The sequence below is a fragment of the Pan troglodytes genome, chromosome 4 (genome assembly GCF_028858775.2).
Source record: "Pan troglodytes isolate AG18354 chromosome 4, NHGRI_mPanTro3-v2.0_pri, whole genome shotgun sequence".
Classification (NCBI taxonomy): domain Eukaryota; kingdom Metazoa; phylum Chordata; class Mammalia; order Primates; family Hominidae; genus Pan; species Pan troglodytes.
In genome coordinates, this window is record NC_072402.2 from 34613197 (window position 1) to 34757375 (window position 144179).

The 144179-nt window shown below is 39.4% G+C and overlaps 3 protein-coding genes across 27 annotated transcripts in view; 2 read left to right on the top strand and 1 right to left on the bottom strand.

The window, feature by feature from the left end:
• The window catches only part of SSBP2 (single stranded DNA binding protein 2), a 324235-nt gene extending 304462 nt beyond the window's left edge, over positions 1-19773 (top strand). For 18 of the 21 annotated variants that reach the window (XM_063810341.1, XM_063810336.1, XM_054684231.2 and 15 more), the window contains 3 exons: positions 3090-3118; positions 11003-11101; positions 19172-19773. In XM_063810341.1, coding sequence (XP_063666411.1) covers positions 3090-3118; positions 11003-11101; positions 19172-19201 — 158 coding nt within the window. In that variant the 3' untranslated portion in view covers positions 19202-19773. The remainder of the gene's footprint in view (positions 1-3089; positions 3119-11002; positions 11102-19171) is intronic. The other 3 variants (XM_016953047.4, XM_054684228.2, XM_016953051.4) reach the window with 1 other exon arrangement.
• Positions 19774-45238: 25465 nt separating this feature from the next.
• ACOT12 (acyl-CoA thioesterase 12) lies at positions 45239-109457 on the top strand. 3 transcript variants are annotated; one of them, XM_517670.7, is made up of 15 exons: positions 45239-45414; positions 53572-53641; positions 67630-67690; positions 75578-75679; positions 79443-79578; positions 91542-91698; positions 93467-93586; positions 94413-94563; positions 95227-95282; positions 95561-95624; positions 96673-96756; positions 103553-103686; positions 106847-106975; positions 108512-108638; positions 108909-109457. In XM_517670.7, the coding sequence occupies exons 1-15, from the start codon at positions 45288-45290 to the stop codon at positions 109056-109058; spliced, it is 1668 nt and encodes a 555-aa protein (XP_517670.4). In that variant the 5' UTR covers positions 45239-45287; the 3' UTR covers positions 109059-109457. The 3 variants fall into 3 exon arrangements, with proteins under 3 accessions (XP_517670.4, XP_009447194.3, XP_016808541.3); XM_016953052.4 differs by lacking the exon at positions 45239-45414 and adding an exon at positions 46453-46617; XM_009448919.5 differs by lacking the exon at positions 96673-96756.
• A 17109-nt stretch (positions 109458-126566) lies between these two features.
• On the bottom strand, positions 126567-138143 carry ZCCHC9 (zinc finger CCHC-type containing 9). Of its 3 annotated transcripts, none has more exons than XM_001149795.7 (6): positions 138020-138143; positions 134540-134940; positions 130987-131137; positions 130659-130751; positions 128424-128492; positions 126567-127158 (listed from the first exon to the last, which is right to left on the bottom strand). In XM_001149795.7, the coding sequence occupies exons 2-6, from the start codon at positions 134921-134923 to the stop codon at positions 127040-127042; spliced, it is 816 nt and encodes a 271-aa protein (XP_001149795.1). In that variant the 5' UTR covers positions 134924-134940; positions 138020-138143; the 3' UTR covers positions 126567-127039. The 3 variants fall into 3 exon arrangements, with proteins under 3 accessions (XP_001149795.1, XP_001149663.1, XP_526871.2); XM_001149663.7 differs by having other exon boundaries at positions 138048-138137; XM_526871.8 differs by having other exon boundaries at positions 137663-138131.
• Positions 138144-144179: the final 6036 nt, after the last annotated feature.

Genomic DNA, 144179 nt, shown 5'->3' on the forward strand with positions numbered 1-144179 from the left:
TTTCAATTTGATGTTTAGAATAAATTCATAACAAAACCTTAATTCTACCTAGTGCATATTACAGTTTCCAAAGTTCTTCCATAGCCAGCTACTCATTTTTAAATACTTCAACTTTTACCTCATACAGATAGTTTAATTGACATTTTATTGGTTATAACTGTAGATGACTTGAAGATCAGAAGTGTGAGAATTGTTCTAGTTCATATTCACAGTTATTTATTTTAACCTATAGAAATCTCATGTCTTACCATAAAAGGAGACATTGCTTCTGTGGGCACGTGTCATGCTTGCCCAACCCAGAAGGCTGCAGTATTCTTGCAGCTGTTTGTTGTTGTTGTTATTGTTGTTGTTGTTTTGTCTCTAGAGTTCTGTGGACACAGTTTCAGAAGAATCTCAGTTCTCTCCAAGAATTTCTTAATTTTGTTTTTGCATTTTTATGTTTGCCTCCTTTTTAACATAAAATTGTTAATCATATTCTGGATAATTTGAATGATTCTCTTTTAAGAGAACACTGCCTACATTGTCTTCGTGATAAAGACCATTTCAAGTGACTGATGGTTGAAAACATACTTTATAGGCCAGGCGCCATGGCTCACATTTGTAATCCCAGCACTTTGGGAGGCTGAGGCAGGCAGATCACGAGGTCAGGAGATCGAGACCATCCTGGCTAACATGGTGAAACCCCGTCTCTACTAAAAATACAAAAAATTAGCCAGGCGCGGTGGTGGGTGCCTGTAGTCCCAGCTACTCGGGAGGCTGAGGCAGGAGAATCGCTTGAACCCGGGAGGCGGAGCTTGCAGTGAGCCAAGATCGCGCCACTGCACTCTGGCCTGGGTGACAGAGCAAGACTCCATCTCAAAAAAAAAAAAAAAAAAAAATTAGCTGGGCAGGGTGCCGGGCGCCTGTAATCCCAGTTACTCAAAAGGCTAAGGCAGAGAATCGTTTGAACCCAGGAGTCAGAGGTTGCAGTGAGCCGAGATTGCTACATTGCACTCCAGCCTGGGTGACAAGAGAAAAACTCCATCTCAAAAAAAAAAAAAAGAAAAAGAAAACATACTTTATAAGTGATGCCTTCTTACCATATGAAGCTAAATAGCTGCAAGGTGAATGAAAATTTTAACAATAGTGAGAAATACAGACAAGTGTTGCAAAATGGACTAGGTCATACCACATACTATAGTTATATTTGTTTTGCATTCACATAGGTTAAATGCAAAACAAAAAAACACTTTTTATGTTCGTATATGTTCAAGTAACATGACCATAAACTAATTTAAAAGTTGACAATGGGGATGGGAGTTATGATTTTTTTTTTCTTTTGGAAAGGGTTCGTCTTTTACTTAAGTTGGAAAAAATATGTTAATGAGTAATTTAGGTTATATATAAGATTTCGCTTCCCGACCTAAGGTCAGGAAATGCCTCCCTCTGATGCTTGGAAAATCTTTCAATAACGAAATTATTTGCAGTACACTAAGAGACTTTTGAGCTTTTAAGAATTCATACTTATTTTGCCTAGATTGCAAAGTCTTGATTTGCACTGTCCAATTGCATTAGCCACTAGCCATGTGTGACTATTTAATTTTAAATTAAGTAAATTTTAAAATTCAGTTCTTCAGTTGCACTGCCACATGTCAGGTACACAGCAGCCACTTGTAGCTAATGACTACCTTAATGAACATCACAGAGAAACATTTCCATCATTGCACAAAATTCTATTGGACAGCACCATTCTTGAATTTTATTTTCCAATTTATTGCAAAATAATTCACTTTGCAGTATTGTTATTTGTAGAACCATTCACAAAAAGATGATATTTGGTAAATAGTTAAAAGGCTCTCATTATCTTAGTCACCAGAATAGAATTTTCAGAAGATTTTTACCTATGCTTGGCAACTGGCTCATTGCTTTCTATAATGAACATTACTGTACATATTATATATACACATATATATGATTGCATATATGCATTCGGTATTTAATAATTTATTATGCCTACTTATTTACAACTTATATTAATAAGCCCTAGCTTTATTTGTAATGTTGACTGAATGCTATGCTACTAAAATGTTATATTATTTTTATGCTAGGAAAATTAATTGTAAGAAGTTAAATTGTTTAAAATAAAGTTAATATTGTGGCAAAGATCTGATTATTGTTCTGTTACCTAATGTATGATTCTATTTCTTTTTTTTTTTTTTGAGACAATCTCACTCTGTCACCTACACTGGAGTGCAGTGATGTGATCTCGGCTCACTGCAACCTCTGCCTCCCAGGTTCAAGTGAATTTCCCGCCTCAGCCTCCTGAGTAGCTGGGACTACAGGGGCCTGCCACCACGCCTGGCTAATTTTTGTATTTTTAGTAGAGGTGGGATTTCACCGTGTTTGGCCAGGCTGGTCTTGAACTCCGGACCTCAAATGATCCACCCACCTTGGCCTCCCAAAGTGCTAGGATTACAGGCGTGAGCCACTGCACCCGGTCTCTATTTCTTACATAAGAAAAGAAATTCATATTGATTGTTTATTTCTTCCAAGGATCAAAATAAAAATATAATATTTAAAGACATTTTTAGTTTTGAAGAATTGTCAGGAATATTCATTGCTGTCAACTTTTTAATATTAATACTTAGCTTTTGGTTATTATAGTAAATTATGGTTTAAAATATTGTCAAACATTGTCGCAAGTGTTCATTTTATATTTTATCAGATTTACAGCATCATTTTCAAAAAATATATGTAGATATCTCTATATATGTTATATATACATTTTTAAATTTTTAATTGGGTAGGGTATATAAAATGGTCTTTCTAAAATTTCACATTTAGGAATCTATGATAACAACAGTTTTCTTCATGCTTCCATAAAAAAAAAAACGATTGGGAACTAAGGCTAGAACTCCTTGCATTTTCCATCAGATGGTACTGATTCACTATACTGTATAAAAGAAGAGGAATTTTTTCAGATTTAAAAACTCAGGAGCTATATGCTGGAAAATACATATAGTATACTTCACTTATTTAAATTAAAGGAGTGTTTCATTTATAAATGAAATCTTACCTAATAAAGGCTTTCTTCTTATATTTTGTTTCAGGCTCAGGAGATATGGACAGTATTTCCAAGGTGAGTGCTGTGTATTCTGTGTTGTTTTTAATCAGAATTTTATTTAACATGGAACTCATTAAAATTATTAGAGTAAATTTATGAATTTTGTTTTTGAACAAGAGTTTGAAAGTAGAAGACCAGGTATAATTAATTGGAAGTTAAGAATATTAATGCATATTATCTGTGGGAAAGGGTAAAATAGGTCTTTTAAGAATGTTCCTAAATATGCTAAGATTCATTAATAGGACATACTGTACATTATTAGTTGACACCCAAGTAATAACAAATTTAATCACATTAAGATGTTACTTATTTGTAAAGCAAACTTACAGAATTTAGATAATCTTTTGAAAATGTAAAGATGTCTAAAGAAATGTGAGGAGAGATGAATTTGAAAAAGTGGTTATTATATATCATAAAGGCATTGCATTTACATATCCAATTCATCTTGCAAATCTTCATTAGGAAATGCTGATTTCCACAATAATTATTCTAGTCCCCAAAATAGAGTAAGAAAGTGATTAGAGGAAAATTATATTAGTACAAGCAGGAAAGTGAGCCTTCCATTAGTATGTGTTTGCATTTTCCCTCTTTCAATAGTTTGAGTATCTAAAATGAATCCTTTACTAAAATGCCTTATATTTTTGAAGAATAGTACCTAAATACTATTTAGGTCATGAAGAATTTAAAATAGTTCTCAGTGAATCAAATATATTTAGAATTACTGATGAGAACTAATTATTTGCTACCACCAGAATGATTCTCTTAGAAGTCTGCTCTATATCAATAAATAGAGAAATTCATTAAGGGATGACTTTTTGAAATTCTATTTCTAATTTATATTTATGTATAATAATGTAAAATTCCTGCTGCCAAGAAAAATAAAATAAGATTGATTGAGCTAAAAATCATTTTAAATTAAGACTTCAAGTTCTAAAAAATATTTAATTGGAATTCTGGCATTATAACTCTACTGCCTGGCTGCTTTGCCTCACAAGCTCCACATGTATTTTGGATGTTTATGTTTAGAAACAATCATGTTTACAAAAAATCAGAAAGGTCTTTTTTTTTCTAAAAATAGATAAATATTTATAATGAGTACTAGCTTACCTCTGTGAGAAATGGTATTTATGAGGCCTGTTTTCAAAACAAAATTCCCTATGTAACTTTATTAGAGCCTTCTCTCTGGGCCTTTGCAAGTCAGATTACCATGATTGTGTTGGCTCTCAGATACCTCTTTTTTTTTTTTTTTGATGGAGTCTTGCTCTGTTGCCCATGCTAGAGTGCAGTGGTGCAATCTCGGCTCACTGCAACCTCCCCTTCCCGGGTTCAAGCAATTCTCCTATCTCAGCCTCCTGAGTAGCTGGGACTAAAGGCTCATACCACGAAGCCTTGCTAATTTTCGTATTTTTAGTAGAGATGGGGTTTCACCATATTGGTCAGGCTGGTCTCAAACTCCTGACCCCATGTGATCTACCCGTCTCGGCCTCCCAAAGTGCTGGGATTACAGGCGTGACCCACTGCACCCAGCATCTCAGGTATTTCTAACAATTTAATTAGCCAAATTGTGCTTTGTGGTCACCAGTGAAATTTCTGATGTCATATTTGAGAAGCATATTCTTGTATCTACAGATGGATTCTTAATTACAGAAAAGTATGATCATCAAGATAGTTTTAGGCCATCTTCCTAAAATTTTTACTAACTACCTAAAACCTTTTACATAAGATAGATATAAACAAAATTCTGTATGGGAAAGTACTTTATAATTTATAAAAGTTTAAAATTTTTAAAAAGTCATAATGATTAATTAAATGCCATCTTCTAATCTGCCCTCAGATCGGTTGCTATTCCTTCTGTGCTTACTTTCCCATGCCTGTTTTCGGATACAAGTTTTTCCACCATACCATGCCCACTACTCATAACATTCTCTTGCCTAATGATGCATTGCTTGTGCTCTAAGCAGTAACTGACCATCCAGTGTGTACTTGTGTGTGCTGGGTATTGCCTTCTGCACTATGGGGACATAGAAAAGACTTCTTAACAACAAACACGATCTCTGTCCTCAAGTGGTTTATTCTTAGGCAGGAGTTCCTTCATTCAGTAAATGTTGACGCCTACTGAGGCATTATGCTGGGCTCTAAAAATCCAAAGATAAACAAGATATGTTCTCTGCCCTCAAGAAGTTCAGTTTAACGAGGAGATCAAACGAATTGGATAAATAAAAATTTTTACAAAGCAAAGTTAATATGCATTTAAATTACATAAGATTTATCCCCCTAGTCATAAACATGCCACTTAACAATGTACTAGAATTGACTAGTTAAATCTGCCTTCAAATGAGTTCCTACGCGTCTCATTTCTACACCACCTCTGCTCCGGGTTCATTGGCTCTGGGCTCTAAGCTGGCCGACCCTTGGGTGATAGTACCATTAGTGCCTGTTGCACCATAGTCACTTTTTCTCTTAAGAGCATCGGTAGCATCGTGCACATTGTATACCCCCTGCCCCAGATTCTTTCTCTCCCTGCCTCTTTCCACTCCCAGACTAATTTTTTCAGTCTTTGACTACGAGGTGTACACAGTCACAGTCACTAACTCGCTTTTCCCACATTTCTTCCTTTTCCAACACATGTTCAGCTATCTCATGAAGCTTTCTTCTTCCTTTTGTTTTCCTGGAATCATTTCATTATCATTCATTTCCATCCTGTTTTTTTCTAGTAATTTTGTTTGTGAATCAAAAGACAGCCTTGACCATTATCACTTACTTTTTTGTGTCTTTTTTTTTTTTTTTTTTTTTGAGTCAAGAGTTTCGCTCTTGTTACCCAGGCTGGAGTGCAATGGTGCCATCTCCTCGGCTCACCGCAACCTCCGCCTCCCAGGTTCAAACGATTCTCCTGCCTCAGCCTGCCAAGTAGCTGGGATTACAGGCATGTGCCTGTAGAGACGGAGTTTCTCCATGTTGGTCAGGCTGGTCTGGAACTCCTGACCTCAGGTGATCCATCCACTTTGGCCTCTCAAAGTGCTGGGATTACAGGTGTGAGCCACTGCGCCCTGCCATCGCCTGGTAATTTTCAAAGTCCCTCTTAGGTCTCTAGCCACAGCTCTATAGTTCTCCAGTTAAATCTGTATTTCATCAAGCACCAGTATCACATATTTAAAAAAAAAAAAAATTTACTCCATTTTAAATGTTGTGTATAAGTACTACTTCAATTGTTTTTCTACTTTTTATTGCATAGATACTCTATTTTATCCATTTTATATGTAAGATAAATAAAGAGTACTGAATTGAGAATCAGAACGCCTGATGCTACTATAGTACTTACAAGTTGCAGGGACACGTTACTTAATCTCTCATAGGCATAGTTTGCTTAGCTGTAACATAAAGATTTTAGTTCATTCCCTGCCTACTTCATAAAATTGTTGAGAATCGAGTGTGAACATATGTTAAGGGCTATGAAGTGCTATACAGACACTAAATATCTTTCTTCTCATTAGCTACACAATCTTTTGTGGACAAGGCTAGGAACTCACACTATCAATTGCACTTTGATGGCACTGTTTCAGTAAGCAAAATGAATTCAAAGCTTCCAATGAAGTTTCAAAATTATTTCTTGCTCAGTTGAGCATTACCGAGTAAAACTCATGTGCCTCTTTCTCAGAATGCAGAATTTATATTTGATTTAGAAAGCTTTTAAAGATGATATATGAAATTCCTTTCAGCCCTTTAATAACTGAGGGGTCACCCATTTAATCAATGAAACAAAAATCCTTTTCCTTGGAGTTGGGGTTGAGGGTAGAGAGAAGTATATGGTTTGTTTTCTTTCCTTCTTTCTTTTTTTTTTTTTATTTGACTCAGAGTCTCGCTCTGTCACCCAGGCTGGAGTGCAGTAGCACAATCTTGGCTCGCTGCAACCTCTACCTCCCAGGTTCAAGAAATTCTCCTGCCTCAGCCTCCCGAGTAGCTGGGATTACAGGCGCACACCACCATACCCGGCTAATTTTTGTATTTTTAGTAGAGACAGGGGTTTCACCAGGCTGGCCAGGCTAGTCTCAAACTCCTGACATCGTGATCCGCCTGGCTGTGCCTTCCAAAGTGCTGGGATTACAGGCATGAGCCACCGCGCCCGGCCGGTTTGTTTTCTTAGAAGAAAAGCAGCTAAGGAAATTCTGCAGTTCGTATTAACATATCTCACATTTATATTTCTGAGTTTGAAAAAACACATGTATGTGAGAAGACAAGCTCTGATCATATCATGTTTAACAAATTACCAAGAAAGTATTTTCAACCTGAAGCATTCTGACCCCAAGAATTTTGGCTCCAGTTAGAGATCCTACACCATTCACAAGGGAGCTGGTAGATGACTAGAGATCTACACCATCATCTCATGTGTGCTGACCTGAGTTCTAGCTCATTTGTATCCACTGGGAGAATGATTGACAGTTTGTTCTTTGAGGGAGCTAGCAGAGTCAAAACAACACTCTAGAAAACTCACTATTGGCAGCCTGTGAGAAAGCAATTCAAAATCCACTACTTAGAATAATGTCATTATTATTTTATTCTAATTATAGGCAGAGCCACAGTTTCTATAAATGTTCACTTTTTTAATTTGAAAATGGAAAAATTTAAAATTTAAAAAAGTTTTAAAAGGTTTGAAACAATTTTTGAGGATGGGAGAAGGGATAATAACTTACTAATTAAGAGAAGATATGAGCTGGGCACAGTGGTCCACACGTGTAATCCCAGCACTTTGGGAGGCCAAGTGAGGAGGATTGCTTGAGTCCAGGAATTCATGACCAGCCTGAGCAACATAGTGAGATCTCGTCTCTGCAGAACATTTTAAAAATTAGCCAGATGTGGTAGCACACATCTGTAGTCCTAGCTACCCAGGAGGCTTTGGCAGAAGCATCACTTGAGCCCGAGAGTCCAAGGCTGCAGTGAGCTGTGATCTCACCACTGTATTCCAGCCTAGGTGACAGATACCATGTCTCAAAAAAAAAAAAAGAGAAGAAGATATGAAATACCTGCTAGAAGAAATCAGACCAGGAAGTCCAACAGGGTTAAACATGGCAGCCAGAGGAAATTGTGTTTGTGGTGTATTATGTGTGTGTGCATATATGTGTGTGTGTGTATATATGTATATAAATATTCATGTATGACATCATAGCTTAAGAGAATTTCCAACTTGAAGAAATAAGTGAGAATGTAATAAAATTTCTTGAAGTTGGTATCAGTATAATCCTAACCATATTTTTTCAAGCAAAACTCTTAAAGTAGGGAATAAAGTACACATTCATTGAAATAACTGTAACCGATGGGCCTAATGTATCTAAAAGTAATCTTGTACTCTTTTGTGCTGAAGCAAGTAGAGTGCCTTTTTGACCAACCTAAGTCCTTTTTATACATCATATTCTTGCCTTATTGATGAAACCTACTGGACATAATACACAAATACAGCTACAGTTAAATGAAGCATACACACAATTCATTCCCACCTACCCTCCTTACCTGTTCTGGGATGGTTTTTGGTACCGCTATCTTAGCTGTCCCTCAGATGCCAATATTGAATATGCCCTTTAGCCCATATCATCATGTCACTCAGCGATTACGGACAGCACAATTTTCTTAAGATTTCCCATTGAGGAGCTTCTGTTGTTTTCTAATTTTGCAGAGATTACTCTAGTTAAAAACAAACCAAAAAAACCCAATTGTCCTATCACTTCAGGCTTTTCAAATATGGTCCAGTAGGCTGAATAGGAATAGGTTTCAGAGATCTGATTTTATCTCAGTTTTGTATGTTGAATGTATCCTTTCAATCTTCCTGTTACTGTCCTTAAATACCCGTCCCCACCACACATACACACACACAGAAGAGTATAATGCTGAGCCACCATGCTATGAAGAGGTTGCGTGTAAAACAGAAATAATAACATTGGAAGTATTTTGTGTGTATTTAAACATTAGCAATGCAATGTTACTTTCAAATTGTAAGTATTTAAAAATCAATACTTTGAGTTAGGAATCAGGTTTGAAGTTAGCCAGACTTTCAGAATTATAAATCAAGAAATGATATATGGCAAATGTGCAGCAAAGATTTAAAGCACCCTAACTGAGTCTGAGATACGCTGCTTCTCTCATGGTACCTTATATACCACAGGGGGTATGAATGTTACACAAGAATAAGAGGGTTCATTTTACTCTTTTGTTTGACTATGTAAAATATGCAGCTTCCAACTGCATCCTTGAATTTTCTTATATATGTGTGTATATATTAGATTGTATTTTATTCTAGTATTACCAATTTCTCCATTATATATAAAGTGACAGAAATCCAAAAGAATTTATAAATTATGAGTAAATCTTACAATATTTTTTATAAATTCAGTTTCCTTTTTGAGCTAAGTCAGCATTATCATTCCTGTTTTCAAGGTACAGTTTATTTAACCTAATAACTTTAATAATTAATGAATTCTAAAATAATGCAGTTAGTTAAATTTTACTTAATTTTTTCCCCAGGAAATCAAGATATTCAGATTCATTTCAAAGTATAGTTGCTTTTCTATATACTTGGATAACTAACATTTTTCAGAGAAAAATTTATCAAAAAAAATAGAATCCTCTTTATGCTATTAAAGTATATTTCCCAAGTCCTTGGGGTTTCTTGACACAGAGAGCTCCAATGGACTTCAGAGGATCCTTGTTCTCAGATCCTCCCTGCGGGGTGCACAGCAAGACAAGACACAGTGTATTTCTACCAGCTCATCTGTCTGTCTCTGCTTTACATTTTAACCATTTTCTTCTGGGAATAACTCATTCATGAAATGTTAATTTTTATGATACAAGTTGTTGTAGTTAAGACAAAATTCTCTGAGCAATTTTCTTTAAAAAAAAATCTAAAAACTAATTCCAAAACAATGTAAATAGGAATGGCTTAGGAAAAAGTAAGCCAGTAAGTAAGTAAGTTATTTCTTCCATTTGAAATAACAACTAAAAATGTTTAACTCTGAAGTTTTTTTTACAAGTTAATGAATTGGACCTTCAAAGAATTACAGTTATACTACTGTATAAACATGGTTTATAGTCCAATGTCATTCTACATTTCCTATTGATGTGGAGTATCAGGTATCCTGCCATGGCTAAAATTGTGCGGTAATAATGAGACTAGCAAATTTAAATAGAATATGAAGCAATGCACTGCTAACTTGGTGTTCGATTAGATTGCTAATAACAGTCATTTTATCTTCCAAGGAAAGTTCCAAAGTAAATCTACTCTTAAACTAATGATAGGAAAATATTCTAAAGCAGTTTTCTTTTGAGCCTCCTTTTCCTCTAAGAGTACATAATAAATTCTCAAGTCCTAAGGTGTCTCTTGTTCTTAAGTACAGTTGTTAGCTATCTTTCTTTTTTCCTTAAAGTTCATGTAAAAATGGTTGAAATAGTGTTATCTGTATACTGCATGTAGAATTAAAAGGAAATGTTTATTAAAACAGTGACCTTTCAAAGTTTGGTTAGTGAAATGACTAAGGGAGTTATTGTTCCATCTTGCCTTATCAGTGGGTAGGATCTCTTCATCATGCCCCTGCTGGGAATGTTTTAAACTCTCCAGAGTTTTAGGAACTCTATAAGCTGAGGGTGGGAAATTGAATAAATATTGATTCTGAAGCTAAGAAAATAGTTGTGGTAGGTTATTGGGGGTTTTTTGATTGTTTTTTAAATTTTCATTTGGGAAGGCATTAGTACTTGTCAAAGTGCAAAGAATGAAATAGAATACATGGTAGAAGTCTAAGATTAAAATTAGAAGTATGCTTTGTCCTTAGGGATGCTGTTTCAATATTCGAAACAGTACAGTGCAAGAGGGAAATTAAAATTTTCAACAATGCCTTGTTTTCTAAATCTTGTTTACAGAATTCTCCCAATAATATGAGCCTGAGTAATCAACCGGGCACTCCAAGGGATGATGGCGAAATGGGGGGAAATTTCTTAAATCCTTTTCAGAGTGAGAGTGTAAGTATTCCCTTGACTATATTATACTCAGATTTTATTTCTGAAGCTCTTCTGCTAGAATAAATGCATAAAGCCACTTTTACTGCTGTTTATCTAGAGTTCAACAGGTTTATCTTTTAGATAAGAGAAACTTTAAGTGGAATATCTTTGAAAATAATTTTTAAAACAAACTTTTTCTTTTTTATTCTGTGTACATAGTTAGAAAAACCGTAATAATAGTTTTCTCATTGAGAACCTCCACTGTAAAGGAACAAACTGGAAACAGGTTGCCTATTTGATACTTTTTATAAGTTTTCATGCTACTAAAATGTCTCAGGTTGCTGCAAAACTAGGTCTGTTTCAGTGCTGTCCTCAAAATCTAAAAAGTCTGTTCTTACTTTATATAGTAGACCTCACTGGACTGAAGGCCAAATTGGCGGTCTGTTAACCTGAGCTGAATACCCAAGTCACTGCTTGCGTGTGATTGTACTGTTACACAAAAGTTCATTCCATATCTCCATAGAAGTAGACAGAACCAAAAACAGAAGCAATAAAATTCATTCATTTAACAAGCAATTACTGAGCACTTACCACATGCCAAGGCAATATGCTAGGTATTGGAGAGACCAAAAAGACAAAATGGTGCCTTTTCTCAAGGAGTTCTATGTAATATAATGATTTTTTACATTAATATTTCACATTAGAAACCCCAATGGAATTTTTTAAAATACAGTTTCCCAGAACTCTCCCTAGACTTAGTGAATCAGAATTTCCAGGAGTGGGGCTGGGCATACTTGAATGTGGAAAAGCTTTGTTACTGATGCTGGTGTACATTCTCTGCTAAGAACCACTGAACTGGAATGTAGCATAAAAGATTTCAAAACCCAAATGAATTTCATCTTCACAGGATTCATAGCATCCTTAAAATTTCTTACGGAGGACTCAGAATCATAAGAGAGACTACCCTCATTTTGCCCAACTCAGCATTTACCAGAGGTGATACCATAAGAATTTGAAGCACTGGCTAATAGCACGTCTACCTTTATACAGAGTGGCTGCTTTATACAGAGTGGCTGTTCCATTCCCAAAACAGAATACAAGATTGAGTGCTCTGTGGATTCTTGTAGTTCTGATATCCACATAGGACCTTTGCAGGGCACAAGACATCCCCTGTTTTTAGAGTTCGTTTCTGTTAAAATTATGCTGATCTGTAGTTTACTTGCAGGCAATATATGATTAGTGAGGACAAATAATTTTTTATGTGTAACAGTTTACAGTTGAAAAAAAAAATTTAGCCTGTCAGTGTTAAGGAAAAACATGAGAAGCTACATAATTTAAGTCATAATGCTTAAGATTATGGGAATTATTTTTTAGATCCTGGTTCTTTGAGTGGTTTGCTTCAAAACTATGGACAAATTAATTTTTCTATGTTCACTTTTATCTAATTAAAGACATTTATTTCCTTTTCGAGTAATTTTACCAGCAATAAAATGGTATAATTCAGTGAGGTATTTGATAATTCAATTCAGTTTAACATTTATTGAGCCTATTATATGCAAAGCATCAGGTTAAGACCAAGGTATTCTGAAATAAATATAACACCTACTTTCAAAGAGTGCAACCCAATAGGAAAAACAGATGTTGATATAACTAAAACGTGTCAGATTAATGAGTGCTATAATGTATATATAAGCCATGTATTTTAAAAGTCAGAGGAAATGATTAATTTGGAGTTGGAAAAAAACTTTTTTAAAAAGCTTCCACATGACTTTCACTTATGGGCAGTGACAAGAGGAACTCTTCCCTCTACTTCCTTCCCAGATTTGTCATTAGTGACTGCTGTCTTAACAGTTGGAAGAGGGGTACCAATTCAGAACTGGCATCAGAAAGCTCTTCACTGGGGCAAAGATTCAGATATGCCAGGATGTGGAGAACTTCCTTGCACAGAATAAGCCCCAGCTTCTCCCTTCAATCCCTAATGGACTATGCACATGGCAAACAACAGATTCTTCTGTGAATATGTGCATTTAGAAATGAGAGCAGCTGGAACAAGGCTTCTTCCACCCCTAACTTCTGGCTCACCCTCCCTGCCCCTGAGCTTAAGCGGGTTCAATGCTAGACTGCCAGCAGAGTTAACAGCAAACAGAAGTTCCCTGCTTTCTCTTCCCTCCTTGTCTCCTGTCCCCACCAGAAATGTTGTAAAAGGAAACATAATTTGATGGTGGACTGAGAAACTGCACCACCACCCTGGAGGGTAGTACAGCCTTGGAAGCAGGTACACACTGGCTTCTCCATTCTTCTGTCTCCTGAGAAGAAGGGACTTTTTATGAATGATATCATTGTTATGTGTGGCTTTCTTTGTCATATTACTATACATTTTTGTTTAGATCTTTCTATAAAATCAAGCAATAAGAGGAGAGAGGAAGAAAGACAAAAGAGATTTGGTGCTGACAAATGTAAGGCTTTGAAGAAGTAAATAAGCTAGTTATCCCCAATAAGTTAGCTTTGCTATAATCAAGGAAAAGCAGAACTCTTAATGAATTCAAAAAGAAAACATTGTTCAATAAATGAACATGCAAGTTCTAGTGTTTAATACACATAACTCTGAAAGCACATATTTTTGAGCAGTCTGCCTTTTAAGGATCTGTCAGGTTTTATCTTGAAGTTAAATCACAGAAGGAGGCCTGGGAAGGGAGCAAGTATCTATTGAGTACTCTTTATGTACTAGATACTATCCTAGTCTCTTCACACTCACACATGCTGCTTCATTCAATTAATATAGAAACAAAAATGCCCAGCCCAAAGTCATAAACCTTGCGGTGCCAACATGCTTGACAAAACAAAATGCGAATCAAAAAATGTTTCACTGCTGAGGTTGTTTTTTTTTTAAGATCACAACCAAGACCCTTTATTTCAAGAAACAAAGATGCCCCCTAGTGTTCAAACTGTAAAATGTTTGTTTTGGAAAGTATAGACTACAAAAAGCCTTAGTTCAAAAAAATAGTTTTTCATGCTTCTCAAGAGAAGAAAGTAGCTGGTCTGGTCTTATTTCCTGAATTAATTTAGCAAAATATTTTCCCATGGCACTGAAATATAATCAATTGAGTAAACATGACATTAAAATAATGGCATCAAATAGGAATTACAAACAAGATGGTAGATTATCTCTCATTCCCTTACCCCCTTTGTCATTTTCTGCTATTGTAAAGAAATCACATCAGCCCCAATTTTTTAATGTAATCATATAAATACTAAATTTATTTCAATTTATTTCACTTTTGTTTAGCTCAGGGTAGAGGAACTGTTCTTTATTTCTCTCTCTTTAAGAAAATAAAGTATCATACAGACACTTAAACAGAAATATAGTGAGAATTAAAGTGTTCTTGACATGTATAAACAGAAATTTATACACATTGTTCAAAGACTTCATGGAAATCTCTAGATTTTATGGTACATGAACTGGGCATAATAAGGAAAAAATCACAAGTTCATAGCAAGGCGTGCTATCTCATTTCACATTAAAAGATAAAATAAGTTGGTATACATTTAAAATAATATCTTTAAGGGTTACATTTTTAACTGAACCAAACTGTAATGCTGTTGACTGCTTTGTAAGAGCTATTTTATCATCTGGTTAGGGAGAGCCAGACTCAGAATAGTTTTGAAACAGGGCAACCTGATATCACAGCATTTTGGCATAAACATTACAATATGTCATCACATATTGATGCAGCAGTACAATAGAAACATTGAAGTGTGGTCTCAGTACAGTACACCATGAATATTTTATGTCTCTAAATATGATACTCCATTTAACACCTACTCTTCCTTTACTTCTGGAAAATTGTAAGCCACTTCTCTACTACTTTGAAGAATAGTAATCTATAGCAAAATTCCTTTTTGCTTGCCCATTCTGTGAGTTTTCCTAGAAATTTTGTTATTTCCCCTTATTTCATTTTTTGAAGTAGTTTCAGTAATGGTGGCCAAACATGAGCATTTTACAGCCTCAGGAGTGTAAATAGCACATTGCGTATGTAGACACCCAGGCATAAATACAAACTATTTTACTGTACTAAATATATTTAGCATAGCATCTTACAGTTATTTGTACTACTCAAAAATTAAACTTTATTAGATGGTTGCTCCTTTTTCTTTTCTTTCTTTTTATTTATTTATTTATTTATGTATTTTTGAGACTAGAGTCTCATTCTGTTTCCCAGGCTGGAATGCAATGGTGCGATCTTGGCTCACTGCAACCTCCGCCTCCTGGGTTCAAGCAGTTCTCCCAACTCAGCCTCCTGAGTAGCTGGGATTACAGGCGTGTGCCACCATGCCTGGCTAATTTTTGTATTTTTAGTAGAAACGGGGTTTCACCATGTTGGTCAGGCTGGTCTCGAACTCCTGACCTCATGATCCACCCACCTCGGCCTCCCAAAGTGCTGAGATTACAGGTGTGACCCACCATGCCCGGCCAGTTGCTCTTTTTTCTGAGTTGTTTTGTATTGCGTGGAGCTGATGCTTCCATTTTGACTGAATTGGGCCCTCATTTTCTCTATTTTTTCACTCAGTTTCCTCCCTGGGCCAACCTCACTCTTTTAACTTCCCAACAAATCAGTAACAAAGTATCATTTTTCTGTAAGATTGACTTAAAACATTTGAAATATCACAGATAAAAAATGTTAACAGTTGCCAGTGTTGAGATGATAGCAATAAATAAAAATGGTTGATAATAGAGTATATGCGTATGTATAGCTTGACATATATACATACTCTTAACAACGTATAGTATAATGAAGGCTATTCTATATTTTCAACACTATTTCCTAACATAACCTGACATATGAATGAACTGGAATAATATTTTTTTTTTTTTTGAGACGGAGTCTTGCTCTGTCGCCCAGGCTAGAGTGCAGTGGCACAATCTTGGCTCACTGCAACCTCCGCCTCCTGGGTTCAAGCGATTCTCCTGCCTCAGCCTCCTGAGTAGCTAGGATTATAGGCACCTGCCACCTCGCCTGGCTAACTTTTTGTATTTTTTAGTAGAGACAGAGTTTCACCATCTTGGCCAGGCTGGTCTCAAACTCCTGACCTCGTGATCCACCCGCCTCAGCCTCCCAAAGTGCTGGAATTACAGGCATGAGCCACCACACCCAGCCCCAGAAACATTTTTAAAAAGCATTTCCTTTGAGGTCCTTTCTGAAATGCTTAGTATCTTTTACTGGTTTATATTATTGACACAGTATACTCAATAAGATCTTTGTTTTAAAAGAATGATTGATTATCTAGCTGCCCTATTAATTAAAATTACATACAACTAAAATTTCAGTTCCTAAATTGTACTAGCTACATTTCATGAACTCAGTAGCAACCTCTGGCTAGTGGCTGTTGCAGTAAACAGCACAGAATTATAACATCATCATCACAGAAAGTTATATTGGACTGATGGAATCACCAATATTTATTGTAAATAACAGTAGCTGCGGAAAGCATAGATTAAATTTATCTGTGCCCATTTTGCCATATTCTCTGATTTTTTCTACTCTAGTAAAATCTTGCTAACCACTTATTTTCTTTTTATTTATTCTTGCCTCTAAACTTTTAAATACCAAAGTATAGTTCTGTTTAGCCACAGGCTCTGGATAGTTGAAGCATGCTGTCATTGTTTATAATGTGAGACGTGGAATCACATTATGTGCATGGAATCAATTGAGTAAACATATTAAATGGTATCATGTTTGTGACGATGAAATGGTGGGTTGAAATGTGATGTGATGAAATGGTACTCTGTTCCCCTCTGACACAGGGTCAGGGATCAGTTCCATGTCATCAGCATTTGTCTATGACTGGAGGTTTTGCTTTGCTTTGCTTTTCTGCTGCTATGATCAAGGGGAGAGGTTGTCTAAACTGAATCTCCTTTCTTGTTTCTGGCAGTTTCCCTCTTTTATTTTTTCTCCTATGATCTGTCTAAAAGTCTCCCCTTCTTATCACCATATACTCACTATAATCCTACATACAGGATCAGTTCAAGTATGTAATTTCACTTTCCTGTACTGAAACTCTGTAGGCTGTGAAGTGATTAACAAGTATTAATAGATTTTCCTTGACGTAATGCATGTTTATAGGATTAAACAATCCTCTTCCTATGGTCCAGTGACCCTTTTCCAGGCCTAATCACCCACCTTTCCTCAGGAACAGTGCATGTTTTTGGTTTGAGCCCTAATGACATCTGGCCCAGACATGTGCCAGCTGAGCCATTGCCCCTCTGTGCTCTTCCCTGGGGAGTCCTGCTTTCACACTATAATCCATCCGTACATCAGTACACACCTATATGTCTTTCTGATTTCTGCAGCCGGTCTCAGCTTGTCTATAATTCACTTCATTTTATTCTCTTTCTGCCAACTTTCTGAAAAGTTCGTGCTCGCCTACCCAGGATTATCACAGCTTCTGGTTAGGTTCCTGGAGCCTGGGACCAATCCCTTTGACTTTATCTGCCTTTTTCTAGGAGGCACAATTGTTATTAGTATGTTGAAAGGAATTGCCTTTTACCCTGGTCCTCATGGGTTTCCAATAAAACGTTTAAAAAATTTCAGGGTCCACATTTACATTTTAATTTAGAAACTGTCTTCATCCAAAGAGTAAATTACCATGTGGGATTAGATGCTTCTCCCCACAGCTCAGATAGTCTAGAGCTGTGCTACAGCTCTAGCTGTAACCACTAGCTACATGTGGATACATAAATAAATTAAAATTAAATAACATTAAACATTTAGTGTCTTGATTGCACTAATCACATGTCATATGCTCAGTAGGCACATATGGCTAGTGACCTCCAAGTTGGACAGCACAGACCACAGAACAAGTATGTCTTTGAAGAAAGTTCTCTTGCATGGTGCTGCTGTAGAACTTTTCTGTCACAGTCTATTCTCCAAGAATATGAGGGTACAATGGCACAATTAGCAAAATAGTTGCTCTTTATTTCTCTCTAAATCATTTTTGAAACCACTTTTTCCATATCTCTGAAACCCTCACCTTTTATCATTTGTCAGCCTCATCAAACTGACAAGTCCGCATGTAACAATGATGTTCCTACTCATGTGCAAAAATGACTGTGGATTACAGTTAGAGTCACAGGCCGAGCACAGGGTCTCACGCCTGTAATCTCAGCACTTCGGGAGGCCAAGGTGAGCAGATTGCTTGAGCCCAGGAGTTTGAGACCAGCCTGGGTAACATGGTGAAACCCCATCTCTACAAAAAATAGAAAAATTAGCCATGCATGGTGGCATGTGCCTCTAGTCCCAGCTACTGGGGAGGCTGAGGTGGTGGGATCACCTGAGCCCAGGAAGGTCAGGGTTGCAGTGAGCTGAGATCACACCACTGCACTCCAGCCTGAGTGACAGAGTGAGACCCTGTTTCAAACAAACAAAAAAGATTAGAGTCACAGATTATGGGCAAGATGCTTAAATGCTGAATTATAAATTAGACTCTTAAGTATTTTAAATGCTTTAATGAGAGCTTCCCGGGGCCAGCTTGGAGTTGTTTTTGTTTTGTTTCCCTACAGTATTAACCTAACACTTGCTGAGCACTTTCTGTGTATTCAATAAATACATGGTTTAAGGATTTTGTATCTCATCTTCCCCAAGCCCCTTTACAGATAGGGAAACTGAAGTCAAGACAGGTTAGGTAGCCTCCTCAGTTTACAAGCTAGTAGACAGCAAAGACTAGACCTCATACTTACTTAGTTATGATCCAGCCTTGGACTAAATTTACCAAAGGTTTTTACAAGTGCCTGCAAAACATAAATCTGTCTGGATGGAGGGAGGCAGAGGGACTGGGTAATGATGAGCCTCTGGGTGCAGGGAGAGGATAGGACTTGATGCTTTCCAGGGGAAATATTTAAAATTTCAGTACTAAGTTAAAGTCTGTATCAGTTTACTTTTTTTTATAGTTTCTTATTTTATGTTGTATGAGATGAAAAGCTTGCACATAAAAGATGATAAGAAATTAGAATTCATTGTTTCTATTGTACCAAGAAGAACCTTAGTGATCTCTAAAAGAATTGTTGTTAAAATATGGATTCTTCTTTCCTTCTAGTACTCCCCTAGCATGACAATGAGCGTGTGATCCATTACCAAGTCTCCTCATGAAAACCACAGTGAGTCAGCCCTTCACAGAACTACTACGGAAGAAAATTATTCATCACAGTGTACAGTTAAACAAAGGAATCTCAGTCACACCAAACCAACCTTTTTATTTCCTGCTCTCTCCCCTCTTTTGTGAAGAAAGCGGGTCCAAACGTGATTCAAACAACTGTACGGAGTGGCATATTAGAATTGCCCTAAACTGAACTGCAAATAATTATGTGTGTATGTATATGTGTGGGAAAGAGAATGTACTGTATATGTGTATGTTATACAGACATATGCACATACATACATTGACCCACAGGACATTGTAAAATATTATCACATGACATCTTAAGTAGAAATAAGTAGGGACTTTTATTCCATCCTTTTTTTCACGTTTACATTTTAATTATTACAAGTTGCTCCTGCCCCCTCCCTGAACTATTTTGTGCTGTGTATATCACTGCTTTATATAAGTTATTTTTTAAGGTGAACTCAGATGTTATGGTTTTGTAAATGTCTGCAATCATGGATAGGAATAAAATCGCTTATTTGAGAGCTTTCATTAAATTGCGTCTGATGCAAGTTATCCTGTGAATCACAAAGTGTACTGTCTCAAAAAATAGAAGAAAATGTGTCTTCGTCTTTATGTTGAATCAAACAATTTCTCAGTTACCTTCAGTGAAAAGTATTTTTTTAATTTTTATTTGAGAAAAACACTTCAAATCAGTAAAAGCTTAACTGGGGCCTCACACAGTATATTTCTGCAATAACTGCTTTAAACGGAGTTCTTGATTTGTTTGTCTTAGATGATACAGAAATCATTAAATAGCCCAAATCATTTAGACCATAGCAATAAAGTGACCGGGGTTGTCATATTTTTAGCAACATCTTTTCTCTTTAACATGATGAAGCCCAAAAGTGATAGCAAAAGCATTTGCTTGAATTTGTCACTTCTCACCAGGAGTACTAGAGGTAAATTTTTAATAACATACTAATGTTAAATGGTATCTGGTTTTTATTCAGACTTTTTGTGAGCATATTCTTATAGACACTAGAAATAAATACATAGAAGGAGACTTTGAGCACAAGGGAGAAGAGAGTTATTAGCACTCCTGAGGCCTCTGGAATGCTGCTTTTCTATCCAGGTATCTTGCTTGCTACCAGCAGAATTGACTGGTATTGGTTCTCACTGGCCAGGGAGCCCCTGCTCTGTTCCTGGAATATAAGGCTTTTATTCAGGAGCAAATCATTGATAGTAACTTTGCTTTATCTAGCCATTGACTTCAGCAGGCTAAAACTACATTGTGTAACTGACTGTTCAAAAAAGAATAAGTAAATTTTTTTTAATCTAATTCCCTTATGGAAAGCACCTTGCTCTATGGCACTTTCCAGATCTTTTGGGATTTTGTGCTTAATTATACATACATACACCAAAATCACAATAGAAAGATATGAAGACTTTAATTTTAGACTCTGAAAGATAACTGGGTGATCCTTTGTGTTAAAATTGTGATACAAACAACCATTGATAAATACCAACTATGAATCCAAACTCTAGAGACTTTGAAAAGCATTGTTTAATCGCAGGTAAGAGGAATCTTCTCTTTCCTTTAGGCTTATAGTCTCTAAAGTGAAAATTTGGCAGGATATAGTCATGCAGCTCATAATGACATTCCAATCAACCACAGACTGCATATACAGCAGTGGTCCTATAAGATTATGATACCATATTTTTACCGTATCTTTTCTATGCTTAGATACACAAATACCATTGTATTACAGTTGCCTTTGGTATTCAGTACAATAACATGCTGTACAGGTTTGTAGCCTAGGAGCAATAGTTTATATTATATAGCCTAGGTGTGTAGGAGCCTATACCATCTAGGTTTGTGTAAGTACACTCTATGATATTCAGACAAGGACAATATTGCCTGACAATGCATTTCTCAGAATGTATACTTATCATTAAGTAACACATGACTGTATGTACTAGTTCCTGATGACTTACTTCTCTCAAATTCATAATGATTTAGTCCTTGTAAAAATAAAGATTTTGCCTGTGCCTAAACAGGGATACTAGGCAGAACTGTTGAGAAAAAAAAGCTGAATTAAATTTATGTTGCAGATTTAAACTATCATAAAATGAGCCTCAGTTAATCACACACAGTATTCAGGTGCCTAGGAGTGCACACCGGAGAACAGTCTCATGCTGTCAAGCTGCAGAAACCTTTCATGCAAATTCAGATGAAAAGGTCTTTACCTCAAGCCAAGGTAACCTGAATGAAGGTGACAGTTTGTCCAGACACCTGACTTGACCAAGAAGAATTTTGACTTTCATATTTTATGACAATCATATAAAAATTGACAGTCCTTTGATTATTAAGCTTAATCTTATAATGCTAGAATTTTCAAACATTTTGTTGACTCTTCTCCATTGTTACTGATCTTGAAATTCTTTTCTTCGCCTTCTGAGAAGGTATTATTTCTTATCACAAAGAATGATGAATATGATTTTATCTACCCTTATTTTGGGGGTAATATGAGAATATGAATTGCATCATGATCCCCATTATTTCTAACCTAAAAGTAAAATTCGTTTTTTTTTTCAAGGCAGAGCAGTCAATTGATTATAAGTATTTATTTCTTTTTTCTTCTTGGAGCCCAGATTAAAAAGAGTTATTTTAGATTTTAAAATTTCCTGAAATAGTTGAAAAATTATTTTTGAGGAGAAAATTGTATCCAAGAAACCCAGAATGTAAGGATACTTGATTTTTATATCCAGATAATTCTTTCATGCACTGAATGGAAGACAGTATATCTGTATATTAATTTTTGTTTAGATTTTGAATCATTTAACCCTTATCCTTTTTTCTTGTAATAAGACTATTTAATGTTTTTCTCTTGTGTTTTCCATCTTTATCAATGCATTCGTGTTGGTCTTGATGTATACTACCTGTTCCTAGTGTTATTTTTACACGTCATCTCACAGTAATAATATCAGCAATTCTTGCTACATTGAACATATTAAATACACATGTAAAATGAAAAATTAAGCAGTAGGTAAAATCTTGTTACTCTGCTTTGCATTCTGCCTAACTCACTGCATTTGAAAATACATGTCAAATTCTTTCTGAGGGTATGTATGATTCTTAACTACGTGTCTTACAGCAAAGTTGCCCATGGGAACAAAGGCTGTAGGGTGTCATTGATCTTGTAATACACCACATATTTGATGGGTGAATCTTATTAGCACTCCTTTGAAAATGTTCCAGTATGGAGTCAGTTGCTGATAAAGAGGAAGTTCACAGCTAGGAATCCGAAGTTAAGATTTCTCAATTGCCGCCTGGGCACTCATGCCTGTAATCCCAGCACTTGGGAGGCCAAGGTGGGCAGATCACCTGAGGTCGGGAGTTCAAGACCAGCCTGGCCAACATGGTGAAACCCCCCATCTCTACTAAAAATACAAAAATTAGCCGGGCATGGTGGTGGCTGCCTGTAATCCCAGCTACTCAAGAGGCTGAGGCAGGAGAATCACTTGAACCCAGGAGGCGGAGGTTGCAGTGAGCCGAGATTGTGCCACTGCACTCCGGCCTGGGTGACAGAGCAAGACTCCATCTCAAAAATAGAAAAGATTTCTCAATTGCCAAAAAGATTAACAAGTAAATCAATTCTGCTCCCCCAGCCATGAAAAGTGCCCAAAACAGCCCTTTCCCTCCAGAATAAAATAAAGAAAACTTCCATTTCTATTTTTATGATTCTCTAAGATATCTGAACTCCATTGCATTTCATAGGGTTATTCAGTTAGCACTTCTGTGGTTTAAAAGACAACAAATGAAAATAAGTAAGTTCAGTTTGGGGCATGAAGAAGTCCCACATCTGTCTATATCTTTTCTTCATCATATTGTCCCTAGGAATGTATAGCAAAGCATTCAGAACTGCTCCTTTGGCTGGGGAAGTTTTCCACCGTCCTTAATACTATGAAGTCTTGATTACTTCTTCCGTGGCTTTATCCTTGCCTCCCTCCCAATCCCTGCATCTTCCAGGAGAAATAAAATACCAACTGAACACTGTTACCTTCTCAGCCCTTACCATTTTCATCTGCATATAGTGTATAGTACTAAGAGTAGTTTTCCCAGGAGAAATAATTGCAATTTTCATTTCTTGATTATCACTGCTAATTCGAAGGAGTGCCACAAATCATAGCCACTTGATTTTGATTTTGGAATGCATTTTAGTGTTTTGACACTGGTTTTCCTTTTTTTTAATTTTTTTTTCTTTTTTTTTTTTTGAGACAGTCTTGCTCTGTCACCCAGGTTGGAGTGCAGTGGCACAATCTTGGCTCACTGCCATCTCCGCCTCCCAGGTTCCAGAGATTCTCCTGCCTCAGCCTCCAGAGTAGCTGGATTACAGGCATGCGTCACAGGCTAATTTTTGTATTTTTAGTAGAGGCAGGGTTTCACCATGTTGGCCAGGCTGGTCTGGAACTCCTGACCTCAAGTGATCTGCCCGCCTCAGCCTCCCAAAGTGCTGGGATTACAGGCATGAGCCACTATGCCTGATCAGGTTTTCCTCTTTTTTTCTTTTCTTTTTTTTTTTTTTTTTTTTTTTTTTTTGAGTCAGAATCTTGCTCTGTCACCCAGGCTGGAGTGCAATGGTGTGATCTCGGCTCACTGCAACCTTCACCTCCCGGGTTCATGCAATTCTCCTGCCTCAGCCTCCCGAGTGGCTGGGACTACAGGTGCTCACCACCATGCCCAGCTAATTTTTTGTATTTTTAGTAGAGACCGGGTTTCACCGTGTTAGCCAGGATGGTCTCGATCTCCTGACCTCATGATCCGCCCGCCTTGGCCTCCCAAAGTGTTGGGATTACAGGCATGAGCCACCGTGCCTGGCCCAGATTTTCCTTTTTTTTTTATGTCTTCTGTACAATAGAGTTGGCCCTCCATATCCACAGGTTCCACATCCCTGATTCAATCAACTCCTGATAAAAAATATTGGAAAACAATTTTATAACAATAAAAACCAATAATACAACAATAATTACAAATAATACATTATAACAATGATTTCCATGGCATTTATAATACATTGTATTAGGTATTATAGGTAAACGAGATGATTTGAAGTATATTGGAGGATGTGCATAGGTTATACTATGCCATTTTATATAAAGGACTTAAGTGTCTGTGGATTTTGGTATCTGCAGAGGTCCTGGAACCGGTCTCCCTTGGATACGGAGGGACAACTGTAGTTCTCTGTCTTTGAAAACATTAATCGATACAAGTGGCCAGTGAATGTATAGTATGGGAGGGAGTAATCCAATATGGGGGACAAGGTTGCCATATATTTGCCAAAAGTAGTTGAATCTTCTTTCTGTTTTTCCCTCCTGGTGGAATAAGTTTATTGTTTGCTATGAGGAGCCAGAGGCTGTGTTTGTTTAAAGCAATGGTACCCAATCTTAAGCATGTGTAAGGGTCTCCCTGGGTCTGTGAACCATACCTTGAGAAATAACTAGAAAAGTAAAAGAATGGTGAACCACTATTAATAATACTTCCATTTTGCATACTAAATATGTTGCGTGTACCTGTGTGTGTGTGTTGGGAATAGTAATATGAAGTTTGCTCACAAAACACTCCCACTGTGATTCACATTATTTTATAGCACAACCAATAATGATTAAACATAATTATTTCCTTTGACTACTTTTCATTTCAGTGGTAAAACAGCTGATGAAAGTTATTTGGGATGGAAAGAGTAATACAAGACATAAGCAGATGGAGTCTCCTATGCGTAGGTTTAGCACACCCATGTCAGCTTGTCCACATTAGGCCTTCTTTTGAAGGTACTGTATCTAAAGATAAGGGCATAAGTGATCATTTAATTCTCAGCCACTTCACTGATACTACAAGGTGTTACACAGTAATTATAGTGGTTTGATATAGACATTTGTTTACAAGAAACTGAATTGGCATTATTAACTTATTTCACACAAAAAAAGTTAGCTTTACCCATGAACTGTAATTCAGATTGATAAGGTGACCTACCCATGAAAAAGACACCTGAGACCTGTTTACTTTTTAAACTATGAAGTGAAATCCTCAGTTCAGTAAGTGTCCCAAGGAGAATTTTCTCTGTTAAATTTTCCCTGTTAACTTAGTATAATTGGTTTTCTTGAATAGAAGAATAATGATTTCTGTAAGATATTTTAATGTGAATATTTTTGCTGTCTTCATCTTTAAAAATTAAATACAGTACTATATATAGATATTAAAATTTTAAAGTCGGACTAGGTGTTTTTATGTATACAATTACAGTTTGTCTCCTCTCTTTGCAAATTTACTGGCTATTATCAGAATAAAGGTTGGACTCATTTTGCTTATCCCAGTCATTAAAATGTTGTGATCTGTTTCTAACATATTTAGCATTTCATTTTTAAAATGAGATGTGCAATTATCATAACAAAGGTAACTATTAATGTTCCTAGAAAAAAATGATGTAAAAGACTTACTCCTAGTCAATATTAACACTTAATCCCACTTTCTTTTTTCCACCAAATGGCCTCAGTACATTGCCAAGAGAGTGAAATTTGGATTCCTCACAGTACTCAGAACACAATATGATATTTGTCAGCTAACTTTCCATCATGTCTTGGTAAAATTGCTCAGTTAAATATAATTGGCCATCTACTTATTAAAAAACAATTCAAATAATCTGTACAGTTACCATAATTTGACAACAAATTACTTTAAATTTAGCACCATCTTAGAAATTTTCTTAATATAAACTACTGATTGAAATGTGTTTATACTTTCTATCATATTTCAAACTGTTTTACTTTCCTTGCATTAAGACAATTAAAACACAAACTACATGTTAGAATGAATAATTTAAAGGACATGCTGCTGTTTCAGCATAAAAAATGGTAAAGTCTTTATAAATAGAATACTTATGATAGCCATCAACGTATTGAATTGTTTAATTAACCTAGTTGTGATTTTCCGAATTTAAGACGTTTTCTTACTACATGTGTTAAATTGTTACCTATAATATCTTCCTGGAAAAATAGAAGTATTTGTAAGGTTTTTATAAATGCACAATTTATGTATAAATATAATTTGAATCTGGGATGACTCTTAGTAATCTACTATTCTTAATTCAACGATGGCCACCAGCTACCTGACACATTTTGTAAATTTAGCATCTGTGTATGTGTGTTCGTGTATGTGTGTGTGCGTGCATGTGCACATTACTGCATTTATTCTCAAATGGATTTATAATTTAGTGTTTTTGTACAAGTACTTGAGCTATTCATGTAATGGGATAAGTTGCCATAAAGATGTACATAAATGACCCTTAATTTGGCACGTTTTCACATTTAATTTTTTAAAATACAGCTTTTCATATACAGTTTCTACCCTTTCATTTCTAGCCTGTACTTCATTACTTGTTGAAAACGTCAAGTTTGTATGAAGCCAGCATAAACATCAAAATATAACTAATGTGGACATCTGCGTATATAATTGAATTAGACATTATGCCTTATATAAAATTCAGGAGGTTCTAATATCAAAGGATCTATATGCATGGAAGAAGAGGCTACAGTGCATATATGAATGGCTGGCTCTATGTGGTCAGATAACTAAACATGGAACGCCAAAAAAAAACTAATGTTATTAGCAAATAGATACGTTAATGAATTAAACTTTGGTATTTTACTGCAAATATGACTATACATAATGTGAGTAGCTGAAGCAGTTATCCAGGTAATTCATGCAAAACTATGCTTCTCCTCAATTACATTCATCTTTCTCATGAACTATACAGATGACTGCCTCAGTTCACCGTGAACATTTGCCCAAATAAAGATTCTGAAGTAAGTGCTGCATGCTAGTATACAGGTAAATGAGAATGTAGGAGGAAGAGGGTCTACAATTGAGATTAGTGATTCATCCTTAGATATCAATAGAAATAAATCATCTTTTCAATCAGTTTTAAAATAATGGTTCCACATTATTTATTATGGCTTTGATCCAAGTGGAATCTTCTAGTCCAATAACACAGCACATTTGTACATAATGATTAGAAACAAAAATGTTATAAATTCCATTGGCCAGACAGTTTGAGCCAAAGATTACCTCAAATAACTCGCCAGGCAATTTTAGCAAGGTGTCTGGATTACTGGGGGATAGAGGGTAGATAGCAAGGCAACTGATAAGTCCCTGACTTTAAAACAGGTAGAAGTCGTAGAACTAAGAACTTTGCTGGAACTTATTATTTAAATTATTTGTAATTGTGCAAAAATGACTCTTAGTGGTGGTAGCATTATGTAGGTTCAGGGAAGGAGTAGCATGCATAAATAAAAGCCAACAGAATTGGTTTAATCCCTGTGAGCTCCTCTTGGTGAATGAGGTAACAAAGAGTGAAAGATTCCAAAACGAAGGGAGAAAGAGATGAAAGTGTCTGCAGACCCAGCCCCCAAGCAATCTGAGTAATCAAGGGTTTGTTCTCATGGCTCAGTGTATCCTTAAAAGTGAAGAAACCCTTGATGTCAAAGAGTCATAAAAATTAAAGAAATTCTAGATGTTTTATTCCCTACACAAATTGTCTGATGAGAATATGGTGTAGCCTTGTAGAAAATTCTGTGTTGAGTCAACACTGCTTTTTTTTTTTTTTTTTTTTTTTTTTTTTTGAGATGGAGTTTCGCTTTCATTGCCCAGGCTGGAATTGGAATACAATGGCGCGATCTCGGCTCGCTGCAACCTCCTCCTCCTGGGTTCAAGTGATTCTCCTGCCTCAGCCTCCTGAGTAGCTGGGATTACAGACATGTGCCACCATGCCTAGCTAATCTTGTATTTTTAGTAGAGACTGGGTTTCTGCATGTTGGTCAGGCTGGTCTTGAACTCCCGACCACAGGTGTTCTGCCCACCTCGGTCTCCTAAAGTGCTGGGATTACAGGCATGAGCCACTGCGCCCAGCCAAGTTGACACTATAAATGTTTAGTTGTCACATTTAGTTTGGGAAGCTTCCCTTGAAGTAAATATTGGGCACTGCTTGGCTGTAGCTGCATTTCTCAGTTAATAACAACCTCAAATTTTCTTCACAAAATTGCCTTTGCATCCTACAACTCACAGTTCTTGATGGGAATAGGGATGGAACTCTTGATATTTAGTCATGTCCCATGGAAAAAAAATTGCTTTTAAATGTGCTTTCAATAAAATATCAGTAATCATGTGTATTATGTAAATTAGTATTCGTTATATTAAGGAATTCAGCATTACTTATGTACACATTTGTTGCAGAGAAAGAAATGGTTTATGAATTGAAAAGTCAAATGTATTCTTTATATAGTCTTTTATATTACAGAGCTACTGTTTTGTTATCAGGTTAGCCATTATTCACTTCTGACTGAAGGGATATTATATAGACATAATGGTCTCAAAATTGCTTTAACAGAACACATATATCATTGAAAGTGATATTAATTTTGAGAACTCAGCATACTATTACAACAAGTAGTTACTAGTCACATTTTATATGCAGTATTTACTTCATGTTTATTTGAGAAGTACTTACCTAGGCACATTTTTTGATTCAATGAAAAACCCACAGAGAGCTGAACTTTAATCCATTGCAAAAAGATAAATCAATTAACACTTTTAAAAATATAAACCATAGCTAGGTGCAGTGGCTCACACCTGTAATCTCAGCACTTTGGGAGGCCAAGGCAGGAGGATTGCTTGAAGCCAGGAATTCAAGAGCAGCCTGGACAACATGGGGAGCCCCCACCCTGGCCGCATCCCGCCCCCACTCCTGTCAAAAAAGTTTTTTAAAAAGGTAGCCAGGCATAGTGGCCTGTGCCTGTAGTAGTAGCTACTAGGGAGGCTGAGGCAGGAAGATCACTTGAGCCCGGGAGTTCAAGGTTACAGTGAACTATGATTGTGCCACTGCATTCCAGCCTGGGCGACAGAGCAAGACCCTATGTCATAAAAAACATGAACATTTGATAAAAAACATAATACATTTCATAAAAAACACTTTTACATATACATACATACATAACACATATACATATGTATGTATGAATATGCCACATATAAAAGTATTAATGAAAATAGAAGCACTAGCTATTGCAAGAGATCCCTCTCATATAAAAGTTTTCAAACTAATGCCCAAATTCAAAATTAAAATGCTCAGTATGACAGGTACTTATAAGAAGAAATCTGAACCAAATAACCGACATCAAAACTAACATAAAAGCCATATCTAATTTACAACAAAGGTGGATTAGTAAATCCACTGTCAGTATCTCTAAGTTATCTCTGAAAAATCAGACTATAATGAAATTCTCAATATTGCATCATCAGAGTTTAAAATTCCATCCATTTAGCAAAAATACCATTTCAAATAGGCAGCACAGTAATCTCAGGCTCTTCTCAGAAATTGTCATCTTGCCGGAAGATATCTGGTTGCAGAATTACATGGTCATAGGAAGCTCTGTGTAGAATGTAAAGCATTCAAAGTCCAAATCTCTGTAGAACTTGAATGTCATGAATATCTCTAAAATGAGCCTCTTAAATCATTTCAGATGGGAAGTGGTCCAGGGTGAATAGAAATCTGACAAGCTATCTCTGGTTACTTCACTTCCCAGATTATTTAAAACCTTGTTTGGAAAGGTATTTACCTACTGTATTTTCAAGTTCTAAAAAGATTTGCCTGTTGTTTATGTGCAAGAGAGTTACTGAACTATGCATTTGCAAAAGTTAATAACTAATGTGAATTTTTTTTCCTTCAAGTAACCAGAAGTATTTTGCTGTTTTGCCCTGGAAACAGGCACTTTAGAAGACGTGAAATACAGATTGCAAAGGTATATGTTTCAAAAAACTTTCACATTCATTTGACTATCTTTCTGGTTTATTTGGCATTATTGATTCTCATCAAGTTCACTATGACTTGAGCAAGCGCTTACATCGGGCCTCAAAACATGAGGTTCTGTTCACCCCACTTGTAAATTAAAGCAGCACTGGAAATATGTGAACTTATCCAATTGAAGAGGAGCTTTGGAGCAGACAAGTGATTAAATCAGAAATCATTTCCATTTGAATTGCAAAAATAGATGTCCTTACTCCTAATGAGTAGAAATTGACATTTACCAAGATTAATAATTAATCACTGAACTGCCACATAAATTTCCAGTTCAGAAGTTAAATGCATGCAGTAAATTCCTAACCTACTTTGGGGGATTTCTTCCTGCCGAAGGTAAAAATGTATGCTGCAGGCTTAATAATATAGATCCCTTTGTGATCATCTTGATTCTGCTTGCCAAAAATAAGCTACATGATTCCAACCATTTTCAGATACAAATGACAACTAAAACACTTCAAATCTATTTCTGGCAGAAAAACCTGTACACAAAAGGTATAAGAGTTGAGAAAGTAGGGACTTCACCAAAAGAGTTGCAAAGAAAAAAAATCCTCAGTTATTTGGCCTTGGAGAGAGAGTATATATGTGCACTGATTTATTAATCTGTTTCAATTTTCAAACTCTTGAGTAAATATTTTCTTATTTTGCAAATTGAATTTATATTTTCTCATTTGTTTAAATGATAATTAAATATTCAGAATGTGCTTAGAGTTCAAGACATTCATTAGTTACTTGGCTACAGATTTTTATTTTCAGTGATTGTATTAAAAGCATATTTAAAATGTTCAGACTTAATTGTAAGACAGATGAGAGATGTAAAAGAACTGGTTTCTGAGGATGTTTGTATGTAGAGCTGTTTCAACTGGAGAGCAATCTGCACAATTCTGGAATGCAAGCCCAGAATTGTAAAATTGCATTCCTATTAGGATATCTTTATTCTCCTGAGACATTTAGCCAGGGCACTGAGATACGAAAGTGGCTGTGTGAAGCTTCCTCTGACCTTTAAATTCAGAAAGAATGAGGCCAGAAGAGGAATCTTGCTGCAAAGGACCATTTGTTTGCAGGGCTGGCTCCTCTGTCTTCCTTTGCAAGAATTCTATTTGCTTACCTGTGAGCACAACACTCCTTTTCCTGCAGCTTGACAACCTGCATCACAACAAGGACTCATTTCTCAAGCCATGTTTAAAGCAAAAGAGCTTCAATTAACATGGGAAGACAGGATGGAAACTTCAAAAAAGGGACAGAAAAAAAGGCCCACTTTCGTTTCACAATGAAAAGAGTACATGGAAAATACGCTTAAAAGTCAGTGAAGAAATTAGCCAATTATGCATTATCTTGATTAAGTGAAACCTAACTTGCTCATTAAGAAATTCCCATAATTTTTGTGAGTGCAAATTCATTCTCTCTCCCTTCCCCCCACTTCCTCCTCCTCCTCCTCCTCCCTCTCTCTCTTTTTTTCTATCTCTCTCTGATATGGTTCAGTTGTGTCTCCACCCAAATCCCATCTTGAATTGTAATCCCCATAATCCCCACGTGTCATGGGAGGGACCTGGTGGGAGGTGATTGGATCATGGGAGCAGTTTCCCCCATGCTGCTCTCGTGATAGTGAGTTCTCACGAGATCTGATGGTTTTATAAGCGTCTGTCATTTCCCCTGCTAATGCTCATTCTCCTGCCACCCTGTGAAGAGGTGCCTTCCACCATGATCGTAAGTTTCCTGAGGCCTCTCCAGCCATGAGGAACCGTGAGTCAATTAAGCTTCTTTTCTTTATCAATTACCCAATCTTGGGTATTTCCTTAGAGCAATGTTAGAACAGACTAATTCATTTTCTCTCTCTGTCATAGTTATGCTACTATATAGAATTATTGAAGAATTAATTCACCTTCGTAAGCAGCTATTAGCTTAAAAAGAATTAATGTGGCTCTCGAAACACCTACTTTATTCGTTAAGGAGTAACTTAGGCACTGGTTAAGAACAGAGTCCAATTGTCTTTGGAACCTTATTAAGACAAAAAGTCTCCAGGAAAACGTAGGTAACTAAAAGCCAAGTCAATACATGTCTTAAACTACTGTGGCAAATGGTAATGGCATCTCACAATTACTGTCATCTTTCTTGTAATGAATGATTACATTTGATAAGAAAATTCCATTTTTCCATTAAACAATCTTATGAGATGTTTTGCTTTAGGGTAACCACATACCTCATCTCTACCACAAGACCTGATGTTCGCATTCAAGCCAGTTGACAGCAATCTTTCTCAATTTATTCCTTCTCCTATCTCTACCCATTGATCCCTGGAGTCCTTTCACAGGAGCAATGTCAGTAAACACTTATCACTGAATAGGCAGCAGGTGGTTCCTCAAGTCAATATAGCACACAGTAGCAGTTCGTTAGAATGAAAGAATGAACCACCACCACGCCTCCCCTGCAGCAATCCCCTTGCCTCTGTTGGTTTCTATAGAGACCCATGAAACTTTTAGCTATTGCAAATTTTATTTTCAACTTGTAATTCTTTATCAACATATTATTAGGAATTGTATACTTTGTGTTCTCAGCTTTTCTTTAAAATTTTTTTACTTGTCAGCCGGGCGCCGTGGCTCACGCTTGTAATCCCAGCACTTTGGGGGGCCGAGGTGGGTGGGTCACGACGTCAGGCGTTCGAGACCAGCCTGGCCAACATAGTGAAACCCCGTCTCTACTAAAAATACAAAAAATTAGCTGGGCGTGGTGGCGGGCGCCTGTAATCCCAGCTACTGGGGAGGCTGAGGCAGGAGAATCGCTTGAACCTGGAAGGCAGAGGTTGCAGTGAGCCATGATCGTGCCACTGCACTCCAGCCCTGGCGACAGTGCGAGACTCCGTCTCAAAAAATAAATAAATAAATAAAAATTTTTACTTGTCTATCTGAGTTTTAGCAGTTTTTAAAGGAAGAAACAAGAAAGTGTTCAATGACTGATAGAAAATGATAGTTCAAAAACAAGCTGATTATTTTTATTAAACATGATAACTGACTTCTACTGATAAATGTTAGGCATGTCATATTAGGTAGACATTTGATCATGGTAGATCTTGAGTTTGCTCACCTTTTTTATGCTACAGCCTTTTTATGCTATAATACCATAACAAATGTCTATTAATATTTTTTATATCAGCTTTAATGGAATATTATAAATGTGTAGTGACATTTTTAGTCAAATGCTTTTGAATATTTAATGTTTGGTAACAATAGGGGAAAGCAGGGGAGGAAGAGAGCATGCCCCTTCATCCTTAATTACTGGTCCTTTGCATGCAAGAAATATGGCTTGATTGTTTTATTGTCCACCTCTTCAATCAACAATTCTTAAATATGGTGCATAGTAAATGTATCTAGGCTTCTAAGACTTGCACAAATCTGTAAACATAAGCAATATAAAGCTATGTTAGCTTGCATGCTCATCCCATCTATTTTACCATTTATGTGAACTTGATTCATCCAAACATGCCACCACAGTATTTTTTCATCCAAACACATTTATCCTGTTATTTCAACATCTGATGCAGGCGCTGGGGGTCATGGATTGGTGGAGAGGCACTCATACCCAATTATAACTGATTAATTGTATGGCTTTCAAAAATTGAAATAGCAGAAAATAATAATTGAGGAAAATAATTAAATCATAGTCCAACATATTTCAGAAACCTATGTATTTGATGGATTGCTTACAATAATTAACAGCTTAGAGCTCTGAAATAAGACTTGCTTCTTTGCAAGGAGGCAAGTAAAATTGACCAGTGAGTATGCTGATTAAATACTGTGATTTCACTCTGTGTCCCAAGTGATTTACGTGTACATCAACGCAAAAGCTAAGACTGAAGAGTGAGGCAGAAGGTGACCAGGTTAGCAGGCTGGGCTGTGCCGCGGGGCAGCAGAATGAATATATGCACATTGTTCTCTGGAGTGAGCCTTCCTTTCCCTGAAGCTGAGGGTCTGTGGGAGCCTAAGGGGCTCCATAAATCTCAGCACTAGTATATTCCAGGGGATGATCGCCGGCAGCATTAAGAGCTATGTTTAGCCTTTATGCCATACTGTATCTTTATTAACCCTTCAGATGCAAATTCTGAAACAAAACATTAAAATGTGACTCACTCCAAACAGAAAGATGGAAATGTATTCCTACTAAGAAATATGTGTAACTTCTAGAAAAAGAAAAAAAAAAACCCACAGAGATTTGTTTTCAACATATTATTTTTGCTTAAGATATATTTTTACTCTTAAAAATTAAGAAATAGAAGGCCTTTTATTAGAAGCAGTGTAGTGTCACAGAATGACAAAGCACAGTATCAGCAGACAGAAAACGTGGGTTCTAATCTTGCTTTCCCTACATAACTCTCAACTGGTTATTTAGGTTCTCAATAAAGTAGAATGATGAAATACGTCTTCTTAATGCTATTGTATTTTGTTAATATCTAACACTGTTGATATCAAGAGGAGATCTTATAAGTAGCTGGAAAACTATCAGTGTAGGGAAAGAATCTGAAAAAAAATTGTTAATCTATTTTTCTGCTGATACGAGCAAGTTAAGGGGTCTAATTTACTATTTTTGGTTCACTTTCCTTTGTTAATAGTCTATTCTCATTGAAATGCCAGAGAAATAGTCGAATAATGTCAATCTTTTCAGACAACTCCAGGATCCTAAAGAAAAAAGCAACTAAGGAATGATGACAGGAGTAATGTGAAAAAATGTATCATATGCCCAGTGGATTTATCCCGTTCACATAACTGGCTAACAAGAATGTTTTTTATGAGAGGCTGAGGCAGGAGAATTGCTTGAACCCAGGAGGTGGAAGTTGCAGTGAGCCAGGATCATGCCACTGCACTCCAGCCTGGGCAACAGAGCAAGACTCTGTCTTAAAGGTTAAAAAGGTTTTTTAATGCCTAGTCTACAGGACTTTTGTCCCCTTTATTGCATTCTGAGCTTCACTATGTCTAAGCTCTAAGACTCTGACCTAATGAGTTGCTAGTAGATATTTCAAGAACAGAGGTATCAAAATATCAAAACATATTCATATGAACTCATTCTTGTGGAGATTATTTGCCATTCTTTTTCATTGCTTTGAAGAGAACTTTAAATGTCCACTTAAAGGAAGAAAGCTACCATAATAATACGGTTGATGTAGTATTGAAGTTTTAGTTCCTGAAATGTTTAGAATATGAATTTAGAAAAAGAAGAAAAAAGATGCCACAGATAAGTGAATTTCACAAAAATATCTTAATTAAAATGCCCAAAGCCGAATTATGGTTTAGCATCAAACGTCACAGAACCTGATTTATTTTGGAGGTAGAGAAAAAAGAGGACAAGGAGGCAGTTGCCAGATCACATAGGGCATTTCGGGAAAAAATCCTTTGAAAGTCATTTTATAAAATCTTTGTTAGTCTATGGTTCATTATAGACATTTTCCCTTAATTGGTGGGCAAGGACTTGAAAAGGTGAGGCTTGTTGGTGGCTGACCAACCTGCCTGATTTGAGGACGCACTGATGAGTCTTCAGGTTTCTGCATCTTTAGCACAGTCATTTTTAGCTCATATACATATATATGTCTATATGTGTACATATACATATATGTACATATGTATGTATATATATACACACACATATATATTTTATATTTGAATTCGGTTTCAAATAGTTCTGTATTTTACATTAGGTATGTTTGGAGAATTATGCTGCAATTAATATACATAAATTATTTGGAAACAGAAATATCTTTAAATTGGGTTTTCTTAATGAAGGCTCCTTAAAAAGAATAAAATTATATTCTTTATGTTTCACCATTCTATATAATAAACCTTTACCTGTTTCAATGGTACTTGTGTCTTGCAATTTTGGATACATTTTAGAATAAAGTTCCATTTTACAAAAAATATTTTGATAAACCATGCTGAATTTCTACAGTTAAAATTACCTAAAAACAACTCTTAAGGATAAAACAAATTTCAGATTAATTATGAAAACAAGAATGTGGCGGGGCATGGTGGCCTACACAAGCAATCCTAACACTTTAGGAGGCCAAGGTAGAAGGATTGCCTCAGCCCAGGAGTTCAAGACCAGCCTGGGCAACACAGTGAGATCTTGTCTCTACAAAAACAATTTTAAAAATTAGCCTATACGGTACAAACATCATTTTGTTTGTATACTACCTATCTGAGATAAATGACTTGAAAATGTGATATTATCAGCTGGATCAGTCATCTGATATGAGCTATAAACGTGCAGCACAAATGTCACTCAGAGACTGAAAAATGAGTAAAAATCAATAATTTCTTAGGAAAAAAAAGACTGCCTAGAATCTTATTAAAAAACATTCTGGGGGTCTATCAGTTAGAAATATTTTGGTTACACTGACAGATAACCAAATTCAAATGGGCTTAGAGCAAAAAATGGGAGGGCATAGGGGACACTTACTTGTTCACATCACTGGAAAGCTCCAAGGTCAGTTGGTTTCAGGTAAGGCTTGATCCAGCAGTTCAGCAGTATTACTAAGGACTTGCCTTTACCCATATTCTTCCCCATGCCTGAATGTCCAGGTAAGAGTCATTGGTCATTGTAAAGATTTGTCCAGCTTCCATTCTTCATTCCTAATCTGAGTTTGTTTTCCTTTTAGAGAATAACTCCCTAGTGTGTTTAATCTTAGTAAGAAGGTAATTATTCCAGGCACCAGTTTCATCTCTACCGAAAGGGAAAGAAACAGATTTCACCTCTCCCTTTGCCCTTCCCTTCCCTTCCCCATCCCTAAGTTTATGAGCAGACATATGACTTAAGCTTGGTCAGGTAGATGCTGTCTTCTGGACTTTGGATCTTGACAGAGTTCCACGGGATGGAAGGAACAGGGGCAGCCCTGCAGCATAGCCTTTGCTCCTCCCCACTGTCAAACCTGCTGTCCATATCTAATCAATCCTGGAAGTCCTACAAGCATTTCCCTTTGCTTAGGTTGCCTATGTCCTGCTGTTTGATTGATAGAGCAACAGAGCCTTTGCAGGAAAGCCCGTGCAAAGGAGAACCTCCCACCTTGTGTCCCCAGGGCACTAAGTATCATATCTTTTGATGTGCCCATATCGATAAACATTGTACTACTGACTTAGCAATCTGTGTTCCCCACCCTACTGAGCTCTCTAAAAACAGAGTACTTAGCTTATGCTTAGCCCAGTGTCTGGTCAATATTAGATATTTAGAAAAATCTGTGTGAATGAATGAATGAATGAATCACTTCAGGGAGAAAGGACATGCTTGTATTAAACAGTTCTTAAATTTAAGTCATACATTATCAAGCACAAATAATAAGGGCTCTTTACAAAGTATCGAACTGCCATAAGGAACATTTTTAGGCTATTTTATGAGGACTTATTCTTTGAGGATCTATATACCTGTCAGGATGAATCTTGGTTCATCCCTGAAATTTAATCTGAAGGCTTCTTCAGTGCAGATTGCTCCCTATCTAATAGGGGATAAATATCCATTATGCCACCAGGAAATGCCTCTGACATTTAAGTGCATGCCTTATCCTAACTGAAATGAAGGATCTCAATTCTCCCCAGTTTGCCTGCAGCACCACTCCCAGGAGCCAAGCCCTGGCCTGGCCAATGACACCACATGTGTAGAAAGATACACTGGGTTTTGCAGGTGCGTTGGGACGCTCTGAGGAGGGGAGGGTAAGACGGTGACACGCACTCCTGCCACTCTTACATCGAAGCCTGACCCCTGCACTGTGTGATCACATACAGGCTCAGCCTCCTGCAGGGGCATCCGCATTCCAGCCTGGCACGGTGGGCACCTGGCACCTCCCAGGGGAGCAGGGCAGTGCCGCGAGAGTCGAGATGCTCCAGCAAGGGTGGGCATAAACCAGGGCTGGTCTTCCTCTACCCTTCTCCTTCCCTTCCCCTCCGAGTAATGTGTGTCTAGCCATTAGGTGAGACAGAGGATATGGGTGTGTGCCCAGAGCAGGACACTGCCCTGAGTCCAGTGGGGAGGTCGGGAGGGAGCCCCCTCAGGGCCAAGGGTGGCAGAGGAGCAGGGAGGTCGCTGTCATATGGGGGACTGACCAAAGAAGTCAATCTATTAAGCATCACAGAAGCCAGGTTTCTTGTCAGAAAACGGAGTTAAAAATATGGGGAGGGAGAAAACTAGAATTATCCCTTCAGGTGGAGTTGGAATCTGACCCACCCTTCTGAACTGGTGGTTTTCTAGGTGGCTGGTGTGTTCATTTCCTATGGCTGCTGTAACAAATTGCCACAAACTGCGGGGCTTAAGACAAATTGATTCTCCCACAGTTCCAGAGCCCAGATGTCAGAACTCAAGGTGTTGGCAGGGCCGTAATCCCCAAAAGCTCTAGGGGAGAATTCCTTCCCTGCCCCTTTCAGCTTCCAGTGGCTCCACAACACTGAGTCCTCACATGGTGACCTTGAGAGAAAGGAAAAAAAAAAAAAAGGCAAAGAGGGCCTACATAGATAGTACTCTCCAGCCCTGTTACAATGGCACTCACTAATACATTCATGTGGGCAGAGCCATCGGGACTTATCACTTCCCAAAAGGTCCCACATCTTAAAACTATCACATTGGGTCTTAGGTTCCAACAGATGAATTTTGGAGGGACACATACATTCAAACCATAGCAGGCTCTGAGGATTCATGTCAACTTCCTCATTTTGATGGTGTGTTATGGTTCAGTAGGAGAAAGTCCTGTTTACAGGAAATTCACACTAAAGTACTTGGGGCTAAGCATCAGGTTGGCAACTTACTTTCAAATGGATCAGAGAAAAATACGTTCTTTGTACAGGACTTCCAAATTTTCTGTACGTTGGTGATTGTTTTAAAAAACAGACCCAACTCAGCACTGATCTTAAGTCTAGTAGACAGTCAACAGCAGGTTATAATTTCAGGAGCTGCACACAGCCATCAGCCAGTTTCCCTACGTGCTTATCATTCCATTTCATCCTCATTAGAATAGTCAACATTATTTTGTAGCCATTTCCATGTTATCTTTAAACTATGAATTCTGTAAAGTTCCAAGGACCAATCTATTTTACTCACCAGCATTTATCCAATGACCAGAACAGTCCTTGCGACAAAGTAGGCACTCAATAAGTATGTGCTGATTGAATGAATGAAGGTGACTTGAAATAGAGGCACCAGCATGGCCTTTGGAGCTAGAACTGGGCACCACTCCCATCTCTCCCACTTCCCATGTGTCCTCTGCACCACATGCATCAACTTCCTAGCCCAGCTGAACAAGAGCCAGACTTTCTAGATTTGAATCCTCACTCTACTACTTCCTAGTTATGTGGCCTTGGGAAAGTTCCATCAGTTTCCTCATCTATAAAATGGGAATTGTAGTAGTTTGTATACTTCATAGGGATGTGTGGCATGTTGTAAGTGCTTATGAATTATCTGGGCTTGATTTCCCAGCTCTTTAAAGAAAATATTACTTGCAAGGTTGTTGTGAGACTTGACCTTCCATAAGTAGCAGTTATCATGATTCCATTTGATATTACTTTCTATGATCTAATCACAACTTTATGAAATAGGGAAAGCATCCCTATTTTGTTAAAAAAAAAAAAAACTAATGTGTAAATTGAGTGATACATTCGAGTTCAACACTAGCAAGGATAGGGTCTAACTCAGACACAAACACATCTCTCCAGACCCAAGACTGTGACCCTTTTCCCCGCATCACAAATTCCTTTACAGGTCTGAAAAGGCCCCCTGTTAAACTGAAGATGTTCTTGGGAAGGACTGCACTGTAAGCTTTACTCTTTTAAAGAAAGACACCATACGGCAGTAGTTTTTAACATACTGTGCAGCAGAAGCACACGGAAAAATTGTTAAAAACAGGTTATTGGCCAGGTGTGGTGGCTCACGCCTGTAATCCCAGCACTTTGGGAGGCCGAGGTGGGTGGATCACAATGTCAGGAGTTCGAGACCAGCCTGACCAACATGATGAAACCCCGTCTCTACTAAAAATACAAAAATTAGAATGGCATGGTGGCATGTGCCTGTAATCCCAGCTACTCAGGAGGCTGAGGCAGGAGAATCACTTGAACCCAGGTGGCAGAGGTTGCAGTGAGCCGAGATTATGCCATTGCACTTCAGCCTGGCCAGCAGAGCGAGACTCCATGTCAAAAAAAAAAAAAGTTACTGGCCCCACCCCTGGAATTTCGGATTCAGTAAGTATGGGTTGAGCTGGAAAATCTTGAGAACCACTCCCCTAAAGGGAAGTAGCTGAAAGCTGGCTTAGAAAGCAGGAAATGGTGTGGACAGGAGACAGAAGAGATCTGGGGAAAGCCAGGGAGGCAGGAAGGGGCAGCTTTAAGAACCAGCCAGAGAGGGGAGGGCTCTGCCAGATGGAAGAAAAAGCACCAGATCAGGCTCTAGCTCAATCTCAGTCTTTGGCAAATCACCTTTTCTGAGATAAAAAGGAGTAATTCTTTTAAAAACAAGCTACCACAGCTCACCCCATACGAAATAATTTGAGTACCCCTGTAACTGTTTCAAAAATGGCCGGGTGTGGTGGCTCACACCTGTAATCCCAGCACTTTGGGAGGCTGAGGCGGGAGGATCATGAGGTCAGGCATTCGAGACCCACCCGGCAACATAGTGAAACCCCGTCTACTAAAAATACAAAAAATTAGCTGGGTGTGGTGGCGGACGCCTGTAATCCCAACTACTCAGGAGGCTGAGGCAGGAGAATTGCTTGAACCTGGGAGGCGGAGGTTGCAGTGAACAGAGATCGCGCCACTGCACTCCAGCCTGTGCGCCACTGTGAGACTCCGTCTCAAAAAAAAAATTTTTTTTAAACTTCCAAAAAAATCTTCAGGGCCCAGATAGTTTCACTGGAGAATTCTACCAAAAGTGTAAAGAACAGCAAATATATACAGTCTTTTTCAGAATACACGGTGGGGGAACATTTCCCGATTCATTTTATGAACGCTGACACCAAAACCAGACAAAGACAGTTTTAAAGAAAGAAAACTGCAGACCAACGTGTCCCAAAAATACAGACATAGAAATCCTTATTAAAATATTAGTAAGTGGAAATCTGCAATATATAGAAAGAATTGTATACCATGAGCAAGTGGGATGCAGTATTTGAAAACAATGTGCTCCAGCATATTCACAGGCAGTGGTGGTGACCGCAAAGGGACTCCACTGAGCAGTAATCAATGCCCTGGGATGAAAGTGGGGCCAAATAAATCTGGGGAAGCAGAAAAATTAGATTCTATACACATGGCTTTTGTTCAAACAAAATAAAGCTCTGTACTCCACACAAATATGGTGGCTGTTAGGTTCTACACCTAATGCTTGACAGAAGGGGCCACCGGAAGTGCAGGGACAAACAGGAGCAAGGTTATCTTGAGGCTCCAGGTGCTAAGAGGGACAGTCCAAGCAGAAAACCCATTCCCCAAAGTCACTGCCATCCCTAGAGCAGGGTTCAGGGGCAGAGAAGGACAGGAGACCCTCCAGTCAAGAAGTTGGCAGCCAAAAGCTAAGAAAACCCATCCTGGAATTTTTGCTTAGGGGCTCGGAGTTTAAACTTTGAACCACATCCTTATAAATTTGTATTTGAATTTGGAAACACTGACCTGACTCCTTTTAAAACTTATACCAAAGGTGGAGATAGAGTTTGATGGCTAATGAAGTTCATCTCTGTATGAAGTACTTGAACTAGCAAACCCTCTGTCTGGGACATATCTCCCACAACGGAAAGGCTCCTGGCTGCCTCCGCTGTTCAGGACAGTAAGGATTTTGGCTCTCTGCCTTGCCCACATGGCCACGGCACTCACCATTCTGAGTCCTAGTCCAAGCTGACAGCGTCATCCTGTCCTACTGAGATAAAGCTCCAGCTGAAAGCTTGCTCTTGCTCTGAAATCTGCAGAAGTCCTGGGGAGTTCATCTCCTGGGACCAGCCCTTAGTCAATGAAGGATGCCAGTCAGAGGATAAAAACCCCAGGGTTCATGCCAGTGGGAGGGATGGCTGGGGCTGTTCTTCACAAACTGTAATGTGCCCCTGAATCACCTAGGAATCTTAATAAAATTTAGACTCTAATTCAGTAGGTCTGAGTTGGAGCCTGAAATTCTGCATTTATAATTCTTTTTCTTTTCTTTTCTTTCTTTCCTTTTTTTTTTTTTTTTTTTTTGAGACAGGGTCTCACTGTGTCACTCAGGCTGAAGTGCAGTGGCCCAATCACGGCTCACTGCAGCCTCGACCTCCTGGGCTCAAGCAATCCTCCCACCTCAGCCTCCCAAAGTAGCTGGGACCACAGGCATGTGCTACCTTTTCCGGCTAATTTTTAATTTTTTTTTTTTTTTATAGAGACAAGGTCTCTCTATGTTACTCAGGCTGGTCTCAAACTCCTAGGATGAAGTGATCCTCCTGCCTCAGCCTCCCAAAGTGCTGGGATTATAAGCATGAGCCAACACTCCCGGCCTGAGATTCTGCATTTCTAAGAGGATCCCAGGTGAGGCTGAGGCTGCTTACCTGGGGACTACACTTTGATGCCCCTACCAGTGCTTTCTGCAATTTCCTCCCAAATAACCTGTCTGCTCTCAAATTCTTGTCAGAGGCTCTGTTTCTGGAGAAAGCATTTTTTTTTCTACCTCTCTACTTATATTCCAGGTTCCTTGTTCTTAGTTTTCACAAAACCCAGCCACTACCTTACAATGTGACCCAAGGAAATCACTTCATTTCCTCATCTCTAGAATAAGAGTTTAGACTGTCCAGTTCCCCTTCCCACTCCAGCATTTTAAAGATTTTCTCGTTATTCTAGTGATTGTGGAACTTCCCACACTTTTTTGGATCAGCTTTCCTGCTCCTGTGTACAAACTTTTAAAATCAAGCTGGCTTCACATTCTGCTTATCTTCAAAAATGTCTCTAAGCACAAATGAAACTCGAAGACCTTTTATTCAAGCATAATAGTAAAAATCTTTGACATCAGAGAGAAGTGGAGATAACAAATGTTCATGCATGCAGATGACATTTTCATTGTAAAAGGAAGAAAGGGACCATTCAGAAAAGCACAAGAATAGTAAAATGAAAATTAGTATGAAACCAACAAAAGATATGAAACCATAATCTGAAGACATCTAAACAGGAGATAATAAAGATAAGAAAACACAGCAGTGAATTTGTGTACAGTGTCTGCTTTTAAAGCAACATCTCTAGACAAACACACAAATATACACATGCTGTGCCCTTCAAGAAAATCATTTTGGAAACCCATCCTCTTACACTTATGCGTAAACATTTTTGAAATTTCTTCTTTTTCTTTTTCTTTTCTTTTCTTTTTTTTTTTTTTTTTTTTTTTTTTTTTTTTTTTTTGAGACTCAAGCTCACTGCAACCTCTGCCTTTTTGGCTCAAGTGATCCTCCTGCCTCAGCCTCCTGAGTAGCTGGGACCACAGGCACACACCACCACACCCAACTAATTCTTGTATTTTTGGTAGAGAGAGGGTTTCACCATGTTGCTCAGGCTGGTCTTGAACTCCTGAGCTCAAGCAATTTACCTAACCTCAGCCTCCCAAAGTGCTGGGATTATAGGCATGAGCCACTGCACCTGGCCTGAAATTTCTTTAGTTTATAAGAAACCAAGTATACAACCATACACATAATTCAATATCACCACTTTAGTCACCACTTTTTACCCAAAATAATACAACCCAGCCTAAATGCAAACTTTATTTCCAGTAATTTAATAAACTTCCCAAATATTAATACAGTTCACTCATGTAACTGTCAGCTATTGCTGCATAACAGACAACCCCCAAAATCACAGTGGCACACAACAATAAGTAGTTATGTCTCATTCAAGAGTCTTCATGTCTGCTGGGTTGCTCTGCTTCAGGCTGTGAGTCCTCTGGCTGGCTGAGATTCCTCTGCAATACGTGAATTCAGTCTGGTACCCAGATGCTAATAGGCAGCTACTTGACCTCATGGCAGAGGTCAGATGTTCCTGAGAACAGAAACACAGGGTGCTTCTAAAGGCAAGGCTGGTGGTACACTGCTATCTCTCCACATTCCATTCTTAAGCAAGCCACATGGCCAAGTCCAAGGTCAATAAATGACTCTCACAGAGTTATTGGTAGATGGAGTGAATATATGATAAAAATCTATCAATTCCTAAATTAAGATTTCTCAATACAGAAGTCATTAAAAAGAAGGCATTTTCCAAGGAGGAGTGCCAAAAGCAATGTAATAACGTTATCATTGAAATAAGTGTATAGCTACATAATGCGACCATCTTGGATGCACAAGTTTTTGTTTGCTTTTAAAAGTTATTTTAATGCCTTTTATGTAAGTCAAACTTCATGCTTGCCTCAGTGAAAACATGCAATTCCTATTTATGATTGGATTGTCCTGAAACCTATACACAGAGGCTCCTAAAAGCTATCAAGTCAACATTTCCTTATTTCTTCACTTTCATTTTTAAAAAAGTCTTTTAAAAAGGAAAGAAAAATACCAGAATCTCCATTCTGATGTCGCCATGCTGAGGCTTGGCAAGCCAAAAATATAAGGATGAAAAGGCACCACCAATTCGTGAGAGTCGGCTAGGCTTCTTCGTGCTATTCCGGACAGTCAGGAGCCCTGGGTTCCAGCCAGGTGATCGGGTCGCTTAGCGGCTCTTATCACCTCAGCTGCTTGCTCCACTTCTCCGGGTTTCCAGTTCCATCGTAAATGTGCTCCCTGGCGCAGCCTCCCGTGACAGTCAGACATCCACCAATCCATTAGATGCTGGAGGTTTTCTGGAGACACTGTTTCCCTAATGAGGACTGCTTTGTACAGTCACTGATAGCAGCTCTAGAAAGTGTAACAGCTTTTTTATGTCAAAAGCTGTTCCTCGCGCTCCGGCTCTCGGGGAGCCGCCTTCCAGACCTGTCTACCCGGGAGCCCCCCTCCCCGCGCACTTCCCAGACTTCTCCTGAGACCCGAGAGCGCTGGTTTTCCCCCACTCGCGATAGTCCGGGGATGACAGTGCGGGCCCCCTCACTCGCAGCTCCCACCACCTGGCGGCCAGGGGTTCGCGGCCCGGGCGGGCGGTGTCAGCGCCCTTTGGAGATGGGCGGGGAGGGCGGGGCGGGCAGAGCGGGCATGGTGGGGTGTCGGGGGCCGCAGGCATAGCGCTCTCGCCCTGGCCATGGAGCGGCCGGCGCCCGGCGAGGTGCTCATGAGCCAAGCCATCCAGCCGGCGCACGCCACTGCCCGCGGCGAGCTGAGCGCGGGGCAGCTGCTCAAGTGGATCGACACCACCGCCTGCCTGGCGGGTAGGCGGGCGCCGGGGCTGCGGGGAGGCGCGGGACCGGGGCTGCGGGAGCGGCGGCGGCTGGGGGTTGGGGGGGGTGGGTAGGAAGGCGAGGAAGGTACTTGCGGAGAGCTGAACCCTGCGCAGCCAGGGATAGGGGTGTTGCGACAGTGCGCCCGCGCTGGGCATGGCCGAGACCAGTGGTTCCCAAATGTGTGGCTCTCAGGACTCCTTCATTCCATTAAACAAGTGAGGAGCCCAGAGAGCTTCTGCGGGATTTTTTGTTTGTTTGTTTGTTTGTTGTTGTTGTTGAGCTCTCTCCCGGGCTGGAGAGCGGTGGCGCCATCAGAGGTCGCTGCAGCCTCGACCTCCTGAGCTAAAGCGATCCTCCCACCTCAGCCTCCAGAGTAACTAGGACCACAGACGCACGCCACCAGGCCCAGCTGATTTTGGGAGTTTTGTTTTGTTTTGCTTTTGTAGAGATGGGGTCTCACTATGTTGCCCAGGCTGGTCTCAAACTCCTGGACTCAAGTGATCCTGAAGTGTTGGGAGGCCCCAGCCTCCTAAAGTGTTGGGATTACAGGCATGAGCCACCGCACCCAGGCAGCTTTTGTTTATGTAGGCTATTTATATCACATTTACCGTAATGGAAATTTAAAATTTTTAATTATTTTTAAAAAAGAAATGGACCACATTGTTAGCATAACATTTTTAATTAAAAAATAACTATTTTCCACAAGAACAAAAGTGTAGCGAGAGGAGTGGTGATAAAGGTTACATCCTGGCGAGTCTCTCTAAGGTGTGGCTAGCAGAGGATTGCTGACTTCTCATACCTGCTTCTGCATTCACCCTGCTGCTACCACACCCTTATGTAGTCTCTGGAAAACTCCACTGTGTTCTTGTGACAGAATGACAGTAAAAATGGCAAAAACATTTATTAAGGACTGAATTATATCCCCCACACCACCCACCGAAATTTATACACTGAAGTCCTAACCCCTGGTGTCACTGTATTTGGAGTGAAGAATTAAGGCTAATGAGGTCATAAGAGTGGAATCCTGGTCCCATACAATTAATGTCCTTATAAGAAGAGACACTGGAGAGCTTCTCTCTGCCATGTGAGGCCACAGCAGGAAGACAGCCATCCACAGGCCAGGAAGAGAGCCCTCACTAGGACCTACAATGGGCAAGCACCTCGATTTGGAACTTCCCTGCCTCCACAATTGTGAGAAATCAATGACTCCTTTAAGCCTTTTTTTTTTTAACAGGATTTGAGATTGGTTATATTAAGGTAACAATGGAAACATGAATACAAAATTAATCCACACATAGGAAAAAGGAATAATACATAAACCACTGAGGTTGCTAATAATAATGATGCCTGTTTCCAAGGCAACTGAATACATTATGAGACCACTGAAGTGACTTTTAGTTACCTTGCTTAGTGCCTCTGTCTTGTGATGGAGAAACAATGGCCCACCTGCAGTTGTCATCATTTCTATGACCTGACATCTTTGAAAACCATGGAAAGATCCAACTGACAATCAATTACTCTATACCTTAATAGTTACATTACTATTAGTAGTATAATATTAATAACTGATAATGTTACTAATATTAAGAAAACCTGTATGATAAAATTGGTTTGGGCAACATGAATAATGCCTGTGTTAAACACTTTATGGTGACCTGAGGCACCACATAAGCAGGGGACATTATTTAGCCAAGGTGTAACTGAATCTGTGTAGTAATATAAAACTGATTTCTCTGGGATTTTCTCAGAGTTTTTTATAGGCCAGCATTATCTCTTTAGCCACATTACTGCAATCCCAGTCATGGCCCCCAAGGCATTGCTATGACCCCTAGGCACTGCTGGATTCCAAAATGTCTTCTCAATATTTAAAGAAAGATGAAATATTCTCACTATCCTTACTTCTGTCAGTGGCCCCATTATTTTTCCAGTCCCTTAAGTCTAAAGTCTTGAAGCTATCTGAGTAATCCTCTATCTCACACGTCCATGTATTATTTTGGAACATGTCACACACACAGTTTTCTATTTGTGAATCTTTTCCAGGGTTTACTATCTCTGGAGTGGCACCCAACTCATCTAGTTGAGCAAGTCAAAAGTCTAGGAGTCATCCTTGATATCTCTCTCTCCACCTTACTTCTCCCTTCACATACTCTATGCATGGAGCAAGTCCTATCAGTGTTACCCCCTAAAGGAGTCTCTGAAATCCAAGCACTTTGCTGCACCCCCAATGCGACCATCTACTCCAAGCTATCATCATCTTTCATGCAGACTTCAGCAGTGATTTCCAAACTTATCTCCATTCATTCTGGTCTCCTCTCCACACTGCTTCTAAAGTAATCTTTGAAGATGCTAATCTGATTATCTGATTGATCATGTCATATGTTTTGTTCATTTTTCCCTTTCTTTTCTTCACCAAGGGCTTTAAGGATTTTTCTAAGATGTTCAAGTGCTTCCTACTAAAAAATCTCCCACAGATAATAATTATAAACTCTGGGCAAAACACTAAATAAAAGAGACTAAGGCAGGTGAAAAGTGAACAAAAGTAGGCTTATAACACTTGAAAGTTAACACATGAAAGAACAAAATGGTGTTGGCTTTTTCTGTGTTTGTTTTAGAAATGACTTGAAGCCTGAAAGAAAATGCCAGTCTGCTCCCAGCTATAGTTCTGATGGAAAACCCACAGGCTTGCTGGTTTGAAGAGCCCAAAGACAGGGTTTGGGAAAAGCACAGCTACTGAATGAAATACAAGAGGGAAAGTTCCAGAAAGGAAAGAGCCAGACAGACAGAGCCCTAAAATCTATCTATAATCTTTTCCCAGATATCTGGCAAATCTTGAATCATGTATACATAGGACAGACTCCAAACCTCCTGGTTGAGGCCAAAAGAACTGAAAATAGTTGTGCCCATCTCTAGGTAGACAGATTATAGTTTCGGTCAGGTTAACTGCTTGCTTTAAAAAACAAAACCAAAAACAAAACCAACACTTTTCAGAGAAACACAGTTTCTACAATGGATCACTCACAATGGCTAGGATATTATCCAAAATTACTTGAAATACAAAGGGAAACATGATTCATTCTTAAGAGAAAAGACGATCAATGGAGATTCATCCCTAGACAACCCTGATGCTGGAATTAGGCTTCAAGGATTTTAAAGCAGCTAGTATAACTGTGCTCAATAATATAATTAAAAATATGATAATAAAGATTGCTGTAATCCCAGCACTTTGGGAGGCTGAGGCAGGTGGATCACTTGAGGTCAGGAGTTCAAGACCAGCCTGGTCAACATGATGAAACCCTGTCTACTAAAAATACAAAAATTAGCTGGGTGTTGTGGCAGGTGCTTGTAATCCCAGCTACACAGGAGGCTGAGGCAGGAGAATCACTTGAATCTGGGAGGTGGAGATTGCAGTGAGCCGAGATTGTACCACTGCACTCCAGCCAGGGCTGGAGTCTCATTTGAGAATGAGACTCCATCTCAAAAGAAAAAGAAAAAGAAGAAAAAGTTGAAAAGACAGTACATTTCTGCAGAGTAATAGAAACTATTTTTTAAAAGCCAAATGGTAATTCCAGAACTGAAAAATAGTGTCTAAAATAACAAACTCAATGGCTAGGCTTAACAGCAGAATGGACATGGCTGAGAAAAGAGTTAGTAAATGCAAAAATACATCAATAGAAATTATCCAATCTAAGAACAGAAAAAAATGAATTTTAAAAAGAAACAAAGTGTGGCCAGGTACAATGGCTCATGCCTGTAATCCTAGCACTTTGGGAGGCTCAGGTAGGAGGATGGTTTGAGCCCAGGAACTCGAGACCAGCCTGGGCAACATAGAGAGATCCTGTCTCTACCAAAAAAAGAAAATGTTAAAATTAGCCAGGCATGGTAGCATGTACCTGTGTTCCCAGCTACTCAGGAGGCTGAGGTGTGAGGATGACTTGAGCCTGGGAGGTCGAGGCTGCAGTGAGCCATGATTGTACCACTGTACTCCAGCCTGGGTAACAGAGCAAGACCCTGTCTCAAAAAAAAAAATAAATAAATAAAATAAAGTATCAGAGATTTGTGGAAAAATAAAACATAAACATAATTAGAGTTCCTAATATGGTGAAAGACATACAATTACAGATTCAAGGTCATAGAACATCAAGAAAAACTAATACAGGCTGGGCCTGGTGGCTCACACCTGTAATCCCAGCACTTTGGGAGGCTGAGGCAGGCAAATCACCTGAGGTCAGAAGTTCAAGACCAGCCTGGCCAACATGGTGAAACCCCATCTTTATTAAAATACAAAAATTAGCTGGGCATGGTGGCGCACGCCTGTAATCCCAGCTACTCAGGAGGCTGAGCAGGAGAATCTCTTGAACCCAGGAGGCGGAGGTTGCAGTGAGCCAAGATTGTGCCACCACACTCCAGCCTGGATGACAGAGTGAGACTCTGTCTCCAATTTAAAAAAAGAAAGAAAGAAAAACTAATACAAAGAATACATCCAGGCATATCATAGTCAAACTATGATAAAGAGAAAATCTTGAATGCAGCCAGACTGAAACACCGTATATAGGAGAACAACAATTAGAATTACCACTGACCTCATCAGAAACAGTGGAGACCAGAAGGCAGTACAACAATATCTTGAAGAATAATAATTACAAAAACTTTGAACCAAGAGCTTCAAGGCCCTGTGCATAGCCTGTCCTCAGCCTTCACTCCAGCCTCATCTCACCCACGCTCCCTCCTACTCTCTGCATTGCAGTCACTAGGACCTTTGTAGTCACTGTTCCCTCTGCTCAGCAGGCCCTCCCCTCCTCTGCCCTCAAGCCTTCCTGGACACCCCACCTAGTGTATTATCTCAGTTACTGACTCTCATAAAATCCCTGTTTTCTTCAGAGCACTTAGTCCATTTTGTCATTATATATCTGTATTAGTCCATTTTCATGCTGCTGATAAAGACATATCTGAGACTGGGTAATTTATAAAGAAAAAGAGGTTTAACGGACTCACAGTTCCACGTGGGTTGGGAAGCCTCACAATCATGGCGGAAGGTGGAAGGCACTTCTTATATGGCGGTGGCAGGAGAGAAAATGAGAACCAAGCACAAGGGGTTTCCCCTTATAAAACCATCACATCTCGTGAGGCTTATTCACTATTATGAGAATAGCACAGGAAAGACCCGCCCCCGTGATTCAATTATCTCCCACCGGTTCCTTCCCACAACATGTGGGAATTATGGGAGCTACAACTCAAGATGAGGTTTGGGTGGGGACACAGCCAAACCATGTCAATATCCATTTAATTAACCTCTAGCTCATCCACTAGACTCCATGAGAGCAGGGGTCCTGGCTGTTTCCCACTGCCAGCACCTTACGCAGAGGCTGCCTTATATAAAATAAAACAAGTGCTCAATCAATATCTGCTGAAGGAAGGAAGGAATGAAGGAAGGTTACCACTATTTTTATCAGTCATCATTTCGTACCTACTTACAATCACTTAGCTTCTCTTTGTTCTCCCAGGAAATCAGAAACAGCTTTAGGGTTTTCCACTTCTGCTGGTATGAAGGGCAATCAAAATCAAGAACCAGAACAAGCCAGTCCTGTGAGTTCATGTCATCTAATTGACACTTGTTTAAAAACACAGCATGCATGTAATGACATGTGAAGCCAGGACCCTATGGTGGTCCCCATATTTTTTTTCCTTTTAGTTTAATGACCCTTGAAAATCAATGGTATAAATTGTGATTATTGAGCTCCTGAAACCCATATTTAGCCACGTCCTTCTCTGGGAGTGTTCTCTGGTTTGTCTAACCTACTCTTTCCTGAAAGTTCCTATTGCTTCTGTAGTCAAAATCACTATTTAGAACAATGCATTTAATCATTCTAAGCCTAAATTTTCTTATTTATAAAAGGGAGCTAATAATAGTACCAACTTCATGTAATCGACATGCTTAAATGACTAGCCCAGTGCCTGATCAATAATAAATGCTTAATAAAAAGTAACTGTCATGATTTTATTACTTTTTGATCCCTTAAGAAATCTAGTATAGTGCTACATATACAGAATAGATACCCAATATAAACAATAAAAGTTTAATTTTTTTACTGGTTACTGCATTTTAGTTATCATTTAAGTTATTCAAAATTGATAACTCAGCCGGGCATGGTGGCTCACACCTGTAATTCCAGTGCTTTGAGGGGCCAAGGCAGGAGGATCACTTGAGTCCAGGAGTTTGGGACCAGCTTGGGCAAAATCATGAGACCCTGTCTCTACAAAAAATATTTTAAACAATTTTTTAAAAGTTAGCTAGCTGTGGTGGCACATGCCTATAGTCCCAGCTACTCAGGAGGCTGAGGCAAGATCACTTGAGCCCAGGAGTTCGGCACTGGAGTGAGCTATGATCATGCCACTGCACTCCAGCCTAGGTGATACAGACCTCGTCTCTTAAAAAAAAAAAAAAAGATACTCAAGATACTCATGTTGGTATACATTATAACACTTTATTACTAAGAATTAATAACCTCAACATCCCATTCCCTCATGTCAAGTAACTGGAATGAATGTTTATTAAGTATTCTTTAATCAATGATTTAAGCATATATTTGCAAGGTTTCAGCAGTTCCCTGGAAAACTTAAGCTCTAAAAGGGTACTGACTATGGCTGGATCTCTAAGTGCCACAGAGTGGACTGCTTAAAAGATAGAGCTCATGCCTGTAATCCCAGCACTTTGGGAGGCTGAGGCAGGCAGATCACAAGGTCAGGAGATCGAGACCATCCTGGCTAACATGGTGAAACCCCATCTCTACTAAAAATACAAAAAATTAGCTGGGCGTGGTAGTGCACACCTGTAGTCCCAGCTACTCAGGAGGCTGAAGCAGGAGAATTGCTTGAACCCAGGAGGTGGAGGTTGAAATGAGCCAAGATCACACCATTGCACTCCAGCCTGGGTGACAGTGAGACTCCATCTGAAAAAAAAAAAAAAAAAAAAAAAAAGGAACTCATCCAACTCAGTGTCTGGAAATCAGCAAGAACTTAACAAATGTTTGGTGCATTGAATTAAATTGAGTCCACCTTGAGCATTCCTAGAGTCCGATTCTTCCATTTTCCCTTCCTCGAACATTTGAATGTCCAATTTTCTGCAGAATTAGATCCTAGACAGGAATGTGTTAAATACATGCGCAGTGGAGTATCTCTCATGTCTTGTTACCTAGGACTATCAATTAATACATATGTAGTTATAATGATCCAGTACACACAAGGAAGACAAATTCAGTATAATTCACTCTTTTCTTAATCATGTGGCACCAGGACTGAAGTCTCCAAAACTAAAATGAGGTCAAAAGTTCTTATAAAGCCAATATAATCTGTTTGGCTTCCAATTGTGTTTCTCAAAATCAAATCTGGCAGAAGCACATGTCAAAATCTTCCCCACAGAGTATAAATTCTGGTGTTTTTTATGTAAAGCAAAACCAACAATAAAAAAAAAAAATCTGAGCAAATTACGTGCAGACATAGAACATGGAAATAACCAAGCTTCTTCCTGAACTCTCCCACCCTACTCAATACTCCTCCTTCAAGATAATTAATGTATACTGAATTTGGCATAAATTTGGTAATAATAAAACAAATATTGACTAAATATCTACTGTGTGCCCATCTCTCTTTCTCTGATACCCAGAGAAGATCCTCTTTGATTTGGGATGACTCGGGGTTTCCCATACTGCTCAAGTGCTTACGGTGGTTAAATCATTTAAACAAATTCTGCTACTGGTTATGTGGGCAAGTGGCTACACCTGTGATGCTTTGATTTTAAAACAAGAAGGATAGTACCTGATAAAATATTTAAAGTCAGCACCAACTTACTAAAATTGCTATTTCAATAGCTAGATTTGCAGGATCTTGGTATTAAATTTCAAATACAAGACCATGTAAGTTAAAAATTAGGATAAAAAGTGCAGTAATTACCATACATTGGAAACATAACTCACAGAGTAAAGAAGCTTGTAATGAGCCAGGTGATCCAGAAACTGTAGGCACAGTGGTGCTATAATGAATGAGGGATGGGTGACTAAAATCAATGCACTTACATTTCATTCCTTTCCCTTATACTGAAATATTCTCATATCACCACTAAAGCAGCACATTTTTATGTATTTTTTGAAGCTGAGAAACATGCTGGAGTTTCCTGCGTTACAGCCTCAGTGGATGACATACAGTTTGAGGAGACAGCTAGGTAAGTGACATTGCTCCATGGCTCCTTTCTCCTGGGTTTGTGGGTTCATCTGGGACATGTATTGGTGGCACCTGAGCTTATTCAGGCAGAGGTAGTGATCTTGTTTCTTAATAAAATAAATAACATGTGACCCAATTTAGGTAAGTAAAAAAATAATCATAGGGCCTACTTATAAGAAACACTCTTAAGTGTAACTTCACAGTCTCAATTTTGTGGAGAAATAGCTCTCAGCCTTAGAAGCATTGTGGCATAAGGCATAACAGCCAAACAGACTTTCTATAAGCTCCTTTTTTAATTGTCTCACTCTGCTGCCCAGACTGGAGTGCAGTAGTGCGATCTTGGCTCACTGCAACCTATTCCTCCTGGGCTCAAGTGATCCTCCTGCCTCAGCTCCCAAGTAGCTGGGACTACAGGCACATGCCACCATGCCCACCTGGCTAATTTTTTTTGTATTTATTTATTTATTTATTTATTTATTTATTTTTAGAGATGGGGTTTCATCATCTTGTCCAGGCTGATCTCGAACTCCTGGGCTCAAGCGGTCCACCCACTGGCTTCCCAAGGTGCTGGGATTACAGGAGTGAGCCACCATGCCCGGCCACTATAAGCTAATTATTAACATCCCCTTCCTGTACTAGAAGAATAATTAATGATAATAAGTATCTTTATAATGGTGAATTTCATCAGGTTGTTAGGTAAACACTAATTCATCTGAGTAGAGAGAGTAAATTATGAAAAACATTTTATGTGTGAAAGTTCTTAACCATCTCTTACTGTAGAAAATTTCAAGATACACAAACATTTCAAACATACATATTTAGGTTGGTAATTGAGAAAACTGTGATTACTTTTGCACCAGCCTATAAAACAAGAGAGGATAGTACAGTGTATCCCAAGGACCCTTCACCCCTAGCTATAGCAGTTATCAACTCACAGACACTCTTGCTTTATCAATACCTCTCCACACTCCCCCATATGCCTGGATTGTTTTGAGGAAAACCCCAAGCATCATCTGTAAATATTTCAGTCTATACAGTCATGCATCACTTAATGACGGGATATGTTCAGAGAAATGCATCACTAACGACTTCATCCTTGTAGGAACATCATAGAGTGTACTTACACAAACCTCAACAGTACAGCCTCTTACACACCTAGGCTATGTGGTATAGCCTATTGCTCCTAGGCTACAAACTTGTGCAGCCTGTTACTGTACTGAAAACTGTAGGCAATTGTAATACCATGGTGACTATTTGTGTATCTAAACATAGTTAAACATTAAAAAGATACAGTAAAATACAGTATAAAAGATGAAAAAATGGTACACCTGGCCGGGCGTTGTGGCTCACGCCTGTAATCCCAGCACTTTGGGAGGCCTAGGGTGATGGATCACCTGAGGTCAAGCAGTTCAAAACCAGCCTGGCCAACATGAAACCCCATCTATTTTGTACTAATTTTGTACTAAAAGTACAAAAATTAGCCAGGTGTGATGACGGGCGCTTGTAATCCCAGTTACTCAGGAGGCTAAGGCAGGAGAATAGCTTGAACCTGGGAGGCAGAGGTTGCAGTGAGCCAAGATCACACCAATACACTCCAGCCTGGGCGACAAGAGCAAGACTCTATCTCCAAAAAAAAAAAAAAAAGTACACCTATATAGGGCACTTACCATGAATGGAGCTTGGAAGGCTGGAAGTTGCTCTGCAGGAGTGCAGGAGTCAGTGAGTGCTGAGCAAATATGAAGGCCCCAGACATTACTGTACACTACCTTAGAATTTATAAATACCACACACTTAGGCTACACCAAATTTATAAAAATATTTTTCTTTCTTTAATTATGAATTAACCTTAGATTATTGTAACTTTTTTACTCTATAAACTTAAAAAAATCTTTTTGATTCTTTTGTAATAATACTGAGCTTAAAACACAAGCCTTTTATAGAGCTGTTTAAAAATATTTTTCTTTATGTCCTTACCTTATTCTATAAGCTATTTTCTGTTTTTAAAATTTGTTATTTTTTTTTTTACCTTTTAAACTTTTTTATTAAAAACGATGACACCAACACATCCATTACCTTAGGCCTACACAGGGTCGGGATCACCAGTATCACTGTTCTGCTTCCACATCCTGTCTCACTAGAAGGACTTACGGGATTTATTAAACCAGGATTCAGTATAGGTGATAGGTCTCTTAAGTGTCTTTTAACATAAAATGTTCCCTTCCTTCTTTTATCTTGCAATTTAGTTTTTAAAGAAACCTGGTCATTTGTTTTGTAGAATTTACATATTCTGTGTTTGCTCACTGTAGCCTTGATTAATGTGTTCTCCTGTCCTTTGTATTTCTTGTAATCGGACAGTTACATCTAAAAATTGACATGATGGTTTGATTTTTTTTTTTCTTTGAGATGGAGTCTTGCTCTGTCACCCAGGCTAGAGTGCAGTGGTGCGATCTTGACTCACTGCAACCCAGGTTCAAGCGATTGTCCTGCCTCAGCCTCCCGAGTAGCTGGGACTACAGGGCCCTGCCACCATGCCCTGATAATGTTTGTATTTTTATTAGAGACAGGGTTTTGCCATGTTGGCCAGGCTGGTCTCAAACTCCTGACCTCAGGTGATCCACAGTGCTGGGATTACATGCGCCTGCCACCACGCCCGGCTGGTGAGGGTTTGATATTCGGTAAAAATTTCTCATGTCAAGGCCATATGATATCTAATGATCATAGACTACAACCATTCTGTCATTAGATATTGGAAACATGGTAATATGCTAATTCTATCATTTCTTCTTCATTTATTTTCTAAAATACTTCTCTAGAGGGAAACTCTCACTAATGACCTGAGTATCCTAAGGAAAAGTTTGTCGAGGAAAGTCTTGACTCTTTCCCTTTATTCATTAGGAGCCTATGGATTTTCATGTACTTGATGTGTTACAATTCATCATTGTTCTTCTTCTTCTTTTTTTTTTTTTTGAGACAGAGTTTTACTGTTGTCACCCAGGCTGGAGTGCGATGGCGCAATCTCAGCTCACTGCAACCTCCGCCTCCCAGGTTCAAGCGATTCTCCTGCCTCAGCCTCCCGAAGTAGCTGGGATTACAGGGGCCTGCCACAACACCCAGCTAATTTTTTTGTGTTTTTTAGTAGAGATGGGGTTTCATCATGTTGGCCAGGCTGGTCTCAAACTCCTGATCTCAGGTGATCCACCCACCTCGGCCTCCCAAAGTGCTGGGATTACAGGCGTGAGCCACTGGGCCTGGGCAATGTTATTATTCTTACAGAAGTTCAGACTGCCCCATCTTTGAGCAGTGGGAGCTTCTTCAGTTTAATCCCTAAGTCCCTTGAACAAAAGCCCAAAGTTAAAGGTGCTTAATAACTCCTCGGCCTTCTGGTATAAAATATTTCAGTCTCATCTTTTACATTTTCCCCCACAAACTTAGAATCCATTATTTCTCCAAGGAGTCCTGATTCCTTGCAGTAGAAATGAGAAGTAGAGACCACAACCTGGGCAGGAAAGGTGCACATCACATCAAAATGGGCATTCGTTCTCGGCCTTTTCAGTGGACAGAATTAGAAGTTATGTATTTTTAAAGCATTTATATTAATAAACTGCAATAATTTAGGGTTATATGGTTTTACTTAATTTCTTTGATTTTATGTCTGTATCTCTGGGTTTTAATTTTATTTTATGCTGAATATCATGATATTTAAAGACAAACTTATTTGATTGAAATTAATATGTATATACACATTAATTAGATTCAGAATAACAGTACCAATATTATCACTAACAAATGAATAGACAAAGTAGCTTAAGATTATTTATGCAGTTTTTTCTCAAACTGTATCTCATCTGGTACAGCCAAGTCACTGTATTTTGAAGTCATTTGAAATAATCCTTTTCCATGTGGTTAAGCTACTGACTTCATACATTCTTAAGTTCATTTGTTTAATTTGCTTTTTATTTTGTAGGAATGACTTTTATTTTCATTTAATTTTGTTTTATAGTTTAAAATATCTACCGGTACCAGAGTCAAATCTGGAAAACAGACCCATTTCACCCTGGGGAACCTGGCTCCTCCCTACCTTCTATCTAGGCCCCTCCCTCTCTTTCTATGTAACCTTTATTTGTTTTGTGCCTTATCCTTCTTTTTTTAATGTAAAGAAATATTTATATGTATCCACGTTATTTTAAAAATAAATTTCAACACACTGTGTGTACTCTTCTCCACCTCACTTTTTTCACTTAAAATAAAAATGAGGTGGAGAAAAGTATATATAGTGTATAAAGTATACACTGTAAAAGTATATAGTATTTCTATCTAGAAAATCACTCCATACCAATATGCAGTCATGTGCTGCATAGCAGCATTTTGGTCAGTGACAGTGGTCCCATAAGATTTTAATACTGGCCGGGTGCAGGGGCTCACGCCTGTAATCCCTGCACTTTGGAAGGCTGAGGTGGGTGGATCATCTGAGGTCAGGAGTTTTGAGACCAGCCTGGCCAACATGATGAAACCCCATCTCTGCTAAAAATAGAAAAAATTAGCTGGGCGTGGTGGCACGCGCCTGTAATCCCAGCTATTCGGGAAGCTGAGGCAGGAGAATCACTTGAACCCGAGAGGCGGAGGTTGCAGTGAGCCAAGATTGCACCACTGCACTCCAGCCTGGGCAACGAGAGCAAAACCCCATCTCTAAAAAAAAAAAAAAGATTTTAATACTGCATTTTTACTGCATCTTTTCTACATTTAGCTATGTTTGGATACCCAAATACTTACCATTGTGTTACGGTTGCCTACAGTATTCAGCACAATAACATCCTCTACAGGTTTGTAGCCTAGGAGCAATAGGCTATACCGTATAGCCTAGGTGTGTAGGAGGCTATACCATCTAGATTAGTGTGGGTACACTCTATGATGTTTCCGCAACAACAAAATCACCTAATGAAGCATTTCTCAGAACACATCCCTGTCATTAAACTAGGCATAACTGTCACATCCCTGTCATTAAACTAGGCATAACTGTAAGTAGATATTCATCATTCCTTTTAGAATCTACATAGTACTCCATTGTGGAGACGCACTACATTATTCAACTGGCCCTCCACTGATGAACATTTATATTGTTTCCAGTCTTTTGCTATTACAAATAATATTTCAGTTTGTAGTCTTGTGCAGATGTATGTTTGTTTGTATTTTTTCCAGTATATTTGTGGGATAGATTTCTTTTTTTTTTTTTTTTAAGACACAGTCTCACTTTGTCACCCAGGCTGGAGTGCAAAGGCGTGATCTCTGCTCACTGCAGCCTCTGCCTCCCAGGTTCAAGCGATTCTCCTGCCTCAGCCTCCCGAGTAGCTGAGATTACTGGCACGTGCCACCACACACAGCTAATTTTTGAATTTTTAGTAGAGACAGGGCTTTGCCATGTTGGCCAGGCTAGTCTCGAACTCCTGACCTCAGATGATCCACCTGCCTCACCCTCCCAAAGTGCTGGGATTACAGGCGTGAGCCACCATGCCTGGCCTTTGTGGGATAGATTTCTGGAAATAGGATTGCTGAGTCAAAGGATAAATGCATATGTCATTTTATTAGACATTGCCAAATTCCTCTCCAGAGCAGTTGTTATGTAGGTTTTATCAGTTTTCAAACTTATAAAATTAAGGTTTAATAAAACTGTGCCAGAAATTTAAATTTGTTCAGATTTCTAATATAGGAATTAATTGCTTAAATAAATATACATATGTATGTATTATTAAACTCTTTCTTTACCTCCAGTTTTTCTGCCAAAAAATGCTACAGATTATGACAGGTATATAGAGTAACAATATGTGCGCAAAGGCTTTAACCAGATGCGGTCACTCTTCTAGGTAAACCCAACTGGTTCATCTTGTAGACTGTCTTTAATATATCTGGGCCAGATGCACTGGCTCATGCTGTATCCCAGCACTTTGGGAGTCCAACGCAGGAAGATCGCTTGACCCCAGGAATTTAAGGCTCCAGTGAGCCATAATTGAACCACTGCACTCTAGCCTGGGTGACAGAGTGAGATATGTATATCTGAACAAGCCTCTCTACTATGATTAAAATAGTATGAATTGCAATTATTTACCAGAAGCCTGAGTAGGGTAATGTTGTCAAAGCTTTGGAGCCAGATAAGACCAGGGTTTGAACTCTGATCCTGCCAGTCACTAGGTCACCTTCTAAGGCCATTTCCTGATGGGAATGAAATGGGAATGATAATGCCCACCTCATGGGGTTACTGCTTAGTGAATGACGTGTTGTTAGATTATGATACAAAGCATTTAGCATGGTGCTTTTTTTTATTATTATTATACTTTAAGTTCTGGGGTACATGTGCAGAACACACAGGTTTGTTACATAGGTATACACGAGCCATGGTGGTTTGCTGCACCCATCAACCCATTATCAATATTAGGTATTTCTCCTAATACTATCCCTCCCCTAGCCCCCCACCCCCTGACAGACCCCGGTGTGTGATGTTCCCCTCCCTGTGTCCATGTGTTCTCATTGTTCAACTCCCACTTATGAGTGAGAACATGCCGTGTTTGGTTTTCTGTTCTTGTGTTAGTTTGCTGAGAATGATGGTTTCCAGCTTCATCCATGTCCCTGCAAAGGACATGAACTCATCCTTTTTATGGCCGCATAGTATTCCATGTTGTATATGTGCCACATTTTCTTTATCCAGTCTATCATTGATGGGCATTTGGGTTGGTTCCAAGTCTTTGTTATTGTGAACAGTGCTGCAATAAACATACGTGCGCATGTGTCTTTATAGTAGAATGATTTATAATCCTTTGGGTATATACCAGTAATGGGATTGCTGGGTCAAATGGTATTTCTAGTTCTAGATCCTTGAGGAATCGCCACGTTGTCTTCCACAATGGTTGAACTAATTTACACTCCCACCAACAATGTAAAAGTTTTATTTCCCCACATACTGTCCAGCATCTGTTGTTTCCTGACTTTTTAATGATTGTCATTGTAACTGAAGTGAGATGGAATCTCATTGTGGTTTTCATTTGCATTTCTCTAATAACCAGTGATGATGAGCTTTTTTTCTTATGTTTGTTGGCAGCATAAATATCTTCTTTTGAGAAGTATCTGTTCATATCCTTCACCCACTTTTTGATGGGGTTGTTTTTTTCTTGTAAATTTGTTTAAGTTCTTTGTAGATTCTGGATATTAGCCCTTTGTCAAATGGATAGATTATAGAAATTTTCTCCCATTCTGTAGGTTGCCTGTTCAGTCTGATAATAGTTTATTTTGCTTGGCAGAAGCTCTTTAGTTTAATTAGATCCCATTTGTCTATTTTGGCTTTTGTTGCCATTGCTTTTGGTGTTTTAGTCATGAAGTCTTTGCCCATGCCTATGTCCTGAATGGTATTGCCTAGGTTTTTTTCTAGGATTTTTATGGTTTTAGGTCTTACGTTTAAGACTTTAATCCATCTTGAGTTAATTTTTGTATAAGGTGTAAGGAAGGGATCCAATTTCAGTTTTCTGCATATGGCTAGCCAGTTTTCCTAACACCATTTATTAAATAGGGAATCCTTTCTCCGTTGCTTGTTTTTGTCAGGTTAGTCAAAGATCAGATGGTTGTAGATGTATGGTGTTATTTCTGAAGCCTCTGTTCTCTTCCATTGGTCTATATATCTGTTTTGGCACCAGTACCATGCTGTTTTGGTTACTGTAGCCTTGTAGTATAGTTTGAAGTCAGGTAGCATGATGCCTCCAGCTTTGTTCTTTTTGCTCAGGATTGTCTTGGCTATTTAGGCTCTTTTTTGGTTCCATATAAAATTTAAAGTAGTTTATCCAATTCTGTGAAGAAAGTCAATGGTAGCTTGATGGGGATAGCATTGAATGTATAAATTACTTTGGGCAGTATGGCCATTTTCATGATATTGAGTCTTCCTATCCATGAGCATGGAATATTTTCCCATTTGTTTGTGTCCTCTCTTATTTCCTTGAGCAGTGGTTTGTTGTTCTCCTTGAAGAGGTCCTTCACATCCCTTGTAAGTTGTATCCCTAGGTATTTTATTCTCTTTGAAGCAATTGTGAATGGGAGTTCACTCATGATTTGGCTGTTTGTCTGTTATTGGTGTATAAGAATGTTCGTGATTTTTGCACATTGATTTTGTATCTTGAGACTTTGCTGAAGTTGCTTATCAGCTTAAGGAGATTTTGGGCTGAGAAGATGGGGTTTTCTAAATATAAAATCATGTAATTTGCAAACAGAGACAATTTGACTTCCTCTTTTCCTATTTGAATACCCTTTCTTTCTTTCTCTTGCCGGATTGTCCTGGCCAGAACTTCCAACACTATGTTGAATAGGAGTGGTGAGAGAGCATATCCTTGTCTTATGCCAGTTTTCAAAGGGAATGCTTCTAGCTTTTCCCCATTCAGTATGATATTGGCTGTGGGTTTCTCATAAATAGCTCTTATTATTTTGAGATACGTTCCATCAATATCTAGTTTATTGAGAATTTTTAGCATGAATGGGCTGTTGAATTTTGTTGAAGGCCTTTTCTGCATCTATTGAGATAATTATGTGGTTTTTGTCATTGGTTCTGTTTATGTGATGGATTATGTTTATTGATTTGTGTATGTTGAACCAGCCTTGCATCCCAGGGATGAAGCCGACTTGATTGCGGTGGATAAGCTTTTTGATGTGCTGCTGGATTCGGTTTGCCAGTATTTTATTGAAGATTTTTGCATCGATGTTCATCAGGGATATTGCCCTGAAATTTTCTTTTTTTTATTGTGTCTCTGCCAGGTTTTGGTATCAGGATGATGCTGGCCTCACAGAATGAGTTAGGGAGGAGTCCCTCTTTTTCTGTTGTTTGAAATAGTTTCAGAAGGAATGGTACCAGTTCCTCTTTGTACCTCTGGTAGAATTCGGCTGTGAATCCATCTGGGCCTGGATTTTATTTGGTTGGTAGGCTATTAATTACTGCCTTAATTTCAGAACTTGTCATTGGTCTATTCAGAGATTCGACTTCTTCCTGGTTTAGTCTTGGGAGGGTTTATGTGTCCAGGAATTTATCCATTTCTTCTAGATTTTCTAGTTTATTTGCGTAGAGGTGTTTGTAGTATTCTCTGATAGTAGTTTGTATTTCTGTGGGATCAGTGATGATATCCTCTTTATCATTTTTTATTGTGTCTATTTGATTCTTCTCTCTTTTCTTCTTTATTAGTCTGGCTAGGGGTCTATCTATTTGTTGATGTTTTCAGAAAAACAGCTTCTGGATTCATTGACCTTTTTGAAGGGTTTTTCATGTCTCTATCTCCTTCAGTTCTGCTCTGATCTTAGTTATTTATTGTCTTCTGCTTGCTTTTGAATTTTTTTGCTCTTGCTTCTCTCGTTCTTTTAATTGTGATGTTAGGGTGTTGATTTTGGATCTTTCCTGCTTTCTCTTCTGGGCATTCAGTGCTATAAATTTCTCTCTACACACCTTTAAGTGTGTCCCAGAGATTCTGGTACATTGTGTCTTTGTTCTCATTGGTTTCAAAGAACTTATTTATTTCTGCCTTCATTTCGTTATTTACCCAGTAGTCATTCAGGAGCAGGTTGTTCAGTTTCCATGTAGTTGTGTGGTTTCGAGTGAGTTTCTTAATCCTGAGTTCTAATTTGATTGCACCATGGTCTGAGAGACTGTTTGTTATGATTTCCATTCTTTTGCATTTGCTGAGGAGTGTTTTACCTCCAATTATGTGGTCAATTTTAGAATAAGTGCTATATGGTGCTGAGAAGAATGTATATTCTGTTCATTTGGGGTGGAGAGTTTTGTAGATGTCTATTAAGTCTGCTTGGTCCAGAGCCGATTTCAAGTTCTGAATATCCCTGTTAATTTTCTGTCTCATTGATCTGTCTAATATTGACAGTGGAGTGTTAAAGTCTCCCACTATTATTGTGTGGGAGTCTAAGTCTCTTTGTAGGTCTCTAAGAACTTTCTCTATGAATCTGGGTGCTCCTGTATTGGGTGCATATATATTTAGGATAGTTACTCTTCTTGTTGAATTGATCCCTTTACCAATATGTAATGTCCTTCTTTGTCTCTTTTGATCTTTGTTGGTTTAAAGTCTGTTTTATCAGAAACTAGCATGCAACCCCTGCTTTTTTTTTTTTCTTTCCATTTGCTTGGTAAATATTCCTCCATCCCTTTATTTTGAGCCTATGTATGTCTTTGCACGGGAGATGGGTCTCCTGAATACAGCACACTGATGAGTCTTGACTCTTTATCCAATTTGCCAGTCTGTGTCTTTTAGTTGGGGCATTTAGCCTGTTTACATTTAAGGTTAATATTGTTATGTGTGAATTCGATCCTGTCATTATGATGCTAGCTGGTTCTTTTGCCTGTTAGTTGATGCAGTTTCCTCATAGTGTCAATGGTCTTTACAATTTGATATGTTTTTGGAGTGGCTGGTACCGGTTGTTCCTTTCCATGTTTGGTGCTTCCTTCAGGAGCTCTTGTAAGGCAGCCCTGGTGGTGACAATGTCTCTCAGCATTTGCTTGCCTGTAAAGGATTTTATTTCTCCTTCGCTTATGAAGCTTAGTTTGGCTGGATATGAAATTCTGGGTTGAAAATTCTTTTCTTTAAGAATGTTGAATATTGGCCCCCACTCTCTTCTGGCTTGTAGGGTTTCTGCAGAGAGATCCACTGTTAGTCTGATTGGCTTCCCTTTGTGGGTAACCTGACCTTTCTCTCTGGCTGTCCTTAACATTTTTTCCTTCATTTCAACCTTGGTGAATCTGACAATTATGTGTCTTAGGGTTGCTCTTCTCAAGGAGTACCTTTGTGGTGTTCTCTGTATTTCCTGAATTTGAGTGTTGGCCTGTCTTGCTAGGTTGGGGAAGTTCTCCTGGATAATATCCTGAAGAGTGTTTTCCAACTTGGTTCCATTCTCCCCATCACTTTCAGGTATACCAATCCAACGTAGATTTGGTCTTTTCACATAGTACTATATTTCTTGGAGGCTTTGTTGGTTTATTTTCATTCTTTTTTCTCTTATCTTGTCTTCTCACTTTATTTCATTAAGTTGATCTTCAATCTCTGATATCCTTTCTTCTGCCTGATTGATTCAGCTATTGATACTTGTTTATGCTTCACGAAGTTCTCATGCTGTGTTTTTCAGCTCCATCAGGTCATTTATGTTCCTCTCTAAACTGGTTATTCTAGTTAGCAATTACTCTAACCCTTTTTCAAGGTTCTTAGCTTCCTTTCATTGGGTTAGAACATGCTCCTTTAGCTTGGAGGAGTTTGTTATTACCCACCTTCTGAAGCCTTCTTCTGTCAATTCATCAAACTCATTCTCCATCCAGTTTTTTTCCCTTCCTGGCAAGGAGTTGTGATCCTTTGATGGAGAAGAGGCATTCTGGTTTTTGGAATTTTCAGCCTTTTTGCGCTGTTTTCTCCCCATCTTCATGGGTTTATCTACCTTTGGTCTTTGATGCTGGTGACCTTCAGATGAGTTCTCTGAGTGGATGTCCTTTTTGTTGATGTTGATGCTATTCCTTTCTGTTTGTTAGTTTTCCTTCTAACAGTCAGGCCCGTCTGCTGCAGGTCTGCTGGAGTTTGCTGGAGGCCCACTCCAGACCCTGTCTGCCTGGGTATTCCCAGCAGAGGCTGCAGAACAGCAAAGATTCCCTCCTGTTCCTTTCTCTGGAAGCTTTGTCCCATAGGGGCACCTGCCAGATGCCAGCCAGAGCTATCCTGTATGAGGTGTCTGTCGGCCCCTACTGGGAGGTGTCTCCCAGTCAGGATACACGGGGGTCTGGGACCCACTTCAGGAGACAGTGTAGTCCCTTATCAGAGCTCGGACACTGTGCTGGGAGATCTGCTGCTGTCTTCAGAGCCATCAGTCAGGGACATTTAAGTCTGCTGAAGCTGCGCCCATAGCCACCCCTTCCCCCATGTGCTCTGTCCCAGGGAGATGCTGCCTTTTTTTCAGAGATGCCCTGCCCAGAGAGGAGGAATCTAGAGAGGCAGTCTGGCCAGAGCAGCCTTGCTGAGCTGTGGTGGGCTCTGCTCACTTTGAACTTCCTGGTGGCTTTGTTTACACTGTAAGGGTAAAACTGCCTACTCAAGCCTCAGCAATGGTGGACGCCCCTCCCCTCACCAAGCTTGAGCATCCTAGTTTGATCTCAGACTGCTGTGCTGGCAGGGAGAATTTCAAGCCAGTGGATCTTGGCTTGCTGGGCTCCGTGAGCTTGGGACCCGCCAAGCCAGACCACTCGGCTCCCTGGCTTCAGCCCCCTTTCCAGGGGAATAAATGGTTTTGTCTTGCTGGTGTTCCAGGTACCACTGGGGTATGAAAAAAACACTCCTGCAGCTAGCTCAGTGTCTCCCCAAATGGCCGCCCAGTTCTGTGCTTGAAACCCAGAGTCCTGATGGCCTAGGCACTGGAGGGAATCTCCTGGTCTGCGGGTTGCAAAGGCCATGGGAAAAGCTCAGTATCTGGGCCGGAGTGCACCATTCCTCACAGCACAGTCCTTCATGGCTTCCCTTGGCTAAGGGAGGGAAATCCCCCGACCCCTTGCATTCCCTGGTAGGGTGATGACCCACCCTGCTTTGGCTCACCCTCCATGGGCTGCACCCACTCTCCAACCAGTCTCAATGAGATGAACCAGGTACCTCAGTTGGAAATGCAGAAATCACCCCCCTTCTGCATCAATCTCGCTGATAGCTGCAGACTGGAGCTGCTCCTATTCAGCCATCTTGCCAGCAAATCCCATGGTGCCTGATTTACACACAACATTCAATAATGAGTAGTCATTGTTATTAGTATGGCCACACTGAGAAACATTAAATTTCATTTAATTAATGCCAGGGATTTTTTATTGTTAATGAATTATCAATAATTCCTTGGTAATCTTTTGGACTTTATCTATTTACATTCCAGCATCCCAAGGAAAGATTGGTCTCCTTGAAGTCAGTAGTTTTGTCTTATTCATCACTGTAACCTTAGACCTGGCTTAATGCCAGGACTACTCATTAAAATGCCAATTAACTCAGTAAACATTAGTGAAATGTATAAGTCAGAAAAATAAACGATGTTTTTAGGAAGTTTGAATTGAAGAAAAGAAAAGCAACTTGAGATGGAATAGGTTAGAGAGAAAGATTTTAGAAAGGAGAAGCTTTGAGCATTGTCATAGACTGATGGAGAATCAGGGAAGAGGCAGAGATTGAAGGCAGAAAAGAGAACAGAGCTGATGAGGCAGAGCCGACAAGGGAGGGGACAGGGCCACTGGAGGATGGGACCAATGGCACAGGTAAAGAAAGAGATTAGGTCTCAAGAGATCCCTCTTTCACTGAAACAGAAGAGCAAAGAGAAAGGTGCAAATGCAGTTTAACATTGAAGTTAAGGAAGAAAAATCCAGGGGGCTTCTACTGGGTTACCTCTTACCTTCTGCTAAGGGGAAGGAATTAGAGCTGACTGAAGGGCCTGAACACAAAAGTTTTGGAACAACTTCAGGTTACATGATCGAAGTTTCAATAATAGTAGGAAGTGAGTAGACCACCTAGCATCATTGAGGGCCCATACAAACCTACTGAAGCTGATCAGTTTGCTTGCTTGCCTTTTTGTATATTTGTCCATTTATGCATTAACTAACATTCAAAAATAAATACCAGCTGTATAGATTTGCTGGTGTATTTTCCTTAACTTCTCTGGGGGAAACAGCTGCTGTATAGTCAGGATGTGTTGCCGATTTGGAGTCATGTCGCACACTATCTCTGCAAAGTCTCTTTTCTGTTTAAATATTGGTGGTCCACTAACACCATAAGTGTGGTTTACAGTTATCGGCCTTTGTTTTTAAGTGTTGTCTTTTTCCATTATCATTAACCTGAATTTCCCATGCATGAAAATTATCAGCATGATAAGGTGTAACTGCTTTATGGCATGCATTTAAGTAATCTTTAAGTCTTATCTGAAATGAAATGTGCTAAAACTACTGAGGTTTTTTTGTTTGTTTTTCCCTAGAGTTGGACAAGTTATAACCATCAAAGCAAAAGTTACTAGAGCATTCAGCACAAGCATGGAGGTAAGAGGCACCTTTTCAAACATCTGCCTGTTGGTGCTCACTTCTTCATTGTTTACAAAGGGTAGAGCAGGAGGCCTAGACTAATATTTGGAGTTAATGAGATTCTCTATTTCAGAAGGCTCTGGAATGTGTAGTCTGGTCACAGGTAAATAATAAGCAGCAGATGTTTCCACTGTTTCCCAGCTAAAATTCAACATGGCCAGGCATGGTAGCTCACATCTATAATCCCAGCACTTTGGGAGGCTGAGACAGGAAGATCACTTGAGACCAGGAGTTCCATACCAGCCTGGGCAGCATAGCAAGACCCAATCTTTAAGAAGAAAAAAAAAATTAGCCAGCACAGTGGTAAGTGCCTGTAGCCCTGGGTACTCAGGAGACAGAGGTGGGAGGATTGCTTGAGCCCAGGAGTTTGAGGCTACAATGAGCTTTGATTGTACCACAACATTCCAGCCTGGGTGACATAGCAAGACTTTGTCTCTTAAGAAACAACAACAACAAAAAAACCAACACATTTAAACATGATACAGTACACTATTTCTACATAGAAGGATATACAGAAAGTAAACCTGCAAGAGAAAAGGACAGTCTTAATTCTTTATAAAGCATGGTTTTTATTTCTTAATTATGCTGACTCTACTATTATTCTAATTCTGTTTGTTCTCCATCCCCTCAACCTCTGACAGAACTAGTCCCATGATTAACTAGTTTTTTAAAAGCAGGATAACTGGACTTTAGTAAGAAGGTAAATTTAGAAGATTTTTATTCTGCATCCACTTGATTTTATTTTCTCTACCATTGTGAATACTGGATTCTCAGGGGCTCTTGAGATCTCTATTCAGGTTAAATTAGCAGGAAAGGAGTTGCTGGATCTCATATTGCACCTTCCAGGTTGCTCAGGATCAGTCCCTTCAATCTCTGGGCATGAAGACATGGAAGAGCTTGTATTCATTTGTTAGGGCTGCCGTAACAAAGCACCACAGACTGGGTGGCCTAAACACAGAAAAGTAGTGTCCCACGGTCCTGGGAGCTAGAAGTCCTACATCAAAATATGGGCAAGGATGGTTTCTCCGAGGGCTGGAGGAATAATCTGTTAATGCCGCTCTCCTACCCTCCCATGGCTCTCTGTAGTCTTTGGTATTTCTTGGCTTCCACTGCATCACCCGATCTCTGCCTTCATCTTCACATGTGTTCTCCTTGTGTGGGTGTCTGCTTCCAATTTTCCCCTTTTTATAAAGATATCAGTCATATTGGATTAGGGGCCTGCCCCACCGCAGTCTGGCCTCATCTTAACTAATTACATCTGCAACAGTGCTATTTCCACATTTACATTCTAAGGTACTGGGGGTTAGGACATAAGAATTTGGAAGGGGGGAACACAGTTCAGTTATAACAACTGTTTTGACAGTAACCATGCCGTTGGTGGTGGCTTTACCCTGATGTGGTCACTTTCTTTTTTTTTGTTTTTGCTTTTGTTTTTGAGACAGAGTCTCACTCTGTTGTCAGGCTGGAGTGCAATGGCAAGATCTCGGCTCACTGCAACCTCCGCCTCCTGGGTTCAAGTGATTCTCCTGCCTCAGCCTCCCAAGTAGCTGGGATTACAGGTGCATGCCACCACTAATTTTTGTATTTTTAGTAGAGATGGGGTTTCACCATGTTGGCCAGGATGATCTCAATCTTCTGACCTCATGATCTGCCCACCTTGGCCTCCCAAAGTGCTGGGATCGATCACAGGCATGAGCTACTGTGCCTGGCTGATGTGTTCACTTTCTAGCAGTATCCAAATAAGCAGAATACAAAGCACTTGAAGAAAGCAGAAAGGAAATGCTCGTGAAGAAAACAAGCTCTGTCAGCAAATGGTGTTTCTGGACGCGTTTATTCAACTGCGGGGCTCTTAGCCTTTGCACACAGGAGCCTCTGGGCTTGGCCTGTCTCCTGAGGGCCACACATTCTCCTGATAGACAGTCCAAATATAGATAAAAGCTCCTTTTCATTTCTCCTTTTCCGCCTCTTCCCTGAGACAGGCTAGAATTTCTAAAGGAGGCTTATCTAAAAGCTAAGAAAACAAAAATAAAACCCAGTGAGTTTGAAACCACAGATTTCTGATGCTGGGGAAAGTAAACCCTAGCCTCCACTGACTTTCCAGGCCTGATCCGCCGTGCAGAATTTTGTTCTCTTTCATCCTCTGCAAATCATGACCAGGCAGCCTCTAAATTTTGTCATACTTTCTACCACCTGGTAGAAATTTCTTGGATTTTTTTTCCTTAAATATAGATGCCAACTAAACATTTTTATTTTTACTTTTTCAAACTGGACATGTCCTTTAGCGTCATCCTGTTCAATTTCAGTTTCCTGCCACAACTGAGGCCAGCCCTCTGCTAATTTGCTGAGCAGAAATAAATGACTGACTTCTCCCTGAATCCAAAGCAAGCAGGAACTCTGCTCTGTGCCAAACCCACTTCCAGGGGATTCTCAGACTCTATTGATCAGTCTCTTCCCTCTTCCCCCCTCTGGAAGGTGTGTGATGCATTACTATTAATAGATGATATTGTCTCATTTGCACTAAGAGCACATTATATGAGTGTGAGGGTTTTTTTTTTTGTCCTTAGAATATGTCTTTAAGAATCAGTTTTATTGAGATATAATTTACAACATTAAAACTCTCCCATTTTAAGTGTACATTTTGCTGAGCTTTGACAAAGTTATACAGTTGGATCACCACCACTGTAATATACAACGTTCCCATCACTACACGAAGCCCCCTTATGCCCCTTTGCAATCAGCTCTCTCAGACCCCAGCTTGTGACAACCACTCATTTACTTCAGGTTAGTACCCTTTTTTTTTTTTTTTTTTTGCCCTTTACTGTATTTTGTATAAATGGAATGATATAGTATATATAATCTTTTGCGTCTAGTTTATTTTACTTAGCATAATATATTTGATTTCTGCTGTTGGTTATTATATTATTCTCATTCTATTTATTTTGGGTTTAATTTGCCTTTCTTTTTCTAGTGTCTTAAGGTAGAATCTTGGGAAATTGATTAAACTTTTCTTTTTTTCAAATATAAGCATTTAAGATCGTAAAATTTTCTTCAATATATTGCTTTACCTGCATCAAAATATGTCCTTTTTTTCTTATAAATTCTTCCCTGACCTCTAGTCTGTCTAGATGTGTGTTGTTTAATTTCCAAATCTCTGATGACTTTTCCAGATACATCTTTATGTTTTTGATTTATAATTTAATTCCTTTGCAGAGAGAGAACATAATTTGTATAATTTCAATTATTTTAAATTTATTTAGACTTTTTTAATGACCCAAAATATGGACTATTTTGGTGAATGTTCTATATGTGCTTGAAAAGAATGTGTTGCTTATAGTCAATGAAGTATTCTGCAGATGTCAGTTAGCCTAACTTGGTTCACAGCGTTGTTCAAGTCTTCTGTATTATTTTTTTTTTTTTTTTTTTGAGATGGAGTCTTGAACTGTCTCCCAGGCTATAGTGCGGTGGTGCGATCTTGGCTCCCTGCAAGCTCCGCCTCGCGGGTTCAAGCGGTTCTCTTGCCTCAGCCTCTCAAATAGCTGGGATTACACATGTGCACCACCATATCCAGCTAATTTTTGTATTTTTAGTAGAGAAAGGATTTCACCATGTTGGCCAGGCTGGTCTTGAACTCCTGACTTCAGGTGATCTGTTCACCTTGGCCTCCCAAAGTGCTGGGATTACAGGCGTGAGCCACCGTGCCCTGCCAGGATTCTTAACTCTTCCTGATATTGTGACCCTTTTATCATTATGAAGTTTACCTTTTTATCTCTGGTTTTTGTTTTGAAATCTACTTTGTCTGACATTAATTTAGCCAGACAAGCTTTCTTTGGTTTAGTGTTTTTTTCCCCATCATTTTTCTCTTAACCTGTCTTTTTGTATATGTAAGTGGGTTTCTTATAAACAGAATATATTTGGATGCTATTTTTTTATTTATTCTAACAATCTCTGCCTTCTACCTGGAGTATTTAAACTATTTACATTGGATTATCTATATGGTAGAGTTGAAATCTATCATCTGGCTGTTTGTCTTCTATTACTTCCATCTGTTCTTTGTTTCTTCCTGTGCCCATCTTTTCCTGCATTTTTTAGAGCAGAGTAATTTTTAGTAATCCATTTTATCTCCACTGTTGGTGTTTTAACTATACATATTTGTTTTGGTTTTAATGTTTTTCTTGGGTTTGCAATATGACTACTTAACTTATCTAAGACTACCTTCAAATAATATAATATCCCTTTGAGTACAGTGTAATAACCTTATAACAGTATACACACTTCCATTCCCATGTCCCAGCCTTTGTGCCGTTATTGTCATGCCTTTTACATGCACATATGTAGGAGGTAAACCCTACAATACATAGTTATTATTTATGTTTTAAACAGTCAATCATCTTTTAAAAAGAATAGAAATGAAAAGAAGTATTTTATATATATACCCACATATTTGCCATTTCTGGTGTTCTTTATTCTTTTGTGTATTGTGTATCTCCAGATTTCTCCCTAGTGTCATTTTCCTTCTGTCTGAAGATATTCCTTTAGCATTTCTTTTTTCAGCTTTTGTTCGTGTAAAAATGTGTTTGTTTCATCTTCATATTTAAAAGATGTTCATATTCAGTAGGTATAGAATTCTAGCCTGGCAGCAGACTTATGTAAATTATGATATGGCTTGGGTTTTTAGAGCTACTGGATCTATGGATTTATAGTTTCTAAGAAATGTGGATTTTTTCAGCTATTATATCTTCAAACTTTTTTCCTGTCTTTTGTGCTCTCTCTCCTTTTGGACTTTACAGAGTTTTAGACTTCTTGTTAGTGTTCCACGGGTCACTGACTGTTCGTTTTTCTTCTTTCAGTCTTCCTTTCTCTTCATGCTACATTCTGTGTAGCTTCTTTTGTCATCTTCAGCTTCACTGACTTTTTCCCCTGCATTAACTAAACTGCTGTTAATCTTATCTGGTTTGTTTTTTATTTCAGATGTTGTATTTTTTTACCTTAGAAAGTCCCACTTTGATTTTTTTATATTTTCCGTTCTTTCCTCATTATTTTCATCTTTTTCTCTATATTAGGAGTCAGCAAACTATGGCCTATAGACCTGTTTTTATGAATAAAAATTTTTTGGAGCACAGCTATACCCATTAATTTATGTTTTGTCTGTGTTGCTATCACAGTACATTGACAGAGTTGAGTAGTGGCAATAGAGTCCATGTGACCACAAAACTTAAAATATTTACTATCTGGCCTTATCCTTTAAGAAGATATTGCTGACTCCTTTTCCAAATCTCTGAGTTCATGGTGCTTATATTTAATTGTTGTTTTAGTATCCTTTGTTGTTATTCCATCATTTCTGTTATCTGTTGTTTTATTTATATTACCTTTCACCTAATAATTTTCTTGCATCTAATATTTTTTACTCGATGCTGAACATTGTGAATTTTATATTGTTTAGTGCTGGCTTTTGTTATATTTCTTTAAAAAGAGTGTCAGACTTTTCCTGGCAGGAAGATGTTGTTACTTGCAGATTGGTTTGAGCCTTTAAAGATACGTTTTAAACTCTTCTATGGAAGATTTAGAATACTCTACTTTAGGGCTACTTTAGCCCCTCTTCTAAGTTGGGATCTTCTGTTATGTCTATGAAGGTGTTATATATTCAGTGAAATCTGGCTGGAGAGAACTCAAAAGATCCCCAGCTGTGTGTGAGTTCTTGGAATTGTCCATGTTACAGTTTCCCAGGAATTGCTTGTTCCTCAGAAGCTGTTCTTGTCTGGGGTTTCACCCTGTATATGGTCCAGTTAGTATCAACCCAAAGACTCACAGGCATATTTCTGGAATTCTTTCTCTTTTTTTTTAGCTTCCTTCTCTGGTACTCTAACCCACAAATTTTAGCTCCATTCAATTCAGCAGAGTTAGGTTTTTCTTCTCTAACCTAACTGTAAATTACCTTCAGCCTGAGAACCTGGGAACGCAGTGCTCCTCTCGTTGTTTTTCCCACCTTGGGGATCACAGTCCTGTGTTGCCTATTTTCGTAGGTGTGAAAATAGATGCTTCCTATATTTTGTCCAGTTTTCTAGTTGTTTTCACAGGATGTAATTCCAATCGTACCTAATCTCTTATAACACAATGAAATTCTCCCTGGCATATGTTTTTGAAACATTTGGTAATCACATATAACTAAGTTAACTCTTCTAGTAGAAGACAGTGTTTAGAATTTATTTTAACAATCCAGAATTGTTGCTTTGTTTTTACTGTTAGGTATTTTATTTTATTTTTCATTTGTCCATTTCTCTAAAAGCAGAAAGCTGTGTGGGATTGAGGGTTGAGAGTTGGGAATAGATAGTTTAATTTTGGCTAATCACCATCTAGTTAATTTAGGATTTACCATGTAAATACTAATTTGCATTTATGAGTTGAGTGACTTAAAATGAGTCATAGATTATTGATTATTCTTTTTACATGGTGTACATGGTAAAGATACAGATACGGATATTCTTTATCGTTGATAACATAGTGCTGAGCTGTGCCTGAGATAGCTCATTATTTTCAGAAGATAGTATTACTCATCTGAAATATGTAGGGAAAAGGTTTATTAGCCAGAATCTAAAGACAAGTACCTGAGTTTACCAACACTTCTGCGAAGTGCAATCCTGAGGACCAAGCTTCAGAGCTCTTCCTTCACACAGGGGGAAATCTAGCCCATTTTAGTATCAACATAAAGTGTCTCAGCTACCTTCTTATTACTCCTGAAAAATTAATCACAGAAACAAAGCTGTAAATACATGATGCAATTCTGTCCGTATTAGCTTGGTTATGAAACTCTGAGACTATGCTGCCTAGAGACATTTAAAAAAAGGAAAAAAAACTCTGAGAGTAAAGGCTAAAAAAAGTTATGGTACATCTCTCTGGTGGTTTTATAAGGCAGACACCAATATCTTGTTTTCAAAAGCATATTTAGTAATCATGAAATTTAAAAGAGCTTTCATATAATGCCAAATTTTTAAAAACTGGAACAGGCCAGGTGCAGTGGCTCACCCCTGTAATCCCAGCACTTTGGGAGGCCGAAGTGGGTGGATCATGAGGTCACAAGATCGAGACCATCCTGGCCAACATGGTGAAATCTTGTCTGTACTAAAAATACAAAAAATTAGCTGGGTGTAGTGCTGCGTGCCTGTAGTCCCAGCTACTCCGGAGGCTGAGGCAAGAGAATGGCTTGAACCCGGGAGGTGGAGGTTGCAGTGAGCCAAGATCGTGCCACTGCACTCCAGCCTGGCAACAGAGCAAGACTCCGTCTCAAAACAAAAAAAAAAATTAGAAAATAAAACTGTAAATACATTACAATAATTTTATATACACATGCATATATACACACACATATTTCATGTCATATGTATGTAATATATTATAAAATGTGTGTATATATTATGTAATATGATATTATATATGTGTATGTATTATGTGATATGTATGTGTATATATTATATATCATATATGACATCATATATATCATATACACTTATATATCATATATGATATATAAATAGAAAAAGCTAGAAGAAAATTCACCTAAAATTTAATAATTATTATCTCTGGGTGATGGGATTACTGATAATATATACTCTGGATAGTCAGATTCCATAAATTTGACATGGTAAATAAATAATTTTTATAATCAGAGAAAAGCTAATTGTCCAATGTTATAGAATATCATTGAAATAATTCTATTGCTTAAAAATAAATTAAAATTCTGGTTTCATTTTTAAAATGAAAGAAGGTAATGGTGCGTACATATGACTAAATTTTGGACGCTGAAATCTGAACTGGCCAAGAGTGTATTTATTTATCTTTTTTTCCTTTTAGATCGGTATCAAGGTCATGGTACAGGATATGCTCACTGGCATTGAGAAGCTTATTAGTGTGGCTTTCTCCACATTTGTAGCCAAACCAGTTGGAAAAGAAAAGGTAAATTTTGTATGTGAAGATGTACCTAGCATGTAATTCAGGGACATAGTAACAATTGCGTCAGAATGTTATAGAAAAAAATGACATTTCTTCTTTCCATGAGATATACTTTCCCAAGATTTGTTATTCACCAATATTTATTGCAAAAGTTATCACTCTGTGGTAACATCAGAGGAATAGGAACTTTAGAGAAAAGTACCTTAGAGAAAAGATGATATAGAAAGTTTGTAAAATAAAAAAAAAATCCACATTGTTTTAAATGATCTGAAGGTCATATTGGTTTCTTTAAAATACCGCCTACTGGTTTAGTGCTTTTCATTTGTGGTCATATAACTCAAAATTGACTTAAAATAAAATCTTTTTTTAAAAAAGCAAGAGCAATTTAGCAAGCAGTTGCATGTTATAGATTAACCATTGTTAATACCTGAAGGAAAATTGTCAACATTGCTGAGTTATTGAAGTTTAAAAATAAGCTTCTGGGCATGTGGGGTGAAAACACCCTCTGAAGTGATACTTTGGCCTGACGAGCGTGCCTAGCCGGCTGCCCGGCCACGATCCAGATCCACTCATCTGGAGGCTGCTGGAGATTTGCTCCTTACAATTTCTTGGCATTTTTTTTTCAGTGTCAGGGTGCCTGGAGGAGGGTCCCATTTAGTCTAAACACTGTGATAATTCAATCTGGAATATGAGTCTTTCACTCCAAGGATCATCCCAGAGCTAGACACAGTGGCTTCTCCTAGCTCTACTCTGAAGCAAGGAGGAGTCATGTTGGTCAGGTTGGTCTCAAGCTCCTGACCACAGGTGATCTGCCTGCCTTGACCTCCCAAAGTTCTGAGGTGTGAGCTATGGAGCCTGGCCTGCACTCTCAGTCTAACATTAAACATGTTGCAAGGCAAATTCATATTGCCCAAGGGTGTTATTTTTCAAATGGAAGTTCATATCAGCTAATTCTATTTTTTTAAATGCAGTTTTCTGGGCCATATCATGGACCTACTAAATTAGAATCACTAGTGTGGAATCTTGGAATCTGTACTTTGCCAAAGCATCCCACGGAGCCTGTGTTCACTAAAATCTGAGACACTGAGATAGTCTTCCCAACCACTCTGTTTTTCCTGGCATCCCCACAAATCTCCAGACTCTTGGAAATGAGAGAATAGGGGATGGGTGCAGGTGCCCGTATCTGAGCGCAAGTGACAAAGGAATACACCTTGCAATCCCATTCCTTTGCATGGGGCAGCAAAGGAAGACCGTCATATTCCCCCTCCAGCCTCAGACCTCTCACTCCAACTTCATGGATGTGTGGAATAAGAATATAATAGTCGGCTGAGCATGGTGGCTCATGCCTATAATCCCAGCAATTTGGGAGGCTGAGGCCGGTGGATCACCTGAGGTCAGGAGTTCAAGACCAGCCTGGCCAACATGGAGAAACCCCCTCTCTATTAAAAATACAAAAATTAACTGGGCGTGGTGGTGCATGCCTATAATCCCAGCTACTTGGGAAGCTGAGGCAGGAGACTCACTTGAACCTGGGAGGCAGAAGTTGCGGTGAGCCAAGATTGTGCCATTGCACTCCAGCCTGGGCAACAAGAGCAAAACTCCGTCTCAAAAAAAAAAAAAAGAATATAATAGACACACTTCAGTCCACTCTCTCTTGAGACTGGAGAACTGGTTTCTGAAAGTGGAAAATCAGATCCGTTATGGTGCTAGCATAATTGGTTGGTTCAGATAACCTTAATTGTAAAGCACCTTTCCAGACTAACTTGTTTCCTAGTTGCTAATATGCTGGTTCAGCAGCTCATCACAAAGAGACCCATGAAAAATCAGTGGTTTGGTTTGAACCCATAGGACTACTTGAATCTCTGTTCACAGTGAGTTTATTTTAGGATGAAGTTGGTTCAAAGCATAATGTAGGCTGATTAAAAAACAAAAAAGAAATTGGCAATGATTAACCAGACTTAGTTCAACAATTGCACAGGCCAGATCATTGAAGGGACTTGCAAGACTCCACAGGGTACACTCATGCAAAGCCTTACTAAGCTAAAGCAGATGGTGCGGCGGGAGAAAGCAAGCACAGGCCAGCCTCAGAAAGGGTCGAGGTCTCCAGGCACAGCCATGCTGCTGGGGCCTTAGTCACACAAGATGTACTTCTGCAGAATAGAAATCACCAAAACATATGCGGGGTATCTTGGTTTCAAGAGAACCTACACACAAGTTTACCAAGCAGTCTTGTATACCCTGCTAGTCACACAACTAAAACAACACTACAAAAATTGTTAAATCAGGCTGGGTGCAGTGGCTCACACTTATAATCCCAGTGCTTTGAGAGGCTGAGAAGGAAGGATTGCTTGAGGCCTGAAGTTTGAGACCAGCCTGGGCAACATAGTGAGTCCTCATCTCTACAAAAAATAAATATAAAAAAATTAGCCAGGCATAGTGATGTTTGCCTGCAGTCTTACTGAGAGGATCCCTTGAGCCCAAGGGAAGCTATGATTATAGCCCAGGAAGAAGCTATGATTACACCACTGTGCTGCAGCCTGGGCAACAGAGTGAGACCCTGTTTCAAAAAAAAAAAAAAAAAAAAGGAGTTAAACCAGTGCATGCCATCAATCTACACATTCCTAACCAAATTCCACAAGGTAGTCCAGGGCAGTTTTGGACTTTAAGCAGCATATTATAAATCACCAGTTTATTTCTTATTTCCTTTTTTTTTTTTTTTTTTTTTTTGAGATGGAGTCTCACTCTGTCTCCCAGGCTGGAGTGCAGTGGCATGATCTTGGCTCACTGCAACCTCCTTCTCCTGGGTTCAAGCGATTCTTGTGCCTCAGCCTTGTAAGTAGCTGGGATTACAGGTGTGCTCCACCATACCCGGTTACTTTTTGTATTTTTAGTAGAGACAGCGTTTCAACGTGTTGGCCAGGTGCAGTGGCTCACACCTATAATCTTGAACACCTGACCTCAAGTGATTCACCCACCTCAGCCCCGCAAAGTGCTGGGATTACAGGTGTGAGCCACCACACCCAGGGATCACTAGCTTATTTCATCCTTATCTTGGCCAAGGGTCCGTACCAGACTTTGAGTATCTTGGAAACAAGCATGGAGCTACCCGAGTCCAGCTTCAAGGTGACCCTTCCTTCTACACACAGGGTCAGCAAAGGGCATTTATGTAAGAATTTGAGCTCTTGGCTCTGTTGCCTCATATTTCCAGGTTTCTGGAAGTTGGTGAAAGCTTTATTCCCACATACTGATTCTTTTGTTTTGCTTATTAGATAATGTTTTCACCATGTAATGAAATTTCCAAATTGGTATCATTGTATAAGATAACTTTCTCTAGAACATCTTTATTCCCTCTCTTTGCTTTCTTAATTTTGCAAAATTTATTCCCTCTCTTTGCTTTCTTAATTTTGCAAAGATAGGAAATGTTTAGATTTCAGTAGAGTCAAAGTCCATCTCCTCATTCATCAATATGAATAATTTCTTATTTTGTAGTTCTGTTGAAAAATTTTAAAATCAGGGAAAATAATAGAGATAATTTTTAAAGCACATATCTTATTGCATGAAGAAATAATTAAGCCTATGTTGATTTTTTTAGTTTAAAAATAATTTAAGAAAAAATTTAGTCATAACATGTTTAGTGAAAACACTCATAAAAGCTCTATTTACTTGAGTTAGAAAACCATGTAGCATATCATTTGTTTTGCAAAATTCATGCTGTGCTTTTATAATTTAACAAGGCAATAAAAGATAAATGCTTTTCTTTCTCTAGATTCATTTAAAACCAGTCACACTTCTAACTGAACAAGATCATGTGGAACATAATCTGGCTGCTGAGAGAAGGAAAGTTCGATTACAACATGAAGATACCTTTAACAATTTAATGAAGGAAAGTAGCAAATTTGATGGTCAGTAAATCCACTTATAAGAATTTTAATTCTATAACTGTGACAGGCAAAGGAGTCTTTTCTTAGAGCACACTTATTTTCACCTTATTATTACCATTCAGTCCTGGTGACACTAGGTATCCTTTCCAACAAACCCGGTGGCTGGAGAAGAAACCTGGCCATTGAGAATGTAACTGCTGACACCTAAGGCCTCTTTAAATTGGAAGATCCCCAGGAAAGGAGATGGGGAAAAAGGGTGACAGGGACCAGGCAGTCATTAGTAAGCATGTGTTCACTAATGATGGCTGAATGAAGGGTTGATGACAATGCCATACATTGACACGGTGCTTCGTGGCTTACTAAGCAGTTTCTCGTCCACGGTTTCATAGGAGCTGCATGTAATCTCAACAGAGCAGAAAGCTGCAACTCTGAGTAGGAAAGAAATTTGCTAAAGATCATATGGGGTATGAGCAGAGGCTTACGATCCTGCTCCTGTTGCCTGGTGCTTTCCACAATCACCCTGTGTTTTATGAGCCACACTTCCTTAGTTCTCTGGCAGTGATTTCCTGGGCTCTTTGATGCCTCCTGGAGCCAGACTGGTAGGGAAAGGCAGAGCCCCGCCCTTGCCCCTCCTCTGCCCTTTCTTTTTGTCTGACCCTATCTTCTGAAGCCCCAAGGGGTGCCGGTGGAGAGCACAATGAGGGAGGGGAGGAAATGAAGTGAGCCCGCCCAGGCCCCACAAGCTCACCACTGCCAAGAAGGCAGAAGGTTCAGCACCCCTTGGCTCCAAAGGAAGGCACCGGAAGAAGAGGAAGGAAAGGAGAGGACAAGAACATGTCAGAACAAGGATGTCAAAAGAGAAGGAGAAAGAGTGCATGGAAAGGCCAGAGGAAAGGGAGAGGTAGCAGCCAGTATGGCAGAAGTGCAAAGCCTTTATTCTGCCCCAGGTGATATCCTGGGACCACCCCACAGAAGACTTACGGGTTGAAAAAGAGATTTTTCAAAGGTTTCTACTCATTGCTGACCTTTCAAAGGGCAATACCCGTTACCAACTTGATTTTTTTTTTTTCTTTGAGACAGAGTTTCGCTCTTGTTGCCCAGGCTGGAGTGCAATGGTGCAAACTCGGCTCACTGCAACCTCTGCCTCCCAGGTTCAAGCAATTCTCCTGCCTCAGCCTCCCAAGTAGCTGGGATTATAGGCGCGTGCCACCACGCCCAGCTAATTTTGTATTTTTAGTAGAGATGGGGTTTCACCATGTTGGCCAGGCTGGTCTCGAACTCCCAACCTCAGGTGATCCGCCTGCCTCGGCCTCCCAAAGTGCTGGGATTACAGGCATGAGCCACTGTGCCCAGTCCAGACCAAGTTATTTTTAAGGAAATGAAGACTTCATCATTAAATGACGGTGTTAAGAAGAGCAAGTCTCCGTTTATAAAGCTGGTCTCAGCACCAAAATACATTTCAAATGCATTTTGCTCAAGTAATGAAATAGCTGAACCAAGAGAACCAAGAGAAGCTGCTGAGGCACCCTGAGGCAGGTGAGACAACCATTAATAAAAAACAAAACCCTGCTGTCTCCTCATCCCTAAAATCCCAAGGAAGAAATGAAATGACAGATAAAATACTTACTAATGAGCAAACCCGTTCTATGCATGACAAGTAAATCTCTTAGGACATCTTAGGAAACTCAAGCATTTAACACAGTTTTTAATAGGCATATGCATTTCCCCTAGTTTCATTGGTCTTCCTTTCTGCAGTTATGTCTTTTAAAAAAGCTTTCTGTCCTCATTGAAATTACACTACCTGAGTTCATAAGGAGAAAGTAGAAATAAGCCACTAAACAACCAGAAGTCTGATTGACAATGTCAAAATACAGTTGTTGTTCTTCTTCTTTTTTTTTTTTTTTTTTTTTTTGTGAGATGGGGTCTCACTCTGTCACCCAGGCTGGAGTGCAGTGGCGCAATCTCAGCTCGCTGCAACCTCTGCCTCCCAGGTTCAAGCAATTCTCCTTCCTCAGCCTCCAGAGTAGCTGGGACTACAGGCATGCGCCACCATGCCCAGCTAATTTTTGTGTTTTTAGGGGAGACGAGGTTTCACCACATTGGCCAGGCTGGTCTTGAACTCCTGACCTCAGGTGATCCGCCCACCTTGGCCTCCCAAAGTGCTGGGATTACAGGCGTGAGTCACTGCGCCCAGCAAGGAACAGTTCTTTTGAAATCTGTGCATGTTTATCCAGAGATTCTTACAAGAACTGCTTTCATCCTCTCCAAGTCATCCCTCATCTGAATCACATGTCTCAAGGTCATTCTCCACCCTTTTGCCCGGAACTCTCTAGATCAAGCTGCTGCCCACCAGGAAGAGGGTGACCCTGTGATGCGTGAGGTGCTGGCCAGTCTGCCCCGGTGCATGCTAGATGGAGTGTGTGTGTGTGATTGTGGATAAAATCATTGATAGTCATATAGGTGGAAGGACTCCTTCCCTCTCAGCAGAAAGGAAAGACTTCCACACTGACTGGTAGTTCCTTCCAACAGTTCTGTATGAAACGCCTGTCATGTGCCAGGAACCTGCTTGCCACTAGAGGTATAAAGATGAAAAATGCAGGGTCTTTGCTCTTGAGAAACTTGTAGTTTAGTGCTGGAGACAGATATATTAATAGTTTCTAAATAATATAGTAAGTGAATAGAGAGCTGTAGACTCTAAGTAATGTGGGAGCCCAGAGGAAGGGCCCTTCAGGGTTCACGAGGACTCGCTGCAGGAGGGGCTATGAGAAGAAAGTTGGGAAGGCGAGGAATTGCGTAGCAGTGAGGGTGAAGGCACGGAGGCATGAACCAGCACACTGTGTGCTGGGAAGCCACCAACACAAGAGTATTGCTAGAGAGAAAATGCAAGGTAGAGGGAGGCGGGAGAGGAAGAAGGTAGGATTGTGTCATGGAGGCTCCCTGGGCCATGCCGAGAGGCTTGGCCTTTCTTCTGTTCTTGATGGGAGCCATTGAAGGATTTTGAGCAGGGTTGGGGCATGACTGGGTTTGCACTTAATATGGTCACTCTGGCTAGAGGGAGAGAGACCAGGCGAAAGGCGAGGGGTGCCTAAACCAGGCAGTGATAGTGGGGAGAGACAGGAGGGAAAGAGTTTAAAAATACACACGAGATCACACCAACAAAATAGGGTCACTGATTGGCTGTGGGGAGAAGGGCGAGGAAGAAGGAGCATAGGCTGACTCCTGGGTGTCTGCTTGGAGCAGCTGGTTAGCAGTTGTGCCATGAACTGAGATCATGGATCTGAGGGACAGGGAAGGGCAATTTTTGGGAGGTAGATGATGAGTTCAGTTTTAGGCATATGGAGTCTGAAGTGCCTGTGGACATCCAAAAGGAAGAGACCACAGCTGGGGAGATTTTATCTGAGAGACAACCGCTTAGAGAAGTAGTTCAAATGAAGACAACCTGCAGCCCAGAGGGTGCTGGGCCAAGAACAGAACCTGCAAAGCACAGGCATCTAAGAGAGGATCCAGAAAGACAAACCTACTAAGGAGACCTGGAGGGACTAATCAGAGGGGTGCAGGGAGAGCTGGAGAGAGCAGTGTCACACGCCAAGGCAGCAGAGTTACAAGAAGAAATAGTAAGTGGTCAACTGCGTCCCAGGAAGTGAGGAATAAAACCTGTCTACTGGACTGGGAATCAGGAAGGCATTGGTGACACTGGCAAGTGTGGGGTTAGAAGAAGTGTGGGAGACACTTGGATGACCTTAATTACTTAGAGGAATAATGGGATGAGGGACAGTTTACCATAACCTTTATGTCATATGCACAGGCCAAAGTAAACACTCCTATCACCAGGCTTGTTTGAAGCACATGTACAAGGATGCGGGGGGTGGGGAGGGAAGTAGAGCTGCGAGCCTCATGGCCCCAACAGCCCGAGTGTCATCTGTTGCAGGACATGTGGACAGTGAGGGACACAGTGGCCATTGCAGCTCTTAGAGCAGCTTGGCTAGTTCAGAGCCTTTGCTTTTGTGGAAAACTAAGGCATTGTGTCCCACAGCAGCACTAGCATTTAGCAGGAACTCACTTCTCTCAAGGTGTTTTCCTTCACTCCAGCCATCCAAGGTGGAACTTGCTCCTCTCTGGCCTCTGGACCCAGCCCCACAGGAAGCAGGAGGCATCCATCGGCCCACTCACCCCAAACCATCCACCCTGGAGAGAGCTACCTCCTCCCACCGGACTTACTCCTAAAGGCGAATTGCTAGGAGCTGGCCCTATGCATTGGCTCATCTTTCTCTCATAGTCAGTGGTTGCCCCAGCACAAAGCTGCTCTTTTTATTTTCTTATCCAATACTTTTTTTATCCAGGTCTGTAACCAAGTCCTCTGACTTTGCAGAACCATCCTTCTGCTCTCTATCTTTGTGAGTTCAATCGTTTTGATTTTTAGATTCCACAAATAGGCGAGAACATGTGATATTTGTCTTTCTGTGCCCTACTTCTTTTGCTTGACATAATGACCTCAGTTCCATCCATGTTGTTGCAAATGACAGGAAGTCCTTCTGTGTTATGCTGAATAGTACTGTAACAGGTCTATAACCAAAACCTCTGACTTTGCTTTTCTCAGCTTGCCGAAGCAAGGTAAATAATAAACAAAACGAGAACTGTAAAATGGGAATAATAAAGGTACTTACATAATGGGTTTATGGGAGCATTAAATGAGTTAATATAGAAAGTGTCAGGCATGCAGAAAGTGCTGTCATTTCTATTATTGTTTGAGAGGTCCCCTCCACAGGAGGAATTAGAGCCAACAGTTAAAGACAGATGCTTCTCAGGAACTATGCTGTAAAGGATGAAAGAAATAGCCTGGAGCTACAGGAGACCCTCAAAGTCAAGGGGCATTGTTTTTCAGGCTAGGAGAAATTTGGTCATGGTTCCAGGCTGATCAAGATGATTGATGAGGCCTGGCGGTGGCTTATGCCTATAATCTCAGCACTTTGGGAGGCTGAGGCAGGTGGATCACTTGAGATCAGGAGTTCGAGACCATGGTGAAACCCTGTCTCTACTAAAAATACAAAAATTAGCCAGGCGTGGTGGTGCACTCCTGTAATCCCAGCTACTCGGGAGGCTGAGGCAAGGGAATTGCTTGAACCCAAGAGGCAGAGTTTACAGTGAACCAAGATTGCACCACTGCAGTCCAGCCTAGGCCACAGAGCCAGATTCTGACTCAAAAAAAAAAAAAAAGAGATAATTGATAAAAATAATTATTGAGGAAGAAGTTAATTATAAAAGAAAGATAATTCATGTCAAATCTGTACTTTAGACACTGGGAAATTGTTGTCATGTTTTTATCTTGGAGGAATGGGGATCTCTGCTACCCTGAGCTCCCTTGCGAGGGTTTGTCTATTGGGAAGGGTTGCTAGGATGGTGACTGAAGCTGTCTTCACACCCCCCTCAAGGTAACATGAGCCAGGTAAACATGGGTGGCTGCACCGGCTTCTTCTGGTGTTGTGCAAGTTGCACTAATAAGTGAAATGAGCAGCAGACAATTTGTCTGCACAACACTAACAGTACTTTGAGTACTGGAGATAGTCTAAATTAGTAACAGGCAGACATGACAGTCATTCAAATATAGAGATAAAACAATTGCAATTGACTTGAGTTTCAGTGTGTTACAAAGTTGGCCAGATTAGATTTACATCTACATGTCTAGTTTGTAGTTCAATTTCAAATTATAGATTTTTCTCAAAGTCTTCTTTTATCATCTGCTTTGTTTAATCTGCCCTAACTTATTCTACATCCTTTCACATAAAACAACTTTTAACCTAATTCCACTGATCTGATTTTGTTTTTGGAAATTTTACTAACTTCCATGCCAGCAAAGGTGCCAGAGAACTTAAAAGCAATTCATCTTAAAGAATGTAAGAGCCAGACTCTGACATTTAAAGCTGCTGTGTAGTATGTGATTTCTCCACCTGCTGCTCCTTAGATCTGATGGAGTTGGTTTTTGACAGGACAGTGTGTGTTCTAAAAGAAGAGAACCAGACCATCTCTGTTCTTGTACCATGTTTTTAGAAAACCAGGGGTTTGTGTTGGTTATAAATACCAAACATAAAAGATTGGAATATTTTTCAAGATGTTGTATGGTGGAAATGCATATTATTAGAACAGTGAGAACACTGAATCCAGATCATATCCTTGCGGAAGAAAAGAGATGAGATTAGTTTTGTAAAAGCAGGATATTTCTGGAATGTGTATAAGCATGCACATCTCAGAAGTACTACTGGATCATTATTTGCAAGCTTGACATATAGGGGAAAAACTTAAATTTGAAAGCATTTTAATTTAATTTTTGAGTAAGAAAATCAGATCTTAAGAGCATTATCATGGTTAATTTTCTGGATATGCAGAAAGAAAACTAGGGCTAGCATGACCTCAATTCAGGTCAAAGTTCCTAATCTACAAATGTAGAGTGAATGTAAAGTTGTCAAAGCAGGATGATGACACAGTACTTTAAGAACATCCAAAGTACACGTATTGAACTTGATCACTCAAAGCCAGCAGATAGGGTGAGTTCTGTTTACTTAACCCAAACCAGAACTGCGAGCCTGAATTGCTCTCTGAACCTGGGAAAACCCTATTTTTTCGTTGGTTGTAAATTAACTCCAAATAAGCAAACTTCTGCACCAAAGTCATCTAACTCAATATATTTCTGCATACGTATCATAGCTGATGCTGGTGCACGTATAACCTCACCTAGCACCTCCCTCTACAGGTTCCAGTATATACTGTATGTGTCTTCATAGGAAGTATGTGGTTTCTCTTTAAAGTTATCCCTCAGAAAAGAAGGAGCTGCTTTATATTTGAGTCTTTACAATGTCTCTCATGAGGCCTTCTCTTAAATTTTTATTTATAATTATCTAAAAACTATTTTTAAAGAGATAGTACATGCACAGGGTAAAAAATGCAAAACGCATAAAAAGGCATATAGTTAAAAAGTAAGTCTGCCTACCGTCTCACTTCCCACCTTCAGAGACCGTCACTATCACACACACTTCAATTTTTGTGGGTACACAGTAGGTGTATATATTTATGGGATACATGAAATACTGTGATACAAGCATACAAATGTGCAATAATCACATCATGTAAAATGGGGTATCCACTCCTTCAAGTGTGACAAACAATCCAATGATACCCGTTATTTTTAAATATATAATTAAATTATTATTGACTGTAGTCACCCTGTTGTGCTGTCAAACACTAGGTCTTATTCATTCTTTCTAACCATATTTTTGTACCCATTAACCATCCCCACCCTCCCACTACCCTTCCCAGCCTCTCATAAGCATGCTTCTGCTATCTCCATGAGTTCAATTGTTTTGATTTTTAGCTCCCACAAATAAGTGAAAACATGCGATGTTTGTCTTTCTGTGCCTTATTTCACTTATAATGATCTCCAGTTCCATACATGTTGTTGCAGATGACAGGATCACATTTTTTTATGGCTGAATAGTATTCTGTTGTGTATATGTATCATATTTTCTTTATTCATTCATCTGTTAATAGACAGGTTGCTTCCAAATTTTAGCTATTGTGAACAGGGCTGCAACAAACATGGGAATGCATATATCTCTTCAGTATCTTGATTTCCTTTCTTTTGTGTGTATACCCAGCAATGGGATTGCTGGATCTGATGGTAGTTCTGTTTTTAGTTTTTTGAGGAACCTCCAAACTGTTCTTCATAGGGGTTGTACTAATTTACATTCCCACCAACAGTGTATGAAGGTTCCCTTTTCTTCACATCCTTACCAGCACTGGTTATTGCCTGTCTTTGGGATAAAAGGCATTTTAACTGGGGTGAGATGATATCTCATTGTAGTTTTGATTTGCATTTCTCTGATGATCAGTGATGCCGATACCTTTTTATATGCCTGTTTGCCATTTGCATGTCTTCTTTTGAGAAATGTCTATTCAAATCTTTGGCCCATTTTTTAATCAGATTATTAGATTTTTTTCCTATAGAGCTGTTTAAGCTCCTTATATATTCTGGTTATTAATCGCTTATCAGATGGATAGCTTTCAAATATTTTCTCCCATTCTGTGGGTTGTCTCTTCACTTTGTTGATTGTTTTCTTTGCTGTGCAGATGCTTTTTAACTTGATGTGATTCCGTTTGTTGATTTTTGCTTTGGTTACCTGTGCTTGTGGGGTACTGCTCAATAAATTTTTGTCCAGACCAATGTCCTGGAGAGTTTCCCCGATGTTTTCCTATAATGGTTTTATAGTTTGAGGTCTTAGATTTAAGCCTTTAATCCATTTTGATTTGATTTTTGTGTATGGTAAGAGATAGTGGTCTAGTTTCATTCTTCTGCATATGAGTATCCAGTTTTCCCAGCACCATTTATTGAAGAGATTGTCCTTCCCCCAATGTATGTTCTTGGCACCTTTGTCAAATATAAGTTCACTGTGGGTGTGTGAATCTGTTTCTGGGTTCCCAGTTCTGTTCCATTGGTCTATGTGTCTGTTTTTATGCCAGTGCCTGGCTGTTTTGCTTACTACAACTCTGTAGCATAATTTGAAGTCAGATAATTGTATTAATTTATTTTAAACAAAAAATGTGCCATTTGAGTAAGCAACATTAGCCTGAAAACAACCTCAATAAATACTAGTTTGGGATATGTATAAAACATCTTCTAATAAAATCAATTTTAGAAAGAGAGAGAAATTGAAAGGGATTAAGATTGTGTATTTCTTTCAAAGATCACTTTAGAAAGTGATTCCATTTTGATTCTAGCAATATAGTGGATTCATTGTTGGGTAAAATCAAAAATTTCTGGAAAAATATTTACAAACATCTTTGCAAACACATCTCAGCAGGCAGAAAAATAAGAGAAAACTTTGAAGTCCAGAAATGGTGAGAAAACACAAATGCCGCAGTGCAAGGAAGCATTGGGGCTGGCATTTGTTCTGGAGGACCCAGCAGGTGCCTGAAGACATACAGCTTGTGTGTAATGGGCCTGCTTGGGCTCAGGAGACAAAACCAGGCGTCCATGTGAGGGAGAAGGTTGGATCAGGGAACCTTCCTTGGTGCTGGAACCTCCAAAAGGTCCCTCAGTGAGTCAACCAGAAAAATTCCACCCTCCAGAGAGCCTTAGCCTTAGGTGGAATGGGAAAAAAAATTCTCTCCCTTTGAGAATTCAATCACAAGTGCATCCTCATGCAGATTTGGATCCTCAGAAGTCACATGACCTGTCTGGGCTAAAACAGAACAAGTAAACTTTAGTGTAAAGTGGTGCTGTGTTGTAGGACCCCAGGGGATCTGCAGCTGCAAATGCAGCTCCTTTGTGAAGAAATGACTTGAAAGCCAGCTCCCAAGAATTTCCACAGAAAAAGATCCAAGCAATATGAGATCCTAGTGAAAAATCATAAAAGATATAAATAAAGCAAGGCTTCAAGATCTAGAAGTGACACCAGGCCCCACAAAGTCTGAATGAGGCCCACAAAGCAGATAATGAATTTATCAAGTAAGATGAAGAGGCTTAATATGTTTTAAGAAATAAAAGAGTATCAAGAATATAATGCAAGAACAACAACAAAAAAGATAACCTAGAAGGTTTAACAAAGAAACAAAGACAATTTCTATAAAAAAGAATATATAATAATTAAAATTTGAAACTCAGTGAATGAATGAAACAGCAGATAAGACAAAGAACTGGAAGATAGATCTGAAAGAGTTAACTAGAATGCAGCCAGATAGACAAAGAAATGGGAAATATGTAAGGGAAGTTAGGAAACATGAAGAATGGAGAGAAATGTCTAACATGCAAAAAAATTCTCTGGAAATGAGACAAGCAATATTTGAAGCAAATGATATAAAGAGACATTTCATGAAGAGGTGACAAGAATACTTAATATACATGTAAAAAGATGTTGGAACTCATTAGTAATCAGGAAAATGCAAATTATAACCAACGTGAGATACTCTTCCACACCCACCAAACTGGAAATAGTTGAGTGTCTGATACTTCTAAGCAAAAATGGGGACCAGTGGGGACTCTCATCAACAGCAGACAGAAGTGTCAGTACAACTATTTTATTACCTAAAATATTCTGTTGAGAGTAAGGACTATGAATGTTAAGGAAATCAGCTAAGTTAAGTTTATTCATTCATTTCATTTAATAAATATTTATTGAGCACCTATGTTCAGGAATTATATGAGAATTTTAAAAATCCGTAGTCCCTGCACCAAAAAGCTTAGGACCTAGTGGGTCACATAATAAAAGGGCACACAAATAACATAAAACTATAGCCATGAAAGAAAGATCCTTCGAGAGACCCTGAAGGTGGGGCTGAGCTGTGGAGGTCAGAGAAGGCTCCACTGAGGAAGTAATGACCAACGAGGGGGCCACAGAGTACGAGTGAAATTGAAGACACAGGTGGTGGTGGCCAGGGGGATTGCCGTAGACAGCAGGGATGTGACAAATGCCCTGTTGTTGAAGGTAATACTTCCTCAGAGGAAGTGAAAAAAGACCAGCGTGGCTGCAGCAAAGGGAGAGGGAGAGTGAGGCCAGACCAGGAAGGCAGGGCTTGCAGGCCATGGGAAGGATTTGGGGTTTTATATGAGAACAATGGGTAGCTACTGACTTGTTTTAAGCTGGGGACTGAAACGATCACTGGAAATAAAAAAAAAATAAAAGAGATCATCAATTAATTATAAATCTAAAAATTACATTAGGAAGTGGAGTTAAGGGTTTCTGTGACTACCCTTCTGGATCACCAGCTGTGACTATGCCGAGAGGAGCAACAGTTGCTGGGCATATCTTCCCTCTCACACTGCAAGCTCAGCTCTGCCTCTGACAGTACAGCCAGGATGGTGTCCCAGTTTGTAAATCCTTTCCCCCTCCTCCGCAACAATAGCATGTGAGATGGAAACCTAGCCGGTGGTTCACTTCGTGATGCAAAAAGCATAATTGAATACATTTTACTGCTTTGCAGCCAGAGTAAATGATTTTTCCATTGTTAAGAGTAAAAACCGATTTGTTAGTAAACGGAGCAGATATGATTCAAAAGAAGCAGAAAGCTAGGCGTGGTGGCTCACGCCTCTATTCCCAGCACTTTGGGAGGCTGAGGCAGGCAGATCACCTGAGGTCAGGAGTTCAAGACCAGCCTGGCCAACATGGTGAAAACCGTCTCTACTGAAAATACAAAAATTAGCCAGGCGTGGTGGCACGCACCTGTAAGCCCAGCTACTCGCGAGGCCGAGGCAGGAGAATCGCTTGAACCTGGGAGGCTGAGGTTGCAGTGAGCTGAGATCGCACCACTGCACTCCAGCCTGGATGACAGAGTGAGACTGTCTAAAAAAAAAGAGAGAGCAGAAGGACATGAAGAAGTATAACAGATTGTGTCTTTCCTGCTTGTGACTGCAATCATTACAAACAGTTTCCACAGGAGGCCACATTTCCATTCTGAAGGTAGTGTTTCAAGCTTCCTGGTGTCTCTGGTCCTTTGTAGCTCAGATTCCTTTATTTTTAACAACTTTATTGTGGTGTAATTGACAAACAATGAATGGCCCATATTTAAAGCATACAATTTGATAAGTTTTGACATAAGTTTACACCTGTGAAAACATCACCACAATCAAGATAATGACATATCCATCACCCCCAACATTTCTGCCCTTTCCTGTCCTGATCTGTCCCTACCCCACCACAAACAACTCAAGTTTCGATGTAACCATTCTTTTAGTCAAAATTCCAATAGACTTATTTTATAGGCTAGAATACAATCTCTAAAAGGCCCTTTCTGATTATCTTAACCCAATTCACTGCAAATATTCACCATTAAGATAAGAGTCACTCTGTAGAACCTGTCAATTTGCTCAGTCTTAAGCCTTTTGGAACACTTTAATTTTTCTATAAATCCAAGTTGAATGTACTGCCAGGAAGGAAAAGCTGGAGCCCTAGGGCCTATGGTTCACTCCACCATCATTAATGTTTACATCCACCTTTCAGATCTCATTTTTGATGAAGAGGAAGGAGCGGTTTCTACAAGGGGCACCTCCGTTCAGAGCATTGAACTGGTCCTCCCACCCCATGCCAACCATCACGGAAATACATTTGGTGGCCAGATTATGGCTTGGATGGAGACAGTGGCTACTATTTCTGCAAGGTTCTTGGTTTTGACCTTCGGCATATGATTTTGGGACCAGTGAGGAGAAAATAGAAAGGGACTGAGATCCAGTTCTTGGGATAGTCAAGAAGTCAAGGAAAGGACTGAGGAAAATGTTGCCTTTTATAATGATTTCTAAATCATTTACTTTCTTACTTTAGGCTTAATCTGTCCTTTTGTTTGAAGGTGAATGTTTAAATATTTTGGTTCAAAAATAAAAATGAGATGACAGTTTTAATACTTTATTCTGAATTATGAATATTGATCTTATGAAACTGCAACTCATTGTCTTGATAGCTTATGACAAAGTAAATGCAGAACAGAAATAGAAGACAGGCTTCACACTTAAAAATAATCAGTCTAGGTTGGGCATGGTGGCTCACACCTCTAATCCCAGCACTCTGGGAGGCCGAGACAGGAAGATTGCTTGATGCCAGGAGTTCAAGGCCAGCTTGGGAAACATAGCAAGACCCTGACTCTACAAAAAAATTTGCTGGTGTAGTGGTGTGCACCTATAGTCCTGGCTAGTTGGGAGGCGGAGGTGGGAGGATCACTTGAGCCCAGGGATTCAAAGCTACAGTGAGCTATGATCACACCACTGCACTCCAGCCTCTCTATAAATAAGTAAGTAAATAAATAAAGTCAGTTAGTTACAAACCTTTTTAAAGACAATTTACAGTTAGGTCTGACCTTTAAAGGTGCTGGTTAAAAATAATTATGGCCAAAGAAATAATTGAAAAATAGGAAAAGAAAGAAGAGAATATTTAGAATACTTTTAAAGACTCCTCAATTTCAGAAAGGTTATTTTATTCTTAATGGAAAGATGTAGGTAACTGAGCAGTTTTAGGGAACACTCTGTACCCTGTAAATGAATTTGAATAGGATCTGCCCTTCTGACAATTTTCATAACCATTGAAAATTTTTAAGGTTGTATTTCCCTCAAATTAAAATAATTTTATTATTAATATGTCTATAGTTATGACTATAGTTACAAACCTGTCGTTATCCTTTCTAAAAATTATGCACAAATAAGAGACCTTGCTTTTAAAATGAGATTGTCATTCTTAGTGACAGTGAAGCAATTGGACATGTTCTATTGTAAAGGCTTATGGCAGCATCTGTTCGCTTGGTGTTGGCACAGAGTAATTGAATGATGACTGGGAATCTAAAATGTAGAAAATTATGGAAGTAACTTTCTGAAATTAAATATTATATATAATTATTTCAAAATGTCATACACACAAAAATTATAAAATGTGTATCTCCTAGCCTTTCAGGCTTTATGTAGCAATCCAGGTAATTTTTCTGTGAGGGGAAAAAACTTATCTTTTGATCTGTGGGTGAATTTGATTAACTGTAAAGCTGAGGAATTGTGTGAGGACACCTGCCTTCACTTGGACCCCACTCCAACCTGGATCAGAACTTCTTGGGACTACAATCATGAGCTATCAGGATGACTATAATTCAGAATAGAACAAAAAGCATTGGTTTGTTGTTCCAAGGGACTTCCACAGGAAACGAGACAAGAGTAGGACGGTTACCAAAGGAGTAGAAGCATCAACATATGGGTAAAGACCCCACTGCTCGGGGACATGGTATTTCCCAAAATATTGGCAGGTAGCGTGCAGACCTACCTTCAACCCACATAATCCAGTTATTTATTTCAGTCAAATTTAAAGAAATGCTTATTTGAAGACTTGTCTGTGCATTTGTTCGATGAATGAATGTGTGATCGCTTTCTTCTCTCTCCCTCCCTTTGTCTCCCCAGCCGCCTGTGTTGGGCTCATCCCTTTCTGAAGTCCGTAGATATGTTTAAGTTCCGGGGACCATCTACAGTTGGAGATCGTCTTGTCTTCACTGCCATTGTCAACAATACATTTCAGACCTGGTAAAGTGAGCCCTTAGGCTGCTATGAAGAAATTTAAACTTGCACAAATGTAATTTTTAATTTCAGCCTGGAGGTGAGTATGGGAACTACTTGAATGAAATTCCATTTTTTTCATGCAATTTTCAAAATCCATGAACATATTTTTAACCCTTTGTTCTGCTTGGGGCCTTTTCACAATTAGTAAATTGTGAAGGACTGGTTTTTGTCTTATAAGGGTAGCCGTATGTCCCAATTGGCCCAAGTTGGACCTGGTTTGTACCTGTCATCCCTGCATAATTATTAACTTTTCCTTTCAGTCCCAGTGACTAGATGGTCAATCAACTCATAATGGACCTGGTATTACCACCATGAAATCCAAACCACTTCCCAGTTATTTTTATTATTCTTGATACACAATGAGAAGATTTGATTTAGTATTATTTTCTTTTTAAATGTAAAAATGAATATCTGTGTTTCCTGTCTAATTACAGTGTTTGATTATTTTTTAATTACAGAATTATTGTTTTTAGGGAAGAAAACTTAACTTTGGCATAATTTAAGCTCTCCCCCACATTGCCAAAATATGTTCTTGAATGTATATAAAGCCTTTCCTGGCCTTTTTCCCACTTGAAAGTGGGGAAGTAAAATGGAAATGCTCTTAGGGGCTTGTAAAAAGCAGCCCATTGACCTGAAAATGGATTTTAATAGTTGCACAGGTTTGCTGATAACAAACAAGAAAACCCAGGCCCTTATCCTCCTGTTGCTTGGAGGAGGTGGCAGCAGTGGGCAAGGAGGGCCTGATGGGTCGAGATCCTCTTTGCCCACCGCCCTGCGTCACCCTTCACAGTGTTGAAGTTGGAGTTCGCGTGGAGGCCTTTGACTGTCAGGAATGGGCCGAGGGCCGAGGGCGTCACATCAACAGTGCTTTTCTCATTTACAATGCTGCTGATGATAAGGAAAATCTCATCACGTTTCCCAGAATCCAACCCATTTCAAAGGTCAGTTATTATCACACGAGGTTCAATAGCCAGACCTGTGAATAGAGAGCTCTACCTAGAATCTCCTCCCACCGGCAACAACCTCTTTGGCTCTTTCCCTTTGGTTTTCTCTCTTTTCAGCATCACAAAGTGAAGTGGGCTTTTTTCTTTTCCTTTTCCCCCCGATCACTCTGATCATTTGTTCAAATGATGGAAGCCCTGAAGACCTCACCTCTACCGGGCCACACACTGCTGTGGGTAGGATGTCACCTTCTATGTCCTGTTTCTGGGTCTCTTCTCTCACTTCCTTAACTCTAGCTCTTGATGCTGTGCCACGTTCATGGAAACCATATCTTTCCCTCAATCCTAAATTACCTGATTGCCAATGTTAATTTTTTCTAAAAACTCTGTAGTGAGAATTAAGTATAATTCTGGTAACAGGAATGTTAATAATCTCCACTTTTGAAAAAAGGAAGAAAATAGCTGCAAAGATTGCACCTTTGTCAGTGCCACTGCCCTTTGTGGATTCAGCACAGAGGCTCTGACTTGATGAAGTCAGTTCATGGAGAGACACCGCATCTCAGTTAGCCCTTTTGACTGATTTAGGAGAAGGATACTTAAGGATTATAGCACGAAGATAGTAGATATTTTATTTTATTGATTTTACTTTGTTTTCGATTAAAGGATGATTTTAGACGCTATCGGGGAGCTATTGCACGCAAGAGAATTCGCCTAGGCAGGTAAGAAACATAAGGTGTAATGATTTTATGGAGTCTTCGTTAATCTGACAAATTATATAAGAGCCCCTCTCTGGGTCTCTATTCCCACGTAACGGAAAAAGAGAAGGTCTGATGTTTCCTGGCCGCAAAGGCTGACTACTGACTTATGGAAATAGTTCTTCCACGTTGTTCCACTGATATCCATGGCTGATAGAAGTTCAAGAAAGTATTATGGTTATCGTTGTGTGCTAAATGCAGAGAAAAAAACTGTCATTTAACACTTTAATTTTTTTTTCCAGAAAATATGTTATTTCCCACAAAGAAGAGATTCCACTTTGCATACACTGGGATATCAGCAAGCAGGTGATGTTTTGTGATTTGGAGCTCTTCATATAAAGGTCTCATCATTACAAAAATGGAAATCCCCTTGCCTAACTGGCCTAGGCTGTGCCTACGCAGGCTATGTGAAAAGGTGGATTATATCAGCCAGTCATGTCAAAATGAAACAAAACCAGGCTATCAGTTACTGCTTACCAATCGGCAGTTTAGCCTTGTTTGACTTCTTACAGTTCCCAAACTACAGACTCAGGATGCTCTGCCATCAGATATGTTCCAGAAGCATGGCACAGTGCTATCCGGTATCTCACCGTGACTTGTGCCCACCAGCTTGCATTTTTATAAAAACAATAACAAAGTAGTAGTCATTTGAATATTTTTAACCATTAAATGTAAAGAGAAATCCAAGTTTACTTATTACACATTGATTATCAATCATACTGAAAGGTAGTCTGTCTTTGCTCAGGACACCAACTAAAATGATACGCAGTTGTTAAGTATACAGTTACTTTGTCTGAATTCTGAATTAAGGGTTCAAGATAAAAAGTATATGTTACCTGTAGCTTAGTTCTTTTTACTTTTGTTTGGTTTTTTTTTCGTTTTTGCTTTTGTTTTTGTTTTTGTTGTGTTTTTTTTTTGGTATTTTTTTGAGACAGAGTCTCACTCTGTCGCTCAGGCTGGAGTGCAGTGGCGCAATCTTGGCTCACTGCAACCTCCGCCTCCCGGTGGCGGGTTCAAGCGTTTCTTCTGCCTCAGCCTCCAAGTAGCTGGGATTACAAGTTTGTACTACAACACCCGGCTAATTTTTGTATTTTTCGTAGAAATGGGGTTTCACCATGTTGGCCAGGCTGGTCTCAAGCTCCTATCCTCAAGTGATCTGCCTGCCTTGGCCTCCCAAAGTGCTGGGACTACAGGCATGAGCCACCTCACCTGGCCTGTAGTTTAGTTCTAAACTCAACATTATCACTGGGACTCAACACATACCTCCTCCAACAGTGCCCATTTTTTAAGCAGAAAATATATGATCACACATCCATGTATTGAACACATAGCTTTAAAAATATTTCTATTCTAGGCATCCCTGAGTGACAGCAATGTGGAGGCCCTCAAAAAACTGGCAGCCAAAAGGGGTTGGGAGGTTACCAGCACTGTGGAAAAGGTAGGACACTTCCAGGTATTTGCATAATCCATCGCCCATCACAAACGAAAACTGTGGTGGTGGTGGTTCTACTGCTTCTACTGCGGCTTTTAAGAAGGTAACAAAATCTTTTGAGGAAACTGTTTCTAAGACGCAACCATCTTTTGAGGAAACTGTTTCTAAGAGGCAACCATCTTTTCAGCCCTGTCTCTACAAGCTGGTTGATTTGGAGTCCTTCAAATATACCCAACATGCTCCTACCTCTGAGCTTAGGTTCTCACATCCCGTCTCTCCCTCCTTCTCTTCTCCATCTACCCAAATCCCACCTGATCTAGATCAGGACAGATGCTTCTCCATAAAGCCTCAACTGCCACACTTGACTTAAGGACTTCTTTTTCTAGTAACTGTCATGACTTCTTTGAAATTAATTTTTTTGGTCGAGTGTGCTGGCTCACGTCTGTAATCCTAGTACTTTGGGAGGCCAAGGCAGGAGGATCCCTTGAGGCCAGGAGTTTGATACCAGCCCAGACAAAACAATGAGACCCCATCTCTACAAAAAATTTAAAAAGTAGCCGGCTGTGGTAGCAGACACTTGTAGTCTTAGCTACCCAGGAGGTTGAGGTGGGAGGATCACTTGAGCCCAGGCATTTCAGCCTCCAGTGTGCTATGATTGCATCATTGCATTCCAGTCTGGGCAATAGAGCAAGACTCTGTCTCTAAAAATAATAAATAAATAAATAAATAATTGGTCAGTTAATTATACACTATCTCGTGACATTTCTTCCACAGCTACCTCAAATTAATATTTAAGCCTTACATGGAAATTTAACTTTTTACACATGGTCTTCTTTCCCTAAGTACATTATAAACCTCTTAAGAAAGAGGCCTTGTCTCGACTTCTTTGTATCTCTCTTAGGACCTATTACAGTGTTTTGCATGCCATCAGGTTTAAAGAGACATACATCATTTGGATCATAATTTTATCTATTTTCAGAGGCTTTTTAGGAGACCCTCGGAAGCTCATGCCCACAATAACTAGACTGTAAGCTCCCTGAGGGCCGATCTGCTCACCACTACACCCAGACCATAGGAGCGCCTGGCACTTCAGAGATGCTCACTAATGCCAGCACTTTGGCTACGTTCATATTTCAGTATGCACTGATTTTCATCATCAGTGAAGCAGCAGCCTATGAAATAGGATGACCATATGTCCTGATTTTCCTGGGACAGCTCTGGCTTACACCTGTTGTCCCATCATAATTATTAACAGTCTCTTGGTGTTCCAGTTTGGATGATAAATTATATTGTTACTTTACCTTTAAATCTAAGTAAATTCAGATGCTACTTCATTGATTCGTTTCAACTCTGACTTTGACTTCTGAATGTTCTGTTTTTGGTTGTTTCCTTTTATGAGTTCTCTGTCCTCATTATTAAATCCTTTAGAGGTCTTCCTTATCCCATTTGGATCCAGTTAAATTTCTGTCTTTGCCTGGTTCAGTGATGCAGAAACACAGGTTTAACTAATGCATTTGTTTATCTTTCATAAAAGATGCTTCACTACTTTGTTTTCTTTTACTATTATAAAACCTGCTTCTTTCATCATTGCTGGCATCTGAGCATTCATGAGCAGCAGTGGAAAGAACAAATTCATGTCTGGAATGAACTGAAAGAACATATTTAGTGAAGTCGTAGAATATATTAAAACTGCAGTTCTTTGGGAGGGTGTGGCCCAAAGCATACCCAAATGAATTTGCTGGTGTTGTGGGAGAGCTATCAATGATGAATTCTTCATTCTTATATAGATAGTTACTAGAGGATATTGTATAAAGTAATATTCTTGTGTTATTTCCATTGAATTTGAATTTCTCCTTTAAAGATTATACTTATGATAAAAATCTGATTTTAAAAATCTGATAAAAGATGTTTTTGAAGAGTTTTCCTCCTCTTCTCTCCCACGTTTTACAGCTTATATGTTTCTAATTTCAAAATATGACTCTAATTTTTTCTGTCACCTTTTAGTGGAATAATTCTTACAACACAGTTGTCTGTTAAGAATCATACTTTTGGGCCAGGCTCAGTGGCTGACGCCTGTAATCCCAACACTTTGGGAGGCCGAGGCAGGTGGATCACAAGGTCAGGGGTTCAAGACCAGCCTGGCCAAGATAGTGAAACACTGTCTCTACTAAAACTACAAAAATTAGACAGGGGCAGTGGCAGGCGCCTGTAATCCCAGCTATTTGGGAGGCTGAGACAGGAGAATTGCTTGAACCTGGGCTGCAGAGGTTGCAGTGGGCCAAGATCGTGTTACTGCACTCAAGCCTGGGCAACAGAGTGAGACTCCATCTCAAAAAAACAAAACAAAACAAAAAACAATCATACTTTCTGGGCAGGTGCGGTGGCTCACACCTGTAATCCCAGCAGTCTGGGAGGCCAAAGTGGGTGGATCACTTGAGGTCAGGAGTTCAAGACCAGCCTGACCAACATGGTGAAACCCCATCTCTACTAAAAATAAAAAATTAGCTGGGTGTCATGGCGGGCACCTGTAATCTCAGCTGCTTGGGAGGCTTAGGCATGAGAATCACTTGAACCTGGGAGGCAGAGGTTGCAGTGAGCTGAGATTGTGCAGCCGCACTCCAGCCTGGGCAACAGAGTGAGACCCTATATCAAAAAAAAAAGAATCATACTTTCCTCAAAGCCGGGTCTGACAGCATCCACCTGTAGTCCCAGCTACTCGGGAATCTGAGGTGGAAGGATTGCTTGAGCCTAGGAGTTTGAGGCCAGCCTGGGCAACATAAAATGACTTCATCTCTAAAAAAAAAAAAAATCATGTTTTTTCCAGGTTTTCAATATAAATTAGATGGTAAAAATCTAAGATTGTAGTATATGTGATGAAATTGGATAGGGCTTATGGTTTTAATTCATTTCATGTTTCATGTATAATGATAGAATTAATTGTAGTAGTAATACAAGGAGCAAAATGTATATTTTGGAAACATCACACAGGTATGTGAAACAGCTGAAGAATAATTATAAGGTCGTTTATTAACAAGTGAGAGATTACAGTGCTTAAACCATAAAAGTCAGCTCTTACAGGCAATTCCAAGAGAAGACAGTTATATAGGGAGAACTTTAGAGAGGAGGCCATTCTTACCTCCTTGAAGACAGTGTCAGGAGTGGATTGCTGAGGGAGAAGTAGGGCTTTCTAGGCAGTGGGTAGTTTAAGCCAAGTTCTCCTGGTGGAAATTAGCATTGAGTAGGAGACTGGCCTGACAGGAGTAACTTTTTATTTAAGGAAGACCTGGGGATGTACTGGGAAAATTATGATGAAAGCCAGAATGACATGAACCACCTGAAAACCTTTACACAGGACAGACCCCTAGTATAGGAAACAGACCAGAGGGGAGCTATTCTCATGGAGCCAGGGGAGGGGCTGGGCCCAGAGCTCCGCCCTTCTGACCCCCACCTGCTTGGCCCCCGTGGTCATCTCCAGATACCTCCAAGGAAAATGAAGGCTCCCCTAGGCTTCTGTAAAAACCACTTTTGCCCTCTTTACCACAGTGTAGTCTCCATAACATATTTGTCAATAGATGGTACAAAAATTCTCAAATTTTTAGTTGTTTCCTCTTGTACTGTTTGTTTTTTGAGACAGAGTCTCACTCTTTGCCCAGGTTGGAGTGCAGTGGTGTGATCTCGGTTCACTACAACTCCCCCTCCCGGGTTCCAGGGATTCTCGTGCCTCAGCCTCCCAAGTAGCTGGGACTACAGGCATGTGCCACCACCCCTGGATAATTTTTGTGTTTTCAGTAGAGACAGGGTTTCACCATGTTGCCAGGTTGGTCTCAAACTCCTGACCTCAGGTGATCTGCCCGCCTCGGCCTCCCAAAGTGTTGGGATTGCAAGCCCTCTTATACTATTTGTATAAGACATTAAATTCAAATTCAAAAAGAATCTTATTAGAATGAAAACAATGATATCACTAATAAAATGTTAGCAAGCTCCAGCAGATTTTGAGCCTGCTTGCTTTAAGCTTCATTTCATAGAATGAAATTCTCCAACCATCAAATGATGAAGAAAATGTTTGAGTTGGCGTATTAGTTCATCCTCACATTGCTATAAAGAACTACCTGAGGCTGGGTGATTGGTAAAGAAAAGAGGTTTAATTGGCCCACAGTTCCACAGGCTGCACAGGAAGCATGGCTGGGGAGGCCTCATGAAACTTACAATCGTGGCAGAAGGTGAAGAGGAAGCAGGCACGTCCTACATGGCTAGAGCAGGAGGAAGAGAGAGGGGGAGGTGCCACACACTTTCAAACAACCAGATCTCATGAGAACTCACTCACTATCACAAGAACAGCAAGGGGGAAGTCCACTCCCATGATCCAGTCACCTCCCACCAGGTCCCTGCTCCAACACTGGGGATTACAATTCGACATGAGATTTGGTTGAAATCACAAATCCAATCCATATCAGTTGGTTACAAATAAATAAATAAATTGAATCTCTATATTCCCAAATGTGAAAGGTAATTCATTTTCTTGGAGAATTGTTCCTGGAAAATTTTTTCACTAAGCAAAAGCTGGCCTTTATTAGCAGGGTTTAGAGAGAACCAAAACTAACTACTGCATTTCCTTGTCTGCTTTGTTTGCATCAATATCATTGATTTATACAGCAGGGCAATGGGGACTTTCTGCAACCCTCACCTTCTAGGGGAAAGATCAAAATCGAATTTGCTCATCCAGTACTGTACCTGACATTGGATAAGTCAAGTGAGCTCTGTAAGGGCAGAACTCAGTGGTGGTTACAACTTAGCTTGATGTTTGGTTTGGCTCCAGGATAGGAAGCAGAAGCATGTGACTGCAACCTGGGGAGCAGACCCCCCAGAAAAGTGCTGTATTAGTTTCCTAGGGCTGCTATAACAGAGGACCACAAACTGGGTAGTGGACACATTAGAAATCTATTGTCTCACAATTCTGGAAGCTGGTAGTCTGAGACCAAGATGTCAGCAGGGTTGCTTCTTTCTGAGCCTGTGAGGGACAATCTGTTCCACGCTTGTCTCCTAGCTTCTGGTGATTTTCTGTCAGTCTTTGGCATTCCTTGGCTTATAGAAACATCACCAGATCTCCACCCTTGTCATCACATGTGTTCTCCCTATAAGCATGTCTATGTCCAATGTCCCTTTTTAATAAGGATGCTGGTCATATTGGATTAGGGGCCCATCCTACCACAGCACAACCTTATCTTGACTAATTACATCTGCAAGAGCCCCATTTCCATATAAGGTCAGATTCTGAGGTACAGGAGGTTGGGGCTACAGCATATGAATTTGGGGGTGGAAGGGTAGAGACATAATTCAACTCTTAATAAGTGCTCAGCACAATATTGCATCCCACTCCATCTTGTTCCACCAGAATGGAGCATGGCTGCCCCAAGGGCAGATTAGGACTGGCACTATGGAGTTCACCCTGGCCACCTGCCCTCAGCTCCTCTGAGATTGCAGAGCCCCAGCAGGCCATCCTAGAGCCACTTACCTACCAACCACTGATTGGATGACTGATGAATCTGATAATCTCTCTGGATATACACCAATGAAACTCCTTCAACTCCCCCTGTGCTGGGGGCAAAGTTAGGCATGCCCATGCTAAGTAGGGTGTGTCTCACCAGCCACCTGGAGCCCCATCCGTAGTTTTCTTGGTGTTTGATAAGTGCTCACAGCCTCAATCATGTCTTCCTTTGCAGGCTGGATTTAAAGAGAGGCTTGGAACCAAGTTCAATTGGAGAGGTTAAATGGTGTAAGCAAATAATCACTTGTTTCCTTTCTGAGCAGCTTGTAGTTAATTTCTCATTTTTTCATTCTCTTATTGATGATATTTATGTTTAAATAAAGCCTTCTCCTTTACAGCCTGATTTTTTCCATCTGCTTGATTCCTGCAGTGAAGTCCTAACCCCATATTTGTTTGTTTTCTCACAGCTTGTTGCCATGGGAATGGTTATAAGGTAGCAAATTTCAACACTAACTTCAAAGTATCCTGAAAGAGATAAAGAAAACGGGAAGGATAGAAATGTGTTCTTAGCTGAACACACATCTCTGATTATTGTCAAAAACACAGTAGAAGAAAAGCTCAGAGTAGCAAGGGATGCATTCATGCTTAAGTATATGTCAAATGGCTCCCCAAGACAAGCCTCCTCTTACCTAAGGAATAATGTGCATTAGGAAACCAGGAACTGGCCTTTCAGAAGGATGATCCAGCCACTGTGATTCAGAAATGAAAGGATGCTTCGTGCTGAGGAAATATGGTGCTCCAGGGACTCTGCTAAGAGGCTGAGATGGTTCTAGAGGTGGTTGATTCAGTTCCTGGATCCCCTTGGCCCACTTGAAGACGTGCCTGACATCCTGGGAAAGTGTCCTAAGCTATAGCCTTGACTCTGCTCTTTTGAGGGAGATGAGGTGCTGACCTGCCTAGCAGTCTGGTGATATTTTCTTTTTTTCCTCAGTAGAGGCAGGGAAACATCACAAAGAGACAAGGAGAGAAAGGCCTAGGGTTTTACATTTTTCATGAGAAAAAAAAACTGTTGTGCAATAATTAAATAGCCCACCCTCAAGTCACATATTGTTTAGAGGACACGAGACTACAGCATCCTGGACAGACCTCTAGACATCCCAGTATTTGAAGAGAAATTGCCATGGGGCTTCAATTTCATCCAGGAAATAAGATGCCTTAGTTGGTGCAATTGGTCTATGACTACATATGTATGCATATGGTTTCTAAAGTAAAAGCATCAGTTTTCTTTCGTAATTTAATTTTTTTGTTGTCTTTTAGATAAAAATATATACTCTGGAAGAGCATGATGTTTTATCTGTTTGGGTTGAAAAGCACGTGGGAAGTCCAGCACATTTGGCTTATCATCTCTTGTCTGACTTTACAAAGCGACCTTTGTGGGACCCCCATTTTGTGTAAGAACAAATTTAAAAATTTTTCTCAATCAACCTTGACATAATGTAAAAGACGATCTCCATATTGCAGTCCATCTCCATCGTCCAATGTGTGACCCATTGTTTAAAGAGTATTTTTCGAAGTTTGACCCAGCATAGCACTTTGGGAGGCTGAGGCAGGTGGATAGTTGAGTCCGGGAGTTCAAGACCAGCCTGGGCAACATGATGAAAGCCCATCTCTATAAAATACACAAAAATTAGCTGGACATGGTGGTGCATGCCTGTAGTCCTAGCTACCCGGGAGACCCAGGTGGGAGGATTGCATGAGTCTGGGAGGTCAAGGCTACAATGAGCCAAGATCACACCACTGCACTCTAGCCTGGGTGACACAGGAGACCCTGTCAAAAATTAAAATAAAAATAAAGTTTGCTCTGGACAGAATACTGCATCAGGTGATATTGAGAGACACAAAACAAAAATTATACTCACTTATCATCTATATTGAGTTGACCTGCTTTACCCACATCTATTGTAATTCTACCAGTAACTTCAAGGTCAATATTATTTCCATTTAAGAGGTTCTGAGACTTGCCAAGATTGCACAGGCAATAAAGTGATGGAACCCAAATTGGAACCCAAGTCTGTCATGCTCTGAATTCTACACTCTTCTACTTTAATATGCAACCTCATTGCTCTTGAGGAAGTGATTATCCAGTTGTCCTGCATACTCTCAATATTTCATTGGCAGTTCCTTACTTTTCTGTGAAGCAACCCTCCCTGGTGAGAAGCTAAGAGAGCAAGCTGGGTGAGCCCCAAGGTGAAAGGCATGCCTTCCTGCTCCCCCTCCTGATGATGTCCCTGCTTCTATTAGCCTACATCTCCCACTCCTGCCACTCCCTGTCTCCTGCATCCCTAATCCAATCTCCTCCACTCCCCGGCCCTTTCCTGGAACACAGTACAGAGCTGTGCACCCTGCCAACTGCACTGACGAGACCAGCTGCACTGGGGCCCAGCCACCTTGGCTATAGCACCCCGCAGGGCTTCATGGCCCACCTTGTTGACACGGAAGAGTTGATGAGATGGGCTTCCTATGTGTTAAGCGTTTCCTAATCTTGACAAGATAGAGGCTCATCTTCAAATTTTCTAAAACTCACTGTGATAGAGATTTAGAAATACCATGTAACATATGATTTAATACCACTAAAGTGAAACATCTCTGAGGTCACGTGTTACATTGGCACAGATGCTAGAGTTGAAATGGGAGGAGTTCCCTTATCCTCCTCATAGGGCCTGCGACAAGGGTGTGGCTTGTTTCTTCCGTGCTGCTCAAACCCCTAGAGGGATCATGCAGACACTTAAGTTGCTTAAGTCGTGGGGAGTGTTTTTGAGCTCTGACCCCACGGCAGCATCTAGGGTTGACTGTTTATGGCTTCTGAAGCCCCAGTGGGTGTGTGTTACGATGCGCTCTTTCAGTTTTGCTGTCTGCAGGCAGCCTGTGTTAATCAGCTCGATTAGACCCTCTGCCTTATTGCAAGAACAGAGGGCTTTCTGTATCCTGGATTCTTGCGTTAGTGTACTGGAAAAAACGGCTCACGCGTGGCCTTGGAGGATGGGTGCAAGGTTTTATTGAGTGGTGGAAGTTGCTTTTAGCAAGATGGATGGGGAGCCAGAAGGAGGATGGAGTGGGTAGGTGGTCTTCTTCTGGAGTCAGGCTGCCCAGCCACCAGGCTATCCTCTGACCACCCCTGACTGAATTCCATGTCTTTCCACCATCGATGGTCTGCCAGCGTCTGCTGGTGTCTGGCAGTGTGCTCCTCTGTTCCTCTCAACATCCAGCCCGCTAGGGTCTCGGGTTTTTTATGGGCACAGGATGTGGGGTGCAGTGGGCCAAAAGGTAACTTTTAGGGTGTGAAAACAGAAATGCCTGTCCTCATTTAGGTCTGTGGGCACAGGCCCGAGGGTGGAGCCCTCACCAGGGACCCTGCCCTTCTCTACCCAACATTTCCCTGCCCACCTCCCGTATCAGAATGATACATCATGGTTAATGCTATCATAATAAATCATTCTGAGAGAAGAGGAACACTTCTCAATTTTCTTGCATCAATTTAGTAGATACTCTACCAGTACAAGCTTTTAGGAATAACAATGCCTAAACTTTGGTGTTATGCTTTAAAAATGTTTCTCCTACTATCTCTATGTCACTTGACATTCCAGCCAAATTGAACTTGAACAAATGGGGGAATGAATGAATGAATTCTAATCCAACTAACTTTTCTTGTACATGTACTGTGATTCAGGACTATGCCAGGTGTTTTCACTGAATCCTTGCAATAACCCCACGTATCATTATCTAAATTTTACAGATGAAAAAATCAAATGACTTGCCTAACACAACTTATGTAGCGAGTAAGTGGCAATCTGGGAGTCAAAAGAAAGTTGTGTGACTCCAAAGCTAGTGCGGTTTCCAATATACCACATATCTTTATCTATATTAACAATCCTTCTTGGACTGACTATATGATTTACCAGTCCTCACAATGTTTTTACTTGATCCTGGAGAAAAATAATTTTGTGTAAAACAGCTCAATGCCTTTCACTGAAGTATTGAGAATTATGAACTTGAAGTCAGATGGCCACCATCCTCTATCACTTGCAGAATTATTCCTTCTGATCAAAGAGCTCTTGCATTTTTTGTTTGTTTGTTGTGGCTTTTTTTTTTTTTTAAGATCTCACTGTGTCACCTAAGCTGGACTGCAGTGGCACAGTCATGGATCACTGCAGCCTCAACCTCTCAGGCTCAAGTGATATTCCCACCTCAACCTCTCGAGTAGCTGGGACTACAGGCATGTACCACCACACCCAAATAATTTTTTAAAAATTTTTTATAAAGATAGGGTTTTGCAAGATTTTGCCCAGGTTAGTCCTGAACTCCTGGCCTCAAGTGATCCTCCCACCTCAGACTCCCAAGGTGTTAGGATTGCAGGCATGAGCCACTGTGCCTAGCCTCAAAGAGCTCTTCTAAAGGCAGACTTGAGCAATAATGCTGGCTTTTAGGGAGATGATTAGGTGAGCTGAAGGGGCAAATATGGATACAAATAATGAGATTATGTAAGCAAATAAGGGAAGTGAATGCCTGAGCAGGTAGAAAGTATACCTGCTTTCCACTGTTCTATATACACAGGTCCTGTGAAGTCATAGACTGGGTGAGTGAAGACGATCAGCTGTATCACATCACCTGTCCTATACTGAATGATGACAAACCCAAAGACTTGGTAGTACTCGTATCACGAAGAAAACCCCTCAAAGATGGGTGAGTATATGCAGTCCAAGTGTTCTATTAATATTTCATAGTATAGGATAGAAATTAAAAGTTGATGTGAAAATAATGAAGTCTGTGTAGATATTTCTGCTCTTGAATTATGTTTATTTGAATTATACCTAGATGAATCTTTAGCTATTATTTTAAAAATTAACAGTCATCTATTAAGTGCCAGCTGTTTGCAAAGGACAATGCAAGGATCCTAAAGTAGTTCCTTTTCCTACGTAAATGTAAAACTGGTATTCAGTAAACCTTTGAAACATACCATGATTAGTAAAAATGTCGTGGAAGCCAAATAAGACATCAGGAATTGGTTTAGAATTCACCAAGGCTTGACTATGCTAGACATCCACCATGGCTGGTTGTCAGCTGGGGCTGTCGATCAGAGTATCCAGACATAGTTTTTCCATGTACATTGAACTTCTCAGAGCATGGCAGCTAGCTTCTAAGAGAAAGTGTCCCAAATAATCCCACACACATATGAGTATTAACAGATGTTCAGTGTTGTATCATTTATTATGTCAAAAGATATTAGAAACAAATGGAAAATCCATCTTATAAATTATGGTAGAGCCATACTACAAAGTATTGTACCATCATTAAAAAGGATGAAGGAGCTATAGTGGGACTGATAGAGAAACACCTTCAAAGATTTATTGCTAAATGAAAAATCAAATTGTAGTCGATATTTGTAAAATGATATTTATGTAAAAAATTTTGTGTGCATTTGCTTATATAAATGTCATTCTTATACACTTATTTTAAAAAGTCTAGAGGGCTATACAGTAAAATGTTAAGAGTGTTCACTTCTAGGGTAGAAAATAGCATGGGAGCGCAATTGGACTGGAGGAAGATTTTTATTTTGTAGCCTACAGGGTTCTCTATTGTTGAGAGTTTTTCTTTTAACAACAATGGGTATTGTTTTTATTATTATTATTTTAGATGATGTGTTGCCCAGGCTGGAGTGCAATGGCACAATCTCAGCTCACTGCAACTTCTGCCTCCCGGGTTCAAACGATTCTCCTGCCTCAGCCTCCCAAGTAGCTGGGATTACAGGCATGCGCCACCATGGTCAGCTAATTTTATATTTTTAGTAGAGATGGAGTTTCTCCATGTTGGTCAGGACGGCCTCGAACTCCTGACCTCAGGTGATCTGCCTGCCTCAGCCTCCCAAAGTGCTGGGATTACAGGCATGAGCCACTGCACCCGGCCTGTTTTTTAATTTAAAAAGGAAAGGAGGCTGAAATTACAACCCTGTCGGGCACAATAAAACTTCAGTTTGGTGGTTGACTCCAGTTTCATGGAGTTACACAAAGCATCGTATATGCAATTCTAAGGCAGAAAACACTATTTCCTACCTTGAAGGTAGCCTGTAGAGTGTTTTCTGATGAGACCACTCTTCTAGAAGATCTGGGCCTTCATAGTTTCACTTCTACCTGTATAAGTAAATTGGGTTAACTATAGGGATTTATTTTCTAACAACTATTCTTTATTTCTCACAAGAGCTTAGAAAGTGTTTTCTTTCAGTAACACTTACACAGTGGCAGTGAAGTCGGTCATTTTGCCATCGGTCCCCCCGTCTCCACAGTACATCAGAAGTGAAATCATATGTGCCGGATTTCTCATCCATGCTATTGACAGCAATTCATGCATCGTAAGTTTGATGAAACATCTGCAGATTAATTGGCTCTGCCAGATAGCGAAAAATCTCTTAATTTACCCAGATGTCCTAATTAATTGTAATCTTGTAATTTGTGTCCACACTATGGGAATCCTAAGGTCATCCTTTCGGATCATCTGTTCCAGAAGGTCCCCCAGAAGATTAGGGTCTTAGCCTCCCCTACACCAGCAAGACTCAGATCCTTTCTTGAAAAAGCTCCAAGTCAATAAGAAATTAAAATATCGTACTTTCTTTTTGAAACAGGTATCTTACTTTAACCATATGTCTGCAAGCATCCTTCCTTACTTTGCTGGAAATCTTGGTGGCTGGTCGAAATCCATTGAAGAAACAGCAGCCTCTTGTATACAGTTCTTAGAGAATCCTCCTGATAATGGGTTTGTAAGCACATTTTAAAGGTCAACTTTCAATTACTGGTAATTTAATTTCCAACTTTTAATTCCAAGCACCCTTAGCCCTGACATCTGTCAAGCTTTGGGGCCACAGAATAATTTAATATAACCCTAAGCAAAATGCAGTGACGAAGTTAAAAAACAAAATGCATCGTAAGTCAAATACCAGTGATTTGGATTAGCATTAAAAGAGCTTTAGAATTCTGTTCTAAGTCATCTGTGGCTCTGCCTCTTCCAGGGGCACAGATAGTGGAAAATTGCCTGTATGCAATACTATGTGTTCTATAAAATGGCATGAATTGAGTTTAAATTATCATAAACATTTTTAGGTTAAGGAGGTGAAACATGCATTCTGTGTGAAATTCCAAAAAAAAAAATTATAAAATCTAAAATGATTTGCTAAGTTGACTCGTTGATTAATGTATGGCATTCTTCCTTGTGCAGCAGGTGTCTACATGTCAGGAGCATTTGACAAGATGTATTACATAGTCTAGAGATTTAAATTAGGGAGACATTAAAACATAATGGAATCCAATCAATTTTAGTAATAAGAACAACTTTACTTGTGTCATTTAACATATATTCCAGGTGGCTGACCAATTTAGTGTCTATTGCTCTAATAGACACACAAGGTACCTGCAAAATGTAGTATTACAGAGAAAGAGAATATTGACCGAGATCTCTTTCATAACCATTACATTAGCACTTTATTCCGTAGACTTCAACATTCAGTATTCTCCTCTGTGATTTGTCTTAACTCATGAGACAAGCCAGAATATGGCAAGCTAGCCTCCTCTCAAGGACACGTTTTAAAAGTTGAAGGAGTCTCCATTATTGGTGGGAGCACTTAACAGATTAGATGCATCCTGCTGTTAGTTTGCTAAAGTTCTACCTCTGCTCCCCCTACCAACCCTCACCCATCTATTCACACAAGGTAAGCCTGGTTATAATTATTTTCATTTTTCCTGTGCCAGCAAGTTTTCATTTACATGAACTTTGGACTGTTCTGCAATTTCATACATTAACATTTATATACGTAAGAAGAGTGGATATGTGGATTAAAATAATTATATATTATATTCCAGAAGTAGAGATGGTTTTGAGAATATTTTTACATTTTGAAAAAGTCAACAAAATTAGTAATGAAGGAGTTACATTAAACTAAAATTTCAGACCTCACCTACAATTGAGACACTTCCAAATGCTGTCTGCCTAGCCTAGGTCTTTGAGTTTACATTTTTTGAAATGTTTTCCTGAACAGTAACGGAAACATTGTGAAGTTAAAGGAGTAGGGTGATGATAGCTGGATCACTCTGAGACATAAAGATGTTGCCCACTCTAATTTACGACAGAGGCATAGTCTATTCCTGCATTCCCCAATATGTGTCATTAAATAGCACTAGCCACGTGTGCTATTTAATTAAAATTAAATAAATTTCAAAAATCAATTCTCCCACCATACTAGCCCCATTTCAAGTATTATTAGTCACCTGTGGTTAGTGGCTATCAAATTGGACTATACAGATATAGAATATTTCTATGATCACAGAAGATTCTTTAGATAGTGCTGTTCTATTCAGTTTGTCCCAGTCTTATAATAATGCAGACAGGTCCTGTTTTCCCATTTTCACCTATCTTAGTGCCAAACAATCCCTTCTACCCCTTTTTAAAATATAATTCACTTTTATGTTTCTGAACAAAAACATAGGACTCATCCACCTGGCGCTTTCTTGGATCATTTGGCATATCCTGAATTGAAGAGCTCATTTTCAGGACTACTGGACTTTAGAAATGCTAAATGAGCATGGCAAGAAGATAAGACAGCAATGCATTTAGGCTCTCCTTAGGGCATTTCCAAAAGTTTGAAATCTATTGTCTAAAACAATGCCAAAATTAACTAAGGCGTTCCAGTTGTAAAAGTTAACAATAGCTCTTAAGTTTGCATTTTCCTTTTTCTCAGGAATATACTCACTCTTTCATTCATTCAGATATTTATTGAGAACTTTGTGCTAGACACATCTTAGGCACTGCGGGTTCAGCAAGAAACAGAAGCATACTCTGTTCACATCATAAATAAAATTAATATAGAATATTAGAAGATATAAGGAAAAATTAAGCAGGGTAAAGATGAAGAGTGCTGGGGAAGGGTTGGGGGTGGTGGTTGATATTTTAAGTAGGGTGGTCAGTGTAGGCTTCCTTGAGGGACATTTGAGCAAAAGCCTGCAGGCAGAGAGGGAGTGGGCTGAGGATCTCTGGATGCAGCATGCTTCCTACCGAAGGACTAGGCAAGGCAAAGTCCCTAAGCAGGGAGTGTTTCTGGCACATTCTAGGAAAGCAAAGAACCTGGTGAGACTTCAACAGAGCGAGAGAAAATTAAAGACAGCTGAATTAAAGGCCATCTTCCCCTACTCTCTTTGATGTCCAGGCTTTAAGCAAACGCGTTTGCTCCAAGGGTAAGCAGCTAAGTTAGTTCATCAGCAGTCAGCCCCCTGGAAACTAAGGACAGAGGAAACCTAGAAAAATTAGTCCCACTGATTTTTTTCTTTGGAGTGTCAAAGTATCCTTAAGGGACACTCAAAATTTCATGCTGTTTTTTTGATGGTAAGGGTTTTCAAGTGCTTCTAACAGGACCGAAAGCTTTTTGATTAAGAAAGGAATCTCAGCCAGCCGCGGTGGCTCACGCCTGTAATCCCAGCACTTTGGGAGGCCAAGGCGGGTGGATCACCTGAGGTCAGGAGTTCGAAACCAGCCTGACCAACATGGTGAAACCCCGTCTCTACTAAAAATACAAAAATTAGCTGGGTGTGGTGCTGCGCACCTGTAATCCCAGCTACTCAGGAGGCTGAGGCAGGAGAATTGCTTGAACCTGGGAGGCGAAGGTTGCAGTTTGTAGAGATCGTGCCACTGCACTCCAGCCTGCGCAACAGAGCGAGACTCTGTCTCAACAAAAAAAAAGGAAGCTCATTCCTATTAATTCTTCCTGGTTTCAATGCAATCTAGTTACTAATCTGCATTCAGTTTCTCTATTATGTTTGTTTTAGAAAAAAATCTAGTGAAAGAAATGTGAAAATAAATCAGAATATAGTTTACCCTGTACTCAAACATCTTTAGGAAATGATCAATTTTAATAAATAATGGAAAGAAACTAGTATATATATGTGTGTATGTATATATATATGTGTGTGTGTGTATATATATATTATATATGTGTGTGTGTATATATATTATATGTGTGTATATATATTATATATGTGTGTGTATATATATACATGTAACACACACACATACACATATATATTATATATATACACACACACATACACATATATATAATCACATGGTTTTGTTTATATTTCTTATTACACATTTCAGAAATAAGCTTGCACATTTTTACTGGCATAGTTATAAGGATAGTCTTGAAAATATATGTTGATACTATCATATTTGGGATTAATTTAAAAAAAGAAAATATATGTTGAAAAATACATATAAAGGAATAAGTCTTGTGGTTTAGAGTAAATTATTAAAATAAGAACTATTAAGTTTGCTCATAATTTATTTCCCCTTTCCAAAGTATTACAACTATGGGGACAGGCAGCTCACCATGAGCCCTGGGTGGTCTTGCACATTCTTGCTGAGTGTGCCAGGCTACAGGACTAATCTGTCTACCAATTCTGAGCAATTTCTGTAGCTAGTCCCATAGACAACTAAATAGGTCAAGGTGACCACAGCATGATTCAGTGTAACTGCTCACTCTCTGGGCAGAGGAGGCCTGGCTTGTTTGCTGCCTGCTACAGTGCTTGCTACTTGCTCAAAAAGTTATCGGCCTTTGGTTCCTCAGCTGTGACACAAGCCCAATATGTCTGCAGCATTCACTAGGCCCTTCTTGTCACCTCTGTGGGACTTGGAGGGAAAGGAAAGCAACACAAATATGCTGATACTTATGCTGCTTGCTGTGTCATGAGTAATATAGTCCTTCATCTCTGAACCAAAATTCTTGTGTCTTTTGTCAACATCCACAAAACAATAAGAGGCTAACTTAATATTAAGACTCTTGGCCAGGCGTGGTGGCTCATGAATGTAATCCCAGCACTTTGGGAGGGTGAGGTGGGCAGATCACCTGAGATGGGGAGCTTGAGACCAGCCTGACCAACATGAAGAAACCCCATCTGTACTAAAAATACAAAATTAGCCAGACGTGGTGGCATGCGCCTGTAATCCCAGCTACTCACAAGGCTGAGGCAGGAGAATGCTTGAACCCAGGAGGTGGAGGTTGCAGTGAGCCGAGATCACGCCAATGCACTCAAGCCTGGCAACAGGGCGAGACTTCGTCTCACAAAAAAGAAAAAAAAAAAAAAAAGAATCTCAGGGCTGGGTGTGCAGTGGCTCATGCCTGTAATCCCAGCACTTTTGAAGGCTGAGGCACATGGATCACTTGAGCCCAGTTCGAGACCAGCCTGGGCAACATAGCAAGACTCCATCTCTATGAAAAATGAAAAAATCAACCAGGCATGCTGGTGCATGCCTGTAGTCCCAGCCACTTGGGAGGCTGAGGTGGGAGGATTGCTTGAGCCCTGGAGTCATGGCTGCAGTGAGCCATGATCATGCCACTACACTCCAGCCTGGGAGACAGAGTGAGACGCTGTGAGACACTGTCTCTAAAAAGAGAAAGCAAGACTCTCAAACCCTTCACAGTTATTGACAGTAAACCATCTCCAGATTCAAAAGTCAGAGAAATCTGATATTAAAAATGCCTTTCTCATTTTACACCTGCAAGGATGAAGCACCCTATAAAAATTATATACCTGATACCACCTTTCACATCCAATTTAGGGATATTTTGGAGATACTGAAAATAGATTAGAAAAAAAGTATTTTTATCATTGGACACAACTCATTCCCGCTTTACATGCCCCCCCCCCGCCCCCGTTTCCTTGTCCGGCTTAGATTCCGTGGTCCATCATTATAATCACTCCCTGGAAAACACTGCACCTCTGTCCTTTCATTCAGCTTCTCTGACAAAAACCCCAACTATGGCTAAATTAAACTATTCATAATACTTCATTCCTGCACACAGCAGGTGAAAATTGTGTACTGGTCTCCCTTTAAGTTCGTGACCACAAATTTTAACAGGGTGCTTAGGAGGCTGGTAATTCTACTCCATCTCCCTGGATGTTTGCTATTTCACACTGAGTCCTCTTCCCTCAAGCTTCTCATGTCTCTTACCCTGACTCAGGTCATGAACTTCAAAAAATATTCATTGAGAAAATATAAACCATCAGGCAGGAGTCTTTTCCTATTCCCATCCATGCGCCTTTCACCTCTTTGCTTTTTCTTCTGTTATAATGGATGAAATATCTCTACCCCTAGCAGAGAACACTTTCTCTCACCTTCTCCAGGACTCCCCTCCATCAGTTCTCTTTTTTCTCTGCTTCAGGAGTTTCTTTACCTCCACTGGATGAATTTTCATAACCACAGGTATCTCTTAAAATAAAATGATACTTTTTCTGGATGCATTTCCTAAATCCCACCCCATGTCTATTCCAGTGGTCTATAGAGGTGGTCTTCACACCTTTATTTTATTTACCTAACTATACTCCCACCTCCACTACTCCACAATACTTCTATTATCAGGATCAACTATGTCTTTTCTATTGCCAAATCTAATGGCCCTGTTCTTGACTTACTTAGTCTCAGCAGCCTTCAGTGAAGTTGACTCCTTGCTTCTTTTTGCAACATTTTCTCTTCTTGACTTCCATGATGTCACACTCTTAGAATCCCTCCTACATCACTAATTCCATTTTTAAAGCCTTTTCTTGTGGTTCTTCCTGTTCCATCAGACCTCTCAATGTTAGGTTACCCTAGGGCTCTGGCCTTGGCCTCTTCTCCTCTATATCTATTCCTCAGTGAGTCTAACCAGTATCTGGGTTTAAAAGCCATCTATTTACCAGAAATTCCCACATCTATGTCTCTAGGCTTAATTTCTCCTGAACTTCATGCTTGTATACTTAAGTACTTATTTGGTATTTCCATTAGGACAATAGTCATCTCAAAGTCAGTATTTCCAAAACAGACCACCCAAATTCTGCCACCTTTCCCCCCACAAATTCCCTTTCCTTCAGCAAATTCTATTGGCTTTTTGTCAAAAATATAATGAGAAGCTTACTACTTCTTATCAACTTTACCACTAAAGCCCTAATCCAAAACGCTATCTTCTCTCATCTGGATTATAACCTATCTTCCCTGCCTGGCACAGTGGCTCACACTTGTAATCTCAGCACTTTGGGAGGCCAAGGCAGGCAGATTAACTGAGGTCAAGAGTTCGAGACCATCCTGGCCAACATGGTGAAACCCCGTCTCTATTAAAAAACAAAAATTAGCCGGGCATGGTGGCACATGCCTGTAATCCCAGCTGCTTGGGAGGCTGAGGCAGAAGAATTGCTTGAGCCCAGGAGACAGAGGTTGCAGTGAGCCAAGATCGCACCACTGCACTCCAGCCTGGCCAACAGAGTGAGACACTGTCTAAAAAATATATATATATATATATATACATATACATGTACATATACATATACATGTACATATACATATACATGTACATATACATGTACATATACATGTATATATACATGTACATGTACATATACATATACATGTACATATACATATACATGTATATATACATGTACATATACATATACATGTATATATACATGTACATATACATATACATGTATATATACATATACATGTACATATACATATACATGTATATATACATATACATGTACATATACATGTACATATACATATACATATATATTTTATACATATACATATATATATAAAACCTATCTTCCCATTTCTCTTTTTTGCTCCTCTCTTCATTCTACTTTCAACCCAGTACCTGATCATGTCACATTTCTCCTCAAAACTCATTAACAATTTTGCGTATCACAGGGTAAGAGCCACAGTCTCATAATGGTCTATAAGGGTCTGTGTGGTACATTAGATGATTATTCAGAACTATTCATTCTGTCGCCTTTCATTCATGAATGGAGTATACTTTCCTACTCCTTGTCTCTGGGCTTGACCATGTGACACATCAATGGAATGTTAGCAGACATCATGCAATCAAAGGCTTGAAAAGTATTTTTGCAATGGACTTTCCTTCTTGCATTTCTGCCACTGTCATGAGAAAAACATGCCAAGGTTAGTCTGATGGTCCCAGGAAAGGGAAGAGAGACACGTGGAACAGACCTGCTTCATCTGAGTCCAGCTTAGATCAGCCGAACCCAAACTGAACTGCAGATGGATGTGGACAAGCCCAGCTAGGTTTTGCAGGGCTGTCTAGGTATGCCCAGCCTAGATCTCTGACCCACGGGCATGAGCTAAATAAATGGTTATTCTTGTATACTTCTGAGATTTTGTGATTGTTACTTAGCAGAAACTGACTGATAGAGCCTACAGGATCTGAGCCTTGTTAACTATATGATCTTTTACTAGTTGTTCCTTCATTCTTTTCCAGCCATATTGGTCTCTCTGCTGTTTTGTTTTTTTGGTGTTTTTTTTTTTTTTTTTTTTTTTTTGCTATACCAGGCATGCTCCTTCCTCAGTATAATTGCATTTATCTATTCTCTCACCTCAGGATACCCAAGGTGATATGCTTTTGCTGTGTCCCCACCCACATTTCACCTTGAATTGTAATCCCTATAATCCCCACATGTCAAGGGCAGGACCAGGTGAAGGAGGTAATTGAATCATGAGGCTGATTCTCCCGTGCTGTTCTCATGAAAATGAGTGAGTCTCACGAGATCTGATGGTTTTATAAGCGTCTGGCGTTTCCCCTGCTGGCACTCACTCCATCCTCTGCCCTGTGAAGAAGGTGCCTGCTTCTCCTTTGCCTTCCACCATGATTTTAAGTTTCCTGAGGCCTTCTCAGCTATGCAGAACTGTGAGTAATTAAACCTCTTTCCTTTATAAATTACTGTCTCGGGTATTTCTTCATAGCAGTACTGTTGAGAACAGACTAATACACCACGGCTTACTCCCTCACCTCCTTTTGGTCTATCCTCAAAATCTATCTTATAAAAGAGGCCTTTCCTAAGCCCCTTATTTAAAATCAACCCCCACCCACGCCAACTTCCCTTTTTCTTTTAAATTCTTATTATCTAACATGTATGTGGGTTTTTTTTTTTTTTTTTGAGACAGAGTTTCCCTCTTGTTGCCTAGGCTGTAGTGCAATGGTGCCATCTCGGCTCACTGCAACTTCCGCCTTCCGGAATAATATTAAATAATATTAAAGACATTATACACCATTTCCTGGCTTTCATTGTTACTGTGACAGAGAATATTGTTTTTCTTTGTAGGTAATGTATTTTCTCTCTGAATGCTTTAAAATAATCTCCTTATTTTATGGTTCTGCAATACACTATAATGCCTAATTGTGTATTTCTTCTTATTTAAACTTCTTGGGATATACTGAGTTTCCTGAAAGGAAAAAGAAAAGCCTCAATGATTCTGAGAAATTCTTGGCCATTTAAAAAAATATTGCCTCTTTCCCATTCTATTATAAATTTGTGAGGCCTTCTCATTCTGTCCTCAATGTCTGTTAACCCCTTTTCACATATATCGATCTCAGCATTTCTCTGTGGTGTACTTGAATTTCTTTAGATTCATCTTCCAGTTCAGTGTTCTGTTCACCTTATCTTTCTTTTTGAGACAGAGTCTTGCTTTGTTTCCCAGGCTGGAGTGCAGTGGCACAATCTCCACTCACCGCAACCTTTGCCTCCCAGGTTCAAGCAATTCTTGTGCCTCAGCCTCCCGGGTAGCTGGGACTACAGGCATGCACCACCATGCCCAGATAATTTTTTGTATTTTAGTAGTGTTGGGGTTTCACCATGTTGCCCAGACTGGTCTTGAACTCCTGAGCTCAGGTAATCCACCCACCTCAGCCCCACCAAAGTGCTAGGATTATAGGCGTGAGCCACTGCACCTGGCCCACTTTATCATTTTTTGACCTAAAATTAAAATTTCAATTTCAGTTATATATTTCAATTCTAGAAGTTTCTATTGGTTACTTTTTAAGTCTGGTAGTTTTTTGTTTGTTTGTTTTTTTAAACAATCTCCTATTCCTTGCCCAAGTTTTCCATTTTTAAAATTTCTTTAAATATATGAATGGCTATGGTCTGAATGTTATATCCTCCCCAAATTCATATGTTGAAATCCTAACCCCCAAGGTGATACTATTAAAATAGAGCATTTGAGAGGTGATTTGGTCTGAGGGCTGAGCCCTCTGGTGCCCTTACAAAAGAGGCCTGAAGGAGTTTGTTTGTCCTTTCTACCATAGGAGGACACAGCAAGAAGGCACTATCTGGTTTTTTTCTTTTCTCTTTTTTTGAGACAAGGTCTTGCTCTGTCTCTGTCATCCAGACTGGAGTACAGTGGTGCGATCTTAGCTTACTGCAGCCTTGACCTCCTAGGCTCAAGCAATCCTTTCCCCCCAGCTTCCCAAGTAGCTGGGACTACAGGTGCAAGCCACCACGTTCTGCTGAATTTTGTATTTTTTGTAGAGACGGGGTTTTGCCATGTTGCTCAGGCCGGTCTTGAGCTGCTGGATTCAAGCGATCCACCCACCTGGGCCTCCCAGAGTGCTAGGATTACAGACGTGAGCCCTCTTGCCAGGCCAAGAAGGCACTATCTATTGAACCAGAGAGCCGGCCTTCACAGACACTGAATCTGTTGGCACCTTGATCTTGGACTTTTTAGTCTCCAGAACTGTAAGAAATAAAAATTTCTGTTGTTTATAAGCCATCTGGTTTAGTTTATAGTATTTGGTTATAGTGGCCCAAACAAAACAAAACACAAAGCATACTTGTTTATATTTTCTCTAATAATTCCCAAACCTGAAATGTTTGCAGGATTGATTTTACTACTCGTTGCTGTTGCCGGCTCTTATTCATAATGTCATATTTTCTTGTGTGTTTTTGTGATTTTATCATGAAGTCTGGTCCCTTGAATTTTGTGTGAATTCTTTGAGGCCTAGGTTGTAGTCGAGGGCTGCCAGAATGGATTGTGATGATTCTGCCAGTTGCCAGCAGATTTTTTAATGAAGATCTCAAGTTGAGGCCAATTTGACCATACAAGCAGTATGAATTAAGACTGAAAACTCAGGTGATAGTGGACAATTTTTCTCCCCTGCCACCCAATGCCAAAGTGGAGACAGGCAACAAGTTTTCTTCCTGTCTTCTTTAGGGCAAGCTTATGTCCCATTCACTCTTACGTTGAGGGTATAGCTCTTTGGTCTCTGCTTTATGCAAAGTTCTTCAACCATACTGCCCATAGTAAGTAGGCCCTTGACTTTATTTCCTTTCCCAGGCAGCTCAAAGTTTTTAGGATTCAGCAGATACCCTCAGCTTCAGCACCGGCTTATCTTCTGAAGCTCCTGCATTCACTTAATATCTGGCCTCTGTAGGTTCTGTGCTTTCTTGTAAACTCAGTTATGCTTTTAAGGAGATTGAAAAATAAATTTATTCCACATTTTGGGGGTGTATTTTTGGTGGTAAGACAAATTGGAGGTTCACCCTCCTGCCAGAAACAAAATTTATGTCCATTTCTCTCTATCTTCACATTCACCGCCCTAGTCTAAGACACTATCATTTCTTACTGCAAGAGCTTCCTAATTTCTCTCTCTGTGTTTACTCTTGTACTCCTACAATTTATTCTCCATATAGCAGCCAGAATGATATTTTTAAAAAAGGTTTGTCACAGCATGTCACTTCCTAGCTTAAAACTTCCCAATGAGGAGAGTAGGCAAATATTTAGAGAAAGAAAGTAGGTTCATGGGTGCTTAGGGTAGGGTGGGTGGGGTGTCTGTGAGCATTGGGGGATAGGAAGGATGAATGACTGCTAATGGGTATGGGTTTCTTTTTTTTTTTTTTTTTGAGACAGTCTCGCTCTTTTTGCCCAGGCTGGAGTGCAATGGCGCTATCTCAGCTCACTGCAACCTCCACCTCCCGGGTTCAAGCGATTCTCCTGCCTCAGCCACCCAAGTAGCTGGGATTACAGGCATGCACCACAACGCCCAGCTAATTTTGTATTTTTAGTAGATACGGGGTTTCTCCATGTTGGTCAGGCTGGTCTCAAATTCCCGACCTCAGATAATCCGTCCGCCTTGGCCTCCCAAAGTGCTGGGAATAAGGGCGTGAGCCACTGCGCCCAGCTTGGTATGGATTTCTTTTGAAAATGTTGAAGATGCTCTAAAATTGATTGTGGTTATGGTTGCATAGCTCTGTGAATATACTAAAACCATTGAATTATACACTTTAAATAGTCAATTATATGATACGTGAATTATATCACAATACAGTTGTTATTTGAGAAACCACAACAGCTTTCCAACAGGGAGAAGGATGTCCAGAATAGTCAAGTAGGAACCTATTTCATAATAGTAACAAAAACTTTAGCAAAAATTATCCAAATAAGTTTTTTCAGAACTCTGGAAGTGAATCAAAGGCTTGCAATAATACAAGGAGTGTTTATTCAAGAAAAGCAGCTGAATCTCTGTAAGAGCATGAGTTTTGTAGCATTTCAACTTGTCCTATTCCCATTCTCTTCTCCAGCAGGTCCTAAGTAGTTTTGAAAATCAGCAATCTCACAATTACAGTTGCTGTGAAAAATAGCAGCCTAATAGGCACTGGGGAGGTGGGGGTGGGGAATTGGAGCTCTCCCCCAACAAACATCCCCAGAAAACTATCACTGTTTTTCCTGCTTGGCAGTTCTCTGGAAAAGCCTCTTTCTAAAGCTTGCCTTTGATTTAGCATTTATTTAGTGCAAACAGCCCCATCTCCTGAGTGTGGTGGAAAACAATCAGCAGCAATTGTTTAACATCATAGCTGCCTGATGCAGTGATACTAGTTGAGGCAAACAAGAAGCTAGGTAAAAACTTAAAAGGAAAATAAGGAGAATCATGACCCCTATGTTCATGGATCAGGAAACTTAATATTGCTAAGATGGCCATATTCCCCAAATTCATCTACAGACTCAACACAATCCCTATCGAAATTGAAGCTGGCTTTTTTGCAGAAGTTGATGAACTAATACTCATTGTGAGATTCATATGGAAATATAAGGGAAAATAGAGAAGAGAAAATAAACAAGAGAAAATAAACTTGAAAAGTTTGAGGACTTACACTTTCTGATTTCAAAACTTAGTACAAAGCTATAGTAATCAAAAGTGTGGTACTGGCATAAGGATATACATAAGGATCATTGGAATAGAACTGAGAGTCCAAAAATATACTGTTATATTTGTGGTCAATGATTTCAAAAAGGAAACCAAAACAATTTAATGGAGAAAGAATACTCTAAAATTTTCAACAAACAGTGCTGGGAAAACTGGATATCCACATGCAAAACATGATGTTGGATTCCCTACCTCCAGTCATATACACAAAAGTAATTAAAATTGAATTATGGGCCAGGCATAGTGGCTCACACCTGTAATCCCAGCACTTTGGGAGGCCAAGGCAGGCAGATCACCTGAGGTCAGGAGTTCGAGACTAGCCTGGCCAACATGGTGAAACCCTGTCTCTACTAAAAATACAAAAATTAGCCAGGCATGGTGCAGCATGCCTGTAGTCCCAGCTACTTGGGAGGCTGAGGTGGGAGAATGGCTTGAACCTGGGAGGTGGAGGTTGCAGTGAGCGGAGATTGTGCCACTGCACTCCAGCCTGGGCTACAGACTCTGTCTACAAAAAAAAAAAAAAAAAAAAAATTATGAACCTAAGTATAAGAACTAAAAATATAAAACTCAGAAGAAAACCAGACCTTGGTGATATGGTTTGGCTCTATGTCCCCACCTCTCTCATGTCAAATTGTGATTCCCAGTGTTGAAGGAGGGGCCTGATGGGAAGTGAATCAATCATCGGGGCAGACTTCCCCTTGCTGTTCTCGTGACAGAGTTCTCATAAAATCTGGTTTTTTTAAAGTGTGTAGCACCTCCCCCTTCACTCTATCTCTCCTGCTCCACCATGTAAAGATTGTGCCTGCTTCCCATTCACCTTCTGCCATCATTGCAAGTTTCCTGAGGCCTCTCAGCCATGCTTCCTGTATAGCCTGTGAAACTGTGAGTCAATTAAACCTCTTTTTTTTTTTTGGGATGGAGTCTCGCTTTCTTGCCCAGGCTGGTGTGCAGTGGCACGATCTCGGCTCACTGCAGCCTCCAATTCCCGGGTTCCAGTGATTCTCCTGCCTCAGCCTCCTGAGTAGCTGGGATTACATGTGCCCACCACTGCGCCTGGCTAATTTTTGTATTTTTAGTAGAGTCAGGGTTTCGCCATGTTGGCCAGGCTGGTCTTGAACTCCTGACCTCAGGTGATCCGCCCACCTTAGCCTCCCAAAGTGCTGGGATTACAGGCGTGAGCCACTGTGCCTGGCCTAAACCTCTTTTCTTTATAAATTACCCAGCCTTGGGTAGTTCTTTATAGCAGTGTGGGAACGGACTAATACTCTTGGGTTAGACAGTGGTTTCCTAGATGTGACATCAAAGATAACACCAAAAACATAAGAATAAAAAGAAAAATCAGATAAGATGAACTCCATCAAAATTTAAAATTTTTGTGCCTCAAAGGACACCATCAAGAAAGTCAAAAGACAAACCACAGAATGAGAGAAAACATTTGCAAATCATAAACCTGTTAAAGAATTTGTATATAGAATAAATAAAGCCGTTTCAACTCTGCAATAAATAACAACCCAATTAAAAAATACAGGAAAAGAATTTGAATGGACATTTCTGCAGAGATCATATAACAAATGGCCAATAAGCACATGAAAAGGCATTCTACATCATTAGTCATTAGGGGATGCAAATCAAAACCACAATGAGATTCCACTTTACACCCACTGGGATGACAAAAATAAAAAGGAGAAACAAAATCAAGTGTTGCCAAGGATGTGGAGAATTGAAACTCTCATACATTGCTGATTGGATTATCGAATGGTATAGTCACTTAGAAAAATATTCTAGGTATATACTCCTAGGTATATATCCAAGAGAAATGAAAACATGTCCTCACAAGATTATACACAAATGTTCACAGTAGCCTTGTTAATAATAACCAAAAAGTGGCAAACACCCAAATGCCCATCAACTGATGAATAAAATGTGGTATATCTATACAATAGATTATTATGGATGAATCTTGAAAACATCATGTTAACCGAAGGAAGCCAATCACAAAAAACCACATATTGCATGATTCCATTTACATAAAGTGTCCAGAACAGGCAACTGTATAGAGACAGAAAGTAAATTAGTAGATGCCAGTAGCTGGGGGAAGGAAGGGATAGGGAGCAACTGCTTAAGGGTATTGGCTGTTGATGGGGTGATAACATGTCCTGGAATTAATGGCGATGGTTGTACAACTCTGACTAGATTAAAAGCCAGTTAGTTGTACACTTTAAAAGTGTGAATTTTATCGTATGTGAATTATATCTCAATAAAGCTGTTAGGGGAATAAAACCAAAACTTTCCCATGGCTTCCCAAATTTTCCAGTGTGATACTGCCCCCACCACCTCTCTGACTTCGTCAAATGATAAATACATATTATGGGCCTACTATGTGCTAAGTACTGTTTTAGGCATTTGGGGTATATCAGTGAGCAGACAAGAATCCACCCCCCATGGAGATTATATTCTAGCAGAGAGATGGGACAAAAACGACACATATAATAAATAACTTAATATGGTAGAAGGTGATAAATGACACAGAAAAACATAAAGCAAAGTAAGGGGAACCAGGAGTGCCAGTGTTAGGATGGAGATGTAGATTCTGTTTTAAATAGGGTGGTCAGAATAGCCCTGATGTGGCCCTTCTCTAGGCTTCAGCTACACTCCTTCCTGTCCCTCACATATAGCAAACTCATTCTCTCTTTAGGGGTTTTGGCTAACTCAAGACTGGTTCCTTTGTGTCGTTCAGATTTCAGCTTTAAAATTTCCACAGAGGCCTCCTCTTGATTATCCAATCTAAGAGCTACCCAGTCACTTGCATCATCTCTCTGTTGATTCCTTTTATATCACTCATTGAATTAACTCATTCAACAAATGCAAATGCTTCATACATTCCAAGCATTTCTAGGGATATAGCAATGAACAAGAATCAAAATTCCTGCCCTCATGTAACCTATAATCTGGTAGAGAGGGAACAAATAAAGCTATAGTGTTAGGTATTGGGATGAGGAAGCAAGGAGCTGCTCTTTCCTATAAGGATGGTCATAGAAAGACTCAAGCTGGTCATAGCAGATGCCTGAAGGAAATAAGCGGGGATCGGGGGCTGGCTATGGGGACTGGAGGGAATGTCAAGTAAAGAGCAACTTGAGATTCAGGCCTCATGGCTTGGAACATAATTGTAGTGAAGAAACAGACAAAAAGGTAAATTCATTTTTTCCCCAGGGGAAAGTTACTCTGTTTAAAGCCATATTGAATTTGAAGTATTAGTGGAGCATCCCAGTAGGAACATTCAGGAGGCAGGTGAAAAGACGGGACTGAAACCTGGGATTTTAGGGCTAGCTGGAGATTTAGGAATCATTTATGGAAAAGTGAAAGATAAGTTTGTAAGAAGAGATGAAATTTACAAAAGACCGAAGGAGCACTAAAGACTAAGTCTTAGGGGATTCAGCTGGGTGTAGTGGCTCATGCCTATTGTAATCCCAGCAACTCAGGAGGCTGAGGCGGGAGGATCGCTGGAGCCCAGGTGTTTGAGGCTTCAGTGAGCTACGATTGCATCACTGCACTCCAGCCTGGGTGACAGGGTAAGACCCCATCTTAAAAATTTTTTTAAAGTCTCAGGGGATTCAAAAAATATTTTAGGAATGTAATAAAACATTTCTTGCTGGTATTTTCCCTAAGTCTCCTGTCCATTATTCAGCCCCATTATAATGCATGTGGTCTTGTCTGTCTTGCTGACTGCCACAATTTCAAGTGCATAAGAGTAACAGGAACATAGTAGTGCTTGGGAAATATATAAGATGAATGAATAAATTGTTTGCCTTCCTCTTTAGGCATTTTTAGCTAAGAAAATAACCAACGTCTATAGTTCCTTTTAATGAACACTCGGGATCTCTCAGGATTTCTGCCTCTGGTGCATTCCTTTTAGTGTCTCTACACGTGTTTAATGTTACATTCAGTACCTGCAGTTTATTTCTAATGACTTCACTGCCTAATATTTATACATCATTAAAATATAAACAAAGTAGGCCGGGCATGGTGGCTCAAGCCTGTAATCCCAGCACTTTGGGAGGCCGAGGCGAGCAGATCATGAGGTCAAGATTTCGAGACCAGCCTGGCCAACATGGTGAAACCCCATCTCTAGTAAAAATGCAAAAATTAGCGGGGTGTGGTGGTGCGTGCCTATAATCCCAGCTACTCAGGAGGCTGAGGCAGGAGAATCGCTTGAAGCCAAGAGGCAAAGGTTGCAGTAAGCCAAGATTGTGCCACTGCACTCTAGCCTGGGTGACAGAGTGAGCTATCAAAAAAAAATTATACACACACACACACACAGAAAGTAATCCAAGAAAGACAAAGTGGATACCAACATTCTTGCACTGAAGACTACAAAAAGCATTAGACCTAACTTTCAGCTGACAGGCTGTAGACTCTACAAAGCCGTCTGCTCCTGATGGGACAGGTGAAATAAATCTGGGTGCGTTCAGACTAGATGACTAAGGCAGCATTACTGTCCTTTTCCAACTGCCTGGCTTGTGCAATTCCTTCTAAATAGCACTCATTTCCTTAAGCTCTGGGATGCTGAGCAGTATTTTGTCATGTTTTCCTCTCACACTGAAATAAAAGAACAGCTCCTATTAAGACTAGAACTGTCGAGTTGTGCAGATATGAAAACAGAGAAAAGTGTTTCTTTTCTTATTTGGTAAATATTTTGCTTTTGAGGCATCAGTAACTAATCACAGCTGTTTCCTTTAGTTACAAATGGATTCAATCAGGTAAAATTTCAAATGAAACACAAAACCACTAGAGTCATTCCATTATACAGTACAATGGTAGTGTTAAGCCTTGTGAAATATATGTATTAAGTATGCATGAATTCATCAAATCAAACAAAGAAGCTAATGGGTCTCTGATTAGTGTTCTAACTCTATTATGGTGATACTTCCATCTTACTCTGACTCATCTAAAACATGAGAACAAAATGCTATTAAGTTTATTATACAATCTGTTATCTGCCATCATTCTGGTTAAGTAACAAAAACTGAATTTTGGCTAGAAGTTCTCTCTTGAAAATCAAGGGCAAAAAAGAGCTGCTGTTAAATTGAGATATTTCAATTTTAACTTCAGTAACTTGTAATCCTTTATGTCAAAACTAAAACAAAAACCAAATCCCTGTTTATTCTCATCTAGGATTCAAAAAAAATCTTGTTTCCAATGGGATTGTTACATGGATATTAACGAACAATGGATATTTCAATCGAGAATCAAGTATTCAGAAAAACAAGCAATAGAAAACATATTTTTATTCCGTACTTTAAAAATATAGACTTTCTAGCAACTTATAAATTTCTATTATAATAATAAATTGATATTTTGAGCCAAGAAAACAATATAACCAAAAATTCATTTGTTCCCTTTGTTTAGGGGTGTTTTACATTTATGCATAATTTTGCTTTTATAAAAGATGATTGTTACAATCAGGTATACAACTACTTGGTTACGTCTAAGTTCTGTCTCTTAAAATATGTTCTTTTAGAGAATTCATTTAATCATCTTATTTTTTTCTTCAATTTTCTCCAAACAGTGGTAGAAGTACTATTTGATAGACAGAATAAAGAAAATTGTTTTTGGCCACACCCAGATCATACTGATATCTACAGCATAGTCCTGGCTACAGGGGAGCTCAACTCTAACTCGTGAAGCGGGCCTGGTTTAGAAAGTAACAATGAGGTGGTAACTCATGATAGTGCTAGCTGTTATCAAAAATTAACAACTTTAGGTATTTTTGTTTTGGGTTTTTGCGGTTTAGGTACATCCAAAATTTCTTCATAGTCTGCACTCATTCCCTTTGCCCAGCGACCAACTGTGACCATTCGCTCTGTAAAGGAATAGAAAAATCAGAATGTTAGAAAAACAGTAATCAAATGCATCCACTCAGATTGTTATTGGTTTGGGAAAGGAACTCATTTTGACATGAATAATCACAAGGAGGGAAGACTCCATCACTAAAGGAAAGTGAGCAATTCTGTAATTGATTATAACCCTTGATTTCAGAGTACCACAGGCAATTTCTCATCCCAATTAGGGAAATGCAGCAACTACTTTGCAATGCACGAACTGATGAGAAAGCTCTTTCATTCTTTCCCAGAGTTCATCATTACAGAGTCAATGAATTCCAAGAGTCTGTAAACAGCAAGGCTTATGAAGCATCAGTTTTAAATGCACAAGATTCCACCTGTGAAATTATACAACATCTGCTTGTCAGTCTTGTCATTTGGGAAGTGGCAATCCTCCCAGGAGGGAGAATTCAAATTCCACTTCATCATTTCAATCTCACTGCCTACAATGTACTAAAGACTATCTTCTAGACAAGCTTGTAAATAAGAACTCTTGGTTTTCAAATTTAAATGTTAGGGATAGGAAGTAAGAATGAGCAGACTTATTTGCATAGTGTTGTGACTACGTGAAATAAAAAGAAACGTGCTCTTTCCATAAGAAGCACTGCTGGGCTATCCTACTGTCTTCTTGCTTTCCTTCACATAGGATTATCATTCTAGTCCAGGCAAACTAATGTAATAATGATCTCCACTTCCTTAAAAGTCTGCCATAGGTAGAGTGAACATCTCTGAAGTGTTTGATGAATAAGGCTGGTATTTCATCAGGAAGAAAATCGCCAGATTCTGTGTGGATAACACATTTTTAATATTTTTGGTAGTTTCTGCAATCAACTCTGAATCTTTTAGGTACATACAAAGCAAAGCGTACATAAGGACACTCAATATTAAGGCTTTTGAAAGTTATTTCATATTTTTTATTTTCTCAGTGAATTCATATTTTTCTGTAAGTAACAGAATTGGCTCTATTATATTAAATTCATTAGTTAGCAAATATAAATGCTTATGAATCAGGTGTCTTATAAAGTCAGGGTCCCCTAAGGCTTACTGGTCACTTTTTTCCCCCAACTATTCAGTTACTCAATACTATGTGTGTCTATTGCTGACAGAGATTAAGTCATTGCTACAGTAGGAAAACAGGTTGTCTTAAAATCATTAGTATCCCAATGAGTTATTAATAACAAGTGCAGAATAAAACGCAGAGGAATACTAATCTCACCCCTTCTAAGTAGAGGCCCAGAGATCTCACCTGAATTCTGACTTTCAGGGCAATCTTTCTTTAAATGTTCCACAGAGCCACAAAGTTTGCAACCGCCACCTATTGAAAGAGCAAAGCCACTGAATACCATCTCATACTTGCAAGGGGTTTTTAACATCTCAAAGCACTTTCACATCTTACTGGATCCTCACAACCCTGTCAGTTGTAAAGGTAGCTAGACCAGGATCATAGGGAGGTGCCACTATTCCTATTAATTCATTCTCCATTCCTTTTAACCTCACAGAGCACTAAATTGTACCCACCCACTGCTTCTTGCACCTGGCCTTGAGAAGTAGGAAAAAGAAATGAGATATGATGAAAGGCACTTGTTCAAGAGCTATTGCACAGAAGCCTGGATCTTAACAATGCTTAGACAGTCAAGAGTCTGTGAACCCTGGACCTGTAAACAAAAGATGTAAGCAGATGCACTTTCCTGAATAGCATGTCAGATTCTCAAACAGTCAATGGCCCAAAAACAGATTAGAAACTACTGTTCTACTGTACAGATCAGATGGGGGTAAGCATTTATGAAAGAAATAAAGTTAATTTTTGTTTCAGTGCCTTCCACTGGCCAGGCACCCTAACCCTATAAAAATGCCCACCTGCCTACTTTAAACAACATTCCAGGATTGTGAATTACAACACATGTGGTTTCTAAAATAAGTGTTTCACTTAATGATCAAACGCTATTGCTTAATGGTCAAGCATTATCTTGATCATGCTCGAAATGTTAAGTGACTTAGAAAAATGACCTAATCAGATACAAATCTGGCTGAATTTTCTTTTTTTTTCCCCCCAAATCTTGACTTTATTTTTAACATAAAAATGCAAATGTGGAAACCCACCCTACTTTTCCCCCAACATAATGCTTTACCTCTTAAAAATAAAGTACTAATTCTATATACATCAAATGTACCATACAAAAATGTATCCAGTGTTTCTATTGCTACTAAAGTGTTCTAAATTAAAACAAATCGCAGAAAGCCCCTTATTGTAAACAAAAGATTACAAGGTATAAAATCAAAGCACACACAGGCAAATATGGCCAAATTTTCACATCTATAGGATCTACTCTCCTTGCTGCATTAATTTTTTTTTTTTTTTTTTACAGCTAGTCACTTTGGTTGACCAGTGAAAGCCATTTTTGCTCACTAGTCATGTTATCTACCCAGTTTTATAAGCTCAAAACTGAAATGCACCTGAGCATTTTCCAGGCCCTGGCCTCTTTATATGCCATAGTGAAAGAGAAGCACTTGAATAATACATTTTAATCCTTATAAAAACTCTTTAGGCAAATACCATAATTCATCAACTCTAAGATACCACTGATTATAAGATGTATCATTATTGCACATACCTCTCAGAAAGAAAAACAGCTGTCAATTATATGGGACCCACCAATGGTAAGATACATTCTGATTTCCAAGAGATTAAAACTGAAAAACTGTGCATCTTAGAATCAATAAAATATAGTTTTATCATCTCCACTCTATAGGTGAGGAAACGGAGATCAGAGTTTGGTAGTTGGCCAAAGCCCCCCAGCTAGTGAGTGGCGGTGCTGGCGCTGTAACCCAAGTCTGACCAACTCCAAAAGCTACGCTTTTTCACTGGACTTCTCCAGGAGGGAAACCCAGGACATGACACAAGAAACGTCTAGAGCCTGATGGCACCAGCCATCACATTAACAGATAACAACCTCCGCCTTAAAGCTTTAGACCGCATAGACTTTACTGTGTGAACCTTAATTACCCGAGTTAAAGAGAAAAAAGCTACATGATCCCATACCAGACAAATAACTAAGAACAAAAATTCAGAAGCAAACATTACTACAATATTGAATCATCTGTACCCACCCCTCCACCAAAATGGTATGCTGGCTGAGGCTGAATATATAATACGATTTTAAAAACCTCATATTAGCTTGAGATATAATCTCTCTGCTTCTGTTATGTCTAAAAGTAGAAATGTATGACATAGTCTCACAAATGATGAAGCAAGCACAGTTGGAAATATACACCTTAGTTTTTTCTGATTTGTTTTATTAACATCTGAAGTCAAATTGCATGAAAAGCCTAGTACATATAATAGCACTTGATAAAAATAATGTAATTCTCAAGGTTTTGCAATTTATTCAAGAATTTATTCAAGAACTGTGATTGAGTGTAAATTAAATCACAACTGCACGATGACTCACCATTTCTACTATATGAGGGTAACAGTACTTACCATCAGCATAGAGTCCTTTGGGATTATCAGGACAAGATCTAGACAGGTGCCCCATTTCTCCACAAACAAAACATTTTGCAAAAGGAAATTCGCCTGTAAAAATCAACAGTTCCTATTCAGTTGACAATACATATGGCAAGTCATAAAATTAACATTATTTTAAAATACTCTGAATAAAAAATATATTTACATAACTTAAAATTTAATCTCATATGATTTCCAAATACTAAGTGGCACACTCGTAACAAATTGTGTTAAAAAAAATACCCAAGGTGCTATTTATTGGCTTTCCCCATGAACAAAACAAAAAACTGAAAGAAACACATACCAAGAGCCGGGTCTACTTTAGCCTTACACTTGGTTATTTCGTGCTCTGTGGACCCACACCTGTAACATATCCCAGTGCCCATGTCTTGATTTTCAAGGGCGGCGGGGCAATCTGCAATTCCATGACCAGGTTTTCTACAATGGAAACACACCTAGGAAAACAAAACGTAGGTTGGCACGCTGTAAAACTATACCAGTGACTTTATTAATTCTTGTTATCAAAAACATATTTAAAACATTTCTCATCTTATTAAGCTATTTTTCTGAAATCTCAATATTTGTAGAAAAAAGATTTCATACGTTCCTAAACAATGAGATATCCTTTCCATCAGAGGGTTTCATTGCTTTTGAAAACCTCAATCAATAAATCCATCAATCTCAGGAACAATGTTATATATGTGGCTTTGTAGACGGCAATTGCTTAAATGAATTGAGCAAATATGGACGATTCATTTTATTAACTGGAATGTCTGCAGTGGAAAAATGGCATTTTCTATAGGAAATGGACAGTGGCTATAAAAACTGTCACTCAAAATTTGTATTTGTATATAATTATGTACTCAAAATTTAAAAAAATTAATATTTCTTTTAAAGTTCACATAATTGAATGAATTTGGGTCAGACGTTTCCATTCAAATTATGATTCAAACCATAAGATAGATATATATATATATATATATATATATATATATATTTTTTTTTTTTTTTAGATGGAGTCTTACTCCATCACCCAGGCTGGAGTGCAGTGGCCCAATCTCAGCTCACTGAAAACTTTGCCTCCTGGGTTCAAGTGATTCTCCTGCCTCAGCCTCCCAAGTAGCTGGGATTACAGGTGTGTACCACCACCTGGCTAATTTTTGTACTTTTAGTGGAGATGGGGTTTCACCATGTTGGCCAGGCTGGTCTCGAACTCCTGACCTCAGGTGATCCACCCGCCTCGGCCTCCCAAAGTGCTGGGATTACAGGCATGAGCCACCACGCCTGGCCATAAGATATATTTCATAGCAAAAAGTATATCCTTGTTTTTTACCCTAAATACTTTTTTGTTTTTTGAGACAGAATCTCGCTGTCACCAGGCTGCAGTGCAGTGGCGTGATCTCGGCTCACTGCAACCTCCGTCTCCCAGGTTCAAATGATTCTCCTGCCTCAGTCTCCCAAGTAGCTGGGATTACAAGCACGCACCACCACGCCCAGCTAATTTTGGTATTTTTTAGTAGAGATGGGATTTCATCATGTTGGCCAGGATGGTCTCGATCTCCTGATGCACCTGCCTCAGCCTCCCAAAGTGCTGGGATTACAGGCATGAGCCACCACACCCAGCCATACACATTCTTTAATATTCAGAAATAGGTTTCATTTTTAGAATATATGCACAATACATTTTAAAGGAATAATTTATTCCAAGATGAATTATTTGGCTCCAACATAAAACTGAGCAATGGTTAGTTGTTTACAGAAATTTGAAGAATTTTTTTGCTGCAATAAATGAGAACATCAACCATAATCAAAGATGGCAGATATTTAAACTATTTTATTTAAACTGGAAAAAGATATACATATTTCTTGGATAATAAATAGTCATTTAATTATGTTTTTTCAAAATAAGCACAGGTTTTTTTAAAAAGCAAATTCAACCAGCAAAATAAAACATTTATTTTGCAACTGTCCTTTTTTTCCTACTTAATAAAATATTGAAAAAGAATGAGTCCCTTTAAATTCTTTAGTAACTTGTACATTTAGAATGAGCTGGTCCAAAAAAAAAGAAGCTGCATTTATTATACAAATGCAGGAAAAGCTACTGCTAAAACCTGCATCACCACCATAGGAAGTCTTGGCTTCTTGGTGAAGTCAAGGTGGTCTCTACTAAGCTGAGACTACTGCCTTAGTTCACTGCCTTCTCTTTTAAAACCTAATCATCACCTAATAGAACATTTTTGAATGGTCCTTAAGTTTAATGTAGATGGGATTGTGAAGCACTGATTGTAAATTTCTATAGCATATCAGTTTATTAGCATTTAAGGACCGATGCTTAGTATAAGGTATTAAAAAAATACCAAGGAAGTAAATTTAACAACAGGTCATAACAAGCCATATACTATTTATATAGCACTCCCCTTTTTAAAAAACAATATCCTTCCCCACTTAATTACAAACATAATGCTTTTCTTAAGCGGTCATAACAGTAAATGTTTTCAAATGGTATGTGATTCACCATACCGCCTATGTCAACTAAACTAAAATGACTTAAAATATTTAAAAATCGTTAACTTACACAAAACTCTATCCTGATACCAACAGAAATGTTATCCTTTCTATTCAAATTTATCCATAAGGAATGTTTCATCAGCATTATCTCTAAATAACTATCTTTAAATATAACAATGCATAGACTAATCTTGCAAACAGCCAAAAGACACATTTATAGAGGCTGTTAACATTTTAAGCCTGCAATGGTGCAAATAGTGCTCTACATATAGTAATACTAATAAAAAATAAAAGTATAATAACTAGCAACAAGTCCTCATTCTTATGAAGTGGTGTGCTAGGAGGCTTGGGAAACTCACTCAGAGAAGGGAAATAATTATACCAAGTATTTCATCCCCTTTGCCTGACATACTTTAAAATCTAGGGCTAGGCATTACAGAAAGAAACCTGCTGCCCCCAGCATTCTTCTGAATGTAATATGGGGGAGGGAGGAAGCAATGACTAGGGAGTCTCAAGGACTTTCAATTCTGCTATTACTCTGCTCTAACTAGTATGACTCCTATGTATCTCTTTCCTGTGCTTCAGTATTTCATAGATAAAGAACATCCTTTCCAAGTAATAGGGACCCACACACATTTAACCTGTTCTACTTCATCTTCTTCATAATTTTGACATTTTCTCAATGCTAATTTGAAAAAGGGGCTATTGGAAGGTGAGGATAGGTTTTGGTTTTTTTGGAGGACAAACTCTCGTTTTGTCACCCAGACTGAAATGCAGCGGTTGATCACATGGTTCACTGTAGCCCCGACCTCCCAGGCCCAATCCTCCTGCCTCAGCTGGCAGTAGTAGCTGGGATCACAGGTGTGTACCACCACACCTGGCTAATTTTTTTTTTTGGTAGACATGGCGTCTCCCTATGTGGCCCTGGCTCGTCTTTAATTCCTGGGCTCAAGTGATCCTCCCGCCTCAGCTTCCTAAAGTGCTGGGATCACGGGCATGGGCCACCACATCTGGTCTATAACGTAGGTTTTGAAGTCAGGCTGGGTTTGAATGTCACCTCTGCTACTAGCTAAGTGGCTTCCACAGGGTATTAATCTGTCTGCACTTCAGTGTTTGCCATCCATAATATGGGAATATATGCCATCACCTTTGCTGTGTTGTTGTAATAATTAACCAGTACATCATGTGCCTAGCATATATGTGCTAAAAAAGTACTAGTCCTTAAAACGATGCTCTATAAATCTGGGACATAATGGTAACCAGAGCTGGCTAAGGTATATATGTGTGTGAATATAAGAATAGTTTCCAGCTAAATAAAGTAAATAACATGGTAGAAGTGATGCTCTCACCATTGCATTTTTCTTTGCCGCTTGTCTTTTTAATCTTCTTCCTTCCCGTCGACTGTCTTTCTTTAAAGCAACTGCAATTTCTTCCCTTACTTCCTCACTGTCTGTTGCTATAATTTGCCCACTGTGAACCATCTGTGAATTCTGTCTTAGGTATTCCATGAATCCATTCACATCTTCATTTAAGTACTCTTTTTTCTTTTTGTTCTTTTTATGTTTTGCTTGGGGTGCATCATTTTTGAGGGATAGCCTATTGGCTTCAAGTTGTTTACGCTTTGGTAGGTTTTGGCTTGTTCCATCAAAGGATCCCTTCTTCATGTCCTCCCATGATGTTGCAGGCAAGGGTCTCTTGTTATATGTGGTACTAACTCGGGCCCACCTGGTCATAATTTCATCAGTGGTACCTTAACAATTTTTAAGACAAGCATGGGTGGTTAGCCATCAACAACAAAAACAACAAAACTAAAGAGACATGCTATATCACTATATGTCACATATGCCCATATGTTAAACTTTTAATTATTAAAACACTTTTTACTTCAGTTAGATATCTATATACATATTTAATGCTATAATATGCTGCATAGACATGCTTCTAATATAAATCTACCGCTTACCAGAAAAGCTGCCACACCAGTTAAAAAAGGTGTGCTTAAAATTGAAAAACTATTTTAAGAAACCAAATTATTTCATAAAATATAAATCAGATAGTAATACAATGAATGCAATTATTCCTCCCACATTCTGCAGTTTTCCCAGCTGTTTATTTTCCTATCTCCAAGTCCCACAGCTACTTTCTCCCAATCTTCTTGCTTCGTCTGCCATTTCAATGCAACAATTTGCATAGCAGATTACTAAGTATACAGAAATCATGTCCTTTAATATGAAGTTTGTTGAAATTTCCTGGCAGAGTTATAAGTAAAACATATAAAAGTGTTTACCATCACAGGATGATCCCAGACTTCCTCTTACTAATCAAGGTATAAGCTACTTCCAGCCCAGTGATTTCACATCATCTTCAATTCTATTTAAATTATGACTTGAATCATAAGATATATTTCACAGCAAAATCTGTATCTTGTTTTTATACTCTTAATACATATGCTTTAATATTCAGAAATAACTTTTCATTTTAGAGCACATACATACTTTAAAGAAGTAATTTATCCTAACACTAATTATTTGGCTCCAACATAAGATGGAAAAAAGTTTTGGTCACTTACATACTACCTAGTAATTTGGAGGATATTTTTTTCCTGCAATGAATGAGAACATTCAGCCATAATCAAAGATTCATCAGCTAGTCACATACTACATAACATTTAGGTCAACAGCGACTGCACACATGATACTGGTCTCAGATGATTATAATGGAGCTGAAAAATTCCTATTGACTTTGTAGCCCTCATAACTTGTAGTGTAACACATTACTCATGTCTGTGGTAATGCTGGTGTAAACAAACCTGGGATGCCAGTCATATACAAACATAGCGCTTACAATGATGTACTGTACATAATACTAGACAATTATAACTATTCCAGAAAAAAGCAGTTATCATAGGAGAAGACAGCTCCATTCATGTTACTGCCCCTGAAAACCTTCCAGTAGGACAAGATGTGGAGGAAGAAAAGAGTGATATTGATGCTCCTGACCCGGTGTAGGCATAATGTGTGTGTCTTAGTTTATAACAACAAAAAAAATTTTAACAGGAAAAAGCTATAGAATAATGTAAGGGAATAAAGAAAATATTTTTATATAGCTATACAACACATTAGCATTTTAAGCTAAGTGTTATTACAAAAGAGTGGGCCGGGTATGGTGGCTCACGCCTGTAATCCCAGCACTTTGGGAGGCCAAGGCAGGTGGATCACAAGGTCAGGATATCGAGACCATCCTGGCCAACATGGTCAAACCCCATCTCTACTAAAAATACAAAAATTAGCTGGGCGTGGTGGCGCACTCTTGTAGTCCCAGCTACAGGCGCGCACCACCTGGTAGGCTGAGGCAGGAGAATCGCTTGAACTCAGGAGGTGGACGTTGCAGTGAGCTGAGATTGCGCCACTGCACTCCAGCCTGGGTGACAAGAGCAAAACTCTGTCTCAAAAAAGAGAGAAAGAGAGACAGAGAGAATAAACTCCGTCTCAAAAAAAAAAAAAAAAAAAAAAAGAAAGAAAAGAAAAGGTCAAGAAGTTAAAATTAATTTAAAAGTTTATAAAGTTAAAAAAGCACAGTAAGCTAAGGTTATTACCTTAAACATTTTTAATAAACTTAGACTAAGCATACCGCATTTATAAAGTCTACAGTAGTGTACAGTAATACCCTAAATAATATCGTAGGCCTTCACACTCACATACCACTCACTGACTCACTCAATAGCTACCGACAGCCCTGCAAGCTCCATGCGTAAGTGCCCTATTCAGGTGTACCATGCTTTCTTTTATACCATATTTTTACAGTATCTTTTCTGTGTTTAGATACACACCATCCTTTTACAACTGCCTACAGTATTTAGTAGTCATACTGTACAGGTCTGTAGACTAGGAGTAACAGGCTATCCCATACGGCCCAGGTGTGTAGGTTTGTGCAAGTACACTATGATGTTCACACAACCACGAAACGGCCCAACCATTTCTCATAACTATACCAGTTCTTAAGGGAAGCATGGCTGTATTAAGCCACCACCTTTTTTGTTGTTGTTGTGGTCGTTGCTGAGACGGAGTCTCACTCTGTAGCCCAACCTGGAGTGCAGTGGGCGATCTTGGCTCACTGCAACCTCTGCCGCCGGGGCTCAAGCGATTCTCGGGCCTCAGCCTCCCGAATAGCTGGGATTACAGGCGCGTGCCACCACGCCCAGCTAATTTTTTGTATTTTAGTAGAGAAGGGGTTTCACCATGTTGCCCAGGGTGGTCTCGAACTCCTGAGCTCAGGAGATCTGCCCGCCTCGACCTCCCAAAGTGCTGGGATTACAGGCGTGAGCCACCGCGCCCGGCCTAAGTTATCACCTTTTAAGACCAGCATCCCTCGCAGCCCCCCAAGTCTCAGCTCCTAGTAACAGAAAGATCCCTTCCACAGAAGCTGAAGGGTGGACCCAATGAATTGGTGTGAGAAACTCCATGCCACTTTACCAGCGCACTCTTCGCTGAAGTTTATGCGACTGTCATAGTGGGGACCGAAGCTGTTCAAAAGGAAGTAGATTATCCTTCCCCTACGTACGTGGGAAGGGGGAGGCTCTGGGTTATCAAGAGGGTGAAGTGGGAGAGCCAAGCGGCCCACCCACAGGCGGATTCCAGGGCGGCTGGACGCACAGCCCCCAGCAGCCGGAGCCCAACAGCTGAGGCCGCCGCACCTAGACAGCCCGCGCTCCAGCCAGCTCAGGGACCCAGCGGCTAAGCCTTTTGTCCTCCCAGCTTCCCACACAAGTTCCGCCAGGCCAGAGGGAACGAACGACGAGACCCTGCAGCTTTCGTGGCTGAGAACCTCACCTCACCGCGATACAGCGCAGCTTCTTACCGCGCACGAATCCCCCAGAGCAGCCGAGTTGGCGACCCGGGGAAGACCGCCCTCCTGCGGTATGGGAGACCGGAAGCACATAGTGCCCGAGAGCGCGTCACTTCCGGCGTCACAGATGGTCTTTACGAGCGACTCGTGGGCGTCAAGACTGGGCTGAGTTTGTGGCGCGCTTAGTGATGGGAGGGCGCTGTGCAGGACGCCGACACGAAAAGATGAAGAGTTCAATCCGTGCTGTCTGAACTCACAGTGTAGCGGGCGAGATAGACGGGAAGATCGGTAGGGTGGGAGATGCCGGAAAGGCTTCCCGTGAAACTGGATAAGAAATCAAAAATCTGGTGAAATTGCCGGCAGGAGGGAGTTAAGGACATTCCAGGCAGAGGCAAGGTAAAGGCGCGGTGGGAGTGGGTCACTGTGATAAAAGTCTGAAAAGGACATTTGGGGGCTCTCTTGGGTGAGTGGCAGTGCCTCATGTCCCCCCTTCAGTGCTCGTTGAGCATTCAATTAAAATGTTACACTTTGTAGCCAAACAAGTTCTCTTTTTAAGAGGAAAACCCTGGATTTCTAAACGGCTCATTTTCTGTAGCTTCTTGCAAATGGATACCACCACCAGCTGTGCCTAGTGAAAAAATGCAATTTACCAGGACCACTACTCTCAACAGTTGGCTCAGTCCATTTAACCTTTTGAATATTTGTCCACTTCTTTTTATCTCTGTTGGCACCTCCTCCCTTGTCCCATATTGTACCTGTAGTTCTACAACTGGTCTGGGGATTCATTCTGCCCCAGCTCCCTGAAATCCATTTTCCGTGTCGTAGGAACGGAACTTTTGAAAATGTAAATCATTACATTTAAAGCAGTACTGCTGTACTGCTTTAAACTCTCCCTTCGCTTCCCATTGTTTTTAGGATGAAATTCGAACTCCTTATGAAGTCCCTGCCTACTTCCCTAGCCTCACCTTGCTCAATCTCTCCTTTGAGCTCCGTGCATAGGATCATTTTTTCAATTTCTCAAATGCCGTGTGTACCTTGCCATCTCCAGGCCTTTACATTTGCTATTTTCTTTGTATGGTACTCCTTTTCTTCTTCCAGTTACTTTCTACTCACCCTTCAAGGCTTTAAGTATTTTATTCTCAAGAAAGCCTTCCAGCCCCCTACCCCCATACTAGACCAATCCCCTACTGTGTGCTCACGGCAGTCTATACTTTCTTATGACACGGTTCACATTTGTAATTACACAATAATTGTGTAAGTTTATTGTATCCTCGTTGCCTGGTACATCCTTGGTGCTCACTTCGTATTTGTTTTTTTGTTTTGTTTTGTTTTGTTTTTTGAGAAGTAGTTTGGCTCTTGTCGCCCAGGCTGGAGTGCAATGGCGCGATCTCGGCTCACTGCAACCTCTGCCTCCCGGGTTCAAGCGATTCTTCTGCCTCAGCCGCCCAAGTAGCTGAGATTACAGGCGCCCGCCACCGCGCCCGGCTAGATTTTGTATTTTTAGTAGTGACGGGATATCGCCACGTTGGCCAGGTTGGTCTCAAACTCCTGATTTAGGCGATCCGCCCGCCTCGTCCCTCCAAAGTGCTGGGATTACAGGCGTGAGCCACCGCGCCTGGCCCTCGTATTTGTTAAGTAAATGAAGAATAAGTACTTTGCGATGTTTGTTTAAAGCAAACTAGAAAGTGGCCCAGTTTTCTTTAAGAGAAGGGATTTTAAAGTCAGTGCTTGTAGGAATGTTGAGATTTGGTATGGTACATATCACAAATACCGTAGTTCATATGGTGGAGAAAGTTTTAAAAGACAACAAACAAACAACAGCAACTTCCAGCTCTTGAAGATAGGGAACTTCCTAAAAGATGTGTGGTAGTGCTGCCCATACTGTAATGATCTCAACCAGCTGGTTTCAGGGTAGTGACATTTCATGAAGAGGTTTTATCTTTGGTAGATGCAAGGTACTTACACATAACATACCACTAGAGGGCGCATTTAACTAAAACTTTTCTTTTTAGTGGTATATTGCATTTTAAACTGTAGGTCGTTCATTCTTGGAAGCAAAGGAACATACCGATTTCTTTTTGTAGCAGTATGTCCAATAAAGATTAGTAGTTGAGTAAATAGGGCGTAGAATAAGTCCTTTGGAATTCGGAGGAAACTATTGCTACTAATAGCTAACTTTACTGAACATTTTATAGGTGCCGGCAGTATGCTTAATGGTTTGCATTCGTTACCTAATTAGTCCACTCAGTATTCTGTGAGGTTGGTACTATTATTTTCTCCATTTTGCAATGAGGGAATAAATTCACAGAGCTGACGTAACTTATCCAAGGTCACACAGCTAATAAGAGGTAGAGTCAGGATTTGAACCAAGATCTCAGTCCAAACCTGTGTGCTCTGCTACTTTGAAATACTGCAGAGGATTGTTTGTCTACTTGATCCACTTGAAAACACTTTACTAAGTTATCCTTGCCCAAATTCGATTTTTTTTGGAAAGTATTTACTTTTACAGTTCAAGGGATTATGTTTGTATTCAGTTTTTCCATCTACTTATTGGAATACTGTAAATGTATTTTTTATAACAATATTATCAGGAAGGTAAATGTTAAATAAGGAATTCTGGTCGTCTTCTCAATTTTCCTGCTGCTGTTTCTTTTCCAGTCCTCAAATTGCTGATTTATAGCTTGATTCACTGGCAGAGACAGTGGAGTGTGCTTATTCCATATTACCAGGAATTGAAACCACTACCATTAGAATTTTAAATCTTCATTCTTGCCCAGATTCTCTCTGAATAATAGGCGCTTGGCCACCCTAGATGAAGTGACCAATAGGTGATGAGGACTAGAAGTGTCCAAGGCCCAGCCTGGGTGGACCATCCCTCTAACTGACTCACACATTAGAGTGAACAGCCTCCAGGCAGCCAGTTTACCTATAGAGCAATTTGGAACGGAGAACAGTGAATCTGGAAAGGAAGGCTGGGATGAGATTTTGCCAAATTAAAGTGTTTTTAAATGTGAAATTATAGTGTTCAAACTTTATCCATTAGAGCTTAAGCAATGAACAACTGTGGATAGTGTTTTAGATCATACAGGAGATCCCATAAAATAGATCTGGAGAAGAGGATTGTGTGGAAAACTGTACCTAATGCATTCTCTGGGCAGTTATTGAACTTTTTTATAGTATGCAGAAAAATACAGCAGAAGAGAGAGGAAAAAAATTAATGACCCTGCTGTTGGAAATAAAAATAAGATCCAGACCAGTGACATTCTGACATCTTAAAAACCTGTCAGTGATATTTTTAGCTGCTTTAGGATCCTTACAATAAGGCCCATGAGTAATAGGATTGTGAGGGTTTTTTTCTTTATACATAATTTTACAGATATGCTTTAATGGGTGTGTATTACATTTAGAATCATTATTAAAGAGTTATTTTTAATCCATGGGAGTTTTGACACAGCACATGAGAATTTCTAATTATAGACTCATAGAAATACATACCTTTTAAAACCCTATCTTCTTGTTTTACAGATCAATAAATTAAGTTTCAGAGAAGTTAAGTGATTGCCATAGAACACAATGCTAGTGACTGAATTTTATTAACTAACATGCTTTCATTTGCATTGTTGGTTTTCTCAGTAACAAAATTACAAGCAATACTGCTTTATTTCAGAAGTGAAAGAAAATCTGTTGGAAGTGTGGAGCAAGAGAAACCTATTAGTGGAAGTTACTTGAGGTTCCTAGGCAATAAGGAATAGGAATAATATAAAGTTTGTGTTACCCTCTGAAAAAGCTTGAATCTCTTTCATCTAATTTGCTTAAACGTGATAAAGAATAGTGTTGGAACACTAATCACAAAAATGATGTATCCTTCTGACTCATCTTACCATCTTGTTGTATTTCTCAAATTTGAGTTCCTAATCATGTGTTTCGGTGGTTAGGATGTTAAGTGCTTCAAATGAATACTTAAACCTAAATTACAAACAAGTGGCAAGATTTGCAAGCTCTCCTTTATACTCTGAAATGCGTACTTCCTCCTCCTTATGTCTGAGGAAATCATACCAGATACTTAGACTGTCCATTCCAAGGAACAATGAGAGGTCTTGTAGTTACAAATGGAATTCTGTAAAATAGGATAGGTGAGGAAAAAGCACTTTTTGATGTCTGCTATTTGCCAGTACCTTAAGTGCTAAATATATACAAATGACAGAGAGGTCCCTGCCCTTAAGCAGCCAAGAGCCTGTGAGAGTAAGACAGATTGCTAAACCACTAATAAGCTGATGTTATAATTAGTGAGGGAATTACGGTGATATAGAGATTACAGATAAAATATTTCTTCCTGGGAAGTTTTAAGAAAAACGTCACAGTAGAATGTGTTGCAGACAACTGGAGAGAGGGATCAGGGAGGTGAGGAGGAGGAGTCAGTAAAAAATAAATACATGTACTCCATCTAAAATCCTCTCCAATAAGCTGAAATGCTTTTGCAGATAAGACTGACACACGCTGACATATACACAAAAAGAGATAAAAATTTATGCTAGTACTTCATAAAAGGTCAAAGTGAACATAACCAAGTGGCAAAAATATTTCGTACTGATTTAGTAACTACTATATAAAATAATCTACTAGTAAGTCTGGGTAAAAACAGTACAGTAATTAATGATTTCAAATGAACTAATTTAAGAGGACCACATACGAGGAAAAACATAACCTGCCCAAAACTATGGCATAGCAAATAAATGATCATAGGAAAAGAGGTCCCACAAATATTTAAGAAACATTTATGGACCAAGAAGATGTAGAAAGTCACATTTACATATACTCCGGAAGATGTGAGAGTCTAATGGTGAGCTCTGTGAAGATGAATTGGACACAGTTCATACCCCCAGAGGAATCTGGTAAAGAAGACAAACAGGGCCAGGCGCGGTGGCTCACTCCTTTAATCCCAGCACTTTGGGAGGACGAGGCAGGCGGATCACCTGAGGTCAGGAGTTCGAGACCAGCCTGGACAACATGATGAAACCTCGTCTCTAGTAAAAATACAAAAAAAAAAAAAAAAAAAAAAAAAGCCAAGCGTGGAGGCAGGCACCTGTAATCCCAGCTACTCAGCTACTCAGGAGGCTGAGGCAGGAGAATCGCTTGAATCTCGGAGGCAGAGGTTGCAGTGAGCTGAGATCGCTCCATTGCACTCTAGCCTGGGTGACAAGAATGAAACTTTGTCTCAAAAAAAAAACAAACAGATTTTAAATTCCTCAAAGAGCAAATGAAGGAAGGCACTTGTGGAGTTTTGCCCAGGGAAGCTTTATATGGAAGTCACCAGCAAGTTTTCAGATAGGAAGATTAGCTACACTGAGTGTATGTGGCTTTTAGATCTCTAAACAGTATGTCTTGGAGAAGTACAGCAAACCAGATAGATAGATAGATATATAATAGATATATAATTATATATCTATTATATATAATAGATATAATTATATATATCTATTATATATAATAGATATAATTATATATCTATTATATATAATAGATATATATAATATAGATATATTAATCTATTATATATAGTATATATGATATATATACTATATATTATAGATATATCTATTATATCATATATACTATATATAAATATATATTAGATATATAATATATATCTAATATATAATAGATATATATCTATTATATATAATGTATAATATATATTATATGTAGATATATCTATTATATAATATGTATTATATGTAGATATATCTATTATATATAATATATAATATAATATGTAGATATATCTATATATAATATATAATATATATTATATGTAGATATATCTATTATATATAATAAATAGATATAATAGATATATAATAGATATATCTATCATATATAATAGATATATCTATCATATATAATAGATATATCTATCATATATGATATATGATATATATCATATATGATAGATATATAATAGATAATCTATCATATATGATAGATATATAATAATCTATCATATATGATAGATATATAATAGATAATCTATCATATATGATAATAATCTATCATATATGATAGATATATCTATCATATGATAGATATATAATAGATATATCTATCATATATGATAGACATATATAGACATCTAATGATATAGAG

Excerpts from the sequence above, each read along its gene's own strand:
- ZCCHC9 (XM_001149795.7), bottom strand. The coding sequence starts at position 134,923 with ATGACCAGGTGGGCCCGAGTTAGTACCACATATAACAAGAGACCCTTG. Across the intron at positions 128,493-130,658 it reads CAAAGGACTCTATGCTGATG|GTGGCGGTTGCAAACTTTGT; the intron begins GTAAGTACTGTT and ends CTCTTTCAATAG. Across the intron at positions 127,159-128,423 it reads CCCTGAAAGTCAGAATTCAG|AGCGAATGGTCACAGTTGGT; the intron begins GTGAGATCTCTG and ends ATTCCTTTACAG.
- ACOT12 (XM_517670.7), top strand. The coding sequence starts at position 45,288 with ATGGAGCGGCCGGCGCCCGGCGAGGTGCTCATGAGCCAAGCCATCCAG. Across the intron at positions 79,579-91,541 it reads GGAAAGTAGCAAATTTGATG|ATCTCATTTTTGATGAAGAG; the intron begins GTCAGTAAATCC and ends TCCACCTTTCAG. Across the intron at positions 96,757-103,552 it reads TTACCAGCACTGTGGAAAAG|ATAAAAATATATACTCTGGA; the intron begins GTAGGACACTTC and ends GTTGTCTTTTAG.